The sequence below is a fragment of the Miniopterus natalensis genome, chromosome 21, assembly GCF_054644295.1.
Source record: "Miniopterus natalensis isolate mMinNat1 chromosome 21, mMinNat1.hap1, whole genome shotgun sequence".
In the NCBI taxonomy this organism is placed as follows: Eukaryota; Metazoa; Chordata; class Mammalia; order Chiroptera; family Miniopteridae; genus Miniopterus; species Miniopterus natalensis.
In genome coordinates this window covers 15,670,018-15,814,196 of record NC_142101.1, presented here as the reverse complement: position 1 = coordinate 15,814,196, position 144,179 = coordinate 15,670,018, and the positions used below count along the sequence as shown (strand labels likewise).

Below are 144,179 nucleotides of genomic sequence, written 5' to 3'. Positions count from 1 at the left end.
TCTGGAAACTGGAAAACGGAGGGAGAGGTGGCCTTGGGCTTGGCAGACCCCAGAAAACTGAAACCTGAGCCTGACTGGAGGAAAGCTAAGGGAGGACCTGGTTTTACCTGAGAACCTGGCCGACAAGCAACTCGAAGAGTCAGGGGGCCTGGATGGGGACCATAGAGGATTTGTCGACAGTGTCATTAAGGAGCAATGAGACCCCCAAGTCCCTCCCCCTCAGCCAGGCAACAGCCCTCCACCAACCCCAGAAGAAGACGTGAGGGTCACCCTCCGAGGTCCCCTTCGGAGGGACTCTGTCCTAGAACACAGGCCTGCAAGGCAAGGGTGGGCGTCCTTACGGAGTGGGCCATTCGGTGAAGGGGCGCCGAACGCTGAACCCCAGCTCCCTTTCCTTGATGACAAAATGCAGACGTGGGTCGGCCGGGCGGGAGACTGAGGAATATGGGCAATCCAGGGTCAACAGTGAAAGTGAAATAAAATCTGTAATTGAGGATCCCCAGTGAGATGGGCTAGTTCCTACTGCACCTGTGGTAACGCCGACCGGTCAACACCCCCCCAGGGCTCCCAGTGAGCTTCCTCGGGATTCGTTCTGACATGTAAACAGGTGGCCGAGGGATCACCTGACATACGGAGAAAGTTTACCAGGAAAGACAGAGACGAATAAGGGAAATGGAGAGGAGACAGGCAGAGCAGAGAACTGATAAAAAACAAACAAACAAACAAAACACCCTGGAATGCATTTTAAAAATTCTGTAGTTAATTTTTAAATTAACTCAGCGAGATTGGAAAGGATATTGAAACCACACACACACACACACACGTATGCACAAAGCAGGATGCTATTGTAAGAAAAGAAAAATAGCTCTTGTAAACATTAGAATAAAAATCCTGAAAAATAAACGTACAATAAATCGGAGCAAATCTCCCAGGTAGCAAAGGCCCTAAGACAAGAGCATATCTGGCATTTAAGGGGCCCCTTAGCCACGCAGGCGGAGGTGTCAGAACTGCTGGGTGTGTTGTTCTGCCGTAGAATTCTGCCAAATTCCCGTTCCTGCGCCGGCGTTGACTTAGACCGTCCAAGGCTCACCCTGTGGGCTGGGCTAGGCTGGGCTGCCTGCAGCACATTACCAGGCAAAGAAAGACTCGGGGGGACTCTCAAAGGGTACAGGGGTGAAGCCCATGAGGCTCGAGTTACAGGATCTGGTAGCAGGAGAGAAATGAGGGACAGAGCCATGGACTCAGCATCATCCGACCACGGCGGGAGGCTGACGTTGCACGTGAAAGGCCAACGATCACTTTAGCTTGCTGTTCGACGTGATCATTTTAGGATGGACTGTGGATTTTTATGGCATTTTATTTTATTTTATTTTAGTTATATATCTTTATTGATTTCAGAGAGAGGGCAGCAGAGGGAGAGAGAGATAGAAACACCAATGATGAGAGAGTCATTGGGGATCGAGCCCACAACCGGGCCTGTGCCCTGACCGGGAATCGAACCCCGATCGCCTGGATCCTAGGTCGATGGTCAACCGCTGAGCCACGCCCGGCTGGGCTTCTATCGCATTTTAAAAGACCCGTCATCACACAATTCCAGTGCGAACGGTTTCCAAGCCATTGTCCTTCAGCCGCTGCTTCACTCACCTGTCGTTTATTTTTCTTTGTCGCTCTGCTTGCCCAGTGAAGCTCTTCAGAAATCACATGTAGCTCAGAGGCCAAACCCTTGTGGGCTCCTGTGTTGTCCACCCCGGTCCCTCCAAAGCCAGTGATTTGTAGGCCCGAGGATGCCATTGGCCATGGATGCCTGGGTCTGGCATGATTAAAAAATGTCAGTGGTCGAGGAGGTGGGATTCCGTTCAAGCCCAGCCGGAGCGTTTAGCTGTTTTACTGCTGCATCCTTTCGGGGGGCCTCTTCCGGCTTATAAATATTAACTTAAATACTACCAACAAGGACAGTAAACGGATTTAGGCATAAAACTTCCTGTCGGGGTTGATTTATATCCAATGAGAGGAGAACGGGATAGAGAAAGCCTGCTTGGCGAAGTTCACGATAGACGGTGACGTAGCACCATCTACCTGGAGAGGCTCTCAGTCCGTCGCGGGCTGTGGGGGCATCTCCCTCCGTAATCAGCAGCGCTCCGGCGCCGGATTGTTTGCTTTTATCAGTGCCTGGCACCGCGGAGGAAGAGTCCCTACCACACTGCTAATTGGACTTGCTCAGATTTATAGGCTCGAGGCCCATGCATGGGAAAGATGATTAGGACTTAAAAGATAACAGCGCCAGCCAGAAAATGAAAACTGCGTTCACCACTTATATTTCAATAGCGCGTAACGCCTACCCTTTAGACACCCTGTGATGGACTAAGAATTTGTTTGAAAGAAGATCTGGCTTAAGAGTCCACGCCAGAGTGATTCAACACCAGGGGACTCCGCTGCCGTCTACCTGGGCCTATCCTGGGCCTACCCCTGTGAGTCAGAAAGTGACATCTCGATAAAACTGCTTTCCAGGTGACAGGTTAACAATGTGACCCTTCCGGATGATTGCCGTTGGAAGACAAGACGGTCTCTAACTTAGCTCCAATCTTTTCCTGTTGTCTGTATGGCAGACAGCCTTGGAAAAGAGACACGGGGTCTCTCTCAGGAGCAAAGGGCAGGTTTGAAACTCAGAAGCTTTGTCCCAGAATGAGACCCCCTGTGTGTACAGGTGCCACTGGGCCACCCTTCTGTTGCTCTGTAGGAAATGGGGCTCAGGGAGCTGGCGAAGATGCTGGAACTCCGCCTGCTGCTTTCGCCGTAAGTAATACAGTCGTTTGTCTCTGACTCCGGAGCCTCGCGTCTTCTTCTAGCGTCCGTGAGCAGGCGAACGTCTTTACTTACAAATAGGTGAGACCTCAGACGCTTCGCGGTTCGTAAGAGTCGCCGTTAGTGTGGACTTAGAAAAGCGATCTGTGTGGTGTTTCAAGTAAAAAGAAGACTAGCACCTACCTTAAACCATAGGTGGCTTCCACACCTAGGAGAGTACAGGCTTGCTTGCTTTGGCCACAGCCAATGTGAAGTTGGTATCAAGATGATTGTTGGAGACGGTTATCGAGGAAACTCTTCTTGAATCTCTTAGGGTGGGGGAAATCCTCAGCCTTCCGACAAAAAAAAAAACCCCACAAAAACAAAAAACAAAACAAGATAAACTAAGTGATCAGGTGACCAATGTATGCCCCCTTCAGCTCTTCAATTAACAACTTACTTAAATATTAAGAAATGTATATGGTACATAGAAACACCAACAGACTGGTATATATACAAATCTAGAAATATGTGTTCACACAGTAGCATGTAACTCAAGAATACTTTTAACACAATTTCCTAAAGTTTATGTACGTTCTGGCTAGCTGGGGCTAAGATCTTTGGCAGTGTCTTCTCCGTTTCTCTCTTTGCTTGCTTTTGCAAAGCATTTGTTGAAGTGCTAGTGGGTGGAGGAAGAAGACATGGGATACCCTGTGCTCTCCATATAGCTGACTATCCAGTAACAAAAAAGACGTACACTCATGAGGCAAAGAAGCGGGAAGAGGGTAGAGGTGCCAGGTGAGAGCTCAAGGTGTGCGTGGCTGGCCTCAGGGCTTGAACTAAGCGTAACCATATGGAACGTCGTACTTGAAAACGGTACCCCAGAGTCCGGTCGGTGTGGTGGGGTGAGGTCCCCAAGATAGATGACGTTGTTTCTTTGTATCCAGATGACTAGGAAAAACAATGTACTTGTACATGGCTAAGTTTGTATCTATTGGAAGTCACCAAACACTATTCCCTTAACTCTTATAACTCCCAACAGCAATACAATGTAATTTTTTTTAAACAGTTGCTGACTTGATTGTATTATAAAAGTATAACTTCACTCTTGCCTCTCACAACCTAACTTCAGCTTTGTCCTGAGGTCCAGTGGGGTTATTAGGATGGAATCTATTCAGCCTCTTGTCTAGTGGCTGATTATCTGGCCCCATTTAAGCAGCTGGAGGTCACACAGAGGTATATATGAAGCACTATGTCCACTCCCCCTTTGTCCCCACATAAATGGATTAAACCTTCCCATAAGGAAAGATTATGCCCTTAACCGAATTTTTTCCCATCTGGTCTTCAGAGATCCTACCCTTATCCCTTTCAGATCATTAAGGGGAGAAATAAGCTGAGCATGATCTTTTTTAAATAGACAAGGATGGGATTTCTGTAAGGAGTGGAAGACAGAGCCCATGATAAAAAAAAATAATAAAATAAAATAAAATAAGTAAAATGGTGAGGTTACCTGAAGTCCCACACGGAGCTCATGCCACGACTGTAAAATAATGGGGACGTATGTGTGGCAGAAAACCCTGGGTGAGGCTACACACTCCTAAAGGGAGATCGTATGGTCGAACAAAGCTTTGACGATGGAATTAACATGAAACAAAGGCCCTCTGAGAAAGATCAGTCTGCAAAGAAATGAAGACTACATAAAACTTTGTTTAATTTATGGAATTTATATGCTGCTGACCAGTAAGTATAAAGTTCCTCCATTCCCTGGGTCCTCACTATCACTCATGTATTACTTGTCAGTAAATGCGGTGCACTCAGAACATAACAGCTACGGTAATATTTCTGTTCTCACCGCAGCTTTACTGCACCCCTGAAACCCTGCAATCTTTAAATTCCCTCACTGTTAACATCTGCTGAACTATTATTGGTCCCAGCATAGCCGAGCTGCTGAGAAATTACAGTTAGCAGAGTAGTTAACGCTAACAGTGTAATTCTCGGCGCACCCGTGTTTGAAAAGAGCTTTGTAACTGGCACGGCGATTGGGCTTCCTTTAGGTTTTTATTTCTTTCAGATCTGTTTTGTATCACAATCTCCTCGGCGTGGAGCGTGCCGTTCGGAAAAAAGCATATTTTATATTTATTGTTCAGTAAACACCGCATTGCATTCTGATTTTTCTTTTTTATTCCATAGCCTACAATCACTTTTTCTAGTGCTTTTTTTAGTGACATGAAATTCCGTTGCAAGATATGATTATAAGCATTTAGAGGTTTGAGGTAGAAAATTGATCGCATTTCTGTAAAATGAAGACGTTTGATCACCCTGTTAAGGTGCTCTGAATATTTTAGATCCAAAGAGTCCTATACATAAGTAAAATAAATAGGTTGCTCGTGGTTTTTGTTAATGAGGATGTATTTATTCTATAACGATGAAGTCGTTAATATTAAAAAAAAAAAACTACCCTGAAAAAAACTGTCTTTGTTATCACCCAAAGAATATAAGTATTGCACTGGCATTACTTTAAAAGAAATATATATTAATTATCAATGTATTTCATAGTAATGTAATTACTTATAATAATATTATAGGACAGGCTATTTAAACATGTTTAAATGTGGGCATTTATCTGATCCAGTTAACGCTAAAGAGTAAATGGCTTGGTAAATAGTAAGGATTTTTCTTCCCTCAGGATGTTGTCCCCAAGATGAAAATACTGAATTTTTCATTGAATTTCACAATTAATGAAAACTGTCTATTAATCATTTAATACTAAGCAAAATCAGATGAATTTATTGAGTTCCCAGCTTTCTGAGGGCAGGAAATACATCGTACCAGCAACGTGTGGGGAGAGCCACCTTTCCACTAGTCAGACGGACGCCTGAACTGATAAAGAAAGTCGGCTCAGGGACGCTCGAGCCGTGAACTTCAACAGGCTTTCCCACACGTCTCCTGCAGTGAGCAAGGTGTTTGCCAGGGCGGGTGCCATAAAACATGTTACAGTCAGAGATAATAATTACGCGCAATGTATCACGTTGCATGTAATTACAACGTATCCATGTATCTGTGTTGTCTCTTGAGTGTTTCAATAGTTGTGTCACGTGGAGCAGTCTGTTGATAGTCGAGGGAAGGTTATGTTCTTAGCTCTTTCTGCAGGGTCTGCGCAGGATGAAGTCTTGCCCATGCCCACCCCAGGAATTCTCTTTCCTGCTTCCACAGGCCAAGAGCAGTTACAATCATTGTTCAGAGAGCCTTTCGGGCAGGAAACCTCGCTTCGCGCTAGTGCCCTCTGCTTGCTGGCCAGGCTCTTTGCTTGGGTCCCCTAATGGCTCTTCATTGGGTATAAAGGGAGGGAGGCAGGGAAAGAAAGAAGGGAAGAGAGATGAAGAGAATATTCTCCTCGCCTTTGAGAATCCCAGTCCAGTTGGCAAATGACCGAGGCTCCCTTCAGTAGCTAAAATCTGCTCCACTCCCTGCCCCCTCTGCTGCTATAACTGTCACAGCCAGGGAAACGGACGGCTCCTCTTGAGAATTTTGGAATAGTTCTGCCTCTAGTCAGAAAAGGCTTGGAAAGGCCCCCCCAGCTGTTCCAGGGTGACTGGTCCGAGAGTGCTCTGTACCCCCTCCCAGAGCTGGAGCCTCGCCCAGCCCGGCCCGACTACAGGATCACCGGCTCCCGTGGCCAGCCCGCCGACGGGCTGTTTGCATCTGTCCATCGCCTGCTCCTGTGTTTCCCTGGTTCTGGCTTCAGCACAGTCCGGACGCCTTCCTAGCGAACCTTCCTTCCTCTAACCGTCTGTCTCTGGAATTTTCCAGATCAGCACCCTGTCCCGAGTCTCGGGTCCGAGCGTGTGCAGGACGTGTAGGGAGAATGCAAATGGGTCCTACGTACGCATCACTCGGGCTGGGCGCCGGTTGAGCTGACTGCCCGTCGCAATCAGGGGGAGGTGACCAATTCTTACAAGGGCAGGAGCTGAGGTATCCAGCCCAGGGCTTTGTTTCCCGGCGACCCTCACCTGCTCCGAATGCCACAGTCGTCCGGCAGGTATCTTCCCGCTCCTGTCCATGTGTGGAAGGGCGACCGAGATAAAAATGCATGACAGTCAGAGAAACACCATCTGACGAAGCTGAAGACCACTCGCGCCTCCAAAAGCAGCTTGAGTCTCCCTGCCTGGGCTGCCAAGGGAAGGATTTGATTAATGAAGAGATGTCAGGGAGATAATTCTCCCCAGCCAGGAAGAGTGGCAAATGCTTTTTTTTTTTTTTTTTTTAGAATTATTAGAGGTTGAGTGGAAAGAAAGCAAGAAAAAGGAGCTTGTCACGGTTGTCCAGGTGCCAAGAAGAAACGGCGGTGCCGCCACCGACCAACGTATGGGCCCCACCTCACCTGCACCCTCCAGGACCCACCCCTTCCTGCTCCAGCCTGGCTGCAGCTACCTCCCTCTTTATAAATAGCAGCGCAGATGTTGACAGAAAAATGCTCCCTTAATTACCATACAAACTGCTTTACTTGAGTGAACCGTTTAGAGCAGCCTCCAAAGGAAGTTCACTCAGGCAGTTCCACAGATTACAGCTAATGAACAATATTTCCTCGCACCTATTTAGTGCTCATTAAAATGTAAGAGCCTTTCATTTTCAGCAGACGCACAATAAATAATTCCCCTCTCCCTCTCTGTCTCTGGGTAAAAGCCGGGAGGAGAGGGAGCTGGGTGGGGGTGGGGCCGGGAAGGGAGTCGAGGCGCAGAGCAGGGGGATGGGCCAAGGGAGACCCCATAAATAGCCGGAGGGCTCATTAGTATCCCGGGAAGCCACAGCTCGTCTGCTAGGACGAAGTCTTGGTTTGGAGCTCAGCAGACAGATCTGGGGACCGGCTCATCCAGGAGAGGCAGCCGGCCACCAACAGGACAAGAGACAAGAGCTACCGCGGGCAACGCGGGGAGGCGGCGAGAGGCCACGTCGGGATGGAGCTGGGCCTGGGTAGAGCCTTTCTTCCAAAGCCATCAATCCCCGGTGCTTCGCGTCTTGAGACTGTCCCCTGTTTATTTTTGGCTTCGTTTATTTTTAGGGCTGAGGTTAGAAGATGAAGATCAGAGAAACCTTGAGAGGCTACTTGTTGCAGGTGGGGAACAGAGAGAACCTAGAGAATGCTCTCGTGTTCCTGTGGGACCTTCGTACTCGGATCAGATAACACACGCACAACACACACAAAAAACCCCAAAACGGGGAGGCATTCTTTGCGTGTCCCCATGAGCTGCAAGGGTAGGGTGGTGGCAAGCAGGTGGATTTCTAGAGGCCCACATGACGTGTGTTCCTTTGGAGGCAAACAGCAAAGGAGAGTGGGCCAGGGACTTGGCGAGACGCAGGCCCTCGGATGCGTTTATGAAACCTCTGCCCTGTGCTGAAAATCTTTTAATCCCAGAGATCGGCGGGATTGCATAGGGATGACGTACGTTAGGACGATGCATATTTAGGTGGGAAAAAGCCCAAGGAGAGCTGGTCGCCAGATCGACAGACAGACATGAGACTGACAGGGCCAGTGTGTAAGGAACGGTCCCCACGGGCAGTCAGCTTGCCGGATCCTGTGCGCAGCGTTACCGTGGCTTCACAGTCTGGGCCATGGTCAGGATCTTTCTTTCTTTTTTCTTTATATTTTTTTAAACAAAGGACAAGGGGCGTTGTCTTTCCAGCCAACATCGGCAGGATACCTTTTGACTGGAAATCATGGGGGGGGTCCTAGGAGAGCAGGTGAAAACCTGACGTTCTGAGTCGCAACTGGCACCGCCGCCGCGTTCCGATTCCGGAGCTCCGCGAAGGCCTGGGCGTTCTTGGTCCGGTTTTACTCACAAAAGCTAAAAGTTAGGGAGCGGCAGGTGGGCAACGGGGGGAAGGGGGGCTCGGGGGCGTGGGTGTCCGTGCGATCCCGTCCCGTGACAGAAGACGACCATGGGAGAGAGGAACGACCTTCTCATTGAGGCCGTTCAGGAGTGGCCTTCGCCCAGCCAGTGTGGCCCCGTGGGTTGGGAGTCGTCCGTGTACCAAGAGATGGAAGGTTCGATGCCCGATCCGGGCACATGCCCGGGTTTCCGGCTCCAGCCCCGCCCAGCAGGGGGCGTGCAGGAGGCAGCCTGTTATTGCTCATTGATGTTTCTCTCCCTCTCTCTCCCTTCCTCTCTCTCTAAAATCGATAAAAACATATATATATTTTTTTTTACAAAATGGTCTTCAACACCTGTTTCATTGGCTTTAGTATGCCGGCCCTCTTAGCGTTGTAGTCAGAGGTTAAGTAGTTTGTTGTGAACATTTATTAGGTGATCTTTCAGTCCATCCAGAAATCACCAGTCTCGGGGCCGAAGGAAGAACAGGTAGAAATTGTGTCAGGGTGTGGGATTTACATCATTATATACAAACATAGGCACAGTCTTAAAATCTGAGAGTGTAAGAGGAGTGAATGTGGGTGATATGAAAGTTGGCAACAGTTCTTCAGCCCCCCTGAGTATTTATGGTTTATTTTCTATTAGGACAAATCCCTTTCCAAAGGATGAATCAGTTTTTCATATTTTTTTCTGCACGACTGATTTAAACACAGAGCGTTCGCACGTTCCTCCGCATTCAGAGCCGTAAAAATGTGGGAAACATCTCGCAATAAAGCGAAATACTTGCTTAAAGCTGTGCCATAGCTTAAAGCAAGGTAAAATGCGAGGTTAATAATATTTCTCGGAATCAGAGATCTCCCCTCAGCTAGGAATACATTCGTGTTATGCCGCTTTCAAAAAAGACCCAGACACTGAATTTCCTAAATGTCAGACCATTATATAGGTATTTTTTTTCTCTCACATGGACATATAATTAATTAACTAAAAGGTTTACTGAGATACTGCTCCCCTGGCAATCCTTGGAAGTTTGTGTCATTTAAAGAATTTTAGGAAAGTAATTAGTACATATTACCCCTTACTGCCTGTGTTTGAGCAATACTAACTACGTTGATATAATATGCGTTGTCGATAGTGAACGAGAAATGGAAACTGTTCCTTGGGGCTTTCTTGTTTACTTGGTTAGCTTTCTCCCCCTCTATCTACGACTCTGCCAGTTACATCATCAGTATATTTCTTTCTCCTAACAAGTATCAATACAATACCAAAACCAGTGTAATAAATACTGAGAGCCCAACAAATACTAAATATTATTATTACCGCTTTCACTATTTTTTTTACTGGCAAGTGTATCTGTAATGTAAAATAATTTTTTAAATTAAGTGACCAGCTTCCGTGATGTGCTGCTGATAACACTGCTTTGGGATATGAAGTTTGTCGATGCTAAAGCGTCATGGGCATTTCAGCGTCACGTGTCTCCAACTGAAAACGTCCTCTTGCCTCTTTGAGCTTGTGCACGTTTCCACGAATCCTTTCTCAACAGATCGCCTGAAACGGTGCACAAAAGGCTTCCTCGGAAGACAGAGCTCTTAGGCGGGCAGTAGGAAGAGAGAAAAAAAAATTGATCCGTGATGATCGGAACCGCAAAGCTGTCCACTCAACGCCCTGCACTGCAGTCTTCATTCTGATGGTTTAGTCTTTTTCTACTTTTATTTTTTAACAAACCAGTGAAATGAGCTGTGGTTAGAAAAGACACAAGACAACAGGATACGTACAGGTACCGTTTAACTGATGCAAATCAATCATCTACAGCCAGAATTTTGTTTTTAAATTTTCCACGTAAGGACCAACACACGATGAATGGCGTCGTAGCGGAAACTCTGGGATGTAGCCTCCGTCACCTCTAAACTCCCCTGGGTGCCTACATTTAGAAAGAAAATAGGTTCCCTTGATTGATTTCCAAAGGCTCATATAAATATAGATACTGTCGGGCTGGGGGGTGGTAAATTTAGCCTCAGACGGCCATACGTTAGCCTCAAATGGATCTGCAGAGAGAGTGAGGGTCTGATTGTCCCGAATTCGGCGGCTCTTGGGGACATTTGTTAGAGATCGTCTGAAAGTCGGCCTTGCCTGAAAAATAAAAGTGCCCCCTGCAAAAAAAAAAAACACACAAAAAAACCAAAACTAAAACAAAAGCTCACCCCACCTTCTGCTCAAATGATTTTCCCCCTCCAAACAGCACCACTTTCATATTTCTCACATTCACCCTTCCCTCTGCCTCGTGGGCTTTGCAAAGAGCCATTCGGAGCCAGTTAGAGTTACAGTTTTACGCGTGTGACGCGGCATGAATGCCCCGGCCGTCTTGGTGTCCCGAGCGAAGAAAGAAAAGCGTCGGGCAGGCTCTCTTACTTGTCCCGTTTGCCAAGGCCCCGTCGTAAAAGAGCAAATGAGTTGCTGAGCCCAGCGCCCTCAGAAGGACGCAACAGCAGCGTCGGGCCCACCGGCGCGGGGGAGAGGCCGCTCCCCGCGGCCCGCACTAGATGGATGATGCTCGTGGCGAGCGAGCGCGCGCACAGCCTGCCTGGATGTGCACAACAGATTTGTCAGCGTGTGACAGGCTGACAGCCCCGCTCCCAGCTGCTTGTCCACTGTTGTTACATCAGTACCTCGTCTAAGCGCTCGGCAAAGAGGCAATCTGCTCCCTCCGTGCGCGGCAGGCAGGTTGCCAGTTAAAAGCAAGCGCTGGCTTCAGGCTGCGATGCCAGAACGCATCGCAAAGATGCGACTGAGACCCCTCGCGTGTTCCTCCGGCAAACGTATCACGGGCCTCGCAAGGCCTGTCCCCCGGAGTAGGTGTGTAAGACAAAGACGGTCACTCGGAATGAGACCCGTGCTGGCAAAACGCGGCAGTTTGGGCTCCGTCAGCGTCGTAGCGGAACTTGGTTGTGAAAGAAAGAACATGCTGGACGCAAGCGCCGGGCAGGAGACGCCGGGGAAAGTTTGCTGAGCGTTCCCGCTGTCGCGGTGCTGTCTCTGAGGCAGCTGAGAATGTGTTGGTGAAATAGACCATCGCTCGCAAGGCCTCCAGAGTTAAGGATGAGGCATAAAAGTTCCCTTTTGTACTGGCCGGACTGTGTTCACAAGCTTGACAATCAACAATGAAATATTTAACAGCCTAAAACTTGTGGGAATATCATTTTCTGACTTGATTGTGGTCATTGTAAAGACTACTTATTAAGTACCTGATTTTTTAAATTTTTTTTTATTTTTTATTTTTTATTTTTTTAATCACCCAAGGTCATGATGGAATATCTTTTCCCATCGATTTTAGAGAGAAGGGGGAGGGGAAGAAAGAGAGATGGAGAGAGAGAGCGAGAGAGAGAAACGTTGATGTGAGACAGACACATCGATTGGTCGCCTCCCGCAGGTGCCCTGATCAGGGGCAGGGATCAGACCTGCAGTCCAGATACGTGCCCTTGACTGGGAATGGAACCTGTGACCCTCTGACCACTGAGCCACGCCGGCCAGGGCAAGAATCCAATTTTTTAAATATAGCTCTAAAGTCTATAGAAATAGATCAGAAAAACTAGAGATACAGCGACTAAGAAACTGTACACACTATTTTTAAAGGTCTGAGAGAATGAATTAAATACGAGAGAGAGAGAGAAATGGGTGGAGCAACTCATTTCAGAAAACATCACCACGGGCTCCAGAGGGCGCGGGCACCTTGTTCGGGAGTCAGGGCCTCATTGCACGCGTTGGGCTGGCTGGTGCATTCTCTTGCGGGTGTCTCTGACAGGTGGGGTCTGAGAAGTGAGAACCCGGAAAGATTTACACCATGGTCTTTAATGGCTCCTTGGGCGCTGTTAGGCTGTCAAACCATTAATAAGCAGTATTTAAGGGCCCCCAAGCACACATTTGCGCGGGAGTCCCCAAGGACTTAGGGAAAGCTATTATAGTTTGTTGGATCAATAATTATTATCATTTCATTCTGGTCCACTGCAGAATGAAGTCCTGGCTATGGGGTCTGCTAGTGTTCTTGTCCCAGGTCACAGTGAGCGGCAGAGGTCTTGGGGAGGCTCCCAGGAGACCCAGGCCCCACGCGCCATCTACACGCATCTATTCCGCCCTGTGCAGAACTCAGGAGGTGCCAACCTCCTTGTAAGTTTGAGGCACACTTGCCAATCTTTAATTGACTAAGAAAATGTATGTCTACCTAAAAATAGAAAAAAAAAACAAAAAACGCCTTGAAAACGTGGTAACAATGCTGCATTAGAAAGCAGTCATAAACAGCTGAGGAGACGTGCATCGCTTTTGGTGGGTCTCGGTTTGTTTTTGCTGCTCATAGTTTTCTGCTAAAGCGTAACAGCCCACGGTAGTGGGCAAGAAACATTTCATGAACACCAGCATCAAGTAAAATAACAGATGCTGTCACCAAGGTGACAAAAACCAGGAGGGTAAAGTTTTGCATTGTTGGCTCTCCACAGTAATGTCTCTTCTAAAGGTGAAATAAAATAATTATTTTTTTGTTTATACCACATTTTCCTTTATGATGTCATCTTAATTTAGGGTTATCCCACTTGCTATCACCTCAATGCTGTCAAGTTCGCGCCAACTGTTGGGAGCCCTGGCCTCGGCACACACTGGGCCGTTTTGGGCAGCCTGAAAATCGTAAAGCCCCCGTTTTCTCTAGCAAACCCAGCTGCAGCTCAGAACCTCTCTCCCCCCTTTCCGTATGAGGTCGGACATTACAGGAGGGTGGGAAGAAACCAGAGTTAACGGGCTGCTCTCAAAATTTCCAGATGCTGTCAGGTTAGACACTGGGACAGAGCCCCCAATGCTACCCACACAGCTTTACAAACATACTGGATTTTATCAATCATCGTTCACATGACACGTGCATTCAAATCCTGTCATGACTAATCAACATTCTATCAAAGTGACCCCGGCCTCATTAAATAGACAGGCTGCTGAATCATAAAGGTACCTGGGAATGGAGTTAATAGCAAAGCACATTGGCTGACAAAATTCAGTGGGGACTCAGCTGCCCAGCAGGGTCAGCAGGGATGCCCCTAGATGATCCCCTTTCTGTACATTTTTTTTTTTAACATATATAAGCCTTTTTGTACCCAGCTTCAGTTTTATTTTCATTCCTATTATTAACGTGGTCATTTGGCGACCAGCGGCTTCCTTTCAGCATTTATGAGGATTTGGCTGTGATTTTTTATTTATTTACTTTATTTCCGTGGTGGGGAGTCCAGAGTTCAGCTCTAGCAAGGGGTCCGCCGGCCGGTATTTTGCGGGTTGATTATGCACGAGGCCGACCCACACCTCGGCCCCGATTTCAGCTTTACCGGCCTCCTCTGGTCGCCGAGGCTGCGGAAAGCTGCAGCCCTGGCAGCTCCCAGAGTGGGTGTGTGTCGCCGGAGAGACTCAGGCTTCAGGCTAAGTGGCAAATCCCGTATTTGTACACCAGCAGGCAATAAGTGAAGGAGCTTAAGCGTCGCGTTGCCACCGTCTGAAGCCCTCAGACCCTGCAATCAGACGCCGAGAACATATTCCAGAGCAGTTGGATCCGATGACAGCTTATTATGGAAAGAGTCGGTTACCCCGAGGACGCTTGCCAGGCTCACAAAGTGAAAAGCGGGATCTCTTCATAATTTCCGTCTCGATGAGCCACAGTTTTGCAGATGCTAGCTGAGCTCTTATTTAGATTTCAGAAACCACTTAGTGGATTTAGGGACCATCCGTTTCCGCAGGGCCCGGGAGGGGGCCATCCCAGCGGGCAGCCAGCCGCAGCAAGCAGAGAGCGAGCGAAGGGAGCCCTGCGTTGGTTAAGCCCATCCCGGAGCCTGCCCATCAGCCTCCCCCAGCTGACCACACTGACACCCGAACATGGAATTGCACACAAGGCCCAAGCAGCAGCCAGGGCTAATGGCTCACCTCTTATTTTGGTGTTAAACTTGGGATTTATTATCCTGCCGGTGACTGTGGAGACACCTCTGAGTCAGTCTTTTATTTCTAAGTCAGGACAACAGTCACCTGCAGGCTCCACACCAGGTAAACTTTTGTGCAATGCCAGCTGGCCTCACAAAGAAATTACACTCAGCGGAGGGGGTATGAGTCCATGTGTCCCTGTCACCTCTGGAGGATTCTTGGGGCTATTCCCCCCTTTCTGTGGTCATTCCTTAGCAAACTGTACATTATTCATTGCCTGTATTTTTCGTAAACTCAGTCCCTTGAGCCTTTAATCACTTGTCTTGATTTTTTTTCTGAACCGGACCCAATTCTTCAAGCTGTATATAGAGTTAAGGTCACTACCCAGGACTCCAGTTATTTAAAAGAAAAATAAAAAACACGCATTACTTTCATCTTCATTGTTCTGGGAAATCATGCCTGGCTCTTGAATGAGGTCACGTTGTCACGTTAGTGTTATCCTGTATCTACCATCCGGAGCCTGATACTCCCGGCATGAGACATATACCGGGGGATACTGTCAACGGTTAGTTCTGGGGACCCCACAAAGCCTGAACTCATCATATGTTATATGCTCATTAACGTATGTAAAAAGCGATGTAACTGATATTCAGAATTCTCTAGTCTTATGAGAGTCCCTTGATAATGGGCCTCCTCTATAGATAGGACTCACTGGGTTAGAATTTGGTAAAAGTTGAATTCCGTTTAAGAAAAACAAAAATGAGGCAAGTCATTTAAAATATCCGATTGCCACCAGGTGGAATTTTATTAGAGTATAATAGGGTGTAATAGCTCCTTTAAAACTATAAACTTTTTGATGATTGCTCAGAGACAACTCCGTTGGTCAAGTTATGATAGTGCTTTTCAGGATTTTGTAATATATTTAAATGTTAGCCAACATCCAGTAGAATATTCGTACTATCTGGAAATAACAGAAAGCTTAAGTTAACTTGTACTAAAAAAAGGAACAGTAATGACAATGTAAAGGGGTATATGATGGGACTGAAACTAAGCCTCAGAAAAGAATTATAACCCCGGAAGAATGCTCAGGGCTCCTGTATTAACCCGGACAGGCTATTGTCTTAGCTTCCGGTCTGCTGACGTAAAAAATCTAAAAAACTGCACAATTAACTCTCATTGTGATTTTAGATTTGCTTTATCTGGATCTGCGATGGATATTTAACAACTACTGACTGAAGCACCTGGGCTTTTACTTGTCCCGTCTGTTGGGTATTTAATGACCTGTAAACAAGCACTCGAGAAAACGCTACCTACAGGGGCCCGCGCTCCTCTGCTGCGCGCAAAATCTTTGCGTCACGGGAAGGATTCACCTGCTGATCTGCGGGTTTGCTAAAAAGATGTTTAGACCCATGTGGTCGGTGTTCCGCCCAATGATACAAAAGGTCAGTTCTGTGGAAAGAGATGTCATATCTCTCCTGCAGAACAGGGTAACGGGGTCCCTTTCTCTTGACAAGAGGCCGGGGGCCTCCCAGTAATGGCTCTCTGGTCTTTTGTTAAGAGAACGTTAAGTAACCTTCAACCAGGCTCCACGGCTGTGGGGAAACCCAGGCGTTTTCATTCTCCGCTCCACCCGTGACCTCATATATTCACGCTGACATGCTCATAGTCACTGCTTTCTAGTCCAATGGCTTCCCCACGCGAGACCAGTCCTACCAAAGCCAGAATGAATCTCCTAGTTCGAATTCCAAATTCCTGGGAGATGTCTTAGGCGGAAGGGGGAAGGGCGGTGGCAGGTGACTCCGTAGGGTCCACCACGGAAGACTGGGCTTGGATGTGGGCCAGTGTTTGGAGACTGTCTCCTCTGGTTTTTCTAGGATGGTCTTTCTCAACCGCATACCCACCCACGGGTGCCTCTCTGAGAGTGGATTTTGAGAATCCCAATTCTTTAGGTACTCCCTTGGTGATTCTTAGGCATTCTGAAATTTGACTGGGCCAACCACACTTTCACTGGGCTCTGTGTCTCCCAGTTCTGCTGAGATCAGCAGCCATGTAGGTTCCCAAGGCCTTGGTGGGTGTGACCGGTGGCTCCTGAATGGTCTACCGTCAGCTAGATAGAAATGAGGGAGTGCGGGTGGTCGAATGCTGTATTTTATTGTTCATAGGTTTTGGTTGAGTGGACTTAAAAAAGTAATATTTGGAGTCCTAGCAGAATTTTATTACTAAGGGTATGTCCATCAATGGCCATGATATTAAGAAGACTTTTTAAATATCACCATCTTTACAGAGATCTGTTAGCAATGTATTAAAAATGTGTTATCACATGCCCGGCTGGACATGGCTCAGCGGTTGAGCATCGACCTAGGATCCAGGCAATCGAGGTTTGATTCCCAGTCAGGGCACATGCCTGGGTTGCGGGCTCAATCAATGACTCTCTCATCATTGATGTTTCTGTCTCTCTCTCTCCCCCTTCTTTCCTCCCTCTGAAATCAATAAAGATATATTAAAAATAAATAAATAAAAATGTGTTAACACGCAGGGCTATTCCTCCAATCTGGAAATACTTTGCCCACCGTAGGCCCACTTGCTTTTTGAGAAGCATCGAGGATGGACCGATCTCTAGCTTCCCTCAAAGTTCTCCCACTCTTCAGAACACGGTTCTGAGACTGTCTCGGGAAAACTCTGTCTGTGAACATGCCTTACGGTATCTCCCTGGATTTCCGGGATCTGAGAAAGCGGAGAGGAGGACTGTTTGCTTTTATGTAATCGGATTCTCTGAAATTTAATCTTCCAGCCTATTTATGGCGGAGCTGGCCGTTCAAAATTAAAATGAACCTTTCATCCATGTGTATCATAAATGGGCATTTATCAGGATATGATTTTGCAACCCATCTGAATACACACCCAGGTTTTGTTTTCTTTCCGTTTCACTATGTAATTACCAGGCAACAATAACAAAAGTGACATGTTTGAAGAACAGATAAAATGCTGTAAATTGGCCAGTAATGGTGATATTTCCTCATCTTCTGAAAAACCCATTTATTCTCTCTCTCAGCAAATCAAGGCATTGTCAGCCTGCACTCATCTCGTGGCCGGAGGGGCTCAGCCGGTTTCTCGGTGGGAGTGAGCCCCGGAATGCAGATGAGGGCCCCTCGCGCGGGCTTTCAGCGTGGGCGGCTGGGCCTGCCTTGCCTCGATTTCTAAATCATCCGTAATGGGGCCAAGACCTCGCAAGCACTAAAAAGGGCGAGCTGACACACTGGACAAACTGTTAATTTTTTCCAGAAGAAGCTGCTGTATTGCACATCTGTCACCGAGGCGCAGGCAATCCCTCCCGGCGGGGGTGTGGGATCTGCCTCCTCCTAGCTGCGTCGTCAGGGGGCCTGATTCAGAAATGCAGTAGCAGGGCAGGCGACGCAGGCCCGTTTCCTGCGGGCCCGGCGATGCTCTCCTCGTCTGGGAAGGCTCTCCCGTGGTATTAAACATATGTGACCTCGCCCGGTCGGTGTGGCTCGTGAACCTAGAGGTCCTGGTTCGATTCCCGGTCAGGGCACAGGCCCGGGTTGCAGGCTAGATCCCCAGCCGGGGGCGTGCAGGAGGCAGCCGATTGACGTCTCTCTCATCAATGTTCCTATCTCTCCATGCCTCTCCCTTCCTCTCACTCTAAAAAAATCAATAAAAACATTTAAAAATAAAAATATGTGACATAGATGAAGATGTGTGGAAAGGAGTTTGAAGTGGTCCAGGGAAACGGCGGGCATGTAACGATGCAGGAGTGTCAAGGACCAAGCCTCACAGGATGGGGACCGTTGTGCTTACAGCGGAGGACCTGAGGCCACGATAGCCGCTGTTAGAAATGTTGAGATTTCACACACGGACTGTGTGCTCCCCAGTGCTTCGCATCCCCGAGACGTTGCTCTGAATTCCGTACCTCGTACGTGCAGCGTGGGTTATGTGTCGTTTCCACAGTGAATGACAGCCATCGACAGAGAACTTTAAGGTTCGCAGGTGAGCTGCGCAGCCTTCTAGCAGAGCCTTATATCCCCCCCCCCCAAAGTCACTGGCTCCTCCCAACTGTGGCATTTTCTGCCATTTGAAGAAACGCACCTCCACCAGGGATGCAAGCGTGTGTTTGCTTTCGGAAAACATGTTTTTAAGTACGTAATGAGTTCGTATATACGATTTCGCATCCCTTCTGCTTTCGTTAGAGAATGCCGTCTTCAGAAAGAAATGAGCGTTTCGGAGAAAGGCACCAGGAAGCTGGAAACCGGTAGAAAGTGGTTCTGGGTGTTCTTTTCACTTAGGATGCTCTCCTAACACAGCCGTGTCTCAGTCACTGCACAGCTGGAAAATGAAGACTATACACACATTGAAAATGCTGGTCATTTATTCTGAAAATCCAAACTAAAAAACACCACCACCGCAAACGAAAGACTGAACTTTTAGCCTTTACTTGCGACCTACCTGCACCCATGAGAGGTTAAGGGGTAAGCACAGGACGTGCCGATGACGCAACAGGATGGGGCCTGTGAACGTGAGAAATGATTTAAATCGCCTGACAATTCAGAGAGAGGAGACGGCTCTAATGTACAGGTAAAACTCAGGGTGGCAATAGTCCGTTATGCCCCCGGCAGCCAATGGCGCTGGCTGGCTGCAGACAAATCCGGGTCTACGTAAAACGTCAGGCGTGCAAAGTAAAGAGTCTTTGCTTAGTAGGAACCGGGCAGAAGGAGCCTTCACGGTCCGCTTGGCAGCTGGGTCTAGATAACTGCAAGCCTGTTAAATAAATGAGTATTTAACACCCATTGGATTAAAAAGAAACCCACTTACTCTAACAAGATCTGCTTAGTTTTTAGGGAGAAGAGAGAAAATTTTATCAACACTATGAGATGCTTCTTACAGCAAACAAAACACTGTAATGAGTATTATAAAATATTCAGAATATCCAAGCATGTTTATAAGAGACGTAATTTTCCAGAAGGAAATGGAGTGGCTTGTGGGGATTCAAGTGGCCGCAGAGAGAGGCTGTACTTGCTACGTGAGAATCTTAGAATCTCCGAGTGGAAAGAGACTGTAAGCCCGTTAGTTAGTGTAGCCCAGCGTCAGAGAAAACAAACCAAAAAAAATAAAAAACAGGAGAAAAGTGGTAGAGCAGGTCACAAAAAGCTGAGAATAAATGGAAGTCAGATTCGTTTAGCAATTTTTTTTATCTACAATTTTTTTTTTGGAAACCCTGAAAATTTCCAGGGCTTAAAGATTAACAATGACTTTAAATACACCGTTAAATGTTCATTAAAAATGGAGAGTGATTAAAACATTTTTTTAAGTATTTTCAACTTTATTTTTTATTACTTTCAGAGGGAAACATTTAAAGCACAAAGACAATGGCTGCTTATAAATAACATTCTTAAACATTAAGTTTCTTCTTTCATTCTTTGTTATACTATTAATATAGCTTTCTACAAAAAAATAAAATAAAATAAAAATCCAAAATATTCCTTGCTAAACAACTTCATTTTACAATATCAATTTAGATCACTTATTTTAAAAAAACAAAGACAAAGTACAGGAGGAGCTGGTTTTAAGAAAAAACATGTCAACGGTGATTTTTCTCTTTTATGAAATATCGGCTCAAAATGAAAATATACCGAAGAGAAGCAATTGTCAGTTCAATTAATTACAGGGATATCCATTCACAATGTTAAAATAGACGTTCACAAAAATGCAACACTGTGCAATTAGGTCTGCATACTGCATACTTATGGGCCCTGTCAACACCCCTAGGTGTGTACATTACGTCTACATTTAACCCAACTGCCTGAACTTCCCTTTCACAGCCACAGTGTGAGTTATACAAATCTGTGTATTCAAGAGCGGGGGCCAATTAATTGGTAAGTCTTAGTTAGTGATGGATTTTCTTTTAAAAGGGTACCGTATAATTTAGCAATAAAAGCAAACAAATCTAAGGGGAACATAACCTTAACAGCTGTATTTGAGGAGAAGGGAAGAGGGAAGGAGGGAAGGAGACGGCCCCAGCCCATAGGCTGGTCAGTATCAAATATAAGTATATGAAGACAGAAGCTGAATTGCCAGTTCATGCTCAGCCCCTCTTGGCTATATTGCCAGGGAATGGACAACGTGGGTTGTAATGAAGAGACCTATGCACACTCTACAATTTTTAGCACAACCAATGAATTTGACATGAGGCTCCCAGCTACTGTAGGATAGAAGACTAGCTTTATGAAGCAGCAGAGAAAAACCTGACCACCTTTTTCAGGAGATGTGAATGACACGTTCTCAATTATAAATTGCTTTCTATGCCTTGGGTTCTATGGCCATAGTAACTGGTAAAAATTTAACTACAAGTATATATAAAACATAATTAGATTAGCGGACTTCATCTCTTAAGAGACATCTGATTTACATTAAAAATTCTATTTTTAAATTGTGCTTATTTTCTCCAATTAAGATCAGGGACAAGCAGAATAGCAGGTCTGCGTTGACTTTTCCTTAGGGACTGAATGGTGAGGGGACGTGGGCCCTTCTGGTGAATATCCCTGGGGGGCGGGGGGGGGCCACCTACACGTCACCACTTCCCTCCGTTGAGTGTTGACTCACGTCTTCCGTTGAGTTAAACACTTCCATACAAGGGGAACTATTTTAAGTCCTCTGTGAGCCACACAGAGGGCTTGAGCTGTCAAGAGTAAGACCTTTCTTCTAGGAGCTGAAACAGTACAGATGCATTTGTATGGGGGGAGGTTTAGGGGACCACACCCGAATTAAGTGAGCATCTTAGGGGTGTGGCCTCAGAAGACCGGGACCGTGGTAAAGAGCATTCGTGGCCACGGGGTTTAATTGCTGCCAGCTGGCGTAGGTTCAGCTCCTTAGCACCTGGTGAAGTGAAGCTCAGCCAGGTCCTCGGGAGCTTGGGGTCAGTCTCACAATAACCTTACTGTGTGCTCATCAGTGGCTCCAAATTTGGCTTTTCGAAATTCTAGGATTTTAGGAGATCTTCAGGAAACATTGGAATTTAAGAAAGAAAAAAAAAAAAAAGGAAATCTTTTGAACGCTATAAACTACCATAAAGAAATTTTAAGCCGGTATCTAGATAATCTTTCCCAGCTTCCCCGCCCCCCCCACCTTACATCAAGAGAAAGAATATTTACCAAAAAGCATTTTTCTAAAAGTGGCAAGTTTCTAAGTAACAAACTGGTACAAAATAATCATACAGCAGCAGCTCCTTCATCCGATAAGAATGCTTCCAAGGATCAGCTCACCTGGTCGTCTATACTTCCTCTAACCAAACTGTCCTCTTACCACAATACCCCTGAGAGAGAAACAAGGCTGGAAAGGAACGTATATTTGGCAAATCATCAAGGCTTTCAAGTAGCAGGCCGACCTTCCTCTTCCTGACAGGCAGTATTTTCTTTAAGGGGCCACCTGCAAAAGGTCTATTACACGCACAAAACCCCTCTCCCTCCTTTAAAAAAACTTGGGGATTGACACATTTTTCAAAAATCTCTTAGCGTGGAGCACAGAGGGATTTTAGGGCAGTAAAACTTCTGTGTATGATGCTGTAATGGTACATACAAGTCATTATAGGTGTGTCCGAGCCCATAGTGTGTCCAGCACCAAGAGTGAACTGCGATGTAAACTGGGGGGGGTGATGATGTATCAGGGGAGGTTCATCAGTGGAAACAAAGGTACCACTCTGGTCGGGGGTGTTGGTACTGGGCGGATGCTGTGCACGTGTGGGGTCAGGGGGGCGTCTATGAGAAATCTCTGTACCTTTGCCTTAATTTTGCAGTGAACCTAAAACTGCTCCAAAAAAAAAAACAAGCCTTAAAAAAACAACAACACCCACTATCGGGTTAATTCACATGTGTTATCTTGGCCTTTACGCAACCAATAAAGGCCATCACAAATAGAATATTATTATTAGTCGCGCTAATGGAGGCAATAACAAACCAGCATCTTCTAAACTAAGAGCAACTTAGAATCTCTGACATTAAGCAGCAGGTGACTGAGAAATAACAATAGCAGACACACAATAGAAAGGACTTGCTTTGCTTGGTTTTAAAATACCTGCTGAGATGTTAGAAAGGGCAAGTCAGTTCCGTTCATTTTTGTTCACCTCGTAAATGGGTCGGATCATGGCCAGAAATCTGAATTCTTGGGAAAGCCATTGAAATCTTCAGATAAATTGATTTCGTACTCTAACTTACACCGATGGTTAAAATTTAACATCCGTTTACTACAGTTGAGTTGATCTTTAAAAAAAACAAAAACAAAAACAAAACCCACTAACCTTTGGGAAGAGAGAGGTAGAGGTCAGTCTAGATTAATAGAATTTATAGTTCAGTTACGATGAATTTTAAAAAATACATTTTTCTCTCAATAATTACTTTATGTTCTAAATGAGGTAAAATTTCTAACATACGCACTAAAGTAATGTTGAGGGCACTCTGGTGATAGCAAGGGTGAGGTTTATTTTTTGTCAGAACGTCAGAGGGAAACATCAATTGCGGTTGGTCAGCTGTGAACTTCACACTGCACTGTCCAAGGTTAGAAGATTAATGGGTATCGCTCCCCGTTAGAGCGCACACACACACACACACACGCACGCACACACGCACGCACACACAAAAGCCAAACTCAACAAACATGAAATCAAAGATTTGCGTAGGGTCTCACTGATGCAAAGATGGGTCGTTAGCATCACCCCAGGTCGGGATGACATGAAACTCAACCTTTACGGCCTGTCCCATTTTAGAAACCCGTGGGTGCACTCACATTTGCCAGGGCGTTGCACACACACACACACACACACACACACACCTGAATGAGTCCAGCTTAAAAGCATTAGACGTGACTTGACATAGGCGATCAAAATAAATAAGAGAAATGAGCTGTTCTTTATACCTAAAAGCAGCTGAAAGCTGCTGACGAGATTTGGAGGGAAAGGTCTGAACTTTAGCACCATGAACTGTGATGGAATCGCATCGCTGTGGCCGCGGTGGGGCCCTACGCAGTCGGGCAGCTGGAGTGACCAGTGTGAGGCCGTGTCGATTTCTGCTCCGGGAACAGAAACGCTGTCATTTGAGAACGATGGGAGAGACGGAGAGCGAAAAAGAACTGTGGGCCGTTTCTTCTTGGCTTTTCTTAGGAGGATTTTCCCGAGGTGGGGATGGTGGGGGCCGCGGGAGTGCTTTTGGGCAGAGGAAACCCAAGTCCTAATCCTTTCGGCCTCTGCAGGGCTTGGATGGGCTCTGCGAGCCCCTTGCCGTCGCGGCCGAGGCCCGAGCCAGGCGTCCAGCCCATGTTCTGGAGCATTCGGTTCCCGATGTTGTTCTCTGAGATGGGCTGGGCGTTTTCCCCGACAAATCCTGGAATTACAAAGGGACAAAGGATGTTAGTCCCGGCACAGGCCAAGGTCCCCCCAGGCCAACGAGACCACGTTCTCGAGTCTTCCTTTCAGAAAGGTACCTGAGAGGGAACCTTTTACTTACCAAAAAAAGAAATAAAAGCCTTGTATCAAAATACTTCCTTACTACACCTGAAACCTATATGATTTTATTAGCCAATGTCGCCCCAATACATCCAATAAAAAAAGGGAAGACTCATTTAAAAAGCCACTAAAATTTTATTTTGGAACGGCGATTCTGGTGGTAACCAAGACAGACCCCCAAGGTGTCTAACTTGTTACTGGACAGCTACTGACCAGGTGTGTTTGGTGATACAGCGCACCAGCATTCTCTCCCACATCCCCGATTTTTTAGCAGATTGCCACCAACTTATTTCCATCTACAAGCTAAAATCAGATCCAAGGTCTAATGCTACCCTAGGCTACAGATCTGTTTAACCATATTTTGGATACAAGAGCTTGCAAAAGCTCCGACTTAAAATTTGTTTCATATTTAAGGAAAATAGAAGGCCAATTTAAAATGTCCCCACAAACGCGGCTGAAGTGTGGTACGTCTCCAGTTCCAAAGTGGAGAGAGCACAGGAGAGCTGGTTCACTCTCACGAGCTTAAAATGCTGATATTTTGAGTAGGGTGGCCCAGGAGAGCCGTGGTTTTATGTAGGTGGAAAAGAATCCATCCTGTCTCTTTTTTTTTAAAGTGCTCTTTTTCTCTTCTTAATGAAAATAAAATAAAGTATTATCTTGTACTTCGAAGAGAAACAAAAATAAAAAAGAGAAGCGTTACATGTCTCCAACACTAAATCTTTTCACATAGAAACACAGATCCATGAAAAAAAACCAAAAAACAAAATAGCAGTGGCTTTTCTCTATAACCTTAAGAAAAAACAAAGACGTACTTCATTTTCCATGGAAAATGATTCTAGAATGAAATACACCGCTCTCTCTCGGTGTTTTTTTTGTTTTGTTTTATTTATTTATTTTTTTTACGAGATTAAGACCTGGTGGGGCGCGGCTCCGTCTCCGCATGGCGAGAGGGACAACCACAATTTCCTTGTCTTTTGCTCCCGGCGGCGCCAAATCCTTTAAGTCCCTTCCCTGGAAGGCGCTCCTCGGGCCCGGCAACCTCAGCAGTCACCTCCGGCCCTCCCGAGGCTGCAGCCCTTGTGTCTCTTATAGACGAGTCAGGCCGCTTCCCCTCCCGTCTTCCAAAAACCGCTGCGGAGGGCAATTCACTTGCGTAATTGGCTCAAGAGATGAAAATCTCGTATGGGCCTCTCGTAGCGGCTAATCTGTCCAGCTGACTGCAGGCCTAATTGGCAGCTTGTTTAGTAATTTGGCTCCTAAAGTGTTGTATTGATGCTGGATAAACAGCCAGTGGAAGGGGAGGTGACATGCTGCTCTCGCATCCCAGCCCCGCGCGCCAGAGGCTCTGCCCGGCCCTGTCCTGGGAGAGGCAGGCGCTGGCTCCGGGGTCCAGGCTCACTCCGCCTCCCCTTCCTCTCCCTCCCAGCGCTCTCCTAGACAGCGAGGGACAGGGCCACTGTTGTTATTAGTGATGCTGTTAAACTCGCAAGTTACAACGCTGTCCTCTGTTCTCGGTAACTAACTGAGGAACATGGGTTTTGATTAAGAGTTAAGTACAGAAAGCGGTCAGGCATTACTATTCTCTTGTCAAATACAGGTTGTCCCCTCCCCCCCAAAATGCACACACACTTTGAGTAATTATTAATTCCAATGGGTTACATCTGAAAACAAAGAAGCATCCGTTGAGCTGTCAGCTGTTAAAGTGCGTTGACATTTTTGGGGGGACCCCCTGTACTTGTATTATTTTGTTTGTTACTACACAGGAAAGCCTCCCTAATTCAGACCATCCCGCAGGTTACCTGCAGCGGTGCAGGTGTTGCACATGGGAATTTTGTGAAATGAAATCAGTTCAAATAGTTACTAGCTTAAAAATTCAAGACGCTTATTAAATAATGAAAATTTAATGCGAAACTAATTTTTGTTGTTGTTGTTGTTTCATTTCAGCCCTTTGGAAGCATCCTCTCGCCCTGCGGGCTGCACTCCTGGTTTCCAGGCCGCTGCTGGCGCAGTTTCACTCCCCTGTAGGTCATTCCTCCTCTCCTCGGCTGCTCTTAAGCTCTTCTCGTTGTCCTGGGAGTTCTGAAGTTTCATCACGGTGTGTCCAGGTAGGACTTTATTTATATTTACTATTCCTTGATAAAAACTTGGAATTTTTGAGCGTGAAAGTTGGTGTTTTTCGTCGGCTGTGAAAACTGTCCGTATTGTTGGGTTCGGTCAGTATTTTCCTGACTCTCAGGAGCCCCCTTATTCTGTCCACTCCTTCTGGAAGTTCTAGCGGACGGATGCGGAACCTCTTTCCCCTCCAAGTCCCCCAGCCGTTCTTTCCTGTTTTCCATCTTTTCATTCCTCTTTGTGTTTTTTAGGTTTTATTTCTTCCAACGCCTCTTAAAATTTACTGTTTTTGTTTGTTTGTTTGTTTTTTTATTTTCAGCTGCAGCTACTCTGCTGTTTAACCCACCCAGTGAGTTTACAATTATCGAGATTCTTTTTTCATAATAAATAAAATCTCAGGTTTCCCCTTGGTTCTTTACCACGTATGTCCTTCCCGTCCAGCTATCCCCTTTGATTTTGGGTGCTTTGGTTTTTTAAATAACGAGCTCTCTTAGTTTCGGTTCATGCGATCACGTTCAGGTTTCATTTGAGATGATTCTCGAACCTTGGGGTTGGAGCCTTTACCTGTCGAGTGGTTTTCCGTGTGCTTCAAAGACCAGTTTTTATGTTAACATTTTGGCTTGGCGGAGTTTTAAACTAGAAACTCATGTGAGGGTCCGCTCTTGGTTATGCATCTTCAGTCGTCCGCTGGGAGCCCAGGTGGCAACAACACCCTTTATTTTCTGTGCCCACGGGTGGGTTTTGTTTCTAGTCGGCCCTGTTGTGAGGATCGAGCTTTTCAGAGGTTCTGGCTTGGTGAGGACAGCTCCCCGGCTTGGCTCCCCTCCCACGGGGACACTAACGCACATGCCTCGAGGTTTCTGAGACTGACAAAACTGGACACGTGTGGTCCTGGGGCACTGCCCTTCCTGCATTCTCAGCCATGGTCTAAAGAGATGGCTTTCCATTCTATCAGTGGGTCCAAGTAGTCTGTAGTTTGAGGATTTTCTCATTAATTAGTCTTTCCATTGGCGGGAACAGCAATTATTTTCTATTTAATGTGTGCGCTTGCTCTTTCCTTGGGTGTTTCTTGTACCGAATGGTAATGGAGAGCTGTTTAAGACTCTACTAAAACATGTATCTGAAAGGCAGTTTCGTGACCCATGTAACGAGAGGTGCAGGAATATATATTTTCCTAGGCTTTTTTCTGTGTGTTCAGATACAGCTTGGTTTCCAAATTAATAACGACAGTCACCCCAGAAAATTTGCCTGTTTTAAAGTCCTGGAAGAGAGAAAATAATTTACAGTGGTCATATAGATCCAGTGATAAAAGAAAACAAAGATACAATTATTGGTGAGATAAATTTGGACAAGTGAAGACACACAGCACCTTGAAAAGCAGCTTGGTTACACCAAACAGTTCCTGATTACGGTCAGGGTGACTTTTGATTAAAAGTGCGCCGTTTAAAAATCTTTGCCTGTTATTGTATTTTACAACCTGCCTTTTGTGCCTTAAGTATTCATGACGATTATTTTATTATTAAAATTTCAGCAGAATGCAGGGGAAATAGGTGAAAAGGCACAAGAGCTTAATACAGCTTCTTGCCAAGAGCTTACATGTTCATGAAAAGAGTTACCTTGGGGCAACATCTATATGGAGATATTAAACTTCAATAGGCATCTTTTTGTATAATTTAAAATGTATAGAAAAAAGGTTGAATCCTATAGTGACCATTTTCCCTACGGTGTTATTTCACTAGAAAGCAAAATAGCAACCGAAGATACTTATTTTTGGATAATAGTGAGTTTAGTAATGGACAAAACATTTTTAAAAAAATGCAATAGCCATAATACCAGTAAGCATATTTAATCATTTTTATTATCAGATCCTCAATAAGCTATGACTTCTACCAAAAACACAGACCGTAACCAACCCTGCTGACTGGCTGCCTTTTAAAAACGCGCTAATAACATTCCTCCTACTTTGCTCGCCGCTTTTCTCCACCTTTACAGATGACATTTTTCAAACAATAAAATGCATTCTGCTGGCAAACCTTCCTGCTCCAACAGTTCTCAATTTCACAACAGTAAATCTACGTACATCCCCTGCTCTGCTCCTGAGACGTCCACTCTCTCTGGCTCTGTGACTTTGAATGAGGCAGAGAACACGCTGTACATTTTTTAAAAAATCAATATCCCACCTTATCAATATTCATTTCACTTTGTCAATACAAAATACAAAGGTGAAAGAGCAGTAAATAAGCTAAAGCACTGAGATAAATTTGGTGTTCCTGTCACAATTAATAAATGTTCAAGCGATAATGCTGCCGGCTGGTCCACAGCCTCACAGAGCCATGAACTTATTCAGGCTGGTGCTGAGATGGGGTGAGCACAATTCTCAACACATTAGCAGGTAAAGACGATCGAACGTTGGGTTATTGATTTCAATAGGAGACTTTAAATCTTTTTTAAAAATAACATTTATTATGTATACAATATATAATATAACGTTATATATATTCAGGGTCTTAAATTACTGCATAAACCCAGTTTGGAATTATAGAGCCCAGTTACAATTTTCTGACAGTTCTTTCGGTAAATCTTTTCTAAACCTGCTGTTTGACCTCATAACAGTCCACATAAAAGTCAGAGGGGATCCTCAAACAATGTTCAGGCTCTCAGCCTTTTAACTCTTGGTCCATCTTTCCAGCTTAGAAGGAATGTTGACTTAAACGTAGGAGGGACTGTGAAAATATATCTCAACTCAATGTGTTTTTTGGGAGGTCTACAAAGGGCCTGTAAAAAAGGTGAGAAAATCCCCTTTAATTCTACATGCTGACTCAACTTCGGAAGCTTACAAATATAACTCACTCTTGATTGTGGGCCTGACTAGCTTCCAGAATTTGGAAACGAGAATTTTCAGAGATGAGACGAGCTAGGATTCATGACCTCATTACCAAAGCGTGCTTATTCAAAAACATTTCTTACTCCAATTCGAATAATAATCTTCACCTTGGAGTTGATTCATTAGCAGAAACTATGCTCTTAAAAACTGAGGTCTTTTAAATAACCCCACCCCCTTCCTCTGTGAGAGGGGCAGTTATGCATGGATTTTAAAACAGTCCTGGGGATGGGTGATATAATTCTCCTACCCCACTACCTTTTGAGTAACTACAGAAATGCATTAGATTTCTATGAATTTTATTCTTATAGTAAAAAAATATATATATCTAGTAATATAGTAAAAATCCTGAACCTTAAGAAAATCACAGCAGTTTATAGAGATGTAACATCTGGAATGCGCTGGAGTGAGCTTCTAAGTGCTTTAGGCTGAGGTGTAATGTTAATACCCATCCCCTGCATCTGATGCTACTGAGTTGTAAGGTCAGAATCGCCTCATAGAAATAATTCCCCTCCTCAGCCACCTGTGTTTCCCTTCTCGCTTCACACGTGTTGAGAGTGTGAGGACCTGACCCTCATGGGCTCTCCTCCCCGCTGCTGGCACGAAGGTGCGTTAGTCACAGTCCTACGATTGTACCGTTTCTGCCACTAAGGTTGGACTCCCTGAAAGGTAAGAGAATTCGGGGGACCATCCAGCTGGAACAAGGACATTAACAAATCCCACACCTGTTTTATGAAGGATCTGAGCTGAAGAAATTATGACACGTGTTTGAGCTAAAAGTGGCCGTATGTTCCCGTCTGAAGAGACAGAAGTATTCTAATCAATATTCTGTATCTCTGCAGAGCAGTATTCAGAGGAATCTTCCATGAAACTTACGATACAGAATAGTGTGCTCAGGGAAACACACTAGATGGATTTAGGGGGTGGTGCAGGTGTGGGCTCGAAACCTCCCTCTGCCGTTCCACATTATAGACAGAGAAGGTCCTCACCCTTCTCTGAGCTTTAATTTTGTGGTATGAAGTGATAATAATAGTAACCAGCTCACAAAGCTGTTGCAAAGATAAAATGAAATAATAAAGTTTCTGGTACATGGTAGGTACCTGGTGAGTGGTAAATGTTATTCGACATGAAAAGAAACACATTCTACACACACTGGTGTTTCTAACATCCCATTTCTGAAAATTCAACACAGCTAGAAGATGGGGTGTTATAACCACAGCCACAATTTCATAATGTAGCCCTTCATATGGATGAAAAAACTGGATAACAATTCTTCCAATTTTAAATTATTCTTCAATTTTTTAGTGCTGAACTATGAGATAGGTCCCCTAATCAGGGAATTCAAGCTTCACATCTTTTATCGCCTTTGAAATGCCCGTGTCAAGATGTGTGTGTACGTGTGTGTGTATACAAAATTTATTTATTTTTCCCTTCTTACTGCTTACTCTCCTGTTGAAAAGAATCTTTACTTTCACATTCTATAATTAATCATGGAAAAAATAACTTTCCCACTAACAGTTTCCCAAAGGAAGTTAAAAGAATGTTAATTATAAACCTGAATGGTCAGGGATCCCACGCAAGAGACCAAGGCTGTTATTCTTTGAACTGATCAAGTATCTACAGGTTAACGCCCAGTTGGCTCCCCCCATCACTGGTCCCCCCCATCCCTGCCTCCCTTACCTCTGCACTTGCATGAGATTTTTGCAACACATGCTAATCTTACTCATCTCCTTGGCAGCCAAGCTGGAGTCCCTGCCCTTCTAGGGAGGGTCTGCGTCCCCTCTGCTCCAGTGACTTCCCTTGGTCAGCACTTGTGGTTTCCCTGTGCCACGCTCATTAGCATGACAGGCTCTTCCAATGACATGGTTTTTGAGGTGGAAATGCTGAGAGGCCTTTTATTCTGATGCTAACGTGGTCTAGTGGGGAGCCAGGACTCTGAGGCTGCTGCAGAGCTGGGCCGGTCATGGCCAGCTTTCCATCTACTGCTACATGGGACTTGCATTCGGAGGCTGAGCCTAAACTTTTGCGTTTATGACTATTAATCTCTTGCGGGCTTATTTGCCTTTTCATCTATTTATGCCTCCCCCCACCCCACCCCACCCCACCCCACCTCTCAACGAGTCTGTACATTTCTGGAAGCCAAACACACAGCCTTTGAAGTGCCTGTACCTCTAACACCTCCCCCAAAGTCTTGCCCTGGGGCAGGTAGGTGTGTAGCGGGTATTTCATTGCTTGGCTGCCTGAGACATCTGCAGAGGGACCTTGCGATCCATCCCGACGCCAAATGCAAACCATTTAACAGTGGCTTGTACCTGTGCCACTTCCTGCGCACAAGTGATCAAGAAAGACCCGCGTTTTACTCTTGACAATATGTGACCCCCGTATCTGTGCTCTGCCCGGGCCCTTTCCCTTTTACCTGCCGCGGGGGGTCCTGGCAAAGGCGCCGCTTTCCTCCTGCGCTTGATATCGCCCGTGCACAGGGATCCTAAATGCACGCTGGTTTGCCTACGAGTAATTATCAGAAAAAAAAGAGCTATTAGCAAAGGAGGGAAAGAGCGATGCGTAAATACACGGCTCGTGCAATCGGAGCCTAAATCAAAACATTCTCCACAAAGAGGGAGCGGCCTCGTAAAACCACCAATCTTGTTTATATCGAAACGTAATTACGTCTGTTGACAAGCGTTCAGCGGCTAAATGCGCCGTCATAAATTGTTACTGGGATGAATAATATAAAGGGAATGCTTTTTAATTTTCGGAACTGGCAATCTCTCTGGCTCGACATAAAATCAAGCACTGTTGCTTCTGACAGGAAAATAGCTAAGATTAATTATCTAAAGAGATCACAATATTGTTGCTGGGTTATCAATTGGGTACTAATGCTTTACTGTCAGAACAGCATTTATTACAGGGAAAGGATGATCAATTTCTTCTGGGATATTATGCGGCAGCGAATTCTCTCAAAACACTTGAAATACGAAGAAGGGAACAGTGATGTTCTCCTTTGTAATTCCCATGATTAGAATTCTTCAGTTCATTATCATTTGGGTGAAGAGACATAATTTGGATGCCTGAAGGCCGGTCTGGTGCTGCTGAACAGGCTAATGGGATGTGGGGACGTATTTGGAAAGATGTGGAATGTAAGAACCTTCTGCTGTTCTTGGAATTAGCTAGAATTAGATTATTCTGTCTCATCACGGGTTCTTAAAGAGTTTTGGAAAAATGAGAAATGGCCCATTGGAAATCAAGACAAAGTCATTCAAACATGGAAAGGATATGAAGGTCTTCAGATCCTTCATGATATAGAGGGGCTCTGTTCATTTCCTGGGGTCCCTGACGTAAGATCGGAACAGGGTCTGGCGGTCACAAAGCAGAAGTAAATGAAACGTTTCATTTCTGGGAGCACGTGCTCCTTTAGTAATTCATGGAGGAGATAGGTGGTAGGACACTCAAGTTTTATAGGCCCAGCCGGAAAACACCCGGATTATGAGAGAAAAATTATAATGCAAAAAATCAGTTCAGGTAAGAGCCCAAATATATGTTTATACACATACACTCTGGTGTTTAAATATTATGAAAATGGGGGGCTGTGGAATAAACTTGCTTTAAATATAAGTTCTATCTATAAGGCGCAAAGTGTAAAGTACAATTAATGATCAGGCTGATTCAAGGGGTATACATAGCCAAAGAAACAGACCGTGAAAACCTATCAGGACAGGTTGAGAGCAAATGGGCGATGGTCAGGTGTGCTTTTCCCTTGTATGGAGACATACATAGTGCTTCCCTGTTATAGAATATAACTATTTAAATATTTTTAAAAATTGGTTCATTCAGTTAGTGACTAACTTTGCAGATATATATATATATGTATTTATTACACATATATGAAAAAATGTTCATTAGCATGCATAACTAACATTCTTTTTTATTGGCCTTTGTGGTGAGGTCTTGGCTCACAGTGCCCAGGAAAAATCAATGGTTATGATCACACATGTACTTTTAAAATTAAAAGTAGAAATTTAAAATAAAATTAAAATATCAGAGAGAATGCATAGAAATTAAAACATCAGAAAACACACATCCCTTTTATCCCAAATTAAAGAATTCACTTACTCACCAGGCATGTATTAGTGTCTACTACTGACTTTGCCTAAGACCTCCTAAGGGCGGTGAAAATTCGGAGAGCAGGACAGAGGAGGCAGAATTTACAAAGAAAATGCGGCATCCCAGTCCTAGCACTGAGTGGGCTTAAAGTCTGGGCGGGGAGACAAGGTCACAGGGGTGTGGAGTAATTAGGGACAGTGGCGGCCGTGGTGGGCACAACTTTACGGACTATTACTAGCGATTATCTTTTTTAGTCTTTATAAGGATTCTAAACATGTTGCATGGAATGTGGCTTTTTTCCTTTGGTTGGGGGAAAATCCGTGCTTCAGTGGAAAGCTGCGCTTTCAGAATACACCCTTCCAGTCACGGCGGCGTCTTCATAACTCTGAAGTTACAGATGAAGGGAAGCAAAGGAAAACCACTCTTGTCTATAGAAGTGCAAATGCATTCTGTCCCGTCGAAGGGGCAGAGCCATTCTCCTGAGGAAGAGCCAGCCTGGCATTCATTTGCACATTAATTTCAATATTTCCGCCTCCACGGAAACCTGAGTCTGACTTCTCCTTCGAAGGCCTCACGACATCTGCCCGGTCCCCTCATTCATTCATGAGTGGAGGGGAATCTCAAACACCCGGTCACGGTGCACCTGTGTGAGTCGGGGTTTACCTTCGGCTCCGATCCCTCTTGAAACCTGCCCCCTCGCAAAAGGCTGGAGTACAGAGTCCCTCCTGCAGAGAACAGACCTGGGCTCAGGGAGCAGGCCCAGCTGAGGAGCGGGGAGGGGACCTTCTGAAACTGGACCCATGTCGCAGTCCTTCTGCTAACACGTAATAAATACGCTTACAGCTTAAGCCGCTGCTGGTCAGGTTTCCACAGTCATTGCTGGTAGGAAACTGGACATTTTATCCAAAGGGAAGAAAGTAAAAAAAAAAAAAAAATTAAAAAAAACCCCCAAAACTCAGCAAAGCATACAAAAGGCAGAAAGAGACCATCCCAGGAGGCCCGCCTTGCCTGGAAACCTGGCTTTTGACCTGCGCTGAATCCGGATGCGTCAGACACAATAGACTTAGAGAGAAGACAATGGGAGCGTGTCTCTCGGGCCTAGGCGTTTACAAATAGAGGCTTTTCAGAGAACTCGGCCTAGTGAATGCTGCCCTCTGGATACAAAGTGCTCCCGAGCAGCCTCCGACAAGCTGCGGAGGAGAGACAGACAGATGTGACCGGGCCCCGGCGTTTGGCAACAACACTCACTGTCAGTTAGAAAAATATGAGCCTGGACAGGGCACCAGCTGCACAGGAGTGACGCAGCGCCGGGTGTCACTGCAGGAGCAGTCTGGAGGCAGGGAGAGCATGGGGGCTGGAAAACCCGGTCCTGGGCAGACAACCCTTTCGAGGTCGAGATGACCCTCCCCTCCCCGTGCTCGGCTGGTTGACTAAGTCTCAACGTTAAAGGAAACATCCGAGTACTTTTCCTTTGTAGCAAAACGTGCATTTGGCAGCGAGCATAAATATTTCTTAAGCACCCCGATCACATCGAATCCCTGTTTTTAATGGTATTTGCTCCCAGAGCCCCTTCTGGTGCATGGAGAGGCCTTTGCGCTTGGTGTTGCCGATCACGCCCTGACCAGTTCCGGGCTCTGGAGCCTTTTCTCTCTACGGTTGTGGCCACTGGACTTACCACTCTGCCTCCAGCCCTTGTCCCGACCCTTTGGAACGATCCTGACTTTACAAAGTGCCCTGAACTCAGGACCTATGGCCCGTGGCTGGGCCCGTGCTCTATTCTGGACTTATCCTATCTTGTCATAGCCCTTCTGGGTGGTGGCATTTTTCAGGAGTTTTCCTCTTTATGCCTCTCATTGCTATTGGACTCTATTTTTACAGTAAACACGCAACAACAAAGAAGATATGTGTTATAAGGAAATGAATTAGAAAATAGCAGAAGATACAAGTTATAAGTGGGTGAATTAGAAAACAGCAAACAATGGAATTAATAAGTGCAAGTCGCTTGGGCCGCTGGGGCATTTCACTGTCAAAAGCCTAGTGGGTGGTTTACCCTGCAGACTCCGTGGTCTAAGTTCAAGCTCTGGGCTCTGTGGCCGGATTTGCAGGTGGGATGAGCCAGGGAGTCAGAACTTGTCCCCCCCAATGCCTTTATTCCTGCTTTCCCAACTGGATCTCTGAAAAGCCTAACTTGTCCCCGTATCTGTCCACACGGGAGGAGTTTTACCCATCTTTGGCATGTTAAACTCTCTTTGTCTGGATTCCTTCAAGAACTGTGTGATAAGACTAGGACTTATCTCAGAGGCTTTTCTGAGGATTTCATTTAGAAATCGCTTGTGTGAAACACTTGGCACAGTGCCTGCGCGTAGGAAGCAATCAGTAACTGTCAGCGACTCATCTTACTAATGTTATCACCCCCACTTTACAGATAAGGAGCCCGGGGCCCAGAAGAGCTAAATCATTCACCCAGGATCCCACCGTTCAGGGGAACTGATGATGGGCACTTCGTGGGGTAGTCCTGCCAGACCCTTGCCTCGTGCAGGGTGTCACTGAACTCCCACCGAATAAACACGTGGCAGCATGAAGTCATCACATTTGAACGCTATCGACAGGCTCCAATAAAGATAGAATTAGGAGCATTTCTATAGTAAGTAAATGTTTACTCATGGCAAGAGCAAACCACAAATCATATTCGGTCCATACCTGGGGCTTCGGGTGATAAACACCTGTGAAATCAAGCCAGCCTCTAACGTCCACGCAGGCACGCTAGCTGTCTTTCTGCATAATTCTGCATTTTACTAAACGTAACTTTATGAAGACGATGCTGTCGATTCCTCCTTTTCCGTGATAATTTTTTGGCCGACGAATGAACATCATGTCTATAAAACTTTCCCAGACTTGTTAGCAAATGTTGACTAGACTGCGAAATATGCCGTCACAGCCAGGGAAGCCCCCCCGGAGGCGGTGACGGCCACCTGAGCACGAATGAGTGACCGACAGTCATGAAGAAGGGAACTCCAGGACCCTCCTAATTCCATTCAGTTGAAAACGGGCACAGGTGGAGCTGGAGCTGGAGCTGGAGCTGGAGTTGGCTTATCCTCAGGAACAGTTTTGCCACCAAGATCTTTGCACTAAACGTCCTTTATAATTTTGTCAATTCGGGTCTCTTACTGTCTATATTTGGAGAGCCTGTTGCCTTTAAATGTCCGTGGAGAAATACCCTAGAAAAATTAATTTTCAAACATACTGATATATTTCAGTTGAAATAAAAAAATAGATGGGCTTCGGGGTCGGAGAAAGGAGTGTGTAGGGATCCGGATGACTCAACAGTGGCCACACACTGATAATTACCTAAGCTGGGGAGGGATGCACTGAGTTTGTATTTTTCTCTATTTCTGCATGATGACATTTTTAACAATAATAAAATACTGTTAAAAAAACTGCTTTTATCATCCTGACATCACAAGTGAAAATTCAGGCATCGTTTCAGCTCGTGAGACGGATAGTATAAAGTCATTATAGGTTTTTCGAACCTTACTGGGACTCTCTGTCATTTTTAAATGATGAGAACTGGAACTGAGTTATCCGTGAAGTCCGTGTCTTCTGGTCTGTAGATACCCCTGGACTATAACTCGATGTAAAAAAATTACGGAAATCCCTATCTGGGGTTTACTGTCCTTAGAAAGGATAACGCGTAGTTTTTATTCCATCTTTCTAATTAGTGATTTAAGCATATGTTCAGCATTTAACTCTAAATGTTTGCCTTTTCCCCAAGCTCGCAGACAGCTGTCCAAGATGGGAATGCCAGAAAACATTTAAATATCAACATCTGTTGAATTATGTTAATTCTGTGTAATATAATTGGGCATGAGTTGGAATTGATCTGAAGTATATGAAATAAACAAATGTAGATTCCCAGCAATATCTCGGTGTACAAGCAGATCGCTACAGAGTCATGAGAAAATACTTCTAAAGAGAAAGGGCCCGGAAAAATACTGATCATAAAGAAATGGGATTCCTTTAAAAACATAGTCCTAATGCTCTGGGATATTATACTCTGATTTTTAAGTTTATTTTTAAATTGTCTCATAATGGAAAGGCAATGAAAATGAGCTAAAACAAGTGATAGTTAGAAGTTTAATATCTGAATATTTTTTATCAATGATTAACTATAACATTAAAACATCCCAGTTACACTTCTATATGCATTAAACTTTTTAGATTGCAGGATGACTCTTGTTATATCATTATGAGCAGTCACATACCTCCAAGTCCAGGAGTGGATGTGACCCGCTCTATAGATAACATAGCATACTATTTTTAAACTGAAAGTGTTTACAATGGGGCAGAAGAACTCCCTAGATTTATTCTGGGGACCGTAAGGGACAAACGATCTAGTAGCAGCTGCTGCTGATTGTGTTGCTGATTTAAAATATTAATTTTTACAGCGATTCTTTCACTAATAGATTAGGGATGCTTGTTGTTTGGGGAAGTGCTTGGCACGTACACACACTGGATGAGCAGATCCCCAAACGTCCCCGCGATGAAGTTATAACCCAGGAAGCAAGCTGTCGTGCCCAGTGCCCTGCAGGTGCACCTCCGTCCTTCCCGTCCTGGGGGGACCATCTCCGGGAGCCAAAGGTGACTTCTGCGTCCTGCCCGTTTAATCCCGGGACCAATTGGGAGAGTGCCAGCTGCGAAACAGACACCTGTCCTTAAGGAAATGGGCTTCAGACAACAAATGTAGCGCAGCTCCAGGTCACTGGAACAGTGTTCAGATGCTAACTGTTTTCCATTATTAGTGACGGTGGCCAAATGTAACGGCTGGCCTGCAGGTGACAGGCTGTGCGCACTTCTAGTCCTTTGAAAATACCGAGTTCATCTGCCAGATTTCAGGAAAGAGTGTCTCATCGGGGAGTGCTCGGCTGCTTTTTTATTTATCACACACCGGACACCTTTCCCAGTGGCAACCCCCCGTTTTTACGTATGGGTCATTCACGTCAAACGGAAGGCAACCTTGCAGAATTCCAGTTGGCTCATAACTAATTTTATTTAGTGTGATCACAATTTAAAATAACTCTCTATAATCATTACTTTACAATTTTGGCAAGGGAGGTTAGAATTTCAGGATGCCAAAAGGACAGCAGGCCTGAGAGCTGGCAATTGGAGAAAAGTGCCTTTTTTTTAAGACAATAATTTGGTCATATAGAGTAAAATAGATTAATTAAGTGCCTTAGAAACCATTTTATGTTGTACATGTGGTATGTTTCCAATTATTCTAGTCTAAGGACCTCTATGCCTAGAAGCTATTAATTTAAAAAAAAAAAAAATTAGAACACATATGCAATGAAATGTATTCCAATTAAAAAATATGGAATGTATACATTCTAATTAAAGGGAATATGTGACTTATTATTTATTTGTTCATTCATGCATACATATGAGTGGATTAAAGTAATCTAAAATATGCTTTTCTATCTGAAGGACTTTTTTAAAGCAATGACATTTAATGCTAATTTTAGGCCTGGAGAGAAACAATGAGAAATACTAGAAATTTTATTTTTAAAATCAGTATTTATCATTCAAGCTGATTCAAGCAGTTATTTTGGACATATAAATAGAAAATATACAAAGTTGGTGATATAGTTTGCTTTAAAATATGGTGTTGAATCATTCGTTTTAATATGACAAAGAAGAATTTGTTTAAAAATTCTAAATTTACTAGCACAAGGATAGCTGACTTCTCATCTTAAATAATTAAAATAACGCATTGGTTACTTTTGTTGACACAGGTCTGTGAAAAGCCACACAAATCAAGTCCGTGCGTGTCATTAGCCAGCACCCTAATGAACAGTTATCCTCTCCCAATTTATTAACAGCTGCTCAAAAATGTAGTAATTAATAGTTTCATTTATTTTTGGCAGAGCTGCAAAATGACAAATAGTTCTGTATCTGTTGCAAATTAGGTCTCCTTCCCAAATAACAGATGACTCTGGGGGGGACAGTGAGCACACCGAATCCGTGAACATCTTTGGATCTTTAGAAGATCAAATAAAGAACAGCTGTCATTGTGTTTGCTGCATCTGCAACGAGACAGCGACGTGTGTCGTCGTCTGAAAGCGAGCGTGCTCTGGGCCAGCCTGAGCAGAAGCGCTCTTTCCAACCTGAGGAAAGAAGGCCGACGTGAGTGGATGTGTGTGTGTGTGATGGCATTTGTTTTGGAGCTCTGATGAAATCTATTGTCATTTTAATTTTAATTTTAGAAGACTCTTCTTACTACTAATCAGACAAGAAGACAGCAAAGAAGAAGGTGACTAGAAAGAAATTATAGCACACACAAATCCAGGGATCATCATATCTTTTCACACCGAGTAGATGGGAAAATGTAATGCTCGTGAGAACCAAGTAAAATGAATTCGCACGTGCTTCTAAAAGGCGTTTTAAAATGTGAAGTAAAAGCTGATAATGACGGCAATGAAAGTGTTTTTCCTTGACCTCAACTGATGCGTCAGGCTTCTAAGGCGACCCAGCGCCTGTGCTTCACAACAACCGTGTAAGGAAGGAGGCTGGGCAGGTTTCCCGAAGATAAAAATAAAAAATACCAGGTATGAAAGGAGAGGCCCTGACATGATCTAAATAACTCAGCAGAGCTGCTGCGAGCCGTCGGCCTTTCTGTGTGGATTCGTAGGACAGTAAAGGCTAATCGTTAAAGACCGAACAGCACCGCGCGCTCAGAACATTACATCACGTAGTACCCGGCATTGCTTGTTTACTCTCTTAAGAAACTTCCAGAGTGTTTTCCGGAGCGTGCCTGCTACTTAACCTCCCCGTGACGGATCTGTTTCCGCCACGCTGTGCAGCCTTTGGCATTTTTCAAGCCCGTTCCAAGAGTCGTAAGTGGGGCCCTGCTGGGGTTTTGCTTTGCATTTTCCTGACGACGGTGATGGGAAACGTCACTTCTCGCGCCTATTTGCCATCCGCATCTCTCCTCTGGTGCGGTGTCTCTTCAGGCTTTTGCTCAAGTTCAAGTTGAGCTGATTTCTTACGGCTGAGTGTTCAGAGCTCTCCGTAGGTTCTTGACGTGAGTCTTTAGCAGACACACGATGTGCAGATATTTTCTTCCTGTCTGCAACTTGTCTCTTCATTCTTTTAACCGTGTCTTTAGAAGAGCAGACGTTTTCAATTTTGATTAAGTCCAGTCTGTCAACGGGCCGCGCGTGAGGACGTGCCGACCCGCCCCCGGGTCCCAGCGAGGGCGCAGCACCGTGGGCCCCGCTGTAGATCTTGTGGTTCTTCTCTGGGTTCCTTGGAGATCTCCCCCTTGTTCCCGGCGTCCGCATCACGCTACTGGGTGTGTGTTCCTTTATTCTGCTCCGTGTTCACGGTCCTTTCTGCCCAAGTGTCTACGGATTCGTAACGCTCACCAGTTTGGGGAATGTTTACTCAACATCTCTTTCAAAAGTCATGTTTTTCCAGCCCTTCTAGACTCTGCATCAAGGGCTCCGATTAAACACGTCTTAGACCTTTGCTGTGTCTCTTAGCCACCCCGTCGCTTTCCCCAGCCCCTGTATTATTCTCATGCCTCGTTCTGGTCTATTTCTCCAACTCACTAATTATCTCTCTTACAGTCGTATTTCTCATTTCTGACGATTTTATGTTTTTTTATTCAATTCTGCCCGATTACTTCTAATAGTGATCTGTTGCCAGCTCGTTGTATTTCTATAAGCATGTTTTCCATAGTTATTTATCGTCTGTATACCTTTTACATGCATTATAATTATAATGGCATTTTCTAGTTTTAGGATCTGACGTTCTTAAGGGTACGCTTATGGGTTTTCTGTTGACTGTCGCTGATGGTCAGCTTCTGTGCTTGCGATTTAGACATTAGGAATGTAGGACAGACTTCACATTTGCTTCTGCGGGTATCTGCTGGGTTCTCCGTTGGGTTTAGCTTGTACAACATGGTACCTGAAAGCGGTGGTGCCTACGTGGGGATGCTAACACCGTGGCCAGCACAGGAGCCGTGGGGAGCCGTGGGACACAGTGGTGGCTGCTGAGGTCAGCGGTCTTGTTAAAACTGAGTACACATAAGTCTCAGGGCAGTAGCTCTGCTCGTTATTACGACAGCCATTTTCATCTACATAAAAATTAAGTCTTCAGCATCACCACATGTAAACTTTGAAGGTGTATCATCTAAAACAACAAACTGGGGCAAATTCATTGCATTAAAGAAAGAAACAAAAAAAAACACACCGACTTGGTAACAGGAAATGAGCGAGAACCTTAGAAGCACTTTTTAAGAGCGTATTTTCTACATATGCACTTAAGTATTGTAAGAAAAAATACTCGTATGTTGCTTTCTCATGAGGTCTAAGTACCATTTACATTTTTGGGAGGGAAACGACTCTACTTTTTAAAATTGAAAATAAAATACTGATTCTAAATCCCGATCTAAAAATTCCTTAGTCATGGGAGACGGGAACTGCTTACCTGCTGGCCGTTTTCCCGGAGCAGTTTTTCTTGTGCCCTCTCTCAGCTCGGGTGTCCCTCAGGAGCTGATGCTGTACAAACCGTTAAGACAAAGGTGTAGAAACGAAAACACATTTCCGATATTATTAAGTGTTCTTCTCATCCCGGGGGACGCAATTCGTTCACTTGCATTCCTGTATTTTCCTGCCGACTTCTCACAAAACAGAGACTACTACTTTTGCTAAAGGTGCCACGGAGACTCTCATAAAAATGTTCCTGCGAGGTGGCGACCTGGGGTGACACCCTCGAGCCGGGAGCCTAGACCCCGGTTCTAATCCCGGTTCTCTAGGACGGTCCTGGTGAAAGTCACTCAACTTCTCTGCCGACGGCCTCCACCACCGCGTCCAACTGGGACCTTTGCGAGGCTTTGCCACATATGCTGACATAAATTAGCTCCTCTTTAAGATAAGCTGGGGTTTATATATTTTTTCTCATAAAGCCAACCTACTGCCCTGATAGGAGATAGTTAAATATCGGAAGGAGATCTAGGAGCTTCCTTTGGCGTGGAATGGTCCTTACCTGGCCGTGCTCGGTCCTACCCCCGGGGCTAAACCAGTGGCTGCGGAGGAAGGAGAAGCGGCGTTAGCATGACATGACCTCGCCACGGGCACCTGCTCTCACCGGATCCGTCTGCAGGGGCTGCGAGGAATGTGCTCCCCGCCAGCCACGGAGCCTTCAACACGCTCCGTGTTAATGGATGGCTCATGTAAATCTAGACTTACAGCAATTTGGACAGAAATGTAAGAGTGCTCACAACCCAGTAATTTTCAATTTAATAAGCAAACTCAGTTAGAATTAAATTTCCATTTAATTATGTTAACACAAACTGCTGGGACTGTATTCATTTTATGAATCAATTCTGGTTATAAAATCTACAAATGCCATCATTTGCCGCAACTTAATTATGACAGCATTACAACAAATTATGACCTTCTGATTGTTGGGAGTCTTAAAAAACACTGAAAAATGCAAGAATCTTTTATCCATTGGCTATGCTCCACAAAGCCCTGGGTGTGAATTCGGGAGCATCGGCCGAACGAACCTGAGCCCGTTCGTTCCAGTTGTAACACCAGCACCCAGTAAACGTTAGGTATGTGCTGGGTACCACGCTCAGTCACACAGAGATCATCTCACTTAAACCTCACAACCCCGTGTCTACAGGATCCCCGACAGGTGGCGCACGCTACCAAATACGAAGCAGATGCTGGAGACATTCGTTTCTTTAATCGACTCTGGTTGAGTCCAGTGCGTGACTTTGGAAAAACCAGACTATCTGTAAAATGGGGATGCGGCTGCTGTGACTGCCTCAGAGAAGCAGTAAATAACATCGAGGGGAGTGGCGCTTACGAAAACACTCTGGAAAGTAAAATGCGCTGTCCAGATAAAGCCTCCTCATGGCCATCACCTTGGAACGCTCACACCTAGCGTATCAATCGTCCTGCACTTTGCGCACGTATTTTGGGAAAATGTCTCCATACGAAAGGGCTGTTATTACCCTGATCCCATGACTAAAGAGTAAGACACGTGGACGCTCAGCGACTTGCCCAAGCGAGTCACAGTAGATCAGAGGAGGACTTGACCCAGTTTCTTACTTATCTCAACATAGAGCAGAAGCCACGTTCACGACAGAGCAACGGGTGCTAAATTCCAAGGCGTAAAAGTATCCCCGGTGAGCGTAACCTCTGATCCGGGCAAATCCTGCTTTAAGCAAACTCGATACTTACACAGAAGGTAAAACAGAGGGCGAATGTTTGCTTTCTGAAGGAATATATCCTAGGATTACGAGTAGTTACCCAGGAGCATTTAAAATAAGTGTTAATGTACATGCGGTCCCTCGGGTAAATGTCCTGTACCTTGGAAGGAGGCACAAAACGTCCTGTTTCACATTCACACTTTCACGTCTGTGCTCGCTCAGTCACCGCCGCTTGTCCACCGGGCACAGCTGGCAGGGGTCACACCGGTGAGAGGGGCACGGCATCTGTCTGCCCTCAGCTTCTACCGCCGTGACCAAACGCAATGAGAGGTTTAAAAGCAACTCTAAAGCTACTGGCTAGAGTTTTTTGTTTTATATCAGCTCAGAAAATTAAGAAGAAAATATACTAGTCTTTCGGTGGTCATTGTGAGAGAATAAATGCTTTGCTCGTGTTTTTTTTCTTTCCTTCTGTTCAAGGGACAGTAGATGGGAGGTCTTATAGGATAACATAAATGAAGGAAATAAGCTATTAAAATAAATATCTATATAAAAGTTATATTTTTATATAAATAGCATTTTACATTATTTAAATTACACTTATATTAATCCCTATAAAATAGGCTATGTCTGAACTATAATTTTTGTTTTAAATTTGTTAAGGAAGGGATTTAAAAAACTGGATCTAACGGGTCCTAATACGATTGCCTGCCAGAGAAAATTCATTCAATAATTGATGCATGTCTTCCCGTACTTTATGGCCTTTCTCAAGTTCAACCGACTTCGAGGGAGACATATGGTATTGAGCCAAAGTCTATAATGTATTTGAGCTCTTCCAAGGAAGATGCATTTAGAAATAGAATTAGCACCTAGAAATTTAGCCAATAACTCATCCAAGTCAGAGCTCAAGTGCTTGATCTTTCGAATTACGCAGTGAGTGGGTCTCTTCCCTCTGTCGCTAAGTGGAAAGACATTAGGGGCCCTCCCAGCGCCTGCTGGACAGGAGCAGAGAGGGGGAGAGGGGAGACAGAACCACTTACCGCTCATTTAAGTAATTCAGGGGGGCCGGGGGAGGAGGAGAGAGCCTCGCGCCGCTCAGTGCAACGGAAGCTGAGTGTGTGGAGACAGCGTGTGGATTTCCAGTTCCGTCACAAACACAAGAAGGACCGTATTTGCAGACCTCCATTCAAATCTCGGCATGGGACTCACTGAAGTGGCTCTTGCACAACTGTCGTTGGTATATGACACTGACCCTTTCTTAAGACAGAGGCAAACTAAACCCCCTTTGCGGGCAATAGCTACCCGTTTCCCCAAAGAAAGGCACGGAAACCCCCCAGGAGACAGGCAGGGTCGGCGCACACTCACTCGTGGTGATGGGCATCCGGAGACACGTGGACCATCCTCTTGGTGCTGACTGGCCCGGGAGAGGTGCCCTGAAAGGACAAGCAAAGCGAAAGGCGAGTCACGGAGGCGTCTCCGGAAGGACCGTGAGGAGCGGAGACGCCTCAGCGTCCAAACGAAATTTCACGGCGCAGAGGATACGCCCAGGACCAACGGATGCACCTGCAATTAATCCCCAAACGTAAACCGTGTGCACTGGAACGCACACACTGAGACGCATACAAAACCTTGAGGGCCTGAGGACACCGGTCCTCTCTAGAGTTTCCCCGCAAAGTGAGGAATTATCTGCGTGTTTACACTTCACACACAACAAGACGTAATCTCGCCTACAAGAACAATTACTTTTTATTTCTGTGTTTCTAAATAAAATTACAAATCTGATAATGAAAGGTTCAGGGATATTTTCGTAATGAAACCTACTCCCACTCTAAAAGAAAATCAAAAATTCACCCCCCCACCTTGTAGAAGGCTCGCAGCGAGGATATAAGCAGCACCGCGAACGGAAGGCCTGTCCTGTAATAAAAATAAAATCCCTCTAGCTACAGAAACGCCATTTAGAGTATAGACTCAACAAAAGGCTCGATCAGGCAGAAGGATGCCGTAGCGAGTGGGGGGAAACAACATCTGACATTTTCAAAAAGCTGCCTCTTCCTGTGTCACTCGGGTAGTGAGGAGGCCCGTGTGCAGCTGGAAATTCCAGGAGGGGCGGACGCTGCGCGCGTGCTGGGGTTGGTGACATTACCCAGCCCCGCGGGACTGCAGGGCGCCATCCCGCATTCGTCTCAGAATGAGGTTTGCACGCCCTTCCAGCGGGAATCCCGGGGATGCGGGAATCCATTCTCTCCGCCGCGGCGGCGAGGGACGGCGGCCGGGCCCATGTCACGCCTTGTTAAGGGTTCATGATCACATTATCTCGTGGTGGACCTGGCACTTTTATTCAGTTTACAGTGTGTTCCGTGCATGGGCAACTTATTTCCTTTGCCAGGGCTGCTGACAACCTTTTCCACACTATATTAATCTTGTTTACTGACTTTATCTTGGTACAAATATCAGAAAACTGAACTTTTTATCTCGGAGAGAGACTAAACAAGGTGTTGACAGAAGCAGAAGCTATTTTCGGGGCTAAAAATTGCTTGTTTACCCGAAGCGATACGTATGGGGGAGAAATAAAATGTTTAGAGTCTTGCTCTGGTTTGAAAATACATAATCTGAAATTTAATAAGTGAAGAAATTTCACATACACCCATGTGATAAATTGCCAGATGAAAACAATGCAGGCGAATGCAATAAAACAGGATTTGTAACTAATTTATACCACGATACAAATGTAAGCTTTCAACCTAGTCAGAAATAATCATAGTTTGTATTCCTCAGAAATCAGACCGATATATAAAGTATAAGCTCAATTCAGTTGCTGCGCATAACTCACAAAAGGTTTACAGTTGCAAATGTAGATTTTTAAATGACTTTGCATGGTTTACCTAGTACATGGCCCTTTTTTAAAAAAATATAAAGGCAGATATCCTTTACTGTTATTTCAAGCCAATTTTTGTCTTTTAAAGATATGCAAACAGGTATAATTTTGATTTTTTTAACGACATTAAGCAACTCTGAGACCCATGCCTGATGGTCTTCTCAGGGTCAGTGTCACTGGTCGGCCTCAGGAGAAACATGTTCTTACAGTGGGGACCTTCTCCCACTCCCGTGAGTAGCCCTTGCTGAAAATCTGGCAACGTGACCTTAATAGAGAATCCAGCTTGTGGAAAGTAGAACTACACTGGAGTTCCGGTGTATTTTTAATTTGAAAACTCGTCGTTACCGGGATTGCTTATTAGTAGCTATTTCACAGTATTAGAAAATGTCAAGAAACATTCTTACATAATTCTTCCTAAAAATGTACAATTCAGGGTAAGAGAATAATCTTTATAAAAATACCATGAAGCAGTTTTAAACATCAGAGTGTTGATTTCTAGTAAACAATCAAGTATGGCAATCATTTTATTCCCCCCAAAATATGCCTTCCAGTTATTCCAGAAACGTCTTAGAAAGGAATCGCAAATTATAAAAATGACATCTCTTTAAATAGCCAATAAAATATTCACATGGTAAAGGTTATTTGTTAGGAAACGTAGCTTTTATTCCACAAGATTAGGTAGGGAACAGGTAGTCTGTTCATGAGAGTCTCTCCACAGTCCAATTCTTGTTATTTGTTAAAACACTGGAAACAATCATTTATGTAATTAGCCAATATTTGCTGATGATAAATTTAGACACCACACTGTGTGCCCTGAATTCTTATGACTCATTTGTTAAATATCACTACATCAATAATTGCTACAATGCTAAATACAGTAGGTATATTTATTTTCATTACCTACGTTTATTACACAAATTATTAAGTAAGAAAAATATACACTCAAAGCTAGAACCGAATGGATGGTCTCTAGATACCATAACCTTTAGGTCAACTTCCAGCCTTTTTAGATGGTGAAATAAACTACAATATTAAAAGAGCACATGGGTCTTAGATTCTGCCTTTGTTATTTACAATAAAGTTATCAGCCTCAGAAAAAAGGAATGTAGGGGTGACATGAACTTAACAACAGTTATCCAAGTACCATCAGAATTCATAAAGTCCATAGGTGCCAATACATGGGAAATTTAGCTAAATGTTATCAATGACAAAATGTCTTCTTTTCCAATTTTATTAGATACATTAAAAGGAATTTATTATTCTTTCTGTGGCTAATTTGTTAACACCAATTTCAGGAATTTTCCTAAAAAGATAAAGAGAACTGTTGCCTTTATATCTAATTTTCACTGTTTTTACCGAACCCACCGCATCCCATCCCATTCTTCTACAGTTAGATAGTTGAATGAATGACTTCCCAAACCACATGCAGTTATCTGAAGCACAGTGGTCTTCTGGGGTTAGAACAGGGTTTCTTCAGTACAGTGACGCTCTACTCACGCTCTCCTTCCATGTGGGTGACGCTCTACTCACTCTCCTTCCATATGGGTGACGCTCTACTCACTCTCCTTCCATACGGGTGACGCTCTACTCACGCTCTCCTTCCATATGGGTGACACTCTACTCACTCTCCTTCCATGTGGGTGACGCTCTACTCACGCTCTCCTTCCATGTGGGTGACGCTCTACTCACGCTCTCCTTCCATGTGGGTGACGCTCTACTCACTCTCCTTCCATGTGGGTGACGCTCTACTCACTCTCCTTCCATGTGGGTGACACTCTACTCACTCTCCTTCCATGTGGGTGACGCTCTACTCACGCTCTCCTTCCATGTGGGTGACGCTCTACTCACTCTCCTTCCATATGGGTGACGCTCTACTCACGCTCTCCTTCCATACGGGTGACACTCTACTCACGCTCTCCTTCCATGTGGGTGACACTCTACGCATGTTCCCAATGGTTAAGATCCCTCCTGTAAACAAATGAGGTGTTGTGTCCCCATATATGTGCAGGAAGCCATCGTCCTTCCTTCTCTCCCACAAGGACACCTATTTTCTTTCAACTCTGCTCTCGTGTCCTGTTACATTTCATTCTGCCTCAGTGTCCGCAGTGACAGACGCTCAGGGTGGCCGGCTGCCATTCAGGAGAAAGCCTTTCAGTGTCGGGAGGCCTGGTCAATCAACGCCGCCCGGCCTCCGGGCTGGAGGGAGACGAGGCCTGGGCCTCCCTGCCAGTTCGTCAAGGCCCCACCAGTCCCCTGCTCCTGCAAGGCCCATTATTAACTTGACTCCATTTCTTTGAAGAAAGAAACAGGCCTTTAAAGCTGAGCAGGCTCTGCGGTGAAGGCCCCCTGGTGCCTTCGACAGATGTGTCAGTCAGACGCGTGTGACAGATATTAAGGAAAACAACTCAACAAAAACGGGCTTAAAAATAAGACTTCAAACCCTGGGGCGGGGAAGTGAGGGGAGGAGAGCAAAGAGGTGGAGGGGAACTTGCAGTTGCTGGTCTGTACCTGTATCTTCACCAAAAACCCGAGCCTAGGAAAATAATATTGTAAATAGTTTGCAGCAATTGATTTTAATTAATAGCTGTTAAGATGAATGAGTGAAATATTTAGCTTTTAATCCCATACAGAAGAGGGATTTTCCGAAAGTATTTCAAATGAGGGCACCTGAGCTTTATAAATTGGTGGAAAAGTTGTTATGAGATAGTTGGGAGAGTGAATATAATATTTCACGGGTCGTCTACTCTCACGTCTAACGTTAAGGAATGGTCACAGTTCACAACAGGCACAACCTATGTGGGGGTGCAAACGTTCAAGAAAATGACATTAGAATGACTTTTAAAGCAACATGCAAAGAAAGTAAAAACTACTTTAGAATTACTTTTAAGGCAAACCCAAAACAGCGGACAAGGCAGGCAGCGTAAAGGGCTGTCGTTTGTGAGATGAAAGGGAAACAAAGTAGGCCTCTGATCTGAGAGCAACAAGGGGACGGAGCCGCCCCTGAGGGGGGCCCTAGACCACCTCTCTCTCCCTGCTCCAGTCCGTCCTGACCGACGCGCCCAATCCACTTCCTAAACCGCCGCTTTTCACGCGTCAGTTTTCTCACTCCAGAGCCGTCCGTGGCTCTGCACGGGAGGTAAAATTAAACCCAGTGAGAAAAGCACTGGCAGGCTCTCCAACCGGACCCCCTCCCGATGCAGCTCCTCCCCGCTCCCCAGGCCGTCGCTGCTGCTGCTGGTTCGGCGCTCTGCGGGTCGCCGCTGCGGGACAAAGCCCTGTCCCCTTTCACTGACCCACGAGCGCGGCGTGGCCTTTTAGTCACCGCCACATTGAGCTCATCTTTTTGATGCAGTGATAAAAGTTTTAAGTTAAGGAACCCTTCTAATTCCAAGGTGTCTGTTTAAGAATAAAATAGCAGTAAATAGTTCATGGGGTAATTCAGATTTTACCTTCATTTGTCTGGATTTCTATAAAAGCGTGGGTTTATTTTTTACCCCAGTGCACTGGGGAAAATCCCGCTCACTGGCTTCAAGAATCGAACACTAGGAGCCCGGGGACCCCTGGTGGGGGCTGGTGAGAAGCGGGACACTAGGGAGGGGTCCGACTTACCAGGAGTTTGAGCGCCAGGCCGTGACCCCCTAGAAGGGGGACCCAGGAAGGAGAACCACCCATTTCTGAGGACAACTGGATTTCCTGAGATTCCAGACACCGTTGTACTAAATTACTAAATGTATACGCTAAACGCCAGTTTCCAACAGAGAAAGTGCCTCAACATTTGGAGGTTTGTAAAAGCTCAGAACGTTACGGAAAGGTGCAGGATGTTTTCAGCACCGTTCGTGTTTTTTTAAGGTACCAGTATTGACCAGCGGCCTTGCTCTTATCAGCAGAGCTCACACTGGCGAGGCTTTGAGGGGGAAAACCTCTTCTTAGGATCTCTGCTGCATTTTATACTCACAGACCTCACGTTGCCTGAGTCATGCCGAAGTGGTGACTCGGGGGGTGGGCCTGATGATGTTCCCCCTGGGCGTCAAGGTTAAGGGTTCCAGGCTGTCCCGTTATATTTTCAGTAAGCAATGTTTAATAACCTCCTTGGAGGGGCGTGAGCAGAAATGAGCCAACAACGAAAAGTGTGGCCGTGACCATCAGGCATTGATATAATTGGTAGAAATATTATTGTCGTTAACGATGACAACACTGCTACTCTTCACAGCTCTCGCCTACCTGCAAGGTGTTTTCACAGGCAGGGTGGCCACGGTGCGTAGTCAATGGCGGTCCAAAATATTACAAGAGAATTTCAGAAGTAAACAGTTCATGAGTTCTAAATGGTGCCCCGATCTGAGTAGTCTGAGCAGTGAGAGGAAACCTGGGGCCTACCCTGCGGGTAAGGGGGGACTGCTTTGTCCTCCTGGGAAATCTCCAGCCTAGAATTACACATCCAAGGACACTGTGGTCCTTACGTGTGACTCTAGGGTAACCTTGGGGTGACTTTAAGTAGAGCGAGCTTGGTGGCGCGGGCAGGGCTGTCAGGGCGTGTTAGGGACAGGCTGACGAGAATGACCAGTGGCTCCACGGCCAGTCCTTACAGCCAGGGCAGTGAAACACTGCAGAGCTGGGCGGGCGGGGAGTGAGCATTTTCATAACCAGGCCATGGGAAGGAACTTGGAAAATTAGAGGACTTGGACCAATTTTTCCTTCAAAAGCAGGCATCCGTGTAAATGAGAGATGACACCTTTAAACCAGCAAGGTTTTTGTAAAGAACCGAAAAGAAAGAAATGGGAAGGAGTAAAGCCCAGGGAGACCAGGGCTTTCCCTCGGCTGAGGATTCGCCTTCCCAGCAGGCGTCCTGCCTACGGGCCTCACAGGAAGCCGTGAGCGAAGAGACTCCGGGTGATCTGGACGCGAGCGTAGGACGTTTCCACGGAAGAGTAGCACATAGTCGCCCCTCAAGGAGTTGTCAAGGTGCAAATCATACTAAACTGGTGAAGGCTCAGAAATAGGTCTGGACGCATATATGTGCACATGACAACATTAGCAATTACTGTTTTTAATCAAAAACTAAACAGTGTAATTATTTCAAATCTTCACTTTAAACAGGTTTTTTTCCTGGTTAAAATGTCAACATTAGTAATTTAGAATTTAGAATTATTGGCCTATTGGGATAATACTACTGCTAATGGGTGCATAAGCTCTCATTCCTGGTATACGCTAATAATGCTCTAAATGCATTTATAGAAAAGAGAGATCTACGTAATTAAGGCTGGAACGCGGCAACACCGTTTTGTGACACTGCCCCATGACACGATTGTTTCTTGGAGTAAGAGATTGAGAATTAACCAGCTGGGAATGACGGCCAGCGGTGATTCAAGGAAGGGCTTCGCTCTGCCGCCCGGCCTTAGCAGCGAGCTGTGAGTGGCCTCTGCTGGCTGCCAGGGCTCCCGGAGCCTCGGCTGCGATGCCTGCAACGCTGCGGCCTCGGGGAAATGAGTGCGTAGCCACACACGTTTGTAGAAAACCCGCTGGGCGGAAAGACCTGCCTTTTATCAGAGGAAACGCCAAAGTAATAAACACAGTTGTGCAGAAGATGGTGTAAAACACTTTATGATTTCATCCCAACCAAAAGCCATACCTCTTGCAAAATTCCAGCCCATCTGCCAGGATAGTGTAAAAGGGGATTATCTTAATCAATTCATAGAGAGCAATTCGCACTTAAAAATAATCCCTTTCTTGAGGTTCATTACACACATACATACACAGGCTTTTTCTCAAAATTAAGTGTATATTTAGGTTTGGCAAACTGGCTTTGCAGGGAAATACAAAGACTGAATTAAAAATCTTTTAAAGAATGTGTGACTTTAAAAAAGGCATGAATGGGTAGCGGCTTATGGAGATACTGCCCTGGAAACAGGGTGTAGCAAAGCAGCTCTAAAGATTTCTACATTATTGCACCTGTGTTTGGGTAGAAGCAATTATATATTCAAATCTTAAAACAGCAGTTAAGGAGCTTAGACCTTAGTAGTTTTAGGAAATGTTACTTCAGTAATCACAACAGAGAAGAGAAAGGAATATTTCCATTTTTGCTCAGCAGCTTCCTACTAATAAAACTCTCGTGTGTGTGTGATTGAATTTGTAATTTTTTATTTATCTATTTAAACATAAAATTATATGTGATTCGCTTTATATGCTACGCAGTCTGTCCACTTAAAATATACCCCATTAAAAGTTATCATCAAATATGCCTAATGATGTCAAGAGGTGACTGCATTTATTTTTAAAAAGTTACTGTCCTCACATGTGACAGTTTCCAGGATATTTCAGCCCTGGTTTCAGAATTCAGCCCCATTATCTTCCTGCTCAAAATTGTTCACAGGGCGAGCTGGCTGACACATGAGATAACCTCCCTCTCACGCGACACCGCTGGGATATGACACGCTGACCTGCATTATTAGCCTGAAATACAGAGCACAGGATGCGGCTCCTCCCAGGGAATTTGTTTGTAAAAATCCTTTTATCTCTCTGGACACTGAAAACGTTCTTAAAAGTAACGTTCAACTACTTTAAAGGAATTTCAGATACTAAATGAAAATTCTGATGAGTGTTTAGAAGCCTCCCCTCCAATCTCTCGCAATTCTGCAGAAGTTAAAAAAAAAAAAGAGTCACATAAATAGAAAAGAGAATCTAGAAAATGTTTTCTTCTCGGAGCTTAGCTTATTGAGAGCCTATTATGTTAAGGATGGAACTTAAAAACCAACAAAAAAGATACCTAATAGTTCTCATTCCTAATGAGAATTTCAACATCTTGAAAAGCTTGATGCATGGGAAATTTTTTTTTTTTTGGTAGTCAAAGAGGTCAGGAGGTTACATGGTAGTGAATATAATTATGATATTCAGCCAACACAACTGACAACATATAATTATTAACATACTTTGGACAAAAGTTCTACAGTGTACATTAAAAACTTACTTTAAGGATATAAGCAGACTAGGGAAACTAAGTGCTTAGTGATAAACTGCTTAAATTATTCAGAATTACATGACCAACATTTCAGCAGCTAAAATTGCTTTCTTTCTGTATTGATTATTTGACAGTTTATCAGAGCACTATCAGTTGTGCATATACTTTTGAACTGCTTATTTTTCTCACCTTTCAAATTGTGGAAGCTTGAGAAATATCAGATGTAGTAAACAGAGAAGCCACATTTTCTTTACAAAATGACATCACCACACTTACAAAATGACATCACCGCACTTACAAAATGACATCATTGCACTTACAAAATGACATCACCGCACTTACAAAATGACATCATTGCACTTACAAAATGACATCACCGCACTTACAAAATGACATCACTGCACTTACAAAATGACATCACATTTTCGAAATTAGGTCAACCCTTGGAAGATACTCCTAACGGAAGAGCTACCCTGACACTGGAGTAGATGAAATCCTTGGACCAGAGTAACATCTTTCCATTCAACCCACAAGTAAGAAGCCGAGCTCTGCGTCCTTTACTAGTTTAGGCTTTTCCACCATTTTACAACAGAATCCCACATACTGTGCATCATATTTTCCAGTCTGCAGGTTGTGATATCGACTGTGACAAAGACGTCGCTGTTGGGGTGAGGCTAGAAGACGGAGCGACAGGCAGTCCTAGAAGGGATTCTTGCTGCCCGGTGCAGCGACCACAGACGGGACAGACCATGGGCCAGGTTTAACAAATTCTAATTCAAGACGCTCCTTACTTTCCTCTCTTTCTCCAGTGTCATGTTATTCTTAGGAACAGAACAGCATAAAGGTTAGAAGTGTGGGCATTTTACCTAGACCGCCAGGGTCCAAATCCTGATTCGTCCACGGTTCAGTTCTATGTCAGACTCAACTTACTCATCTATAAAGTGGGGGTAAAAATCACCCCTATTTTATAGTTACTATGAGAATTAAATGAGATGATCTGTAAGGCATATAGGTCGGTTTCCGTCAACTATCATCATCTGTATTAACTGTCGTGAAGTCTAATGCAAGGGGCCGTCTCAATGATAAGGTGACACAGTAACTACTACAGCGGACATAAGAGGGCATAAGGGGCTTTCGTGGGGTTGGTGGCGTTTGGAAGCAAGGAGGATACATCTGGAGAAGTCGACCGCTGGGCCATCATCACTGCTTTCAGTGAATTACTCCAAAAGATCTTGGTGAGAATTGACAAAAATCGGGCCAGCAGTTGCTCCTCACGCGCGTCTTGGAAATGCAGATGCCTATTTAATATTCAAAACACACCGAATTGTAAAGAAGAGTTACTTTACAAATCAAGTTGGAACTACACGGTAGCCGGTCTAAATCACAAAACCGGATTCAGTCATTTCCACAAAGACATTATTAGTGACTACACAGGCCGGTGCCTCTCTGATGCTTTTCAATTAGTGTAAAGGTCACGAGTTTAAATAAAATAGAGTTAAGCATCTTATCTGTAATGGTCTCTAAATTGAATGTTTTACAGCTGGTTTGCCGACTCTGAGAGCCTAAAAGAAACTCGAATTAGCAGACCTTTCGAATGCATGGTGTTGAAGCAATAAAAAAAAAAAAATGAATGCACGTCTTTCCATGTCCACACGCGCACCCCACCCCCCCCCACGCCCATACAGACACCACAGGCACAGGCACAGGCTTTCTTTGATTTTACTTAAACAAAATAACAACGAAAAACCCTGGAGGCCTCCCTGGCCACACAGCAGAGCTGATTTATCTCTCCACGCCGAGTCGCTGTATTTCTGTCGGGCAGCAGACTGCCGCGTGGGGGTTACATACGCGGGTCTGGCTCTGCAAGAACATCCGTCTCTCAGAAGCAGTGGCTCCTGGGTGAACACAGCCACTCTCTGCAAAACCCCCCCACTGCCACCCACCCCGCCTCCTCACTACGGTCACGTCTCGACGCTACTCGAAATACTAAAATACAAGAAGTGGAAGAATCGTCATTACAATGAATGAAACCACTTCCAGCTGACATCCTAAGGATAGTGGAACAAAAGAGTCTAATTCATCAGAGAACAAACCAAACCCTCTAGGGCTTCAGTGCCCATTTAAGCTAAATAAGAAAAAAAGAAAAGAAAAAAAAGAGGAAATGCTTAAATTAATTTGGTAAGCACAACTTTCCTACTCAATAACTTGGATTATTCCAAGAATTTCAATTGACCATGATACAGGAATTTCACCCTATATTCATCAGCTGGGTTACACTAAAATAACGTTACGCGGTATGGAGTTTATTTTGGAGGCGAAATTCATTTTAATAGCTTTACAAATACTCTGGTCCTGTGTTTATAGAATCATTAATGGCCTGAAGGGTCACTTAATTTTGTTCAGTTTTACTTTACTGGATTTTATGGGGAAAATAACAGGCTGTGTTACATTTGCCCATTTGCAGCACACGCATGTCTCAGGACAGATCAGTAGCAAGTGTCGAGGGTCCGCTGTAATTGTTTCCAGGCTGCCCCTCGAAACTCAGCAAATGGGTAACACCCTGGCCTCGCCACTCGGACGGAGGCCGGTTGGAGGGTTAATCACCGCAAGGCGCAGGAGAGCGGAACCTGAAGGGTTAAGACGGGCCTAAATCCTAGCCCACGAAGGACGCTCTGTGCCAACAGGCTCTTCGGGCGACCGCGGGCCGAGCTGTGCCCATCGTCTCTACCTCTCAGTGTCGGGCCCTGAGTTTTCACATGGTTGTGAAGGCTCCGCTCTCAGAAAGGCCCGGCTGTTAGGAAGAGTTTTGTGCTGATGCCTTGTCCTGACTACCAGGGACCTGGCTTTATCAAGTCGCTTTCCAGAACCCCCTGCCCACCTACAGGCAGGCGAGACAGCTTATCAATGTGGAGGAGATTTGCAATTTTGGGGGTGGACGTGGGTTTACACTTAGAATTTCTGTGTGGTGAAAATCAAATAGTTCGAGCGGTGAAAGTTAATTAAATCTGTAATTCTACCTAGGAAGAGATTACTACAAACAGCTTTTTCTTAATAATTCAGAAAAAAAAAAAAAATGTTTTGACTAGTATGAGTTCAAGTATAATACAGACGCTAACTTACTTTCAAAATGGGGAGCATTTCAGTATTCCTCCAACATGTAAATTCTGGGTTGAAAACGGTTATTGTCTCAGTAAAAGAAGGACCATTTGTTTTCAATCGAAGAATGGCTTATATTTTTAAAAACAGTATATATCTGCTCGATTTACTACCCGGCGATTAACGAGATTGGAACGGACGGACTCCTTGCCATGTCCACACTGGTCCCCGGGTGCTCTACGAGGGCAGGTCAGACTTTCGCTCCTCTTGTCCTACAAACAATTTTCAAGCCCACGCTCAATAAATAAATTTGGTCTCAGCGCTCCCAATCAGGGCGGCCAATCCCCTCAGTAGCAGACCCATGATAAATGGACTTATTTTCCCAAATCAAACACTTGAATTTAAATTCAGATGAGTTAATGCAAAGGTCAACATTGTAATCAGTTCTTTTGATCTTTATAGAATTTCTGGAGTAATACATAATAAATCTGAAACAAGGCAATTTGCAGCTCTGTATGTGTGGCTGGCAATAAAAATCTTAACGATCAGAGCCTTTATGTACTTAGGGGACGTTTTAAAGTAAAGGCTACGGGGAGGGAGAGCTCCGAGGCCTAGGAAACAATGGCAATAGATAACCCCGAAAGGCTTGACTTCTTGATTGTCTCTACAATTTATTTAGAAATGTCTCTATAGGAAAACTAAACGCACAGGTATCTACGCCGACCGCGTGTTCGAAAGAGTCCCTACTTTGATGATAATCGCCTAGTTTTGGTCAATACGTGGGGCATGAACGTAGCTTAGGATAGATATGAGCCTATCGGGTACAAACTGAAAATGTTGCAGTATCCAAATTAAAATTACATTCCTTCGGAGTGTCTTTTTTTTCTTTTTTTTTTTTAAATTAAAAAGTTTCTGGAGGTTAAACTGTTTAAAAATTAAGTCGTAGACTTGAACTTCGCCACTGATAAGGAAAGTGCAGTTGATTACGGTTCAGTCACAAAGGGGGTCCCAGAGCTCTTTAAATTGAGATTTGAGGAAGGAAAGGAAAAGGGGGAAGGGGAGAGGGAGGCGGGGGGGGGGGGGAAGAAAAGCAGAGGGACCAACAGACAGATGCACAGAAAGTCGGTGGAGAGACTAGACGGCAGCCGCGGCCCCCCCTGCCGCTGGCTGCGGGGTGCCCCTGGGGAGCACGAGGGCTCCGGGCTCTCCCCACCAGCTCCAGCTCCAGCTCCGGCTCCGGCTCCGGCTCCGGCTCCGGCTCCGGCTCCGGCTCCAGCTCCAGCTCCAGCTCAGGAGAAAGCTCGGGCCACGCGGGGGGGGGGGGGGGGGGCGGGGAGCGGCTTTCAACAGGCGTTTGGATTTCACTTTCGAGATGAGCCCTTCGCGAGATGAGCAGCGGGAAGGGGCGCTCTGACTTCTCGCAGGGAGGGATCCAGTATCGACAAGATTCCAAGTCCTTTCCAGGATTACGTAGCCGAAAAGGGGCGGAAAGAGCCTCTGATGTCGCCTCTCTTCAGACCTATCCCGGGGGTGGTGGCCCCAAAGGATACTCTTGCTGCTGGCTCTAAGGATGGAGAGGGCCTAGGGCCTCCTACGAAGGCTGTGATGTGATTTGGGGGGAGACCCTATGACGACAGTTATGACCCTAACTGGATCCAAAACCCTCTTGCCTACTAAGGGCCCCCCCCAGGGACTAAACGCTCCAAATGAAAGACAGGAGCCCAGGAAGGGCGGAGTGACGCTCAGTATCTCTCACTAGGGAAGAGTCTTCTTCCCACGGAGCTTCTCGTTTTCAGCGGGTGTGTTGATGTCCTGTCCCAGGCTACGATGCGGCCTACGGCTTGGCAGCATTTAAATTTGGTGACGCGTTCAAAAGATTCGTACGAGTTTAAAAAAAAAAACGCCAGCTGTAAACAGAATACTTGGAATATTTACGGGCTTTTATTGAATGGGTTCAAGAACTGGAAATCACAGCTTGGGGATGGTGTTCCATGCTCTTTAAGAAAAACCAAAAAAAACCAACAAAATCACCCGAAGGGTTCACACCTGAACAGGTATGCAGCTGCTCTTTCTTTCTCTCCCCCTTTGCCTAATAATATCTAAACACCTTCTTTCCAAAACCCTGAAGTCGGCCTCCTCGCGGCTGCTCCGTGGGCGAGCTCTGAAAGGAATAACTGTCTAGGCCCCAGTTTCGGCTTCCTGGCTTCCTTTTGGAGTCGATGGGTAGTTTTAATTCTGTGTCAAATATGCACGAATAGAGCCCGATTTTGCACAAAAGACCCATCGATTCAGAGCTGAGTCGCACAACTCAGTTTCCGGTCTCCTTACGGGCCAACCTCGTGAGCGTCCCACTCTCCTCCTCTGGACTCTGAGGATGTTCCCGTCTCACCGCCCAGGACCTGAGACTTAGGGGCAGCCTGGTTTAGGGGCGAGAGCCTCGGTTCCGTGGCTAAGACAGGGGTCCCTGCTCGTGAGCCGTGACACAGGGCAGGTTTCTCATCTCTCCAAGCCTCAGATTCCTCGGCGATGGGGAATATGTGTTTTGTAAAGCATATGCAACTGACCTTTTCACTTAAAAAATAATAACAACAACTGGTTTTTATAGGCTGTGATGGGGCTTGAAGACGTACATAAATAAATACCTAGTGAAAGAACCACCCTATACGAGAGGCTCAACAACAACAAGTCCTACTATTCATTTATTCACCAAATATTTACGGACACCTGTGTGCTATTTGGAGCGTAGCTGTATCACTGGCTTTAATAAGACCTAGCTGAAGGTGCCCGAGGCCTAATACAGGTGTCGTACCTGTTTACCTGTTCCGGAGGCAGGGAAGGTAGTGACAGGCGCCGGGGGGCCGAGGGGTCCAGCCGGGCAGTGATGGAGCGTCCCCCTGTTACGGTGCCATCATAAATTATGTGACCACGCGTGGCCAGGCCGCAATGGGGCTCCAAAAACAGGCCGAGGCTGCCCGGGGCCCGGAGACAAATGGCCCGCGTCCCAGTAGGAGGGAACCGTGTTGCTGACGGGGATTTTCACCTGGCCACTGTGGGCGACGCCGGGTCTGCGGGGACCAGGGACGAAACGCACTGCGCTTTGGCTGGGACAGGGGCCGTTCCATCAGGACGCGGTGGCGCCGAGGGAGGGATGTGCCCGAGTCCCTGCCTCGAGGCCGGCGATTTATTAGAAGGAAAGACACATGAGCGATGGCCCCTCCGAGGCCTGGGCCCTGGGACCGAGCCTGCGCTCAGGAGGGACACGCGCCTCGGAAGTCTTTCCCTTTAGTCTTCTCAGCAGCTAAAGGGAACCTGAATGACATAATTACCGGCTCATCTGAAAGTGTATGTTTAAGTGATAATAACAGTGAAAATCATAAAGCAAAAGCATAACTGATCCGAGGGCCCCGCTGTCTATTATTCATGAGTTCATTTTTCTTAAGGACCAACACCAGGTCGAAAATGTTAGGAAATAGTTGTAGGGTGTTTCCCCTTAAAAGATGGAAAATAAATAGAGAAGAGAAAAAAAAAAAAGTAATAAAAAACACACTAGGAAAATGGTTATCATCTTTATTAAAGATGTCTGTGGTTAATAGAAAAAGTTAGTCCTATCAGCTACTAAATTTTCATTTTAAAAACATCATAATCACCATAGAGACAGCATACAAAATACGTACATAGTTACATGGTCTTCATAAATGAATGTTCTGTCTCTATTTTTAAAAATTTGATATGCCTCTAAGGGGGAGAACAGCCGACCCAAGAATAATATTGAGCTGATTACTCTTATCACAGCCACTCAAGTGAATATCACTTTATTTTAAGTCAAACTTACTATTACCATAAAGAATATGTATGCATATGTCAAGGATAGCAAAGTACTTAGGGGATTTAGGCAATACTTTAAAAATAATTTTAAAGTTCCGACAATTTTTTGTACTATCTACGTAGCTGTTTCAAAATTAACAGTGAGTTGTATTGTGCCGAAGAAAATCCATTACTCGACAGAGCCTCCTGATTCAAGGCGCAGATTTCAACTGCGATTCAGGTCGCATTGGAATTATGTTCTCATCTGAGACATCATTCGTCCGCACTGGAAAACATCATTAGCTCGGCTCCGTAAAACAGAACTGCCTTTTTATGCAACTGAAAAGTAACCAAAAGCTCTCAAACGGGGTGAAAACGCTACACTGCAGCACCCAGAGGGAATCGAGCAGGGCAGAGCCACGTCGGCCCACAGCACCGAGTGATCAGATACCTGCCTACAATGATGGACAGCTCTGGCCTAGCGAACAGGCAAAAAAAATCCCATTTACTCTCGTCCAGATGGGACCAACTGGACGCTTCAGCGCAAACAACTCATCCTTCTTCGGACCTTCTTGTCCAGCTCTGGAGCGGGCTCGGGCCGGTAATGATGGATATCAAGGCTACAGCAAAGTGGGTGACAGCAGAGGCCTTGTTATAGCTGCCAGTCTCTCAGTCTTGTCATTATTACACATTGAAGATTTATTTGAGTTTATTGTTGTGCACTGGGTCCAGCCATTTGCAATTCATCACTTACTACAGAAAGTTCAGGATAGTGGCCGAAGCTATAATTGCCACCTCCACCTGCTTCTGGAAATTATGAGGTCACCGGCTAGGGCAGCCCAGGCTTCCCTGGGCCCCAAAAGTCACAGCAGCCTCTAGTGTAAGACGCTCGGGCCCTGTCTCCCCCTGAGCACCTCGCGAGACCGCAACAACAATGCCGCGTTGCCTGGCGATTGATTAAACTGTATCTACAGTAAACACGGAAAGGTTACAACCAAGGGGAAGAAGTAACGCAACTGTTAGAGCTGCCACCATCTGAGCCTGATTGTTGTTATTGTAAATGCTACAGTTACTATGTGTTTGACTCAGAAATACATAAACCCTTTCATAAGGCACATTTCTTTTATTTAAGCTGACACAATCTTCTAGTCCGCAGAAGGCAAACTAGTCTCCCTGCAAATCTGTTCGGAAAGCGGGTGAAATATAAATTCTGCAACACACAAACAAACACAAACAACAAAAAAACCCACCTCGGTGCTTTGGTAGAACTGAGAGAACAGTTAACATCAAATGCAGGGACATCATTTTGTTTCTATTCCAGACATTTTTTAGAAATCCTAATATGTTTCGGGTTTGCATGTCGCTATATCAGTGCACTGAATGAGTTTAACTCAGAAAAAGTTAATAATAAAAATAACCGTTGTTCTCTTTTAAAAATAGGTATTTTCTCCTACATTTCTCATTTTGATTTTTTTTTTTTTTAAAGAGACATTCTTACTTTTCCTCTAAAGAAGTTAGAAAAATTTTTTTCCAGAGCTTCTGCCTGTACTTCTGGGCATCGAAGTTTTGCAGCTGGATACAGAGAGTAGGAGCTTCTAGATTCCCACTCATCTAAAATGTATGAGTCACGCACCGCTGTGCTCGGTGTACAGATGGCCTGAAAGCTGATGACACCTGGGTCCTTTCCTGCTTGGTACTAGGCCATGGCTTGTTTTCTGCACCCTCACTGTTAATGGATTTCTAAAACCAAGATTTACTGAGAGAGGCATTTTGTTGTTGTTGTTGTTCCAGGTCCTCTTTTTAAAAGTCAATGTGGCAAGTGATGCAGAAAAAGAGGTAGGCTAGCCTCACAATTTCATATACAACCCCAACTGTTTATCAAGACCGTCTACATCTTGTTTTATTTCCCAGCCTAAGGACAGTCAGTAGACTCCGTGTTACAAGGTTTTAGAGGAATCAACGTTCCCAGTGGGAAGTTTCACCAGCAAACTCTCCTATGCACGTGGTTTCACGAGTACAGGACTGAGCTCCTGCCACGCTGACCAGAGTCGGCCTGGAGGACGTTACCGGGATTTTTACTGTCCAAGGAGTGGACCCATTTCCGGCCTCACCCTGACCCCCCTCGGGAACCCTGGGAGGCAAGGAATGGAAACGCCTAGGGTACCTCTTGATTGAACTGTTTGCCCCGAAACCTAGGGCATGTGGATTCACATCATAGTCAGCTGTCCGCGGTTACCTGCTGGTGACCGGCTCAGAAGGAAGGACATAGAGGAACCGCAGCTGACGGGGGCGAAGCCTGCTGACCTGGCAGGGAAGGCTCGCAAACCAAGACACTTATTTCTCAAGGGGAACGGCCAATGGAACAAATTAAGGATGTGCATTCCTATCTACCCCCATCTGGGGAATCTTTATGGTTCAAAAGGGAGCCACTGACCATTTTTAAATCAGATCCAGCAAATAAAACTCCTATTTTCTTAGGTATCGGCCAGGTGCTCAGCAGCAGAGAAGGGCTGCTGGAGTTGATCTCTTAGGTATGTTGTACGTTTTTAACTCACACCTGTGCTCCGCCTTAAAGCTCATGAACCTGGTTCACATACACTATCTCCCCCCCTTCCTATCTCCTCTCCTATCTCCAAACTCCAGGCCAGGGGCTGAACCAGTCAAGGAGACTGGATTTAAGCTAAACAAGCTTCTTTATTTCCAGGGGTGGAGAAAACCAAAGAAATGCAAATTCTCAGGCCCCACCCACACCCTCTGACTCACGCTCTGGGAGGCGGGCCCTAGCGGGTTGTGATTTAACAAGCCTATCGGGTGACTATGAGCTAATCAATACCTGAGACACCCACAGCTAATACCAGACCCCGAAACTTGTGGATCAGACTTTAAAACTTGACCCATGTCACACCTGCTTCCTTTTATCTCTGGGAAAATAAAGCAGTATGTCTTTTCACCTTAAAAAAAAAGAAAAGAAAAAAGACCCATGATGGTAATGAGATGGAGAAGACTCATAGGCCAACAATGAGCCCGGTCCTGGATCCCTAAACGAAAGAAATCTCAACTTAAATTCAATCGACTTCGAGGAACAAAATATTTCTCTCCTACTATTTGAACTTCTGACATTCTATTTTCAGTACCTAAAAAAGCCTAAATTCCTAGAAATTAAAACAAAAACAAGTAAATTTCACCTGAACATAACTATAGTGTTCTACAAAATAAGAAGAACACTGGTATTGCTGTCAGGAAAGTTTTCAAGTGCACAGGAAAAAGGTAACTTACTCCAGGACGCTTTTCAGATACGAAACAATGTTGCAAGTGACTCAAAGATACAAAACAACGTTGCAAGTGACTCAAGCGGTCCAGGAAGTTTCTTTAGTGTCTCAAAGTCTGACCAGCATCCGCACTTAATTAAAAAAAAGAAAAAAGGGGGGGTGGGGTGGGTAACGTTATTTGCAAACTGAGCAAGAGGACCCGCCGGTGGCCGTACATAATCAAGTGTCGCCTCGCAGCTCAATTAGCCCTGGCGCAGAAACGAGGCATGTAAGGAGAAATGAGGTTCTGACATTATCTCTGCCAGCAAGATAATTACGCAGCCTTCATTTAACAGTGGGGGCAACGCGACTGTAGCAACAGATTAACTCGGCTCCATTTGCAATTCATGGCGTGTTTTTCTCGTTTAATACCATTTGTCTTACCCCAAGTGAACGTTTCCATTAGTTTTCTCGGGGCGCAAACAAACGCTCAGTTTGGGTCCGGTCATCACGTCTCAGAGGCAACCCTCACCTTCCAGCGACTCTCTGAAAGCCCACTCAGGATGCGACCGGACGTCCCGTCTCCCCACTTCAGCCGCAACTTTCCCCTGGTATAGGGCTAAAGGATACAGGAGGCGTAGAACTGACTGTGCTGATAAGTCAAGGACGTGGAACGCCCTGCGCCTGCCATCGCTTTCAGAGGAGGTGCCTCTTTTCATAAACAAAAATCAAGAAAGAAAACAAGTATCAGTCAAGTCCTAACCCGGGTGCAATCACATAGTAAGATATTAATATATTTCGAAAGGACATTTTAGGAGAGAAACATGTTTTAAATGTGCTGGCTGCAAATGGTAAGTGTTTATACCTAACAGCGCAAACGGATGAGTCTGTCATCTCCTTTGCCTTTCCACATTTATACTAAAACTTTTTCTCAGCTTGGATGCAAAAGCCACTCTATCCCCCTAAAACTGGGGGGGGGGGGGTGATTGAAGGAATTTAAAAAGAGGGTCATGGCACAGGGAACAGGAAGATCTGTGCCAGCTTTCAGGTCATTATAAAGAAGATTAAAAAAAAAAACACAAAAAAACACGCAGCTTAAAACCTTATATAACGATTTTCAGAATTTCCAAAAGTCTGGACGCATGGGCCATATGGAATGTTACCAGGAACAACTTCAGTCTGTAAAACACGCTATTTTTGTCTCCAGGCTTCATGGGCACCTTGCATTTGCTGGACAACTCTTATGCCAGGGGCTCCACAATCCCTTAACCTGCCGACCAGAATCGTATTCCACGCTGAGCTTCTCGCTCACGGCCCCAAAGCCAATAAATTAAGCAGAATCCAAGGACAGGTCTCCCCGGCTCCTTCTTCTGTAGTTAGTTCTCTCACCCTGGCCGCCCATCAGAAATCACCCAGGTGATCTCCGGTCTGCGTTCTGCTTCCAGAGGTTCTCATTTAATTGGTCTGAGATGCGGCCCAGTGGTTAAGACCCGGATAGGACTTTTCCCCCAAAACTGGGTACGCTCATGGCCACTCCGGAGAGAAAAGCTACTTTTCTGGGGGAGGGGAGCCGGAGCCGTGAGGAGAAAAGATGTACCTTAGCCAACGGGATGTTTAAGCATCTTTATCAAAACAAACCTGAAATGCAACTTTGTACCTACTTGAGATACATTAAAACAAAACCCAGGGCATCCCCAGACCCAGCAACAGGAGCAGCTCAGGAAGAAAGGCCCCCTGACGCTCAAGTTCATAACCTTCTCGTCTACAATATGCTCTTCGGGCGAGTAAAATGACACTTTTTAAAGTCAAATTCTGCCTTTTGCACAAGTGGCAGGTCTCTTATCGTCCTCATCGTATTGAAAGCTTATCCAACAGATGCCCTCTCTATCCTCCAGCAGCTCTTTGTGCGCTGGAAATGAGCCCGCGGTCGCTGTGTTTCTCGCATTAGCCCCTGTGAGCTGTCTGAAGAGGGTCTTTGTTGCTGTCAAATGAGAAAAGTTGCATCGGAAGCATTAAAATAACTGTGGTCCCTTGGAAAAAAAAAAAAAATCAGCAAAACACAGCACCAGCATTTTATTCCTTGCAAACAACTAATTCAGCGTTCGGCTCTTTAATTAAAGAGATTTTCTTTAAAACTGGGCAGAGGTGTTAGGTCGAATGCCATCCCTTCTAGAATGAATGACCTCTGATAAGTATCGGAACCATTTCAACACAGACTCACATCAAGTGTGATTTTTTTTTTTTTTTAATTCAACAAACGTGAACTTTGAGTGGTAGGAGAAAAGCAAGAAGTGTTTTCTAAATTAAATGAAACAGAAAAAAAAAAAAAAAACACCACAGAGCCGACAAGCAGACGAGTTGTCTAAAACTTCACGAGCTCGACAGTGAGAAAGGGGGCGTCTTGCGTTCCAAGAGCCCAAGGTGACTGCCTGAGTTTCGAGCTGCTGGTTCATTCCAGCCCGAGCACAAATCTGTCTTCTCCCTTATAATTAATCCTCAGTGTCAGAACTGCTAGATGTCCTTTCCAGGACCGAGCCGTCCCGGCAGGTACGTTCAAGCCACGCGACCGGCCCGGCGCTGACGCTCGCGGAACAGGGGATAGTAGGCCAGGCTCAACGACTGACTCAGCTAAATGCGTTAACCTGAGTATTTTGCAAAGAACGTAACGACGATTTGCTCTTTGTAAAAATGATACCCGAAGAGATGATTTTTGAAAGACAAGAAACACGTGCAGCCTTGACACAAACGCGGGACGGGAACCGCTGCCTGGCTCTTGAGACAAACACCAATCACCAGCTACAGCAGTTCTCAGATGCTCAGAAAATGGGCAAATGAGAGAAATACGGTGACCAGGAAAAACTCTTGAAGGGTAGTGTGCCCTTTTAACATTTTCATATATTCACTTACAATGGCCTTATTTTCTGGGTGGCCCCCTCCGCCCCCAGCCCCACCCCCGACCTTGCCCCAGCGGCTGCCACGGAAATTCAGACTGAAACCAAGAAGCGCACCCGAGCCCCGGGAGAGCCTGGAGCTGAGGGGCTCACCGCGGTCCCTCGGAGCCCCAAGACTGAGTCCGGGAGGTGCCCTTCTCATGCCCACGAGGTGGAATGACAGGCGGAGGCTGCATCTAGTTTCTGGACGGTCTTTCTGCCTACGGCAGGGCTGGCCTGTGATTTATCACTGAGGCAAAACAGTAAACGGAGGAATCGAAGGCCCGAAGAGAGGGGGGGGGGGGGACAAAACATTTCTGAGCACCTGTAGTGGGCCCCATTTATATTCATTCAGCCTCTCTCCTCCCCAGAGCCCTTTCGGGTAAACATTAGGGAGATTGGGCGAAAGAAGAAAAGGGGAGCGCAAATCGTCCAAAATCGCTGGGTCAGGAGGTGACGGGTCCGCCCGGGACCTGCGTCCAGGTCTTTAGGCCTCCAGAGAGCATGCGTAGTTAGTAAACTATAAAGAAAAGCACAGTTCAATGGTAAGGAAAATACAAAATTCAGTCTCTCAGACTCATACTTCCATTACAAAAGGCTGGGGTCCCCCTCAACCCCAGTTCTGGAGAAGGCTGTAACTCGTAGTTATCACAGGGACATGATGCAACCATGAGAATGTCCTTAAAATCCTCTCCAAAAATTAGCACATTCAGTCGTTACCTTAAATAGGAAAGCAGTTATTTGGGTTACTATCAATTTTGTTTAAAAGAAAAAATCAAAATCAAATGGCAATAAGAAAAAGACAAAACTAGGGAAGCTTATTTGAGCAAACTAAAATTTGGACTTATCGGTCAAAATTCCAGGTGGCTCAGGTTTAAAACATATCTGATGTAAAAGATCAATACATCATGACATGAGAAAACTGTTACTGGTTCTTTACGTGCCTCCGATTTGATTGCTGCGGCCTCCAAACAAATAAATGGAACCACCAGAAACCTATTAGTATGGTAATAAAGCCTTCCCTGGAAGTGTACGGTCCCGGCGACGGGAGGGCCGGTCGGCGACACACAAACAAACAAACATAGAGGCAGAAACCAGTCTTAAGGCCTGCTCTTCACTGCAATACAAGACCATTTGAATTAATTATAAAACGCAAAATTTTCGAGAATTTTGGAGTAATCAGACCGCCTCTGGTTTCTCTGAGGCGCTGCGGAAATCCACGCCTGCACATCTTAAAAGCTAACAGCTTCTATGCTTGAACCCATTGGTCCTATTTTAGTTTATGCTTTTAGTCAATATTCCGATTTTTAATGAGCTTCTGGTTACCATCACCTATTGCTACCCAGAACATGCTGAGCACGGTGGGTTCTTTCATAGGCAGAAAAGAGCAGTTGATGGGAATGCGTTTATTAATCAAGCAGAGAGACTGGAAATATATACAAGACACACACCTATACACAGGTGAACACATACATGCACATGCACACACATACACACTTCAACACTTGAAATGCTTCTGCTTGTATTATATATCTCCCATCCCCCGCAATGAAAGCAGTTTAATAATTTTAAAGGGCATTTTCTTATTATGAATACATACTGTTCCTGTCACAAGTAATGACATAAATTGGAACAGCGATGACAAACCGCCAGGTAATCACTCAATCGTGTATTTAAAGTGGAAGTATACTTTCCGAGAACTTAGTACTACAAAATCATTCATGTTTCATGAGCACAAATTATATAAAATACTGATTGCAAAAAAAAGGGGGGGGGGAGGGATAAGAGTTTTCTGAATTTCGTTCAATCTATGTAACTTAAAAAAAATAAATGTATATACCATGCAAATGGGGGTCCCAGATTTTTATATATTCTACCCACTCGGTTGTAGCCAGGCACATAATTCAGACGCAGAACACCCCCTCTTTGAACTAAATGAATTCTGTTATAATGGAGAGTTGAGACTTGAAAAAATTGCTTACAATTGCACACACAGGTGGCGAGGGGAGCTAAGTCTAAATTAAGATGTTGGCTCTGAGGTTTCCAATAGGACCTTGACATGATTGTTGACCTACTCATGACATGATCACACCAGGACGGATTTGGAATTCTATTAGTATTACCAGAGGAAAAAAAGTCAAGGAGTCATCAAGAAAACAAATCTATATCTTCTACTCCATCAGCCAATTACTGTTGTTAAAGTGGAATTAGATGGGTATTGACAGCGCAGAGGGGATACAGATTAAGCAGATGACTGAATATATCGCAGGCGGCGAGCGGAGCTTGGTTTTCTAGCACTGTTTTATGCTGTACAAAGTTTTCAAAAATTCGAAAACAGAAATGTGCAAGGAAGATTAACAACTGCTAACACCACGCCCGAGAAGACACAGATCATAATATATTTGCTAACTGGATAATGCAGAAAATATTTTCACCTAAGGTTCTACTTTACACGAGTATATGTTCAACAGCTTAGCAAAGATTTCATAGAAATGTGCACCTGTCTATAAATAAAGTTTCCCTGTAAGATTAAATAAAACATTTTTTTTAAAAAAATGGTTAATATTTTAAGGTAGAAAATTCCCCAATTGCATTTTGAAAACTATTATCTTTTCTTAGAAAGTGAAAATAGTAAAATTCAACTGATCATGAAGTGAAAACACTTCTTTTGCAGGAGGAGCCGGCATCATAATGTAGTTAAGACCGTGATCTCTGATTTTAGAGAGACCTGGTTGCAAGGCTGGGCTCCGCCATTTGCTGTAGCTCCGTGACCTTGGGGAAATTACTTAACCTATGTCTCAGTTTCCCAACCTGCAAGGCTGAGGTATAATACCTATATTCAATCATTAGCCTTTGCTATTTAAAATATTAGTGTTGTATTTCTGTTGACGTGAGCCAGCTATATTGTCTACAGATAAAATTCCGTTTTGGTACATGGTGATTTGGAGATGCCAAGTGATAAAGTCAAGGACCCCACGAATGTGCTGGTTCTCGGTACCCGCGTGTTAGGTCAAAGCTGGCTTTACATGACACTACCACCCCCACTCTGCCCAGAGAAAAACAATTACAGAGCATCAGGCGGACTTGAGTTAACAGTGGGAGGATTACCAGCCAACACTTAAAACCACCAAGACACAAAAAACAGTGTTGGTGTTTAAAGCAGAAATATCGCCTCCAAGGTTCCTTAAATCCTGGTTAAAGTTTTTGATATCATTTTTTGCCCTTTTCTTCTTCTATCCAAGTTTTATTCCATTTACACAATGACTATGTTTCGCTGATTGGAAAAACACTGTCGCCTTCCTCTTACCACACAATTCACACATTTTGATACTAAGTATATTTATTACAGCCTCTTTAAAGTTGACTGTTTAAAGTCAACTTTAGAGGGAACACAATATAACAAGACATGAGTATATATATGCTACGTGAAGTTACAATCTAATGAGTATGTCGGTGAACTTGGGTTAGCATCACCTGGGCTACTAATTTCTGTGTTCTCAGTGTGCGAACCTCTCATCCATCCTACGTACGTGATAACGGATATTCTGGGTTAGTCCAAATTTGTAAACAAAGTTTTCACTTACAGTACCAAAAAGTAAATGCTTTATTCATATGCACCACATTGGAATTACGGTGAATTATGCCTAAAGCTTTTAAAGCCTCAAGCAACTGTTTTATTTCCAGTGAATTAACAGTCTGATTTTTTTTTAAAAGGTATACGTTCTCTGAACCTTAAAATTTACCCAAAGAAGTATATAAAGGAACATGACTTAGTTTTGTGATTCGAGTAAAATTTAAACAATAATATATGTTACAATAATACAAGAAAACTGAAAATACATTGTTTTGAAAAACAGTAGCAAAGGATGCCAAGAATGTAATAAGTAGTGACAAGGTTTCCAGTGGCAACTCATTCAAGAGAAAAATCACAAAAAATATACTAAGAGGTACGAAAATGTGTTATTGAAATTTTACTGCTATTTTAAAAGTAAAATTCTAATCAACAAAAGAAAAGCAGAGAGATGCCCAAACACAGACAAGAAAATACCTGGAGCAAATCTAATAAATTTAACTCACCCTGCCAGATCTTTTCAACTTATTGAAAAACTCACTTGACTGCATATTGACACAGAGACGCGCAAATCAATACAATCACAATGACAGATATATTTTAATTTAAAAATGTTCAGACTGCGGCAGCAAATCTATGCACCTGGCGCATAAAAATCATCAAGAGTTTGAATGCTGAGACTTAATGCTGGAGCTAACCAACATCTAAAGGTGGATGCCAGATACTAAACTTTTATCATTCATTTTTTAACTTTTTCATGGCACGTGTAAAGCAATCTTTACAAAATTTGCTGAAATATGTTTCTCAGCACCAGAGAAGCTGGATTTCACGGAGACCCCACCAAAGCCTGCAACCAGGGCACCACCTACCTGCTGTTTATAAAAAGTCCTATTTTCATAGACAACTGGCGAGCTACTGTGACCTTTCCAAACGCAATGAGAAAAATTTCGTCAGACTCAGAGTTTAGCGGCGTATTTGACACATAGTACATCTCAGTCACCTCTGTGGTCTTCAACTCAGGGATGACTCGTATTTATTTATATTAACTGTATCTTCCTCAATTAAAGATTCGGGCACGTCTTAAAAGCGACAAGAGTAAATAATGGAGTGTCTCGAGTCCAATGAGATTAATCATAACCTGGTGGGGATGACCAGAGAGAAGCTGAAATTCCCTGGGGGTACAAGAATGGTTCTTGAAAGAAAGGAAAAGGGGAGAGTGGACCGAGCGAGAGAAGGGACGTGGCCACAGGGTCACAGGTCGGAGCTGCACGTGCTGGATTTTCGCAGGGTTTTCAAGCTACTCGTGCTGTTCCCCGGGGCGGCCGAGGCCGGACTGAGCTCCGCCTGCCACCCATGGTTTCCCCAGAGGTCCTACTCTTACACCTGGAAAATAGCTTAACACCCCGGTTCCCACATTATGCACTCTAACTTCTCTCACCCACCCCCGTCACCGGCTCCCCGCACCCTCCCGTGTCCATCGCGCGCCCGCAGCACATGCGGTTTGGCGGGAAGGCAGTGAGGCGCTCAGCGTGTGCTGGGACAGGGAGGGTGCTGGATGCGGGCCTGCGGTATCTGGCCAGAAAAAGGCGCGCAGTTTTCTTTCTCATTTTTGGCGATGGCCATCTGAGTGTCTTAAAATGTTTTGAATTTGAACATCTGCCGCTAGGAAATGCCCCCTCTAACCTGCACCAGGCAACTTCACACACACACACACACACACACACACACACACACACACACACACAGACACACACACACACACACACACACACACACACACTCTCTGTCTTCCTGGCGCCGAGGGCATCTGCGCTTCCAGTCCTCTGCGGGCGAGGAAGTCCTGGCACACACCTGAGTTCCTCTCACCTCCAGCATCCCTGCTTTGGGGCTGAGGCAAGGGGAGCGCAGTGAGTGGCTCCTCCCGGTCCCACAGCAAGTCCTGGCTCTGCGAGTTTTCTGGTTCCCGGGTCGTGGCTAAGACACGTTCAAGGAGTAGTGCAGTCGAGGGGAATGTGGCCTCCTGCCCAGGAGTTTTCTCAAAGGGTTTTGTTTTGTTTTGTTTAATATGTTTGTATTGATTTCAGAGAGAGGCAGGGAGAGGGAGAGGGAGGGAAATATCAATGATGAGAGTCATGGATCAGCCGCCTCCTGCACGCCCCCGACTGGGATGGAGCCCGCAACCCGGGCCTGTGCCCTGCCGGGGAACTGAACCGCGACCCCCTGCAGTTCATGGGCTGATGCTCAACTGGGGAGCCATGCAGGCTGGGCTCTCATAAGGTTTTAACTGAAATGCATTTTGATGGGTGGGCCGGGTTTCCACAGATTGACACGAAGTGCGATGTTTCAAAAGGTGAAAATCGTGGGAGCAACGGGACGGAGGCTGGGAAGGGCCGGGCACGCTCGGGGTGCGTCAGCGAGGGAGAGCCAGGGCGCGAGGCTGGGGAGGCGAGCGAAGTCCTCAGGGCAAAGACCGAGAGCGGGAAGGCGGTCACGTCTTCTCCGGGAAACCAAGCGAAGGCACCAAGGGGTGTAAAGGGGGAGGGGGGGATGCAGATTATTTATTGACCTCCATAAAACTATTCATTTTGATGGAAAATAGTACCATTGACCTGGCAACCCCTAAAACTCTAGTTAAAACACTAACAGTTCAGTCTCTAGGATGAGTTCATGTTCAACTAGAAAGATTGGGGGGGGGGGCGGCAAACAAGGAGATACACTGGGCCAGGAATCGGCAGAGGGACCCGGCGCGGCCTCTAGTTATTTAGTTATTTGTGTCAGTTCCTCCTCTCGTCAGAGCCCCAGCTTCCTCTTTCGAAAGGTGGGCTGACAAACCTGTTGTCCTTCACAAAACTGAACGTTGCCATGCAGAGGTGACAACTGCGATATTACTGTTAAAAAGTCTTAACTGACAGGAATAGAGAAAAACCATTAAGCAATAAATGGGCTGTATCATTAACCAATGTTTACAAGACCACAGGAGGAACACCGCTAAAATGTTTAATCACTATTTTAAAAGAAAGGCATAAGCGTTATCACTTGACCTTTTTTTTAAAAAATTTTATTTAAAAGAGAGTATGGTTTGATTTACTTTCGTATTTAATGTGATTGAAAAATCAAATTAGAAGGAACACATAAGTCAGAGATTACTTTTAAAGTTTTTACAGCTGGCTAAATTTATTAAAACCTATAATTTGTTAATACAAAAATTAATTTGGTGAGTACAAATGAGTAACATACTTTATATTAAAGAATCCATAGATCAAATAAATTCATAAGTTCAAAGTTTCAAAAAGAGAAGCGCTATTTTTAGATGAAATAAGACCCGTAATTCATGTCTGATCTCTGCCTTAGAAAACATCTGTTTTCTCCCCTGTGCCGTTAGCCGAATTAATGAATTCCACCTCGGCTCCGCCAGCCGAACGGATGACCCTTTATAACCGCCAGATTAATCACGTGGCATCACGGATTAGCAGCGGCGCAGATTTGCCCGTGAGTTACGGATTTGATTCAAATTAATGTCACTTTCACGTCTTAGAGTACCCATTCCGAAAATCAATTTCAGAATTGTAGTTGAACTAACATAAGAAGTACGGACTCGAAACCAAGCCGTAGGACAGACTGAGTGCAAACGCGTTTTTATTAAACTTGCCGGAAAGTAAACGGGTCCTCGCGCTCCTTTCTGAAGCCTTAGGCCGAGGCACAGCGGGGGCGGCGGTGGATTGAAAAGGCACGCGGCTGACTTCCCCGTGGACCGCGTGAAGAAAGGCACAGAAGTAAAGCGACCGGGAAACACGCAATTTAAGTCTCACGGTCATGACCGGAGTAAAGACGGAGAAACGCTGACGTGCGGTGGGCTGTCACTAAAAAACAGTAACGGCGACATCCCGAGTCAGAGTGTGCGGTGAAACACCAGCCGGGCGTCACGCTCAGGATGCCCGGAAAGGCACAGGGACGGATGTAAGCGCTGCGTCCGGAGAGTGACACCGGGCAGCCCTCTGAGCAGGGCGCGGAGCGGAGGGGGCACCCGCGCCTCCCTCGGCCGCCCGCCCCTCCTGGGTCACTGCGTCAGCAGGAGACAAAAGCGGGCCCCCATACGATCGATACCTGATCCTAATTCGCATGGGCGTTTATGCTTCTTTGCAACAAGCACGGGAAACGAGGGCGCCACCCACGTATCTCAGCCCCCCTCCCCCCCGTTTTTGAATCAGAAACGGATCTGTGGCCATAACCGCCTCGCGGGCTCCGAAGGGCTTGTTTTATGAATCCGGCCCTTCCCCGGGAAGGGGCACCTGCGAGGCCTTTTCATCTCCCTCCGAAGAGAATTCGCCGGATGGCGCTTACGTTCAAGTTCAAGGGTATGAAAACCTAGGAAGGGAGAGCGGGAAGGGTGCTGGGTTATGGACTCGAACTTCTTCACTGAGAGGGCCGACTCAAAATAGGTTTTCTAATTTACAATGAATCACGGGAGGAGACGCCGGACCATGGCAGAAGTGGCACAAATGTATCAGAAGCCAAATGAATAAACATTTGAGGAGATTTATTATTAGAAATTGCCATAAATTTTGGAAAGATGAATTGATTTTAGTTAAAAGGTATAACTGACAATTTATTGGGCGGGAAGATGCATTATTTTCCAATTGTTATCCATCTACAGTAAAACTGATTTGTGTCCCATTGTATTTTATGGAAAAGGAGAGGGCAACTTTCAGGGATTTAGATTAAATGCAGTAATCATAACCAGGCACTGTGAACTATATATCTACTATTAAAGAAGATTTTTGACATTTAATTCTGTAGCAATATTTTGGCTCGGTACCACTCTTCCTAGATCCAATTCCTGCTCCAGTTGGCAGGTTTCTCCCTTTTAATTTTATGGGGCTTAGAGTAGCATTTAACCACCCATGCGGTAAATAATGCGGGATTAGAAATATTTAGTGTTTTGTTTCCCTTTCAAGAGGGGTGATCCATCACATCCAAAAATGTTCTCTAAAATTTTTCTATATTTTTGGCAACCTCTAATATATGGTCTCATAAAAACCATAAAATTAAATAAAACGCATTCCACCGCCGGCATAGAGTGGCCTTTCGAAAGAAGGGCGATAACCTGAGAGAGCAGGTAGAAATGACTCCGAATCAGAGACAGACAGTCCTCACTGAAAAGCTGGCCAAAAGACAATTAAAAACACGGGCGGAAACGTGATCCTTGATTAAAATCTTTTCATTTTATTTCTTCGGGTAAGGAATCGATCGTAGCAAGTGTGCAAATATTTCTAAGCAGTTTAACCATTTAATACCCGTCGAAACCACACACCCTTGCAGGACAAGTCGGTCACACAGGGAAACAAGTACTGGGCGTCTGCGTGTGCTGGGTGTCTGGCCGAGGGCTCCCTGAAGGTAAACACAGAGTTTAAGTTTAGTGCCCCGTGGACGCACGCCTGCTCCCAACAAATGAACATTAGCTCTTGATTTTTTCATAAGGGGAGGCAGGAGACAGAGTGAGCCGATGGGCCTACAGAAGTTAATATTTCTAACTGTAATTTAGAATAATTGCAAAACATTCTGCTATTCACATGTGAGCTTCAGAAGAGCTAAAAATGGTAGATTAAAAGGTAGATTGCTGTTAAATCAAATGAAAAGGTAGATTGTTGTTAAATCAAAATAACTACCGGAAAACTGACTTCAAACAAAATCAGATTCCAATTTTTTTTTTTTTTTAATTTCAATGCACAGGAAAGGTTAATTTCAGTTATTGATGATTCCGAATGATCGCAATCATCACACTATAACCGCATGCACTACTCCGAGACGTGTCAAAGTAATAAAGTAACCTGTCCGGCGAGTAATTATCTCTATTTGAGCTACAGATAAAAACGAGTGGCCCGGAAGCGAGTAAGGACTGTAATTCACTCAAGACACGTGGCTGCTACATGTTCATGGTGAGAACATCGAATCCCTTCACACACGTTCGTATCTTAATTCGCTGAAGTTTATGATCACAACTGTCGTGAAAATAAGTGAGTGTCCTCATGCTGTCTAAATGAAACCAAGGATCGCCTACCAGAAATGAGAAAATCTAGAGAGACACGTGTGCGTGTGTGTGTGTGTGTGTGCGCGTGTGCGTGCGTGTCAAGGCCCCTCTTGTCATCAGGCGTCTGCTTTGCCCTTCACGGGGCTGCGCTGGCGCTGAGGGTTATGAGCTGGGGGACACGGAGGAAAGGGCGCTCATCCCGCCGGCCGGCAGCTTTCCCGTGGAACCTAAAGGCACCTCGATGACAGACAGGCTGCTCTGTAGGACAGACAGTGAGCTGATGAGCTCTTAGTGAGGCCTGCGACACACACACTAATTTATTTCAGGGAACAGGGTGACTCTGAGATTAGGCTCGACCGAGGAAGGAGTTAGATGGATCTGCATTTCCTAAAAGCAGTCAGTTCCAGAGGCTGGGCGTGTGCGGGTGTTAGAACTAAGGAGCCCTGCGAGGAAGCCGGGGAAAGGGAAGGCCGTGCCGGGAGCAAAGGATCAGCGCAGACGGCGGCCGGGAGCTGGGGTGCTCGTCACTGGGCGCTCCTGTCCTCGGGGTTACACTGCGAACGCAGGCAGAGGCGTGACGGGATCGGACGGGAAGGCTGCCCACAGAGGCAGAGAAAGGGGGTGCGATGCAGCTTGGGAAGATGGGCTGGGGAAGGTTTTGAGGAAAAGGTACAGAACGGGGGAACAGTCCTTGGAAGGGGGTGGACCGAGCAGCAGGAAGAGGGGTGCACCGCCGCGAGCAAAAGTACAGGACAGTGGACCCGGGCGGGACGTGGCACCGCTGGGGGGGGGGGGGGGGCGGCGGCTGGGAACAGCGGGTCCTCTGGGAGGGACAGAGGGCCAGAGGGTGCAGGTGAGCGGCGGGGGTACAGAGGAAGAGCCTGTTTTGATAAAAGCAGCGGAAACCAATTTTTGGCTGGGGCGTACCCCCCCCCCCCGTTTCAAAAGTGTCGCCTTGGAGTTACATGCGGCCGGGGTTAGAGGGAAACCCGACAGGAGAGAGGCCGGGGAGGGGACTCCTGCACTGCGCTATCAGAAGGTAAGCGGAGGGGTAACCGCCCAGGGCAGTGACAGAGGGAACTGGAACGCGGGGGCGAACGTGACAGGTCAGGAGAGAAGCGGGCATGGTTCAGAGGGAGGGGGACAGAGAGAAGACGGAAAGCTAACATGAGAGCCCAAGAGGGGAACTCCTCTTAGGACCAGTGCTCCCTTTCCCGACTGATCTTTACTAATGGAACTGCAAGGGACTCGAGGACAGCGACACGCCTCGCTCAGCCTGTGTTCCCGCCCTTCCCGCGAGGAAGACATTATCGGCCTCATTACCTGTGTGCACAACTGACCCGAGGAATCTATGGCTGAAACCACGGTTAAGCAAGACATCAAGTTCCCAAGGCCAGTGTGACACCTACTCATTCATCCACCCACCACAGGACGTAAAATACCCCTTTAAAAGTAGTTCTGTGGATCCAAAAATGAGAGGGGGGGTCTATCAAAGGTACATGTGAATGGCGTGGGATGAGATGAAATCTAAGGAATACCGCTTGGTTCTCAGAGGCTGTTTCTAGACTACACACTGCAAGACCCATACAAATCTGACGGACCTCACAGGCCAAATACACGCTATTAAATATGCCTCCAAGGATACGGCCACTTGAGAGAAACACGCCCACGAGCGTTGGCCTGCGACACTGGAATGGCGAATCTGTCTGTCGCCCGTGATCAGATTTCAACGTGAAGTTCCAGAATGTACGTGCACCCTTTAATTACGAAGGCAGCGTTTACGAGAAACACGTTTCATTTTCAGAACTGCGCTACCAGCTGTGGAAGTGTGTGTACGTTTTTAGGGGACACTGTATGTACTATTGATAGCACAGGTCATCGAGTTCCTACCTTACTCCCCCACTGAGGTGGTGCTCAATGTTGTAGACAAGTGTGACTTAACAACAGGAGCTTTTGTTTTACTGGCTTCAAATGTTTATAAATACCTGTCGGCATGTACCCCTGGCTTTTCCGAACCCCTTGCCTGGACGAGAGGCAGCGGGTGGGTCTGGGGCTGGGACCCCCGTCATCCCTGACGTCCTTGTGAGCGCTCAGCTGTTCAGGCCGACCTTCGGGGGGAGGGCTGGCCGGTGACCCCCATATAGGAGGCACTCGTTAAATATTACTTGGAAGTGCCCTACCCACCGCTGACTTTGAATTTTTTCTGGGATCAGATATTTGACAAAACGGAAGGCAAATTAGAAAACTGAGTTTTACAGACCATCGGAGTAATTCTGTTGGCACCGCGAAAGGCAGGAAACCAGAGTGGAAGCTTCCAAGAGAGTGGACGTGTTTGTAGCATTTCTCTTTATTTGGATGGAAAAAGAAAAATAATGGGCCTCTGACAATGTCACCACCCTTGTAAAGCATGAAAACGGAAAGGGGACTTTAGTCTCCATCTAGTCAGATGGTTACTAATCAACAGCTTTAATTTCTAAAAAAAAAAAAGCATTTTAGAATATATTTCAAAAGTTTCTTAGGATACAAAAAAAGTTTTTAAATGGTAAGCATAATATTTATGAAGTTATTTTTTAAAAACCTCAAATGTTTGCAAATTCAGTGTTAATTTTTTAATTTTTTTGAAGGTAATTTGGGGCAATCGTTTTATTTTTTTAAATGCTCACCCGAGGGTATTTTCTCCATTGCTTTTCAGAGAGAGTGGAAGGGAGGGAGAGGAACATCGATGTGCGAGACACCTGCCCTCTTGCTTTAGCTCTGATACTGCAGACAAGTGACCTTTCTGTGGTTTGTTTCGTGCCACGCTTCCCACTCTCCTGCGCGTTTTGCGGTGCCCGCTGTGGTGAATGCCCGCCCCGGGCACAGCGCCGCAGCGCGGGCAGTGTCCCCAGCACGCGGCGGCTCTGAGGGCCACATGGAGGAAACACGTGTGTGAGGTGTGCCTTGTCCAGGTGTGAGTTTAGGGTGTCTTCCATGAGTTCCATGTCACTGAGTCAACAACATAGAAGGTGTTTTAAAACACAAACATACATGAGACTGGTGAAAATGTCGGGATCAGAGGCTCACAGGAACCTAACCCTGTTTCTCTACGGGGGGCAAATTCGGTGTTTGCAGAAACTCCGTCGAACGTTAACTATGGTGGGTAATGCAAGTTCCAGCAGGAAGCTCCCACCCCTCAAATGTTTGCATTAATATTTCCGTGAAGCATTCTCCTTCCGTCATTGCCTCCAAAGACCGTCATTGTACCTGTGCGGCCGCCACTCGTCTGTTCGGGACAAAACCCCTCTGTTGCCTTTCTTTGTGACGGCCTGCAGCCACGGGTTTCCCTCTGCTCGGGAAAGTAATCTCTCTTAAAAGCAACCTAGCTTTCCAATGTGCAAGTCTAAGGAATTCAATTTCACTTCTTATCACTGGATGTCATGGGCACTGTTTAAAGATGACTGTTTCGTGAGATCGTGGTTTTTAAAACTAGATTGTCTGAAATGATATGGACAATACGAGCAATGACGACAACAGGAACGTGGCTTAGGAATTTCAAAGCATCAGCACAAACTGGAACTCTTACCTTTCTTGCCCAAGTCAGATATTTTATTGAAAAAAAGAAAAAAAAAGATTACAGTACTTAAAGATCCAAACAAGGACAATTCAGGGTTGAGAGGAAACCTGAAAAAGCCCGTTGTCTTCAGTAAAATTCTGAATACAAAACACGGAAACCAGGAAAACAGTTTACGGCCTAATGCGCTAGTCTCATGGTAAACACACACGTACATAGCATATCTCCATGGAGGGAAACTTAATCACCTTGTTACAATTTCGAGAGGAAAGGCGGCTCTTACTATGGGTGAGCCATGTGTCATCAATACCATGAAGCCAGCCTATCAGTTGTAATAGCTTCTATAAAATACCACAGGGAGATGGCAATAAGCCTAGAAAATGGGCTACAAATCCCAGCTATGCTCAGGCAAGCAGTGAACCAAAAATAAAAATAGGTAAGACTGCGCCAGCAACCAGAGAGCATCTGTCTAGACCCGCGATTGGTAAGGCAGAGTTCACAGGCCAAGGTTTTAAAGTGACATGTTCAGATCCCGAAGACAGTCATTATACAAAATAAAAGCATTTATGTAATTCAGGGGGGAACCATGAATTTCCACGGCACAGGACATAGCACAGAGAAGCTTGCGTACAATTACGAAACACCACATCATTGTACCTCGAAAATATTACGTCAAATATGCGAAGGTAAAGAGACTCAAAGTTGCAATCTCTCCAGTTCAGACAAGCAATCTAAAAGATGCCCCGAGTTCCCAATTGACACCTTTGCTGGGATCTTTCAGATTGTAACTCTGGGTCAAGGAGATGTCAACTTTAAGTTTCTTTTCCAATCCATCATATTTACGTTAGCCATTAAGTGCTGAATTGACAATCCATACAATAATATAAAAATACATGTATTAAAACACAGTTTTCATCAATTATTGGAAAGTAGTAAAAATAGTCATCATTTTAATATAACCATTCTAAAAAACGCAAATGGCCTGAATGCAGGATAGTGTCTACATTCTGCCATCGACAGAGATGTTACATTTCCCCGCTGCTTGGTGAAAGTGAGCTCGTGCAGTGTCTGACACAGGGACACATGTGGTCTGTCATTTTAGGGATGTGTGTGCAGCTCTCATTTTTAAACATGACAATAAGATTCAGAGTCGTACAGTATTTGTTGAAATACCAGCTTTGACATGATTTCAATAAGCTCTAAGCCAAAATGATCATTCTGATTGGTTTCAGGTATCAGACAAAGCACATGATTAAAAGGTAATAGTGACTCTACTAGCACAGACTAGTTACCACGCAGCTAGTTTAACACCAGGGTGGCGTTGGCAGTACAGTGAATACTACAGTGTAAAATACAATGAGTTTTCCGTACAGAGCAGGTTGTCCACAGAGAAAGCAAACTTAAACAGAATACAGACTCTGGCAGAAATGATCCACCTCACCGACTACTCATCTTAGCCCTTGTTAAAATACCCTGAGTAAAATGCAAATACTTTAAATAATGCTGGTTATATAGGATTTCTCTAAAAATGAACCATAAGTGTGAACGCATTTTTTATTTACAACAGTCAGGTGATGTAAAAACGAGCTGTTAACCAGTCACAACACAAACATCAAGCAATACTTATGCCACATGTGGACTCTTTTAATTTTCTAGCTTTTGTTAGCAATTTGGCAAAGCAAGTGATACATAAATGGTTTCAACATAAAAAAAAATCATAAGAGAGAAAAATATATAAAAGGTACAGTAGTTTCTACCCACCCCGGGCCCACCTAGGTCCCTAGGAAGCCTCCCCACCAGGTAACTTCTGCCTAATGGAAGAATACGTCCACCAGCCACAACAGCCCATCTTTCCATCAAGGAGGCTCTCGCGCCAATGACACCCCTCCAGGGAAGCGGACAGGAGCCGGGGTCCCTCGAGTGCCATTCCCCAGGTGTTCAAAACGTAACTAATTTATTAGCATTAGAAGATTTGGTTTATAGGGGAATCTCACTGGTCCAGTTTGGAGCCTACAAAAAAATGGATTATTTTTAAGTATAACATCAGAATGCGAACAGAGGACGAGGGTGTGGCTTTTTATTCCACAGAAATGGACACATTCCCAAACATGACAAAAGTCAAACAGAAAAGCATGCCTACCATTGAAGTGGGGGTCCCTCCAGATTTTTTAATAGTCTTGGAAGTCATTTCATGGAAGCGACTGAGTCTGGCTTGGAAACCTGGAAAATCAAAGGACCCAACTTAGGAGGGTCTATGCTCACTGGAGCGCAGAATGAGATGCCATCAGTTGCAGAATTCACAAACTAAGCCGGAGGAGGGACAGCGTCTCCAGTAGTAGGGGGAAAAGGCAAACCTCACACTTGAAAGATCCGAATCAGGGCCAGGCGGGGTTCCAAGGGCTTCTCGTCGGCTCCTTAGGGCTCCCCTTCCTTCCCTCTCCAGCCCCCTTTAATTCCAGCGTTTTCCCCGCGGGCCGGGCACCAACGCCAACCTTCCTAACAGTCCGACGGCGCGGAGAACGGGACTCGGGCTCTCCCTTCCCTGTGAGCCTGTCGCCCCCAACGACTCTTCCCCCGGCCCCGGGCCCGCTGCGCCCCGGCCGGGCCGGGCTACTGACCTCTTCTCCCGGGCTGCGCCATGATGGGGAAGAACCCAGTGAGGATGGTCGGGAAGATGGGGTTCGGCAGGTCCCTGCCCAGCGCGGCCGGCTCCTCCCGCTCCCACCAGGGCACGCCGCCCGTGATGCCGCAGGCGCCGCCCGCCTCCTTCTCGCAGAACCAGTCGCTCTGCTCGTCGTCGCCTGCGGGCACAGGAACGCCGGGGTCAGCGCCGCCACGGGCACAGCCGCCGGGTCAAGGTTAAAAGCACAGGGCATCAGGGAATTTTAACTGCAGAGGGACGATCGCTTTTCACTGTAAACACAGGGCGGGGCAAAAGGAGGTCTACGGTTGTGAGTGCAGGAAAGAGTTCACTCTCGTATTATTATTTATTATTGAATTACTTTCCATACAGACAACTGTAAACCTACGTTTGCCCCACCTACCTGCATAGAATTTTTAGTCCAAATATGTCAAAATACTGCGTGGGACAGACTGACACAAAAAATAATTTGTTATTTATCTAAAATTCAAATTTAACTGGGGACCCCGTGTTTTATCTGGCAATCATGTACGTAGTCTATTAAAAACACACCTCTTTATTCTATCCCACAGCTTCACGTAAATGTTTTTAACCCTGTAACAAGGACCGCCATCAACAAAAATGTTTTAGAACCAATGTAAAAATGGGAAAAACAATAAAAAACTGGTTAATCTTTCGACAAAAACTGCAGGGAAATCCACTGAAGTCACTACCCTTTTCCACATTAAGGAAAAACAAGTCTTAATCTCCTACTGGGAATGAAAAGATATAAAAGTGTAGAATTTGTTCTTTGCAGCTGATAATGGTGTCTCAGCTTAATTTCACGACTTCTATGGAGTGTGAAAGGGGAAACAATCATGAACAGATGTGACTAAATGAAATTAATCTGATTAAGTTCATTAAGAAATGGCTGTGAAAAAGCTGATTTTAAATGAAAAGTGACAACACCACAGAGTTTACAAAGAAACTACACTGGACTCCAGCAAAGTCTTTCTAAAACACACTACTCACAGCACACGTGAGGACATCCATGGGGGTAGCCATGGAGCAGCGACCAATGCAAAATTCAGTGTGAAATGTGCTGGACATGTGAACTGACAGCATTTTGTATTTAAAAAAAAAAAGAGACTAACAAAGAGACAAAAATACAGAAGGCGGCAGATGGCTTTAAAAATATGAGACAAACAGCACGTTGAACGTCACCTGCGATCTGATACTCATTCAAGTCTTCGGGACCCTTAGGAAAACGACTAATTCTGATTTCTAGGAGAGCCATCCTAACTGCCACAGCCTGTTCCCTTTAAAAGAAGGGATTTCTGATTTCCAAAATCTCTCCTTACAAATATTGCAAAATGCAAACGAAAAGAAATCTTAAGCTCCAACTGAAAATTTTATGGGAAACAGCCATATTTCTAATTATGAGGGAAGCGAAAAATTTAAAGCATTTGGAAAACCAGAATCACCAATTTATTTCAATCGAGGATTTAATAAAATTTAGTTTTTAAAAAAGGCACAATTCAAAACACATAAATATCAGTACTTTACTGATTTGTTTTTGTTTTCTTTTTAAAAATTTTTATTGAATATGTTGGGGTGACACTGATTAATAAATACGTAGATTTCAAGCGTACAACTCCATAACACATCCTCTGTACACTGTATTGTACCTTCACCACCAAAGTCAAGTCTCCTTCCATGTTTTGACTGATTTTTATATTAAAATCTCACAGATTAGATATAAGCATAGGAAGAGAAAGGGAGTCCCTTGAAATTGACTACCCTAGATCTTAATTCCAGTTGAGACAGCATTATTCTAAAGAAATAATGTTTTATTTTTGACATGATACTCAATTTTATTCTGAATAGGGAAATGAATTAGCTACAGATTAAGAACTTGGGCCCTAAGTCTGACAGAACAACTCGCATTCTGGTGTTTTCTAACGCCGAGAAGTTACTTCAACTCTGTTAGCCTAGGTTTCCTCACCTTAAAAGGAAAAGGAATCTCATAGGGATGTTTTAAGAATTAAATAAGAACCTAAAGTAATTTAATGTTTAAAAAAAAAAAAAAAAAAGCACTTACCAATGTGAAACATAATAAATTTGCAATAAATGCAGGCATGATCATGTAATCATAATTTAAAGCAATACATTTTGTTGTTTCCCTTGGAACTTACTAATTTCCTCTAAAGAGTCTCAGGAAATAAGGCTCATGTTTGTGATTACGTATCTGCATGTACGCCTGCTGCCCCCTTATTAAGGTTCTCGCGTTTCCTTCCAGAGCAGGTAGGTTCAAAATAATGCCAGGCTCAAGTAGGAAAAGCTTCAGGAAATTTCAAAGATGAAAAAGATCTAAGTTGCAAAACATTCCTGTTCAACAGTTTCTAATATTGAATTTATGAAAACTGTCTAATCGCAAACTAGGTAGGACGCCTACATGTCACAGCTGGATGAAAATGACAAATACCCTGCACACCCAACGTTAGAAATGCTCAAACAGAATGGAATACATCAGAAAGCAGGTGAGACTGGGAACCAGTGTCCTGGTCACTGGCCAGAGAGACAGCGGGACAGACGGAGGCCCGCAGGACTCCCTCGGGCACACGGTCCTTCCCTTACGCGATGAGCTGCGCACTGGCGTTGGGAAAATCAGTTCCTCGGCCACGGGGACAGGGGCTTCCCCGGCGCGTGGAGCTAAGCCCACTCCCCTGGGCAGCAGGTTCGGTAAAAGGACTGCAGTCCACTAGGATGTAACTAGTAATAGGCGCAGCTTGACAATGAAGACTTTTTTCCAAAGAGAAAAAAATGACGTTTCAGTACCTTGCCTTCCCTCGTCGTTGGTGAACAGACCAGCATCCGTGCTGCTGAGGCTGCTGGAATCGCTGCAACAGGGAAGAGAGAGAAAAACATCAAAACAACAATTGATCTCTCAGCTCAGGCCTGGAACTGAAGCCTCACAAACATCTGAAAGGAAACAGGAGGATTTAAAAAAAAAAATCAAGCTGCAGATATCCTGGTTCCATCCACGGCAGAGCGTATTATTTTTGGCACATAAAACCGCAGGAATCTAATGGGACCCTGACAGTAAGCCAGATGTGACTGCAACGAGGTGCTGACATAATTGATGCATTTTATTATCTGCTCTCATCAGAGGCCCGCCGCTCCCTTCTCACGCCATGCGCTGCGGCTGGGGCCGGGACCACCACGCTCAATACAACGGGCAGGTCTCAACCAGAAGCAGCCTGAGCTTCCGCAGCACAGGAGATGCAAGAGCCTGGGATGCATTACCTTTCACAGCCACATCTGCAAACGTTCTGGAAAAGGCACCACTGAAGGGTCCACAACAACCCTGTTACTTAGCAGGGAAGAAAGCAGTTAACAACGGCAACAATTCATTCCATCAAAGTTAAGGTCCCTCTGAGCAAACACTGAGCAAAAAGGAGCATTACCAACAGGAAGGGGGTGTGTGCAAAAATAACAGGTCCTCTACTTCCACTGAAGTTCCAGACTACGACAGTCAAAATTAACATACAAATTAAAACAAACAGTAGATATTCAAATGACATGGACACACTGTCACTGTTTGTTCCAACAGCAGTGCTTATGTGATAATATAGTTGGCTTTAAAAAAACCACAACAGGTCACATGATAAGAGGTTTGGCCTCTAAAGAAAATTGAATGGTGTTCTTTAAAAATTCTCATGTGTCTCCTTTTACTATAATTCTTAATTTACCAATCAGAAACTGCCCCAGCTGATTGTTTATATTATAATACATTTTCCATTAACATGTTGAACAGATAACGTAAATTATTTTTTAAAAAATCTCAATCTACTTTAAAATATTTAAATTGAGAGTTTAAGATTGAAATTACAGATGACATCTAATCTAAATGACATTTTCTGAATATAAAATATTTAGTGTTTGTTTGAAATAAATATAAACAAAAACTATAAGAATAAGTGACACATTTTCCCAAGGAACTCTCTATTTGTACTGTCTCCTCTAACTTTCTTCAAATTAAGAGAATGCACGAAACTCCCTGTACTGCACAGGTGTTAATGAAAGAAAAAGATACTTTCTAAGAGCACCAAATTCATATTTTCTTACTTACAAACGTACATGCCCCTCTACACATAGTGATGTTAGGGTATGAAAACATGACAGAAGCGTTATCTTCTTTTCCTTCGGCTGTCCAAACCACTGCGTAGAGCTTTCCTGTCTGCTCCCAGCAACACAACCCTGGGAAAGGAAGGGCCTTAGCATACAATCCTAGGGTCACAATTCTTTCTCTAAAGCCCTCTGATCAAAGCTTATTAAAAATTAAGAAATCTTCTAACTTTAGAAAGGTCTGTTCTAAAGCGCCTGAGATGGGTCTGGGGTAGCACTCCATACTCCAACACATTAATATATTTTCTCCATTAAATGAATGAATGTCCACATTAAACACAGGTCAAGTTAGGTTTGGCCACAAGTAAGTTAGTTTCTCACAGCATTCAGAAGTCAGATTTGCGGATAAAGGATTGTGAATCTATGCGCTGTTAACTTATTTGTGGTACAATGGTCTTCTAACCTCTCTGAGTTCAGATTTATCCCTCTAAAAATTCCATATAACAACCAGTTCCATCTTTTCAAAATGTAGCTTGGTGACTAAAAATATTAGGATCTCCCAGATGTGATCCTGGAACAGAAAAAGGACATTAAATAAAAACAAAGGAAATTCTAATAAAGTATTGACTTTCCTTAATAATGTGTCAACATTGGCTCATTAATTCTGACAAATGAGCCACAGTAATGTCCCATATTAATAACAGGAAGAACTGGGTGTGGGGTATATGGAAACAGGACATCAGGAGCTCTGAGCTGTCTCTGCAACTTTCTGTAAATCTAAATAGTCTTGATAGTCCTCTGTTAAAAATGTGAAATTCACCCCCACACTTGCTGGATTCCATTTGGATTCCAAGGTTCCCTCTGGGTGGACCCCCACCTAAATCCTTCCACCCCCACCTCTGGTCCTTGTGTTTACCTTTTTCCTCCTAGTGGTACCCCATCTCCTCTCATCTCCCTCCGCCTGCCCTCTCCCCTTAAAGATTCCAGGAAATCAGAATCCCTAGGACCAGCTCTTGGTCCTTAAGGATGCCTGGCCTCATCTGAGATAGTGTGACATGTGTTTTAGACACTTTCCTATTTATACTTCACCTCACGACGTCTAGCTGGAGGCTCCAAGCACATCACGTAGCTGTTCACGTGTTCAGGAAGTCAGAACAAGAACGGAGCAGAACAGGGACCTTTCATTGTCAGCATCTGATGCCATGATGGCCTATGGGCAAGGACCCCTCTCCCCGGGACTTTCAGGATGACTTTTACAGCACAGCAGTTGGAGGTACTCCATGAGGGCTTGTTGAATTAACGTACTGACACTAATCCCAACCTCCTGCCCCAGCCTGTTCGGGTCCTACACTCTCTCCTCTTCAAAGTTTCACCACCCATGCCTGTGCCCACCGCTCCCTCTACCCAGGATGCCACTTCCTCCTTCTCGCCACCCCTCCAGTACCCAGGTGGGCTCAGTGCTGCCTCAAACCCCAGCTCCCCAGGCCGCCTTCCTCACCTGCTTGTTCCAGATTACGAGGCTGCGGAGGTCAGGCTCTGCCCTGTCACTAGTCTTGGTACCATGTATAGAGAAAACACTTACTCGAGGTTTGTCAAATCAAGCACACGGAGTAAAGTAGTTCAATTCTCATTTGCAAGTCAGTTCCAAGGACATGCATAGCTTTCTATAGTAGGAAAGCTTTGGAAATGGTCCCAAACACTGAACGTGGGAAACTACCTTAAATATGGAGCAGCCTTCCCACAGAAGGTATATGCACCTAACTTTTAAGTAACAAGAGAAATAGTTACAGAGGTTAAGTTTAAAATAAGAGAAAAAAAATTGTTTTAATTTATTCAAGAGTGGGAAGCCCCTCTATGAAAATGTGTGCCTGGCCTGCGGGCTGGGCAGCCCATCACCCCTTAGGTACTCAGACACTCTTTACAATGAAGAGATTCATCTCATTTCTCTCCCAGGGCAGACGTCTGTCAGTAGGAGGCGGAGGTCAGTAAGAGGAGGGGCTTGAACAGTCAATCCAGAAAGCAGGCCATCCATGAAAATCCAGGATGAGCACTTATCTTCCCGGCACACACCCCCCCCTCCCTCCCAGCAAGTGAGAAAGATGATTACTCTCAAGTCCAACTAAGGCGCTGTCACAGGGCCCAATGCTGGCACACAAACCATACAAATAATTCTCGCTCTGGTACAAAAACGACAGCTTTCTTGGAAAAAAAGCAGAGACTGTAAACTTTTCGAAGCCTTCCTGAAACATTTTTTTAAGTAATTTTTACTTCTTTAGGAAAATTGCATAAATGGTAAACCATCTCTAATAAAAGGTCCACACTATAAAGTTTTACCAGGTCTACTCATATCTGCAATCATAATCATACTTACAGGCAAAAACAAATACACATTTTATATATATATATGTGTATATGTATATATGTGTATATATTCCATAGCTCACGATCCACATGATTAAACTGCCAGTCCTACAAACTGAAAGTCAAATATTCTTTCCCAGGCCATTTTTAAGGAATGTATTTTCTGCACCACAGTTAAACATTTGGTTTTAAGGACACACCTATAAGATGAATACTGTCAATACTTTGTCATTTCCTGCAGGCAGCATTAGTTCTGTGTAAAATAAAAATGACCACTTACCTTTTGATGCTGTTAAAATAGTACTTATACCTGCTTTCCAGAATGGAGAGGCTACACTAACTGCCAGAGGATCATTGCCTTTCTCATCTGTCTAATGACAAGGTCAGGGGTTCTAGGCAGTGAATTGGGCTTTACAGTTCCTAAGTGATAAGAATTCCTAAAAGCTAGACTTAAAATACTAAGCCACACAAGTTGAAGTGCTATCGACTCTTGATTCTCAGTAATCAGAATAAACTGATGGCCCTGGCTGGTGTGGCTCAGTTGGTTGAGCCTTGTCCTGTGCACAGAAAGGCTGCTGGCTCCCTCCACCCCTGGCAGGGGCCTGCAGGAGGCAGCCGATTGATGTTTCCCTCTCCCCCCTTCCTCTTTCTCTAAAAAAAAAAAAAAAAAAAATGAACTGATAAATTGTGAAACTAAAATAACAACCAAATTCTGAAACTCTGTAATTAAACAAATAAATAATGATAAATTCAATTCTAAGAGTTACAGACGTGCTATCATCCAAATGCACATCCTTGCCCATTGAAAATCTATTTCCTTTTCTCTTTGTAGCAGAAAATTAAGTCGTTATTACACAATCAAAAGACTCTGTAAACCAAATAAGCAATTTTGCTTTGTGCCGAACATCATAAATTATAAGGAAATATGACCATGGCCACACAGTAACATCACTACCGATATACCTCATAATTATTTTAGAATAGAACTAATTAAAACACGAAACACATTCAGCCACAAAACTACAGACACCCATCCTTCTCTATAGGGACGGAAAGGTCACCTTTCGCTCATGAGCTCGTCGGAGACCTTCTGCTCCTCGAAGTCCATTCTGTCCTTGGCCTGGCTCAGCTCCTCACTGTCCAAAACGACCCCTTCGTCCTGAAGTTTGGGTCCCGGCCGAATGATCCTCAGCTTCCTCTTTTTGACTTTGCTCTTAGTGAACTCCTGGTACTGGTAAGCTCGGTCGTTGTCCATGTCCTGGTCCCTGCCGCCGTCGGGGGGCTGGGTCATGGTCCGCTTGCCGCAGACGTCCTGGGGCAGGTCCAGGGCCATGCGCTTCACCTTCCTCCTGCGGCGCAGGCTCCTGCTCCCCAGGGGGTCGGCCGCCGGGTCCCCCTCGTGCCACAGGGGCCTTTTCCCTCGCACGTTACTGTTCAGGTTCGAGGACGGCCTGCGCTTGGCCACCAACATCTGGTCGTCGGAGTCGCTGTGGTCCTTTTTGTGGCCGGCGGGGTTCTCTCTGTAGTCCTTGCCCGGCTCGTCCACACTGGAATCGGAGCCCTCGCTGACGCAGTGCCCGGCCTCCCAGGGGTGGTGAACGTTGTGGGACCGCCGCTTCCTCCCTCTCCTCTTCCTGGCCTGGCGCTTCAGGGGGCAGGACAGGCTCCGAGCGTGGTCCCCCGTCTCGGCGAAGCCGCCCCGGGCCTGCTCCGAGCTCTCCTCCAACGCGGAGACCAGGTCGTGCACCAGCTCCTCCATGGTCCGGCTGAAATGCCTGCGGGTGCCAAAGACAGAGGCTGTCAGGGACACAGGCAGCGACAACCACCGGAGCTGGCTGATGACAGCCGACCGTCCCTCCAAGTCCGACCAAAACTAACAAAGATACATTTAAAAGCTATTTAATCTTCCTTCCCAAGAGATTAGTTTCAAATATTCTGATTCATTTTAGGCTTTCTCTTGTGTATGTTATTTTATTAAACACAGGAATTACATCAAGATAGAGTGAGCATAATATCAGCAATGAAAGGTCTTGGTAGTTTTATATTTTTACTGGGTAATTATGGAGAAGTTATTTCTGCTTCAAAAGCTGTTCTTTAGTCTACCCCTGTCCTTTTTCCAGATCAGATACAGAGAGGACTTTCTCAGTCCCCCACCCACTTCTTCAGAAGCATACAATCCTCTACTCACCACACGCCCTACAGTCACGGCCACCATAAGCCAGGTAGAAGAAAGACGGACGGGCCCTCTGAGATTGATTCGTAGTACGTGTGAAGTTTAATCAAATGCAAGGCACCTATTTACACCACACTAGTCTCATAACCCAAGGACACAGAAACTACGTTCAAATTCAGCTGGAGCCTCACTGTTATAAAATGGCCCATGGTTTTTCTTAGGGTTCGCCTGAAGCAGTCTCTTGGCCTTTTTTTTTGTAAATAAAAGTAAGCAGAAACCACTGAACTATGTTACCAGTGAGAAAATGATCCACTGGTCAGCAAGGATAAACATCAGTTTTCTTTGGGAACTTGTATAAATTACACTGGTCCTTCCCAAACCCAATTCTCAATGATTCTAAATCAGGTGAATTGATAGAGGGCCTAGGATTCTGATTTTATTCTTTAAACATTATAGGTAATTCAAACATGCACTTTTCTCATGAAGATCATGAACAATCGTTTCTCAAACTGCATTCTAGAAGCACTTAGGGATCAAAATATTCCAATTACAGAGGATTATATAATCTCCAGTCTATAGCAGGGGTAGGCACACTTTTCTATAAAGGGCTGACAGTAAACACTTTAGGCTCTGCCGGTCCCTGGGTCTTAACGTGCCTTAGGCAATACATAAATGAATGGGTGTGGCTGTGTTCTAATTACACTTTATTAACAAAACCAAGTGAGGGCAGGCCATAGAAGACAGGCCATAGTTTGCTGACTCTGGCTTTATATATGCTCTTTGGTCTCTAATTTCAGACATTTGCAAGCTCCCTACAACAACTTTCAACTTTATCTTTTCATTTTAACAATCACCTGAAGACAAACATGTTGTGATTCAACTGGATCTACCACTTATGAGGCAACGCAGGAGTCATAGCTTCTGACCCTTGAGTACTTACTCTGTGCCAAGCCCACGTCTAAGTGTTTCATATGCGTTACCTGGTTTCCCTCTCACAAAATAGCCCTATAAGGTGGCAGATGAAACACAGAGAGACAGAGATTAGGGGCAGCTTGCCCCAAAGAGGCATATCTAGGAAGTGGTAGAGACAGATGCAAACTCTGGCAATCTGGTTCGAGCCCAATGATAGCCAGAAACCAGCTACATGATTCCAGTGTCCAGCTTGCATTTTTGCTTATGATTGAGTTAGTGGCAGATGGTAATATTTTAATTGCTGAGACACTGGATATACATCTATGTAAAGCGAAATGAACCACACTTAGGCATTACACATGGTAATGCCTCAATATGCATTGAATATATACTCTGAATTCCTAGTCTAGCAATGAGAATGAAGATAATTAAATATTTGTAAAATATACTGGAATCATACTGCAAATATGACAGTTGGGAAAGTTACTTAAACTATATTTGCCCCTCTCACTATCTCTAAAATGAAAAAATATATATCTATATCTATATCTATCTATATATATACACACACTACCTCAAAAGATTTTACATAAGATGAATGATATGCATGTAAAACAATTCAAGTAACAATTTAGTAGTAGCATCCCCAGGGGCACTAGGATTTCACTGCTGGGGTGAAACTTACATGCTTAGTATAGTAAATGTCCCATCAATGAAATGGTGAATGACAGGATGGCTGTACAGATAAACTAGAAAATAAAAGTTCCAGTTGGCTGGAACACATTCATTCTGCCAAATCAGGCATGACCTTAAGACTTTCGTTCACACACAGATTAGCTCAGTTGGTTAGGGCATAGTCCCCACACACCCAGGTTGAGGGCTTGATCCAGGGTCAGGGTACACGCAAGAATCAACCAATGAATGCACAGACAAGTGAAACAGCAGATCAATGTTCCTCTCTCTCCCCCGCCCTTCCTCTCCCTCTCTAAGGTCAACAAATGGAAGAAAAAAAAACTGATTAAGTGCTAGGCTTGCACTCTTTTACAGTCTGGTGTCCTAAGTGCGAGTTATATGCTGCCAAATGCAAAGAGGACAGGCTCTTTAAAAGAGAATTGTATTATAAAGATAAATCTAATCATGATTTAGACAGAAGGTGGAAGGAAGAGGAAGGAGTTGAAAGAGTCACATTTTTTAAATTGAAGTTACCTGCACTACAAATCAGTACAGCCATGGCCAGAGTAGACCAGTCTACATAGCACATTTTGTCTCCCGCCCTGAACAAGATATTGAACAGTGAAACATTAAGAAAGGTACCCCGGAGAGGGAACTCCGGGGTGATGCAAATGTCTCATATCTTGTTTGGTGTGGTGGTCACAAGGTGTATCCATTGCCAAAACAAAAAAAAATACTACACACTTAAGAAACACGTTTTATCCAATAGTAATCACATCACCATTTCTTAAAAAAAATGTGCTCCCTTGCTTTTTCTGAATGCAAAATGCGAGAGTTTAAAAGGAGCATATCCAATCTATACTCATGATAAAGTGAACTACAGAGTGACCTGATCACTTTCAAAACATTTCAGACAAGATACTCTTAACTTTCCAGAGAAGGGGTTGATGCGAAATAACTTCCTTGAGATCACAGACTACCTGGAATCCCATGTGTTGTGTTCTCATCTGCTGCAGAATCTAGGAATGGAGATATATATATATGTGTATATGTGTGTGTGTGTGTGTGTGTGTGTATATATATATATATATATTTTATCCACATTTCACCTGCTGTTCAACACTTTATGACTGAGGGTGGTCAGAGGAACATCTGTTTTGTTCCCCTGCAGGCCCCGGGTATGCCTGGAGGAAAGGAGCCTGGGAGGAAACAGGCCAGGCCTTGGAGTTTCCAACCAGAAATCCATCATCACCCAGCTCCCAGCTCCCACCAAAAAAAAAGAGGTGCGATCATCCGCCACGGGCCGTCCTCGAGCATAGAGTGAAAGTGAAGGCGCCTGGACGAGGGGCAGCGGCCGCGTCCCTCCAGGGCGGTGCCCCGCGGGCCCTCTGCGGGGGCAGCGCCCCCAGGCCTCGGCCCTGCGCTCTCGGGGGACTCCGTGCCCATCGCGCTTGCCCGGCATGGGACGATCAAAGGGCATGAACAGGTGGGTTACTCCCGCTCCCCCCCCACCCCCCAAAAAAAGGGGTGGGGGTGGCGGGGGGCGGCAGGTCGCTTCCGTGCCTAACTTGCAGAACTCTCGCTCCCTGGCCCGCGATCCAGGCAGTTTTTTAAAGCGGTAAATGCGGGGGTCGGGCCTGGCCTCGGAGCCAGGCTCCCCGTCCCTCATCCTGTCCACGGGGGACCCCGGGGGTCCGCAAACCCCGCGCCCCAAACACCAGGCGGGCCCCGCGCCCAGTGAGCCCCCCAGAGCTCTCTCGCACGCGCGTCCGCGCCTCCCTCGGATCGCGCGCTCCGCGGCCCGCGTGGGAGGCGGCCAGGCCCCCGTGGGAGGCGGCCAGGCCCGCGTTCCGAGCATCCGCCACCCCCCCTCAAGGTGAGGCGGCCCGCGGGCCAGCACCCCGGCCCCGCCTCCCGTCCCCCAGGGCCGCCAGCCTCACCAGTGGTTCCGGGCGGCTGAAGCTCCGATCGGGGGGCGCCCGGCCGCCCCGAACATGAACGACACCCGGGAGCCCGGCCTCGGGGCTCAGGCCCGAGAACTGGCTCCAACCACCGCGGCGGGGGCGGCGGCGGCGGCGACCTGCCCCGAGCAGTTCAGCATTTTGAGCCGGGGCTTCCGGGAGCGGGAGGGAGGCGGAAGCCGGAAGTCGGGCGCAACCATCCGTCCCGCGCCCCCCCGCCTCTAAACTCCCGTTTTTTACCCACAGAGACAACGAAGGGAAACTTCTCTTCCCGCTAGAAATGTACGGCTTTTTTCTTTCTTATGTTTCAGAAACGGAAACAGGGTGGAAAAAAGCGGAGTCCAAGGGAAGCGGGACTCCGCACCCCCCCCGAGGCCTGGCTTATGGTTTGGCCCGGTTGCCTAGGAGACCGATGACAACATCCGCGGGAAAGCAGAACCGCGGGTGATGGCCACGCTCGCCCGGCTGCAGACGCTGTCGGCCGCCGTGGGACATCAGTACTATTTTAGGAACAGGTGAGTCGCCCCCCCGCCCCCGGGGGACCCCTCAGAGACCTGGCTTGACTGTCGGCAGTGGCTTCTCAGCGGGGGCTTCCTAACAACACGATTCCTAATTCAAGAAGTTTAAGTCTTTGCCCTTCAGGGGCCAGCTGCACACATCGCCACAAGTTTAAAAGTGCTCTGACCCTACAGGGATTGACAGTGCATGGGCTGGGGGGCACAGATATCAGCTTGAGGTGATCTAAGTAGATAAAACTGTAAAATCAAGTGTTTTTCTTTGACATCGCCTCTCCGCAATTTGATGAAAGGAAGCATAAGAGCCTGATTGGGGTCCCCTGGGCTCCCCTTATCAGGGTGAGCTAAGAGGTCACCCATACCTGGAACGCGTGCCTCCGTCATGTCACAGACATTAGTGAACTCTGTCCTATGACACGTTCGTTGCCCTAAAGTGACAGGATTGAAACCACTGGGGGTAACGCGCATCAGCGTATTCATTAATAGGAGAGAGCTAAAGGAGACACTGGCAGCCTTGTCCATCTCCCTGCACACGAACTTCCATCTCAGGAAGACATTCATTTGAACAACGGCCTTCTGGAAGCAATGCCCCAGGAGTTCTTCCGACTTAGGAGACATGCGGAAGCAGAGAATGAGACGATGGTAGGATGGGGTGATGTGGGCAGACCAATGGGGGAAAAAAGGTCAAGGTCTTACTGACCTGCTCTTTTTCTAACGTTATTCTCACCGACTACCTTATAGCGAGCTCCCCGTACCTCTCTTGTAGCACTTAATCACAATTCAGTGGTGCATTGGGTGTGAGATAATATCCGTGGTCACTCTTAAACCGCAAGTGGAGAGAGAACACTTGGAGGAGACAGTTCCTTGGTTTGTTTCAGTGCCTTCCTTTATTGGTAACAGGGTGGTGGCAAAAATGCTTGCGCCTTCCAGTTGGCTCCAGAATCCTCCTGAAGTTGAAAGATGACATTCATGGGGAAATGCTATTATTACTAAGTGCTTAGGTTAGCACTTGAGTCCTCCAGGGCCCGGAAGTCCACGGAGAGAGACACTTCTCTGCCTAATGTAGAAAAAAGACTTGGAGCTGCCAAGAAGTGAGCAGCACATATGGGAGGAGCTGATGGGATGAGAGACTAGGGGGCCTTGGGAGACTGGGCATTGCATTGCCTGTCCAGCCCAAGCTCTCTGGACAGTTGCTTGCACAGGAAATGTTTTGTAGGTGTTCATGTTTTTGTTTTTGTTTTTTCTTTTAAATCCTCACCTGAGGATATTTTTTCCATTGCTTTTCAGAGAGAGTGGAAGGAAGAGAGAGAGAGAAACATCGATGAGAGAGACGCATCAATTGGTCGCCTCCTGCATGCGCCTGGACCTGGGCTGGGGATCGAGCCTGCAACTGAGGTATCTGCCCTTGGTCAGAACCGAACCCGGGACCCTTCACTCTGAGGGTCAACGCTCTAACCACTGAGCCAAACAGGCCAGGGAGGTGCTCATGTTTTGACCTACTGATCAGAGAGGCTGACTATTGTGTCTAGGATGTCACAGGTTGGAAACAGATAGCCCTTCCCCTCACACCCCCTCTAACACAGATTCCCTAGTTTCCCAGCCCACATGGCAATTTCTTTAGGATTTAACTGCTCAGGAAATGAAGTTAATAATAAAACATTTTAAAAAAACCCAACACAAAACATACATTGCAGGATCTCCTAATATATTCTAATACTTATGTATTGTAGCTCATTTACACTGCGCTGTGAAATAATAGTAATGAATGAATAGGACTATGAATGAAAATAGAACGTGGCCAATAACTTCCAAAATGTAGTTACTGACCTCTTACTGGGCATGTGGGTGATAATCCGAACACAGAGTTTATGCCTTTAAAGGAGGTTGAAATCCCTGAGACCCAATAGTGAAATGATAGTCAAAAAATAATAATTTTACACATCAATATATCTTATAACACGGGGCAGCTAATATTGGAATTTTGCTCTTGACATCTAAAATTGTTACAAGTTATATGATAGTGAGAAGGAAAACCTATGAAGTTTTTAATCTAGTATTTATTCAGCAGCTAATGCACGTAAGTTAGAAAAAGCACAGTATGCTCATTTGCAAAATGCATAGTTTTTGCATATTGCCGGAAAGATATTTAGCAGCACATTAAAAAAAAAAAAGTCTATTTACTGTCAGTTAATTTCTGGCCACGAATGGTACACATGAAGATGGTGTTATCCGGGGTTAGAGTACTTATTTCTAGTTGATGATGAAGTGACTGGAAACTTTCAGCCTTTTCTCGATGTTTTATTACATTCCCAGTAATACTTTTGATCTTTTGTCATTAATAATTCATTTCGTATTCATTGTGATAATACGGATCATAATAAATTTATTTCAAATTCATGGAGATGTCATATTTTATTCGCTGCTATTGGACTTCCATTGTAATTTGGAATTAATTAATATACCATTAAAATAAAGTGTTACGTACCCACATTTTTCATTTTAAACGTAATATATCTAGCAGTTCATGACATACTGTATGAGTACTCAGCAGCCCTGAGGTAACCCAAGTATCTGTAAATTTCATTTTTAAGCCATTAAAAAAAAAGGGGGGGGCAACAGATAAATGTGTATAGAAGTCAAATTTCAGCACATAAGTTAAAACTTAGCAGCAAGTTAACTATAAGTTATATTTTAAATGTTTTCCTTTAAGATGTATAGTTCTTGTAAGTATAGTACAATATGTGTGCTTGTATTATATGTGTTTTTATTTGTAACTCTGAAATGAGACAATCTAATTTTGCTCTTGACTGTATGTTCTGTGTTAGCATTATTACCAGGAGAGATTAGAAAACATAAAGAGCAAGGTTGCTATTTTAAAGTAAATTTTTTAATGCCCTGGCCAGTGTGGCTCAGTTGCTCAAGCACCGAAAGGTCACGGGTGCAATTCCTGGTCAGGGCACATGCCCAGGGTTCAGGCTCCATCCCTGGTCAGCATGCATATGGGAGGCAACTGATCGCTGTTTCTCTCTCCCTTTTCCTTCCTCTCTCTCTAAAATCAAGGAGAACCTATTTAAAAGTTAAAAAAAAAAAAAAAAAATGCCAAGAATAGTGGTGCCTGGCAAGGAAGTGTCAGTTTGTTTCCGATATTCTTCCTCTTTCCTGTTTATTTTCACAGAGCCTTTCAGGTGTCTGCCTGTCTTTCACCAGCAGCGCCCTGGGTTCATGCTGCTAAGAGCTGGGGGGACCTGTTGGCTCCTGGGCCACTCCTCCTCCTGGGACAGGGAGGGGGCTTCAGTGCTGTGAGTGGGCCTGTGGCAGCGTCTGCACCCAGATGACAAGTGCCAGTGTGTGCGCAGCCCCCGCCCCCCGGGAAGCAGCTTTGGTGAGACAAAGGTTGAGTGTTAGGAGTCACATTAATTATCTGTACGGAGCCACTGGGACTGCTTTGTGGGTTTCAAAGTGTAGTGGAGAGACCATCATTAAACACTCATTAGATATGACTGTGGGGAAGAAATAGTAGGGGGAGCTATGAGGGTGTGAACGCAGAGGCCCACCGTAGTCTGCGGAGTCAGGGAGGGCGCCCTGGAGGAAAGGGCCGGAAGCTGTTCTGTCTCCCACATGGGATACAGAAGGTGAGCCGAGAGGACAGTTGTCCTCCGTCTCTGCTCTCATTTTGTACACGCAGTGCAAGCAAACAGCTGCAGTGACTCTACTTTTTCCTCTTGTGATCTTGCCTGCTTCATTATTTCCCGAAAAATGTATCACGTCCATGTGGCAGTCCCATCTCAGTGCCTCCCGCCGTCAGCAAGGCGACTGATCCTCTTGTAGTTTTCCAGCTTGTCCTGCGTTTGCACCACCCCTGGTGCAACCAACCGCAGGGCTGCCCGGAATTCCCCCCACTCTTTGTCACATCTGCGTCCCCGCCTTTGCTTTTGTGGGTCCTCCTCGGTCAGGCTCCCTAGGTAGCTCTCCCTCCTTCTAGACCTGTCACCCGTCTGCTCATTTCCCGCCTCTTGGCCAGTGACTATTTAATCGCTCGTCCTACCCTCTTTCTCTGGCCAGCGCTACAGTCCAGTCTGAGAATTTTATTGTTTGAAGAGTTTTTAGTTTCCATCCTGTTTTTCTTCTGATGATGATGAATAAATTCAATGAAACCTATGTATTTACTCTAACCTTCAATGACAACAAAAATAACCTCTCCAAAAAACCCCAGAAACAAACCAACCACGTGCAATTATTGAGGGATTTTTTTTAAGTAAGAAATAAATAGCCAGTTTTTATTCATTCAACCAACGTAAAGTGCTAATTCTGCGCCAAGCAGCATTCTAGGAGCGAAATCCCTCCGTGGGCCCAGCAGCTGCCCTCAGCCGTATCCCTTTACCAGTCGGTAACGTCTGGTTAAAATGAACATGGAAGTCTGTCTTGATTAAACCTTTTCTTGCTGTAAGTTAATAAATCTAAGGTCTGAATTTTTAAATTTCTTTCTAATCTCCCGTTTCCTTGAACTAAAATGGACTTTCAGAGAATTCTACCTCGAATTGGCATTCTGTGATTGATTGATTTTACTTAGAGGCAATTCATTTAACAGATGTGTTGAATGAAATCTGCAGGCATTTTAATCTTGCCCGATATGTTTTTTAAAAAAATTAAAAATAGCACATTGCTTTTTTATTTTCTTATAGCATCGTTTGGAAATTAATTAGTTGCAAAGTATGTGGTTATAAAAATTAAAAAAGTAAAACTGTCAAGAGTACATGGACCCTCAGAGAAAGGTTAATTTTTAAAACATAGCTTAGGATTTCTGAAATGTTTTTTTTTTCTACTTAGCACCTTAATTTTATTTAAAATGACATTTGGATTATAATGATCACTTTGGAAGAAATTAAAGATTAAGTTTAACAGATTGACTTACTTTAGAATCATTTTAGTCGCTAATGAAATGCTTTATTTTATTTTTTAAGTGTTGTGGATACATTTAGAGAAAAAGAAAACAATGCAGCAATCAAAATCCAGAGCTGGTTTCGAGGTTGTCGAGTTCGGACATATATCAGGTATGTTGATGTTGTCGTGGAAAATTCAGATCTAGCATAAAAATATACTCCTTACAGAATGCAACTTGTGCATGTAGTGCTCACTCCAAATAATCTTTTATGTTACTTGTAATGAAGTTAATAAATTATATGATGCCCCTTTTAAAAATACAACTTCTGTTGGTCATCTTTTCATACATGTTAGGAAACTAAATCGTATTGACCATTTCTCAACTTTCAACTATTCTCAGTATTGTAAACATACTTGATAAAATTCTTCAAATTCCATAGATGTGACAAATGGCTGGACTTGTATTTGTAGCAAATTAATTCATTGACTAGTAAGAAAGAAAAACAAAAACAAAAAGCAAGCTCTCCCTTCCGATTTTTTCCAACACATTGGTAAGTGCATCCCTTCCGATTTTTTCCAACACGTTGGTAAGTGCAGGTAAATGATACCAGAACAATGCCATTCCTACTGCAAAGAGATTGACGTTGACCCTCAGCTGTTGCACTGTTTCTTCAAACCTTCCTTCAGTTTCCCTTCAGTTCTGAAAAACGATTTTCCTGGACAGAGGTGGGGGAAGACCATGACCCCTCAGTAATAACTGGAATGCGGGCCGGGATCACACCGCATACGTCCTCACATTGTTGGCCGGTGGGGACCAGGCGTGCGGATTAAAGCGTAAAGGTTTCTCCTTTGATCCCAATAAACTAGAACCGTGGCAGCCAAGAGGGTCGTTAGGATTCAGACCAACAGCACGTTCGCTTGGGCAGCCTGAGCGATACCAGGAAAGATCGAAGAGGGGAAGCGTCTGCTGACCTCAAGAATCACTTCTGAATTCTCATGGCAAGTCCCATCGGTGGCGCCTGGCTTAATTCTCAACTTGTCGCTATGGCCTGTATGAGAGTCTTAACATTAAAAAACATTTTAGAGAGTAAGTGTGGAAGAAAAATGGAAGTTTTAAAGAAATTGTCTAAGCAGGAGCCCCAAAGAACTACTGAGTAGTTGTCTATGCCTTTTATTCCAACTTGTAGGAATTATTCATTCTATCCCAGAATGACAACTCTCCACTTTTTAAAAGTACACATTAGGTTGGCTTTGAATTTGATTTTTTTTTTTATCACAGATATTAAGAGAGATTTTTGTTTCAATGAAAACGTGCTAATAAGCATATTTTCTCACTCAGATATTTACACAGAATATCAACGGTTATTCAGAAATGGTGGAGAAGTTGCTTAGGAAGGAAGTATTACCGCCTGACCGTGAAGGTAAATAATATACAGTGTATACATGTTAGCATTAAAATGACACAACCCATGCCCTAACTTGTTCACTTTGGTCATATTCACAGGTAATTTTAAAGTGATTTACCTAAGAACAAAATTGGATTTAGTGTTTTGTAGGAGACCTCATCTGAGAAGCCTTTCCTGATGTTTCCACGGAGAACTGATGACTCATTTCTTCCAAATCAGTTATAAGTTAATAAGGCAACATTTGTCACCCTTTAGTGTCAGAGCATAAAACTGAAACATTATATATATATTTTTTTTCCCTTCAGGGTGTCTCCTTTTAAATAAACACCAAAGTCGGAATAACTTAAGACTCTGACCTACAATTTGAAATGTTATTGACATTTTTTCATTATAATTCTGAAATTAATTTAGATGCGGTTCACCTGCTTTTAAAGAGGGTATTAACAGCGGCTGGGAGAAATAATGTCATTGGCTTTTAATTTCTGTGGGGTGGGTGTGTGTGTGTGTGTGTGTGTGTGTGTGTGTGTAAAAACAAAGGCTGCTTTAAAAATCAGCTGTTGATAACGACCAGATTGGTATCAGTTGCCAGGAAACAAGGCAAAGCATATGCCCAAAATACTCCTGATTATTTGATAATAAATCATTTTAATGATTCCACTCAGAATTATGAGACGAGGGTGACACTGATGTGGAAACTAACAGAGGCTGGGGCTCATCAGGTCTGTTGCCCAGATGTGCCTGGTTTCTGCAGCTTCCAATGCATCCGTGTAATGCAAATATTGTCTCTGTATCGGCCAATCTAGCAAATAAAGGCAGTGGATCTGGCCATGTTTATATGGATATATTCCTCGAAAAGGTCTCACTTATGGTTTTTTGGGGTTTTTTTGTAGGGCTTGTTTGTTTTGGCTTGGGTTTTTTTGTTTTGTTTTTTTGGTACTTTGAAAAGCAGCTGGGCTAGAGAATTGAGAATAAATATAACATCAGTTACTGGTTCACACGCGACCCCTCTCATAATGACCATCACTGTGTCCCAAGCACTTTTATCTCATTTTAATCCTCACAACAGCTCTAGAAAGTATGGGATGTCCCATTGCGTAAGGGTGGAAATCAAGACTGGGAGACCTTAAGTAAGCCGTTCAGAGCCACCGGCTGCTAAAAGCAGCGTCAGGAATTGAACCCAGCTCTGTGGCTGGAAAACACCTACACCCACCGAGCTCAACTGAACAGCAATATGATAAAAGCAAGAAATGTCTTTTTCCGAACCCCCAATTTTTCCAAATATATAATTTCCAATGCATTGTCTTTGTATAAAAATATTGAATGTTTATACCTGCCTCGATATAACTTGAAGAAAGGTGATTTTAGAGTAAATGTTTTGAATTCACCTCAAACACCAAGAATTATGCCTTGATTGCTCCAGCAAAGACAGAGAACGGAGAATGAAGTGACACCATTGTGCTCACTTGCGGATGACATATTGCAGCCAACTGTTTCTTAATTGCTTAGACCGTTGATAAATAATCCGGCCCGGCTGCTCTGCATAGAGTTTGCTTTGGATCAGACCAGGCAATTCGAACCGTACTAGTTAGGGTGAAATTCTTTTCTGTAAGTTCCTGTGCGTTGCTGGGAAGGAAACCCCTACATAAAAAGTTAAGGCACTCCTCGCAGTCCCCTCTGACTGTGCCTGAGACACCGCACCTGTCCCCCGGCCCCAAGGTGTTTCAGTGGAATGAAACTTGACGGAATGAAAACGGATCGTGTTGGGGGGAAAAACCCCACAACCTATTATATTTATTTACTGTTTATTGCCCGCCATGGGTTTCTTTAATTTTACATTTTTCGTTAAAAGATGGAACAGACCAGAAGCTTTATTTAAAGCCGCACTTCCACTGAAACAAACTGTGCGGCCCAAGGATGAGTTGCTGTAACTTACGGACAGTAAGAGACAAAGGCGTCTCCGCTTGAAAGAAACCAAGGCCTCAGGAAGCCTGGGCCGCATCGGGTTTGCGGGATCACGACCTCCTGGTATTTCTGGCTGCAGGGCGCTGCGGCGAATGTTAAGTGGGGCGACTCCCAGGGGTTACTCGGGGCGCCCGGAGCCCGGGCCCGGGAGGCCCGATTTCGCCCCAGGCCCGCACCTCGCCCTTGACCGACTCCGACTGAAGGCAGCGTCCCTTCGAGGTGGCCATTTAACCAGACACCTTGGAACGCGAATCCCCTTTACGTTTCGGCCAGTTTTGGCTGAAGGCGCCGCGGTGACCAAATCGCAGGGTGCTGCGCGTCCCCAGCGCGTGTGACCATCTCCGCCTCGTCCTGTCTCAGCAGAGCACCATTGATTGTCACACTCGGCGGAGAGCCTTTTAGGGTCATACATCTCCATTAGCGCCGAGCTTGGGACCATGGCTCTTTCTGGTTAAGCCTGCATTATGTATTAGGAAGCCCGTCTCTTCAATACCCAAGTTTGATCTCATTTTTCTAAGCCGAGAGCTCTTATTATGTATTATGTATAGAGATTCTTATCTTTCACATGTAAAAATAAGCCGCCCGTGTCTGTGTGACTGAAATACATGCCGTCTTTTTTCTCTTCTTGATCTACAGTTAGCGTATTATAATATGAAGATGAATATCTACAACGAGATGGCTGTCAGGGTAAATATTTCTTCACTTGTTAAACAAATGAAAAGTCAATTGTGCCTTGAATTCGTTTTTAATAAAATGGGGGGGACCAGAATAACGCCGATTTGATTGATATGCTGGTGGTTAACGAGAGGAAAGGGTGCGGAGTTGAAAAGTTAGCTGTGCTAAGTAATCCTGGCAGTATTAAAAATTAGAGTAAAATGTAAAACATGTAATTATCAACGCTTATGTTTTAGAATGTTAAACATCTCTGAGCCACAGCTACAGAGAGGCCATAAATATTAATGAAGCAGTGGATTCGTTTCCATATGTCATAGAGAATATTGTGATAAATAGATGAGCGTGGCTCTGAAATAGAAGATTCCTGCCCAATAGAAATCAATTAGACATTATCCCTATGATTTCACAGTAATAAAGGCAGCTTCCAGCTTAGAAGTTTTCTTTCTGCCATTTCTACGCCCGTTTTTATGTGTGATTTTTCCCGATGGGAAGCTGAATCCAGCGACGATGAGGCTGGCTTGGTTTCTGTACAGATTTTGGGAACGGACACGGCAAAAGTACTTTTTTTTTTTTTTATTCACATTCTTAAAACCTACGCTGCCTCATGTTTTCTTTCACTGACCCGTTAGTTCTTGCTCCTGCTAATAATGGGCTTTATCGGGGGTGAAAAAAGGTAGTAAGATACCTCCTGAAAGGCCCGTGTTGAGCTACGGCAGGTGAGTTAAGGTGACTTTGATGATTTATGCTGGTCCGGGGAGGGCGCTTTCCTCTCCAGGCGTGATGCGCCGGGGCCCGAGCCCGGGGACAGGCTCCTGTGTCCCTGTTCCGTCCTGTAAGGGGCAGGAACCAGTCAAGAGGAAGACACGGCTCTTCTCGCTGCTCTTTCCTAGTGATACGGTGACAGAGGGAAGCAGTGGGTTTTTCCCTTGGTTTCCGGAAGGCCAGAGCCTGGGAACTTGGGAGATTTCAGTGCTCAGCCAGAGACTTAACCTTGAGACCGAAACACCGCTGTGAGGTTTTACCTCTTGTCAGACGTGTTGGCCCAGTAAAAAGCAACACGTAACCGAGAAAGGCTCAGCTATTCCCGTAAGTCACCGGGCAGACAGGCGCAGGCATTAAGGTTAGAAAAGTGCGCTCTGGTCTTTATTGCTCAGCCCCTGATCTGCACTTTGCACCCTGACTTAGCTGGAGTCCTTAAGATTCCTTGTACCTGGACTAGGCGCCTCTGAGAAACCCATATCAGCCCAAGCCACTTGGAAGGCGGAGTTTTTTACGTATTCGAACATATGTGTCTGCTCTTTCCTAATAGCAGACACATATGCGCTCAGATCATAAATAGGACCTTCACGTGCAATAGAAAAGAAAAATATTCTGCTTTAATTTGCTTCATATACTGAGCCCATGGCAAACTCTGTGTTAACTATCGCCTCCTAGCCTGACAAATAAATTACATTCCATTTTCCAGGAGGCCGGTGGATCATTTCTAAAAAGAGAGAGAAATTTAAAAGAATTATTTTTAGCCTACCCACTTCCAAAGAGATGCCATTTTTTATAATGAATAAGTTATATGTTGTGATTTTTTTTTTTTAATCTTGTGATGGAAATTCATGTTCTGATCTGCTGCATTTGGTTCTTAAGGGTCACCTTTTCTCTGAAGACTTTACGACACCCCTCCACACCTGTGTAGAACTGATCACTCTCCCTTTTTATGTCCCCATTTTACCGTCGACATACTTCTGTCCTAGGACCTGTGGCATCTTATTGTCCTGGCTAATTTACGTGCCAGTACCCGCCCCCCACGCTCTGTAAGTCCCTTGGGGCCCGGATCCTATCATCTCAGTCCTTGTATCCACAGCTCCGGGCTTACAGTAGGCAGTTAAATAGTTGTCCCCAAATGTGCCAATAAATGTTGATTTACTTTCTTCCAAACAAAGAGTAAAAAACGTCGTTTGTTTCAAATACTTTTTGTCTAAGCCCCTCAGAGCCCTAGGTGGAAATTATTTAAGCCTTAGCTGGGGGATCTTTAGGCTCTTTTAAAATACCCGACTAGGCCGCGAGGGGCGGATAAACTGGACACGGGAGTCAATGTTTCCTTAGCGCAGTTCTCGTGCGGATGGAAGATCTCAGGAGCTTTGGATCCTGCCAAAGTCCCCCAGCCCGGAGCCTTGCTGTGGTATGTGCTGCCGTGGGAACCCACAGTGAGCCTGTAGCAAACCCCCGCCAGCCGGTGACCTGCTGCCAGGCCAGTGACAGTCAGTTTATACAGCAGGACATGGCTCAGTAGGTTTTTACCTCGGCTCCCGGGGCCCCGTTTCTCCTGCGTCTCTGTGTGGTGCTCGGTTGTCCCTTTGGTCTTTGATTTGACTTTGCTCCAGATTTGGGTTCCGCTCCCCCTCCAGCATCTTGGCCTTTTCATTGCAGATCTCGTTTCAGTTTGACCCTCAACTTTTTTTTTTTTTCCCCAGCTCTCTGTGTTTGCACAGCTTTTAGTATCTACGGGACTGTCATGAGCTGCTTCAACTGCTCAACTCGTTTCTCTCCCTGCCCCATCTAGAGGTGGAATTTTGCATCTTTTATGGCCTGGTGGAGAGCTGGTCCCCCACTTCTGCTGCTGGGAAGCACTGGGTGTCACCTGAGGCCCCCCCAAACACTGGGTTTAGGGAGTCAGCTTCCTAACTGTTCTATGTGCTGGACTCTAACGATGAAAGCAGAACTACTTTGTATGGTTTTCAGGAGTGTTGAGCATTCTGGTTTTTTTTAAAAGCATAATTATGAATAAAAGCCCTACTTGTATGTTCTCATATACATTTATATGTAGGTTATTAGTGAGCTTGTCTGTGTCTTCAGTCTAATTTTAGATGAGAAGACGTTTATTTTCCCCTCTTTCGGTAACATTAAGGTGCCGATGGATTTTGAGGAGTAAAAGTGAGCCCATTGGAGGGAAGATCTTTTCTGTGAGCAGATGACTTGTGATGTATCAGGCTTTTGCCATTTGTTTTAGTGCTTAAAATAAACATTATTTATAAGCCCACTTACATTCTGATGTTACTTAATGAGGACTATGCATCATTGATTTGACTAGCTTAGGAGGTCATTTGGAAGTTGCCCGTTAACAAGCTGTAATCTGCTGAGCACGCAACGGCTCTGTTTAAAATCATCCATTCAGGGCTGATCAATGACAATAATTGTTTTGTACCAATCGCTTCGGAAAGTTGCTAATTACTTTGAAGGACATGAATGCCAGCTTCGTATTTTTTTATTTTATTTTTGTTTTTTGGAAGTCTTAACTATGCACCTTAAAATCAAGAAGAGGTTGTTATCAAAAGTCATCTTGCCCTTTGAAAGTACTTTTCTAAAAAGTTAAGTTTATTCGCTAGTTCTGGGGCAGCAGCAGGAAACTGAGGCAGGATTCAGGACGTCTGGCTTGGCGGTGACCGAGGGCTGGGTTTGCACGCGGACTCCGCCTGCCATTTACTTTTTCCTGGCTTACGGGATCTTGGTCAAGCTCCTGAGCCTCGGGTGCTTGTCTTTAACAGGGAGCTCATGCCCCATTCACAAGGGCATCTTGAGATACCCTGGGGAGCGGCGGGCGCCACACCCGGCACGTGCAAGGAGCTCGGTCGTTTCGGACCCTTCACTTCCCTGGAGGGCACTGCCTTCGCCCAGGCAGGGGCTCCCTCTCCTCCAGCTCCGTTTACTGCCTGTCCTCTGGCAAAGCCACTTAAAGACGGATTGATTGTTAACCATCACTTACTCATAATGCTCCTGAACGCCCAAACGTGAGCAAAAGGAGGTGCCTTGGGAAGGGATTGCATCCCGCCTCTGGGTAGATGCCTGAGCAGTTAGGGCACCGGCGGGCTCCCGAGGGCAGCACACCTGTCGTAGGCTTTGCGGGCCTGGTCCCTGCGCTTTCCCGAGCTGCTCAGTTGGCGGGGGAAGGAGCCCCTGCCATTGGCTTCTGTCCGTTGCCTGCCTTTTGGCACAGGGTTTTCAGCTGCTCCTTCAGTCTTCTTTTCTCTAGTATATTAGGATCTAATCGTAAACAACCCTCCTCCCTCCCTCCCTCCCTCCCTTCCCTGTACTCCAGCGCGCATCCTCTGTGGTTTCTGGCACATGATCTCACTTAGAATCCAATGTTATTTTTGCATGATAGGTAGCCCCTCCCTTGACGCTATTGAATATCCTAAAAAATGCCCATGCTGTCTAAGCCACTTCTATTTATTTTTATTTGTCGAGTTTAGAGAAAGAGAGGAAGGAAGGTCAAGAGAGACACAGAGAGAGGGAGAAGCGCTGATTTGTTGCTCCACTTACTGATGCCTGTATGTGCCCTGCCTGGGGATCGAACCCACAACCTGGGCGTATCGGGAAGACGCTCTAACCAGCTGAGCCACCCGGCCCGAGGGAGTCGCTTCTGTGTCTGATGATGGACTTTCTGTCAGTCCTTTGTGTACAAGTGTTTCCTTTAATTCAGTTGCTACTGCCGTATGTGCAGTGAAAGTGTGTGAAGCACCGGAAGCCTTCCCACCAGGTGATGACCGTGGGCCACTGTCTAACCCCTCTCGGTATCAGTTTCCTCTTCTGGCAAATGAGGGTCGTAATAATCGCTACCTCAGAATGCTTAGGCCAGGCAGCCGGGGTCCTTGCATTTGTGATTTCTGTGTGTATCCATATTCCAATTGATTACTATTTTTTATTAGGAAAGTGGTTTGTATTAATTCCTCTCTTTCTTTGTTAGTCTGTTTGTATTCCACAAAGTGAAGATCTATGTGTTATTTTTGTGTTGAGTTTTTCTAACGGAGGCTGTAGTAGCGAAGAGAGGGCTTCAGGAGATAGACCGACTCTCGTGATCATTAGCACCTAGTAGCCCATTTGAGGAAGAATGTTCTTTCCACCCCTGGCACTTGTCTCATCTTACAACAAAAACAGAGTCTCTTGCCAGAAATGTTCATTCACTAAGAGCTGCGGTTCGCTTCGTTCCTGGTTCTACGTTGCAGGGGCATAGAGAATGGGCTCTCCGAAGTCCTAATTTGATTTTTGTGTCCATCCCTAATAGCTGTAAAATTATGGGGCAGCTATGTAATTCCTCCTTAGATCAGTCTTCTCATCTGGAAATAAAATGATAAGAGTTTTATCATCTCGTAGGAGTCTTCTAAAGAGTAAATGCATGAATGCAAGTAAACCCTTAGAATAGTGCCTCTCACATAATAGGAACTCAATAGATGTTAGCTATTTTATTGTTAAAGAAGTATTAAAATGTCATGATGAACATACAAGACATTTGTTTAAAGAATTGATACCACTGAATTTAAAAAGCCTTTTTAAAAAATTGATTTCAGTGAGACCAAATAAATCTTCAGGTCAGCTGGCTACATAAAATAAAAAATCTGTTTGATCAGGAAGTAGAAATCGTAGGAATTGGTAAAGCAGATTTTTAATCTTTCGGTAGTTAATTTCACATTTAGTATTTGTGAAACAATTATCAATGTTTTAAAATAAATTATATTCTATAAGTATGTTTTTGTTGTTATAATATTACCTAATAAATCTATGATTACAACCCACCATTGCAACCATATATACTGTTATATTAGCAGAAAAGTCTATGATTTTATTTGCTATGAGTTATCCGTTATTATCTTTATTTTGAAGAACTGTTAATGCTTTCACTAAAAATGTTCATATTTTATCTTTTTATTTACTTCAATAGATTCAGAGGTGGTGGCGCGGCTATAAGATCCGGAAATACTGCTTCAATTATTTTTATTTAAAGGAATACCTGAGAGCTGTTTCAGAGACCAATGATGCAGTTAGGTGAGTCGTGTAATCACTAGTCTACTGGCGAAAACTTTAGAAAAGTTTTTCGGTGGGTGTTGGTCATTCTCATAATTAGAAATAATTTCTAAAACTCACTGATATCTCAGGCAGAGATTTATTGATAAGATAGAGCTATGATTCTATTTAACTTAACATTTATTGTTACATATTTAAATATGTTACATAGATTATATTATGCCTTGGTTCTATGCAAAATAATTCCATTTCAAGAAAATTATTTCATTTAAAATGAGTTGATCTATAAAGTTAGCTATGTCCTTAAGTACCATAAGCCTCAGATGTGTTTTGAGAAACATGTTCATTAGCAAGAACTTGCCTCTCATGGAAGAAAATAAAATACCGTGGCACATAACACGGGACCACGTCACTGTCAGTGTCTGGTCCTTGAACGCATGCAAGGACAGCACCTGGATTTTGCCCATAGGATGATGTCCTCTGAAGATTTATGCAAAGTAACGTTATGATGACATTATTTAGTCAACTTTACCAAAGCCCTACATACTAAAGTTTTCCCATTACTTCAAAAATAGTTCCTTTCCTCCTGTAACATGCCTCATTCTAACAACACGTGGATGACCATGTGCCTGTAATACATTCAGATAACAAGGAAATATAACAGGGAATAGTCCGCATTTATATTGTAATTTTACTTTCAGTTAATTCCCCCCATGCATTGTCTTACTGTACTCTTAAAATTCTTTGAACTAAAGAGAACAGACAATTGACAATAAATTGTTAAACATTTCGTCTGAGACCCTAAAATGGTGTGTACCGTAAGAGATACCTGAAAACGAAATTTCCCAATTTTCTTTAGTAAAAACCCTTTCATTTACTGTTTTGAAAGCTTTTTAATGCTACTCAAGCAGCCCATTTATTTTCACTCAACAAGTGATTTCCAGCTGAAGAGGGGCTCCGATTTCCCATGTTGACGCACGGACGGTGCCCGGACCCTAGACCGCGGCTGTCCTGCGGCGTCCCTGGGTGGGCAGAGCGCCAGGTGGCCCCCGGCGGTGGGCCGGCCTGTGACTCCATTTACTTTTCCTGCTGGGGCTCAGACCAGCCCCCCGTTTATGTGTCAGGAACCTGAGCGCGTAGGCAGGGCAGGGGGAGGGGTGCGGTTCCCTTAAGCGCCCGCGTGTCGTTGGCTGTCAGGCGGGCCTTGTCACGCTGTCCATCCCCATTTAACGACCCCACGAGATCTCTTAATGAAGTTAAGCCCCAAGTTCACGGCGATAATTCCGCGGCAAGAGTTTGCGCAGTGTAACAATTCATCACTTGTCAGGAGGGCACTTTTAGTTTATACACTTAATAAGGGCATCCTCGAGCTTGGTTAATTAGAAGTGAACAGTCTGCATATTTACTAAATGCGGGGTGTCATTGCCACCACGGCCTATTGCCTGCATGAATTATTTCTCTATCTGCCATAAACAGCTGGGTAATTATTACTGCCATGATCAGACACAGTCCCCCCGTACGGCTTCTCTCACGGCGGTTCTCTGAACTCATCCAGAGCCGCACAGAATTTATGAACCCCAGAGGCTCGGCCGCTTTTTCATAACGCCGTGTCCCCGCTTCCGATCTCAAGGACACGGGCGTCCTGTAAACAGGGTGGACAAATAAGATTGCCTGAAGATAGCATTTCCGCGGACCTCATTTAAAAAATACAGCATTCTGATCTCAGCCAGCCTGACTTTCTCTAATTGCGTCCAGAGGACGGGCTTTCTTAGTAAAGGCTCCTCCCTAAGTGGAAAAGAAAGTAACAGTTTACTTTTCAAGAACCAAGTTAGCCTGGGATGTCAACTATACGTGGTGAATTTTTTTCTCCCTCCTGTAGAGTCATTTTCTATATGAAGATGCAACAATTACAGCAATTAATTGGGTAGAATTTACGTAACAAACCAGTGTGACCATATATGGTATTTAGTTAAAATACCATATATATTCTTTGCTCTGAAAACAGCCTGTACCTTATCCGTAATTAGTAATCAGTGACATAAGCCATATAATCGCTTTAAAATACCGAATGACACCAGCGTTCTCTCTCTTCCAATTCTGTGACTCCCACCGCCGCCTGTATTCTGACGATCCACAAATCCGAATATTCTCCAGCCCAGAGTTTCCTTCCACTTATTATAACCATCTATCCGGAGCCCTGCTAACGTTGCCGCGTGGACATCACAGACACCTCGAGCTAATCACGTCTGCGTAGAAAATAATCATTTTCCCAAACCTGTCCTTTCTTGTCCTGGCTCTGTTACATTTCCTTCCCTTCTAAGGGCTCCGTCCTAAGAGATGGTTTAAAGGTCCTAGAACCATGCAAAATGCAAGCACTAGGATTGTATTGGCAGAGCATCTTGTTAGCATAAACAGCTAAGCAAACTCAAAATAGATAACTTGCATTATTTTCTTAAATAGTTATAATACTTAAAAACGTGGGCCTCTGAGGGGGGAAGGTGGTGATGTGTGTCTCAGTCACAATATTCTTGCAGCGTGAGAATTTCTAGAGTTCACGTAGACCTTAAATAGAACAGAAATCATGCGATAAGGAATTGCGTGCAGTGACTTCATAAAGCATGACTTTATTTTTTAAATGCTTTTCCATTACCACTTGGCAGCGCCGCCCCGTTTTCCCCTTCCCGCCTCCTTGCCCAGCTCCCCGCTTCCTCTCAGGGGTGACCCTGAGGAGAATGGACGGACAGGTCGTCTGTCTGTCTGTCTGTCTCTCTCTCTCTCCCTCTCCCCTTCCTCCCGCCGCTCTGCAGTCTTTTCTCCTCCTGCCCAGCCACAGATACGACGGGGTTCTGTTTGGCTTTCCCATGGGGGCGATCCCCAGGCTCGATCATAAAGCAGCGGGTCCATGTGGTTCCCTAAAACCCGTGCGATGGTTTTCTGACATCACAGGGGACCTGCCGCTTTCAAACACGTCGATGTCACCCCGTGGCACGTTACTGCTTTACGACAGCACCAGGATGAGCTTGGAGATGACGCTGGTCTGTGTTGAGTGGACTCCATGCAGAAGCAGTAGCGATTACTTTTGCTTTAAAACGAAGTTAACAGCCCGGCTGGTCTTGGCTCAGCTGTTGAGCATCGCCCTAGGATCCAGGAGATCGAGGTTCGATTCCCGGTCGGGGCACAGGCCCGAGTTGCGGGCTCGATCCCCAGTCGGGGGCCTGCGGGAGGCAGCTGATCGATGACTCATCATTGATGTTTCTCTCTCTCCCCCTCTCCCTTCCTCTCCGTGAAATCAGTAAAGATATATTTTTAAAAAATGAAGTCAGCACATTTTAAACGAGAGGCAGCATGTGATTTTTGAGGGAGCACCAATTACTAAGATCTTCCAGTTCTCTTCGTATGAAACGGGAGCTCCAGCCACCTCAGCTCTGAACTGCTCCCCGAACCAGCCTTCAGCAGCTCGGTCTCCCGCTCAGCTGAAGCGCTGCAGGCCGCAGAGGGGACAGAGGTCCTCGCCGGCCTTTCTGCAGGGAGGCCCCTCCCCGCGTCTCGGTCCCCACCTGCCAGGCCTTTCTTCTCACAAAAAGCAGGAGCCCACTGAGGGACACCCACCCCTTTCCACCCCAGGGGATGTCCTGAGGGCGGGCTAATGTCCGGGAAGTGCTTGGAGCCAATGCCATTCTCAATTATTTAACATCATATATGATACGATACGTAAGGTCTTTACTTCCGATTAGAGAAACTATCCAGAAGAGTGAAAAGAGAATAATTTTACAGTGACATAGATGCATGTTTTCAGAGAGAGCACTGCACAGAAGAATTCTTTCCAAGTGAGTTCATTCAGAAGAGCCCAAAGTAGGAGAAAAATTGATTTTCATGAGTGACCTTTTGAATGGGGTCTTATTGCTTTTTAAAATCAGGCAAAGCAGGCCAATGAAATAATGGAGCCATTGGACGATCCCCGTTTATGATCGGAGTGAAGTCATGGTATTGTAATTTTATAACATTGACCATTATCATCTCGTTTACATTTTTCGTTCTCAAAATACCTCATCTAGAGAGTACCGATTCGCCAGCGCTGCCTTCAGAGAGTCCACTCACCCTTGGGCAGGAAGCTTTTCTTCTAGTCTAATGTGCATTTCCCCCGCTTTGCTGTTGAGGGACCAAGCCTACCAAAGAGAGTGGGATGAGAGATCCTTGTGCACGGCCCAGCCTCGTTTCATCACAGTCTCCTCTGGTCCAGCTCTGTCTTTGGTGAAGGCATGTGCCCTTCAGCACCCTGATGGGGGAGAGAGAGAGAGGGAGGGAGGGAGAGAAACACTGATTTGTTGCTCTACTTATTTATGCGTCCATTGGTGGTTTTTTGTGTGTGCCCTGACTGGGGATCTAACCTGAAGCCTTGGCCTAGCAGGACGTTGCTCTAACCAACTGAGCTACCTGGCCAGGGCCTTGGTTTTTATATTTTTATAATATGGTAACTAGTCACACCTATCCCATATATATCTCAGGGTGATTGTTTCTTTGAGAATAGAAATAAGACAGTATACCTGAAATGATTTGGAAAAACAAAAAGTACTGGATTTAAGAACCCCTGCATTAAAAAAAAAAAAATTAAAAAATACTTTTTATAATTTTGTAGGGAATCTTAGAAAATTAGAATGGTTTTCATCATTTAATCTTTAATGAGATCATAACTTTTATTACATCACTTACACTGAGGCATAGCTTCACCCCTCTTGACGTAACGAAAGCCTGCAGATCAAGGATAAATCATTCATTCCCCTCTTGCTACTTGGTCATGTAACCAAGACTGTTGGACATACATGTGCCTGGTGTTCAGTACATCTGTACACTCTCAAGTAGGGCAGTGAATCCGCTAGGAAGGCAAGACAGATTCTTCTCTACAATTGTACGAATTTATTAAATCAATTACTTTGTGGTGCTTTTTGGGTGTTTTTGTGTTTGTTTTTTTCTGATTACCCCAGGTTAGGTTTTCTAGTACTTTCCCAAGTTTCTTGGGATTGTTTTCAGGGCTTCCCAGTTCCCTCTGGGGGTATCATGTGTTTTCTTCGTGTGCTGGAAACTGACATTCTGTTGCGTATCCCTCAGTTTTATCTCTCCTCGTTGAGCTCCCCGAGTTCTCACTGTTTATAGTTTACGTTTCTGTATCCTGAAGATGGACTGTTTTCACTACTTCCAATAATTTATGGTTTTGATTTTGTGTCAGATCCTATGTACTTATTTATGTCTCACCTGTTCGTGTATGTGTTCGTTATATGGGGCCTTTTTTCTTTCTTAGGTAAGATCTCTTCAGATTCATTAAATAATTTGTAAAGCACAAACTTCTTTGTAGATACGATTGTTTTATTCTAGCGATTGCTCAGAAAATTACTGTATTTATCTTTGGAGGCACGTAAAGTGGATACATGCATATCTGAGTAATTACTCTGGTAGTGACAGTTCACTGGTTATTTTAAATTACCTTAAAGACTTAAAAAAGGAATTATGGAAGAAATATTTATTTTCCCATAATATAAAAAGTAAAGATGAAAATTAATAACCGATTCCGTTTTTTATGTAACATACGATTGTTATTTTTTCCTGGTAAAAACGCTCATTTATTCACAAGTACCTGCCTTGAAATTTGTACGTTAAGGACAAAGAAAGGTCACCACTCACTCCTGGTTCTTTGTCAAAAATGGACACAGTTAATGAGGTTTGTTTGGTACAGAACAAATTCCCAGACACAGATAGAGATCCTTTCAATGGAAACAAATTTGTTTGGCTTTGCCAGGTTACTTAGCGATTAATAATAGCCTTGAGGGGCAGGTCAGCCGGGTCATTGTACCAGCTTCCCAGCACAATCTAACCGTGCAGCCAGCCCGGCTCTGTGGGCGCACGGGCCCCCCAAATACTATGCATGAAGGAAAGCGAGCTATTTTCTGACTCCTTTTTTCATATTAATAAGCAATTTTCAAGAGAAGAGTGGCAAAATGAGGGCCATGCTACTCCAAGTAATTCATTTATTTTGCAATTTAATCTTATGTTGAAAAAAATTGCTGGGCTGCGGGAGCCTAGCATGGTGATTTTTAAACGTCATAAGTAACCTTGTGTGAAGTGGTGTATTAGTGGCCTTTAACTGAAACTTGCACCAGAAATATTCCTAGACATTGAAGGAGAAATAAGCATCTTTTCTTTCTGGAATTTCCCCTCTGCTTCCAGCCCGATAGGTTTGAGGTGAAGACTCGGGATTCACTTAGTATTTTACTTACAGAACCAGACAGGAAGTTACATGTCTATTTTTCTAAAAGAATCAAGTCCAACTGCAGAACATTATCTTAATAGGAATAGTTAAACTTGTTCTATTAAAACCAAGGATAGATATTTACAGAAGTTATTTATTTTTCCATGTTCTATTTAAGGGTGTTTTTTGCATAGTATATTTTAAAACTTTATTGTTTCTGTTTAAGTTTCTTAGACACACACACGCACACGCACATTATTTTAAAAGTTTTATTATTTTAATGGAATTTATTATGCTTATAAAGCCAGTAACTTACCCAGGTAATTTAGCTTTTATTCTGATTATCTACATAATTGGACAAAATGTCAACTTTTCAAGTGCAGGATAATATATGTAATGATGTTGATATTATTTGAATTGTTAACAGAAATAAACTTATGATGAATTAAGCATATGTGTAAAAGCCCATCACACTTAAAAATCAGACCATTACTTAGTATATAAAAAAATGATTAGAGACTTATAAATTGAAAATCAAAACTTTAAGGAAATCAGCAGATCAAATATTTCCTTAGGATATTTAAGTACTTCCAAAATAGTTCATCTTCAATCAAAGAAATTACCATAGTAATTCACTTACTTGGGATTTGATATAGTTCCTCAACTATTGGGCTAATAATTATAAATTTGATTTTAAACATTTAACCACTGAAAAATTGCTGTAAGTGCCATTTAAAGATTACAGGCTCCACCTGAAGCGTGCGGGTAAGACGGACACAGCACTGATTTTCCTTGGTGCGGGTGATGGCCCCTCGGAAGCTGCTTGATGGCTTGTTGTTAGCAGGCCCCTAGCCGTCTAACCGCAGGCTGCTTTGGCGCAGGGAGGCCCTGGACGAGTTCGCGGAGATGAAGGCGCAAGAAGAGAGGAAGGCGGCCCTGGAGAGGGAGCGGCAGGCGAGGGACCACCAAGCCCGAAAGATGCATTACCTCCTCAGCACGAAGCAGGTGGGTGTGCCGGCCTGACCGCCCCCCGAGCCCCGCACCCGGCCTGACAGCGACAAACTGGCCGCCCCAAAGGGACAGGGCGCGTTGGAAGGTCCCTCAAAGACACTACTTCGCGCTCAGTTCCGCGCCCGTGGCAGCCAGTGGCAGCCAGTGGCTTCAGGGAGGCCCCTGCCCGAGGCCGAGTCCAAGTCAGCGGCGTGGTGTCCCACCTGGTCACACAGCACCCAGGGCGTGACCTCGCTTTCCAAACCCGTGAACCCATTCCGAGGGGCTCGTGCTATGATGGGGACTGACCCAGAACTGACCAGTTGCTAAGCTGACTCAGCTCTCAGGTTTCTTGCACCCTTTCCAAATTCCGGTGCAAGTTTCCAGGTACAGCTGTTATCATAGAAAAACACATGTGGAATTTGGGAAACTTAGACATTTATTGTCTTAACAGTTGGTAACATCGCAGGGCCTCCGATCTTGTTATGTTTGCTAAGAAAAAAATACGTTGCATGTAGAATATTCTGCTCACAAGTACGGTTCTAAAAAGGCATGAATCTGAGGGGTGGGGTCTTTTGAGGCTTGAAATTTAGGCAGGAAATAGCAACTTGTGGGTTTTTATTTTTCCTTCTGGACTTTCAAGGCCAGTCTCATAATTCTAGACAGAGTCACATATTTGAATGTTTTTGGACATGAGCAGGTCAAGTCCCAGGGGTGGAGGGTGGGATCTGAGACTCCGTCTCATCCTTAGAGGCCTCCAAATCCAAAAACATATGGGGGACTGACTGGGTTGGCCGAGTGCCTTTGCAACCCAGACCTCCTGCACCTCTGGCCTCCGTTTCGTCTCCTAAACCACAATCCTTGTCAGTTGTGACGACTCTCTCAATATTTACTTCGATCTGTACAGCTCTGTTATCTGCATTTAACAGGCAAGGGAACTGAAACTCGGAGATAATTTAAAGATAATTTTAGAAATAAAAAAAATCAAAGTATTTCCACTTTTTCTTTATAAAATCCATAACAGTATAAACATTTTAGCTGTATGGTTGGTGAGCTACATTTTTTTAAATACAGAATTACACATAGAGAATTCTTTTTAGCAAAATAGTTTAAAAAAAAACAAAAAAAACTTGACCTTCAAACCTGAAGACGACTCAGAGGCTGAAGGACACACACTCAGGCTGAGTTGTCGTTGCTGGTTGGCTCGGCGTGCGGGGCTCTCGGGGAGGAATTAAGCTGCAGACCTGAAAACAGCCCTGAGTCAGGCGTTCACAGATGAACTCTATTGCTCCTTTTAAGGCTCTTCATTTCAAATTACATTAAATATACATTCAAGTACAAAAGAAAAGCCGAGTATGAATTCAGTATTTATTCAGTAAGTCTGGGCCAGTTTTATTCTCAACTCATGCAAATATTTCAAAACTCCCTGAAAGAATATTCAAGTGTAAATAATTTGTATCAGAAGTATGTCAGGATAAGAAACGTTTTGTTAACCTGCTTAAAAGATCAATTCTAGTAGCATTTTAGCAAGGAGAGGAGCACTCTTTGATTAGTGATTTCAATAACTTAGACATGACTTTAGTTTGTAGAAGACTATTCTTGTGTGAAACTCACATAGCTCTAGTATAGTTTAACTTCAATAAGTAGAAGTAAAACATTAATTCGCACAAATAGTGCTTCAGAAAAGGTGAATATTTTCGTAAGCCAAAATTGTATTTGTAGATTCAGACATAGAAAATTAATGCAATCACGTGTTATTTAATATATTAGTAATTTTAGGACAAATATGCTGATATGCTGACATTCTCATTCTGATAGCATAGTTTTAAAGTCAGTTTTAAGCCCACTTTTAGTACAAATACAATGTCTATCTTAAAGGTTCTAAAATCTATTCCTAATTTTTACTGATATTAATTGTCTCATCTTTATGCAAGCAAATATGTTAGCACAAATAGAAATCACACAACTAAATAATATTACAATGAGTGAATTAATAGGCCCCTCAGGGTTTTATTAATTAAAAAGTTCAAGTCATATTATAGCACCTTTTGTATATGTTTATTTCAATCAGAAAGCTGAACAGGGTGACTTATTTGCATAAATAATCAATCACGATTTACTAGTAGTAATAAGGTTAATTTGTTGCTGCCGACATAATAGGATTAGTTGATTATATTTCCTAGAAAATACCGTTTGTTATGCGCCCCATCACCTATAAAGCAGGATTGGGTTTAGGGCCCTTATTAAGCGAGCACATCAAAAAAGTCTTTGTCCCTGTAAAAGTTTTATGAAAAGAGAGCTAATCTTAGTTGATCTGAATAAAGTAAAATGCAAACATTGCCTCCATTCGTAAATGTAATTTATCTTCCTGCAAAGATTGATTATTTAATAAAGTTATTTATTTTGATTCAGTAACCAGTCAAACTAAATCTAACACATACGGGACGCATTCCCTTTGAAGAAAATCTCATTTGCAGATTTGTCCTGTTCCAGATAAACCGGCTCCGTTCCCTTGTCCTTGCAGCCTGGTGGCAGATCACGTTGTCTGCGCCACCTACTGGTGGCCGCACGCAAAGGCCCGTCGTCGGCCTCTCGGGTGCCGCCCGAATTTTTTGGAAGCGCCTCCTGGAGATCAGCAAAGTGACGGATACAAATGTGAAGCTCGAGATCTAAGTCATAAATAGTTAATATTTAGAAGTATACACCACCGCATAGAATTACACACACTAATAACAGTTTCCCAATTCATGAGAATAATACCCTGTTTTCATTTCAGTCTGCTAATAAAAACAGGATGAATTAATATAAAATGGGTTAATTTAGTATATAGAACCATCTCTATTTTAGTCTAGCTATGGCATTTAACAGAGCATGCATATTCATGTTAAAATGAAAATTTATAACTTTAATTAAAATGTGTACGCGTGTTTTGCGGGAATACTTTTCACGTTACCCCTTATATAGTAGGTTTTCGGCGCTTCCCCTCTTGTGAGTAGTGGAAATCTCCATATGGTCGCTGAGAGAACAGTTTTCGTTATGATTCTTTACAAAGCTAACATTGATTACGCTTTCTTTCAAAATATTTTATTTTTGGGGGTGGGGAGAAACATAGTTTTGGCTATTCTGATTGCAAATCATATCCCATCTGTGTACAGAAGGAAAAAATCTTAAATATAATTTGGATACGCCCCAAATTAATCGGCAGTCTATTGACGCAGACACCGTGTTTGTAAGACAAGCCTCGTGCGGTGAGAAAGGCGTAAGTTAAGAAATACGGGTACGGCTTCCAAAGCATTTACTGCTTTCAGCTGCCTTCGCAGTGTTGTAAGTGCAGGGACCCTGCGCCTCGTATATGGGTGCGCAGCATGCGATCGCTCACGTCTGCTTTGAGGCGATGACGTCGCAGGAGTGGCTCCTGCCCGTGTGTGTGAGAAGGGCCCTCGCGTACGTGGCGCGATCGGAAGGTCTCTTCGGGGGCCTCCTCGTGAGGCACCGCCCTTGGGTGACGGCGCCCGGGCAGTGGCCGGGGACCTCGGCTGTGATGTTGAGACCTGCTCCCCGTAAGGACTCTCCGGGCTGTAACTTCGGGCCTCTCGGTCATGATCGCAAAACCCCGTCTTGGACTCCAGAACATTCCTTTTGCTCTTCCCAGTTTGGAGGTTGGACCGTTTCTCTGAGTTCAGAGGAAGTTGGGGGGGGGGTAGTAAAGATAGGTACGTGGAGCCCCAAAGCATTCGTTTTATCAGTGATGAAAGCTGGATCTGAGGCCATAATGAGCTCGCTTCCCCTTAATCCCACACTTACGTCCCCCGCTCAGTCGCAGGCAGAGCGGGGACACCGCGCCTGGCCTTGCACATCCCAGAGCCAGCGGGAGGGAGCCAGGGCTGCTGATTTCCCAGCGGCGGGAATAACTAACCAGGCCGGGCCCCAGACAAGGCGGGGAAGGACGGGGGAGCCGGGCCGCGGGGACCTGAACCTCTGCCGGGAATGAAATGACCGCAGGGCCCCACAGGGATAGCCTTCTGTAGGGGAGGCTGGCGGGGTCACCAAGAGGAGGGACGAGAGATGATTTGGACGCCGCCAGGGCTGTGAGTCAGCTGGACAAGCAGCGATCAGCGCCCAAGCCCGAGGGACTGCCCGGAGGCCTAGGCCGAGGCCGAGGCCGCCGCACCGCCGGTCGGTGGTGGGACAGGCCTGGGGAAGTCACCGAGGCCGGAAGACAGGCGACCTCCGCCCAGTTCTTGGAGGAACTCACGGAACAGTGGCCTGGCACTTGCAGATGAGGAGACAGAGGGACCCATCAGTCGGGGAGGTTTCCCAGACAGTCTCCTGTGTGCGGTCGTTCTCCGGAAATCTTTCAAAATGCAGTATGGCTAAAGGGAAATCCTGAGTGAAAATTAAAAATTAAAAATTTAAAATAAAATTAAAAAAAGAGAGACAGAGAGCCTTTCCGTCCCAGGGTTTTCGCCCGAGTCACCATGCTCTTGCCCTGTTTGGGGAGGCTCCAGCCTGGCCGCGCGCTCAGGGAGTTACAGTGTGACGCCTGCCGCAGGCACAGGGCCCGCGCCCGCAGAGGTCACCTGTCACCTTCTAATTACCATCCAGCCCTGCCCGCTCGGTCCCCACGCCGCCCCACCTCTCGCTGGCTCCTGACACCGCCGACCTCCCCCGCGGAGCCGTCTTCCCGGCGCCCCGCGTCCCCCGGCGCCGCTTGCTCTTGGAGTGCCCTTCGTGGGCCCGCCGCCCCTCGTGTTTCTGCACAGGCCCGCCTCGCTCTTGGGGCTCTTCCTGGACACTGGTTTATTCTGTGTTTTTGTTTTTTTAACAAATCGCAGGTCTGTGGCGACCGCCACCCACCTCTGTGTCTTCACTCTCACCCTTCCCGCAGCCTGGGGTGCCTTTCTCCGTGTTTGATCGCCAGGGTCCTACCGTCTTCAGTGCAGGTTCAGACACCTCTCCCGGAGTTTTCTCAAAAATAAATACCTTTTCCACGGCCCCTGGCGCGCCCCCCCTTTACAGCAGTTATTAGGGGACACTTGCTACCGGCTGGTTACGGCACCGTTGGCCACAAATTCATTCTCTGGATCCCACCCTCCCTGCCGCTGAGAAGGCGTGATGGGCACCGATCACTTTTTTTAGACCCTGCAAGGTGTTTCTTAATTAGTAGATGCCCTATATTATTGCACTGAATTAGTTATACAGAGAATGGCATCTTATTAAGTTTCTTCATTTTAATCGACTTTTTGTGAGGATACTTTAATATATGATAAGAATGGTTACGACGTCAAAATGATTTATAAAAATCGCTTTTAACCTAAAGAAGCCAGCGACGTCCGGGCTCTGTGTATAACTCGACCCCTCTAGAATCTGACCCCAACCATTCAGAAATTCTCTTTCTTAGCCAGTAATCGTGTGTGTGTGTGTGTGTGTGTTTTAACTTTAATTCTTGCTTTACATAGGTAAGTTCTATACCAAGCACCTCCTTGCAAATCCCAATGTGTCCCCGAAATCGTCCTTCCCCGCGGGGAGCCACATCCCAGGGCTAAGGCGACCACGGTCTGAAATGCAGGTGTCAGTCGGCGTAACCGCTCGGGCTGAGAAATGACCGCGTTTCCTTTTTGTCCCCAGCAAGAGTAATTGAATGTAGAATATCTGAGTGAACGCCGGACTGTGGCAGTGCGCTCACACCCCGCCCGGCTCCTAACAGCAGGGCAATTATTTGCTGAGCGGGGCTCTTATAAATCCCCCGGCGCGCCCCTGTCCTGATAATTATGATGAAGTGCGGTGGCCGGCGTCCCCCCGGCGGGCTCATCCCCGCCTCTCGGGCCCGCTTTCCGGCTCCCGGTTAGTGGGGATCTTTCTTACCCTCCCCTGTGCTTGCTCAGGGTCTCATTTCTTCAAAGCGTTTTGCAGTGAAAACTTAGAGCCCACGCGGAGTTCAGACAGCCCCCCTCTCACGACGGCTCCTCTCTCCCAGAATTCACGAATCCTGAGTCCTGCAGCCAGGGGATGCTTTCTCATTTTGTTCCAGTTTTTGTGGCGATGGGCGACTCCTGCTTGCTGCGTGCTTGTCCCTTGCAGAAGTTAAAGTTGGATGTTCCCAGAATGAGCAGCTACTTTGAAATCGTGAGAAACGATGATCGTTCAGATGGTAAAACATGAAATCGAAGCACTAATCACTGTGCTCTGGGAGTTATAGGTGTCCGCAGTCCTGGTTCCAGCTCTTTCCATTTTGCAGAAACTTGCTTTAAAAGTAAACCTCAATAACAAAGAGAAGGGTGGGGGGAGGAATCAGATGTAGCCCCCCCCCGGGGCAATTACAAAATAAAGTCAGCGCAGGAGAGGAAAAATGGCCATAAAAACATTCTTTGTGAAATAAAGCAGTAGACGCAGAAAGGATGTCCATTCATTTTCAAATCAATTGCTTTTTTTTTTTTTTTTTTTTTAAAGTACTCTCCCATATAATACTCAAGTCTAAGAATAAAAGCCGGAAGGAAGAGAGCCAACCGATAGATTGTTGGAAATACGGAATAGTCCGAAATATTAATGCAGCGCTAAGGGTGACTGGGTAACAAATGGTACATTTGCTTGCTGCTCAACCCGACATAATTAATATTCCAGGTCACGCTTAAGTTCCCATGATGGAGGTTCCGGAGGGAGGAATTCAAGAAAAATATATATCTATTATATAACTCATTGCCTTTTTTTTTTTTTTTTTTTGCCCCCCCCCCCTCGACGAGCCAGAATCGTAGCCTTTAAAAAAAACCCGGTGCCTTCACACCTCATTTGCCGCACTCACCGCTGGGCCACCCGTCAGCAGCAGGGCCCGTGCAAGGAGGTCAGTGGGAAGCTATTAGCCGAGCCCTCTCCTGAGATTCCCTGGGCCTTATTGAGTTGAATGTTAGCATGACAGTACTGCAAATAACTCAGTTGTAGGCTTTTTTTTTTTTTTTAAACAGTTAGCAAAGATTTCCCCATAGTGCTGGTCACTCCAGAAAATTATTGCTAAGAATGAAGTCCCACAGGCTAGCTTGGCAGCAGCCCTTCTCGTGAAAAATGTGGAAACTGAAAAATACGTTCCGGTCCCCGAGGATTAACTTTGTCTTTTGTGACTCCTGGTAACGTTTTTTTAGAGATCAACACCAAGCCGTCACTCACAAGTGGCTTGCAAATGATGAAACAGAGCAACCGGGACAGTAGTTAACGTTGTTGTTTCATTTACTTGAATAGCAATCGTTCAGTGGATACGGGTCTCCATCTAAATGAGTAGGGCATTTGCTTGCTCTAGGGTTTGCGGGAGGGGGGGGACTGTGTTCATCAATGATATTAGCAAATGCATTAAATTAATTTCTAAAATATTGACACCTGGAAGATTTTAAATGACACCTTTTCAATTCAATTAAAATATATTTGCTACCTATATTTGATCTAAATTGCAAAGAGAATACACATGAGTAGGTGTCCATCTAGGTTGCAAAATACAATCTGAGGAAGCTATCATGTCTGAGGATCTATTTGCATTTCCCATCTCGCCTGTGTACACATGTGCATGCAAATGTGGAGTGGGATCTAAGGAGATTTCTAACCGGGCAACGTTAATAGCTGGTAGCCGTTACCCAGGCAGATAGACAGTTCGAAGCATAAATTATAATCTAGTTAAACTGTATCTATTTTACTATTTTAATCTGTAAGCTTGTGGAAATGATATACTAACAGACTTCCTTTAATTAGGTTATCACTGAACAGAATGGTAGTTTCTTAGATCTCTGTCATAGGCTTATGTTGATTTAATTATATTTTATGTCAGAATAGTCTTTTGAATATAATATTTATCATTTTTCCCCCCTCATTACAACTGATACATTTTCAGCGTAGAAAATCGCCCTAAAAATTTACCATCCACTTACAAGTTACTGTCCACTGAAAGCTATTTTGAATATATAGGTGCATATATTTTCTTTTGTTCAGATCATTTAACTGTTTATGTGGCCACCATGTCCTATATTCAGCGTCATAGTGAGAGAGTGTTAACGTGACATTATAAATGGTGTATATAATTGTCTGTAATGTTTTCAATACTGTTCTTTTCTTATATGAATAAATCCTATAAAGGGGGGGAAATCTCAAAGACAAGCCAGTTCAAAACATTTTAAAAATATTCAAATATATTTACATTAACTCGGTTTTATCCGGTAAGATTCAGTCCCCGATGATGACATTGGAAGAGCTGGGTTGGCGGCGACTGGAGCGGGCCTGTGATAGGCTAGTTTTCTAACTTCTAGATCACAACGTGCGCCACACACCCCATAGTGAATGGTTAGAATGCAAAATGAATGACTTAAGGCCGTTATTTTATACAGTCATATAAAAGGTACCCCGTGTGGCAGATGGGGACTGTCGCTCAGTGGTTTTTAGCATGTTTCATCTCCAGCCAGCAACGATTCCGAGTGGCTGGTCTGGATGGAGACCGACGTGAGCCCTGTACCTTTTAACCTTCCCCGTACAAAAAGTGTCACGGCACAGCTTCATCTTCTTCATGCTTCATGTGAGCATTAGAGACAGAACTCAAAATTCGGATTTCCTCAGATTCCAGGCATATACAACTCGCCCTTCAGAAAGGAGCCCGACCCCTGGGAACTGCAGCTGCGGAAGGCAAAGCCCCTGACGCACCCGAAGCCCAAAGAGAAGCGGGGCCCCCACGCCAGCCCCAGCAGCTGGCTGGCCTGCACCAGCTCCCGCTCCCTGCCTTGCTCCGAAATCCTGCCGCCCATCGATAGGAAACGGTGTCAGGTACTCGCCCGCCCCACCCGGTGTCTAAGAATCCTGCCAATGATCCTGTTCTTGCTGTTTTTTTTTAAAAAAAAATTATTTTTTTGTCTTTGTGACCATAAAAGAAAATCATTTTATTATAGGATCTCATTTTAAGTAATATAAAGTGTGTTTAAAACATATGCCAAGGAATTAACATTTCTTTGGTATTGGACTTTAATGTTTTGAGGAGGAAGTTAACACATAGGATGCTTGGCTAAGACCTAGCCTTTTATGTAAAAATATTGTTATAACAGTACCTGTTATAATCCGTTGTTGCCAGAAAGAGCTTTATGTAGTATCAAATATATTTAATGTATCCTGTCGCCTGACGACCCATATCTTTATATGTAATTGTAAATATAATTTAGGTTTGGGTGATTTTAAAAGTACGAGTTGGGGAATTAGAGAGGACCTGAAAGAAGATAAGACTCAAGTAGAAACAAACAAAGGATCTTCCCTGCAGACTGGGAAAGAGCGGGATTGGCAGTGACTTCCCAGAGCCAACGGGCGGGATGGGATATGTCATCATATCACAGTGGTATATGTATGAAGATACAGAATATATGCATATACATTTGTATAAATATACACATCAAATATATAATAAAAATATAAAAGATACATATGATGTATCCGTTGTTATATATAACAAATAAAATATATATAATAAAAATATAAATATATTTATCAAATAGGGATGTATATACATACACACACACACACACACACACACACATATATATCTTAACAGTGAACTTGGAATCATGTCACTGTATCTTTAAAAAATAAAGTTCCAATAAAAATTCATTAACTCCTTTCACATATAGCAATCCTCCTGTCCAGCTGTGAAAAGTACTGGATGATACTTATTTGCCATTTGTGTTATTTACGGTCCATGACTTTTATGGTAACTGGTTCCTATTATTGGTTTCTATTAATGTAAAACATAAGTGAGCATAAATGAGGCGTGAATCATTTCTTTTTATTAGCCCGCAGTCTTCGCCCGGTGCTGGCAGGAGCTCCAGCTGCGCCTGGTTAGGGACGGCCTAGTTAAGGACGGGTAGGGTTGTGATGAGAGATCCTGGTCCACGTTACATCCCTTCTCTCCTGCACCATCGCGGTGAAGAGAGAAAACAGCATGCCCAGTAGAATCTCCAGCCGCCTCTGATTTGGATGGTGCCTTATGCGATGCTAATTAACCAGACAACCAGTGGATTCTGTAGCTGGTATAAGTAGCTACTAATTTAAACGCAGGATAGGCTGGGGATCCGTTTTCACAGCTGCAGCTTCCCGACTTTGCTTTGCCTTCTGACTAAATGGTTGCTATTGTGTCAAAGTCACTAAGCAATAAAATTTAGAATTTTAAATACAGAACACAATTAAAAATACAGCCCTACTATGTTTTTTTTTCGGGGGGGGGGCGACAATTAAGTGCAAGATTTGGCTTTCACCCGGAAGCTTTATTTTAATAAAGAAACACGCGTATCATTTTTCTATGTATATGCTCTTTGAAAGCTGTGCTCAGAATTGTTTCTAATATTTTTATTTACTCTAATAGGGAGAGAATTCTATTCAATTATATGAGAAGGAACATGCTTTTTAAAATTTGAAAGTAGAGCGACCTGTAACTACGAGTTTAGCAGTTTTTGCATAAAAACTCTTTTGATGTGAGGGGAATTCTGCTTCATCTAAAGCATTTTTAATGTAATCACTTGTACTAATGTGGACATTTCTTGAAGATGTGACATTATGTCATTATTTCCTAATTCAGGGAAGATCAGATTGTTCCTTAAAAAGTAATTTTAGTAAACTCGCTATGCTCCGTAGGTATTCAGTAGCCTTGTTCATCAATAATAATGAAATTAATAATGAATAATAATGAAAATAATTCCATCACGAAATATTTGTGTCACCCTGTCTCGTCAGGGCCCCTTCCGGGACATCGCCGAAGTGTTGGAGCAGCGCTACAGGCCCCTGGAGCCCACGCTGCGCGTGGCCGAGCCACTCACTGGGCTGAAAGAGGCCAGAATGGAGCTCAGACGCCAGGAATGCGCAAGAAACGTGCAGGGGAACATGTGAGTCCTCGGCTTAAAAACAACAGCTGGACCACGCTCGGGGCCTTGAGTCCCCCGACACTTTCCATCCCCGATAGCGCAGAGAATCTTTCCTTTGTGAGCAGAGGTAAAGTGTTCAGCGGCCACTGTTTTCAACACGCCCATGTTTTCGACAGGTCAGGACTGAGGTCAATGTTGGATCCAGTTGAATTGGCTCACGGGCCCACCCTGCCCCAGCGTGACCTCATCTTGACTTATTACGTCCGCAGTGACCCTATTTCCAAATTAGGTCACAGCCTTGAACACGTTCTTTAAAATAAGCCCGTTCGTGGCGCAGTACGTGGATCGCACCATCCGGGACGCGTATTCTGCCCCCTTCACTGTTGGGAGCAGGTGAAAGGCCAGCCGCCCTGTAAACAGTCAGTGCCAAAGCCGAGCCAGCCCCTGGGGGTCCCCAGCTCCCCCAGTCGCGGGCTCGGGTGAGAAACATTCCGTGGCAGTGACGCGCGTGCATCTGCCTTCATGTCCCTCGAGCTTGCTTCTAGCTCAGACAGAAGCCTAGGTGGATAGTAGATGCCTCATTTTTAAAACTTTTCAATAATTTTCTAAGTGTCAGCACCATTTCCTAGGTAGTACCATAGGGAAAGTTAAGAAACTGGATCTTTTTTTTTTTTAAAAAAATGTTTTTATTGATTTCAGAGGGAGGAAGAGAGAGAGAGAGAGAGAACCATTAATGATGAGTCATTGATCGGCTGCCTCCCGCACGCCCCCGACTGGGCATTGAGCCCAAAGCCCAGAGCATGTGCCCTGACCCGGGGATCGAACCCTGACCCCCTGGTTCATAGGTTGATGCTCGACCACTGAGCCATGCCGGCCGGGCTGGATCCTCAATAACCGTTATTTGAAAGGGCCTTAAAGAGAATGTGGCGTATAGAGATGGGATGTGGTTCTGTTCATCACCAACGAATAGCAATAAGGAAACTCAACAGGCCTCGCAACTCTCTTTGACTTTCGGGGTTTTTCAGACACTTCAGACCTCTGCAATTTGCATGTTTTCCAAATCGCTATCGTGTTTCGATAAGTGGGGATTAGCGTATATTTTCAGATGATGAGGATGAGAGCTGCCCCAACAAGCTCGACTTCTAGCGCCCTTGTTATTTTCTGGACGCTTGTCCCCTCTCGTCCTTCAAGCTCATCTTCCCTGTAGCGAGTGGTCCGTCTCTTACAGCAGCTCTTCAGGGGCGCAGAACCTCGTAGAGGTCAAATGCGAGGCCGGCTAAGCTGTCGGTGCAGGTCTGGCTGCCTCAAGAGCCCCCTTGTTTAGAGCCGTCCCCCAGGACGCATCTGTTATCGGGGGACGTGCAGATCTGCGGAGAACCCGCTGCAGCCAGACTTGCCCGTCCCGGCCACCCCCTTCACTTTGGGGGTCACCCTGTAAAAATTTCGGAACGTGCGTGCTTGCCTGATGAACTCGGAGGCATTTGGCATCACATCTGTTGTTGGACATTTTCTGCATTCACGAAGCATTTGAGACTTAAAAATCCTTTGCGGGACATTAGCACCTCCCCTTAAAGAATAGGACAGGAGGGTTCGTAGAAGTTAGTAGCGAACAGCGGTCATCCGTGGCGGGGGTTGAAGTGCCCCTCAGGTCTCCTGATCCCAATCCGTGTGTCACCGTCACCATCCGTGACGAACGTACCGAAGTTTTTATTTTTTAACGCAGCGTCTCTAGAAATCCAGCGAAGGGTGTCATCTTAATGTCCTCCTCCCAGGTTTTTGCCGTTCTCCTGCTACCACAAGAACAGAAAGTACGTGCCGTCGATGCACTCGTCGAGCAAGTACAGCCCCGAGCCTCACGGGCGTCAGCGTTTCAGAGACGAAAACCCCAAGAAATGGATCTGTGGCAAGGTGAGCTGATGCGACCCGTGAGAGAACGGCCCCCCCCCACAAGGCTGAGGTAGACACCGAGGCCGGCAGATAGAAGTATTCTGCTTACAGTGAGTACCTCTTAAAAAGTAAGTGGTTTCACCTGAGGACGTTAAGCTACTTCAGAGAAACAGATCCCTGTGCAAATGTTTCTCCCTGAAATAACAGGGCACTGCTTGGCTTTCTGCAACAGATCACCTCATACATCCTGGCACAGTCCAAGGACATGCGTTCATCTGACCGAAGTGAGCAGTTCATGGAAATGTAGAGGCTTTTGGGTGCTCGTTAAAAGGAAAAATAGGTTATTTGGGGTATTTTCTTTTTTTTTTTTTTTTTTTTTGAGGAATCATTGTGTGCTCTTATATACTTTTAGAAAGTACATATAATTAAAGAGTTGATGACAGATCATTGTTCTTGTAGACCCTGAAAATAAAGCGAGAGAAGTACAGGAATTCTTTAAAGTTTAATAAATCATTAGCCTGGTCAAACCTCCACAAAACCAGGTAGAGAACCATCAAATGGGAAGTTCCATTTCCCTTTCCCTCCCTTCCTTCCTCATTTCTTCCCGCTTCCGTCTGGTCCCTTCAGGTAATTGTACTAAATAACCAAGCGGCCCCTCTCCGTAGCTCATGTAACCTGCACAGCACGAAAGTAGTCATTCTGTTCTTTATATGTAAAACCTTACAATTATTAAAAATACTTTTTATTTTGATTTGATATTAAGTGATTTGGGTGAGACTCGTGCCCAATAACCTGCTAAAAGCAGGGTTATTTTTCCGTATTATTATTTTTAATAAGACTTTGTTTCTTGACCTTAGAAATTGGAGGCCGCAGTTTGTTTACTTTTTGTCGCATAAAGACAGCTGTAGGGAGACTGGGTTTGTTTTGTTCAGGATGCTGAAGAGAGGAAAGGCCGGGATGGTCCTAGGCTGGGACTCCGGGAAGACGGGCTATTTACAAACAAATAGACGCACCTGCGACGTCGTTAACAGCAGGTGGATGGCGGCCAGGAAGCAGCTCGGCGCGGTGCTTTCGGTCCCCGTGTTTCACCCTCTCCGTGATGTTTTGAGATTATCTGCACGGAGGACTTTCTCTCCTCTCACCTTCAAGCACGGAGGTTATAATTTTCAAACGCTTTGTTGCACAGTTGTGTTGGAGGGTGTCAGCTGAGAGAAAATAAAACGTTAATCTCTCTCTAGTCGCATCACATGAAATCGATGAAAACATCAAGTATTTTTAAGTACTTTTGCTTTACTTTGAATGCTATTAATATGAAGGACATCGCAGAGTCAGCGAGCGGAGAGCAAATAATACTATTTTCTCCCAAAAGTATGAAAATCAATACTGAAAGCATAGACATCGATGTGCCTCTGATGTAAGTTACTCCTATTTCTTTGATCTGTTTGTAAAATGCCCCTAGTTAAACTGCGTGATTCTAGCTCCGTGTTCAATGGTCAGGCTTTTTTTTTTTTTTTAATATGTCTTTATTGATTTCAGAGAGAGGAAGGGAAAGGGAGAAAGAGAGAAACATCAGTGATGAGAGAGTCCTTGATCGGCTGCCTCCTGTGTGCCTCCAACTGGGGATCGAGCCCGCAACCGGGCCTGTGCCCTGACCGGGAATCGAACCCCGATCGCCTGGATCCTAGGTCGATGCTCAACCGCTGACCCACGCCCCGCCGGGCATGGTCAGGCTTTTGAAGTGCTGGTGTCTACTTTGTATTTATGAATTCTTCATTGTGCTCATGTCAATATTTAAAGTAGAAGTGAAACTTAATAAGGGGAACGTACTAGTCACTAGTAGCTTAATCTATTCGGGTAGATCTGAAAGAGTTGGACACTTAGAAATTCAGGACACTAAAAACACTCTTTTGGTTGTCAGAACATTTACATACGTTCAAATTAACCGAAGCTTTAAGCCCCTTTGTCTCAGTTGGAATCAGTTTCCATTTTCACTTTAGACAACTGACGTTAGTGGGATTGTTTATATTTTCCCTTGTTTGCGAAACTCAGGAAGAGACTTTGAAGACGGTTCGCGTTGACCTGCCTTATTCCAGGCGAATCACCCCAGTAGCGCAGCCCTTTTATTTTTTGTTATTTTTCTCGTGCGTTTTGGTCCTAAACAGGATTTGATAAGCTACAAAGCATAAAAATATCCAGCCCTCCAAGAGAATTAGTCCGGGGGACCGAAGCATATTGCACAGAACATAAAGTTGACCTTTACCGTCGACGGCTCCGGGAATGGAGTGGGATGCGGAACATATCAGAGGCTTAATGTGGCACATCGCCGTCTGTGGAGACTTGGGTGGGACCGCGACTGCTTGGCCACCGCGCCCAGTGATTGACTCTGCTGTCACCAGAACCCTGATAGTAATGAGCATTCGGCTTAACGACCGTGATGATGATCCTCGTAATTGCCGTGCCCGGGCCGCGCGCGGGCATCATTAGGGCCGAGCCGCATGCCTCGGGGAGGGGCCGTTTTCCTTCCCCGCGTTGATTGGGATGAAATGCGCCTTCCCCTCGAAACAGGCCGGCTTCATGTCATTTTAAGGCTCTCCCTGTACATGCTGAGGGACGGTTATCCACTTGCCGAAAAACAGCCCCTTACGGTGGTTTGTTTTGTGTTGTTTCATTTCATTAGTGAGCGCAAACAGTTAAATAATTAGGTGTAATTGAGGGAAAATATTTTGCTTATGAGGATGGCCTGCGATAACCAGATATGCAGTTTGGGGCTTTTTTTCTTTCCCCTTTCCTCCCCCACAGCACATCGGGGACTGGAATCCTCCAGTTTCCTCTCTTTTATTACCCTTGCGTCAGACTTCTTGAGGTCAGTAGGCTTCAGGAAAAGTATGTTTATGTGATTTTTATTATAAATCTACAGGTGTGTTCGTATTTGCATGTATTGATACATATATTTATAGTTTATTATGCACTTCAGAAAACTGGACAGAGCCCAATATTGTTATATTGTTTATTGAAAAAATAGGAGTACATGGTTAGGAACTCGTAGAAAATACTTCTATTTCCCTTGTCTGCAGTCAACCGGGAACCGAGAGTGAGACGGGTCCATGTGATCAGGTCTCCCTCGTGGGGCCTTTTACCTTCCCCAGCACCTGCTGCACCTGCTGAGGGCGCAGTGTGTCGGGAGTGCTGGGTTTGTAACCCCTGCCGCAGCCCCAGGTGTCCACTCCCTGACCACGTGCCATATCGCAGAGAGATTTAACTAAATCTTCACGTTCATCCTAAAAACGACGCTAGAAGCCATGTCACCTGACTGGCCTGGAGAAAGCTGCAACCTGTAACTTCTGTCATATAAGAGGCGGATTGATAATCGCGTTTTTAACCCTGGATCGATTTACGGGTTACTTTTTATGTGGCCCTTATAAGGTTACAAACTTATAGGGGAAATTGCGAACCTGCTAGCATGTTAGAAGTTTAACAAATACGAACTGTCAGGTAACTAGAAAGTGATGACGTGATACTCTCGGCAGCAGCTGACTCTCAGGCTATCGATGAAATACCCGAAAGGTGCGAAAGCAGTCGAACAGTTTCACAGCGCTGGCCGTGAGGACACAAATATTGACCTTACCCTCCTATTAAATCTATTCCAAGAGCTCTTTGCAAAGAGCTCGCCCGCCACAACTGGAATATTTAATAAAACCTAGCTTTCTGCCCCTGTAATTCCTCAGCTGAAAGCCCTGCTCCCTTGCTGAGGATCCAGGGCTCTGAAGAATAAATGGGTTTTAAAGAGAAAATTAGATGGTCCTTAGTATGCTGTCTCGCCAGCAGTGCCCTGTCATTTGTCTGTTGCGTTACAAACGCCTCGCTTTGCCTACCTCCTTCGTTTAATCATGTAACTGGCCCGTAAGCAGCCTTAGAGGGGGAAGACGTCGCCGTATTGCTCTTTCAATTGATTTCTTAGCCCAGGGACAGCTCCCACTGATTACGCTCCGCGCAGGACCCATCCCCTCCCGACACCCAGAATCTCCCGCATCCCCGCCGTCCGCAGTCACTGGCCTGGGCCGGACACTGGGAGACGGACGCACTCCCTCCCCGCCTGCCTTTGGAAAGCGGTCCCCTCTCCCACGCGAACTTACGTCTGTCTGGCAAGTGTAGCGTTTTAAAAAAGTAAATCGCTGACATAAAAATTACAACCCCGTCCAAAATTAATTTTTCGTAGGGTACATAAAATATAACTTCTGTGCGTTCGCTCAGTGTTTTATTGTTTTCACTCTATATTCTTTCCGAGTAGGTTTCGTTACGAATTGAATGATTCGTCCTTAGAAGGCTGGGCTGGAAGTATGTCTGTCCAATTTTTATTTATTTATTTATTTAATTTTTTTTTCTAGTTTATTGCTTTTTAGAGATAGAGCAAGGGAGAGAGAGAGAGAGAAACATGGATGGGAGAGTGCAACACGGATCAGCTGCCTCCCGCACGCCCCCTCCCGGGCGCCCAGGCATGTGCCCTGACTGGGAATCGAACCCGCAACCTCCTGGCACACAGGCGGGAAGGTGCCCAACCCACTGAGCCACGCCGGCCAGGGCTGTGCAAGTTTCTTTGTAGCTCACCAACCTCATACGACGTGTCAAGGTGACATTTATTATCACAACAATGAAGAATAAATAACATGGGCCACATGTTTTCCCTTCACTTTTATGTCCTGTGTACTATTTAAGAAAATCGCTTCCATTCTATTTGTCGACACACTCAGTAGACGCCCGTTTATATCGCTGAAGCGTTTTCTTCAAAACAGTATTTTTTAAAGAAACGAAGTGGGATTTGAAACTACCTCTGTCCGGAGCTGAGGCTTCGCGGACTTCATCTCCCTCCGGCTTTCGAGACACTGCATATTGTTTTTCTAATTGAATGCAGACCTCATCTGTCATTTTCATGTTGACATTTAATGTGCATAAATAACGTCCACGGCGCGGAAGCAATCCAATCTGCAAGCATGAATATACTTTCGGGTTCCAACGGCATAGTTAAGGAAGCGCAGGAAGCACCTTCTCAGCTTTGAAAGTAACTTTCCGTATTCACGGCCAGTGTGACCTAAATTTCAAACTCTAAAATTTCCCAGAAAAAAAACACACACAAAAAAAACCGATGACAGGATATATTAGATGTATTTTTAGCTAACGTATATACTTATTTCTTTTAACCCCAAAACATTACCGATGAAAGTTTTCGTGCTTTAACTTTCTAACTCTCACCTTACTGACCTACAGTAGACGGACGTGCTGATAATAAGACTGATCTCAACTTGCGTGAATCTGCCGACTGGCGGGTGTCGAAATGTCAGGTGTTCGGTGCGTAGCATCCTGTGAAGATCATCTCAGAATGTAGCTCGTGCATGAATATAAAGTTACCGCTTGGCAGCGTTAAAATAACCATTGGCGGGCTTAAGGGTTGATTTTTGATGACGTGCTAACGTGAAGTCCTCTTCCAAGGAAATGTCTTTCTACCACGGGGTTCGACAGAGCGTAAGGCCCTGCCTCCGTCAAGTCTGTCATCCAGGGCAAAGAAAGACACTTCTTGTCAAGTCCTCCCTCTTTCCAATATGTATTTTTAAATTTTTCAGTAAAGAAATAATCATTTTTATCATTGTATCATGACCTCATAGGATGACAGTGTGCTTGTTTTTATTTGTAAACTTTATAGTCAACAAGCCAGGGCCTTGAGGCCACCTTAACTGAGCGTGTCTGTCTGTCTCCCGCGTGTACTCAGGGTGCCTGCCTTTGCCCCGTCGAGCCCCCGGTCCCTTCTGCACAGCTGTGAACACATCCACCCGTGGGCAGGAGGAGGTCATCGGGCGGGGCAGGAAGGAGAAGTGGACGTTGAAACCTGCCTATAAAAGGGACATTCTGCGCCGTGGTTGTTTCCTCTATGGAAACGTAGCTAGAAAGGGCGACGGAAAACCAAGGATCCGTTACAGGTCCACGTTCCACGGCTGTGGGCTTGGCTTCTGTGCCCGGGACCTGTCCAGGCCCCCGGACCCACTAGGGCACCAACATAAGTCACGTCCCTGCTTCCCCTCCGCGTAGCCACGTGGCTTTATTATCCTTCGCCACCCTCGGCTCTTGTCGTTATTTGACACGGGAAGTTAGATTTAAAATGCAGGCAATTGGGTTTTCCCTTTAAATCGGGAGACTGCTCTTTCTCTTCCGAAATAATATTAAGACTTCAAATTAATAATTTGACACTTTTTTTTTTGCCACCTATTTGGAGAATCTAATTGAAGCCACAGACCTTCTCTCCAGAAAAAGAGAAATTGCAACTAGACAAATGCAAAGCAACGTTTGCCTGCCATCGATTTTGTTTTATTGGAAACCAATTTTTTCAGAAGTACAGTGTGACAGTTCTTTAGAGTTTTTGTTGACAAGTGTTACTCTCAAGTGTCTGCTTTATAGTGGAAGCAAATCCAAAATTTTGCGAGGAAAGAAATGCTATAAAAATGAATTTCAGTGGAAACGCTGCCTTTTAATTTCGACTTTTTGTTCTAATGGCAGCACGTGTTAAAAATAAGAATTTTCTAGGGTATGTAGTGTCACATGGAGTTAGAAGTCCCATAACTTCGCTGCGTAGCTTCATAGATTGGTGAGCACACGTCGTCTTGGAGGATTTGGAAACGTGTTTGAAAGCTGTCGCGATCGTAGACACACAGCAGGCCACTCTCTCGCGATCCGCACCCTGAGGAAGGCGGCCAGGACTTGAGACAAAGCGCATAACCGGACTTCTCAGTGTTTTGGAGGCCGGCCGTCTGAAAATCCTGATATAAATAACTAGGTGTGCGTCTCGGACCCCGAAAACAGGAGGAAAAGTCCATCAGAAATGCCCCCGATATTAACAGCGACGCCCTGCGCTAGCGTGAGGCCGCTTGATCGAGTGGCATGGTGTCACCGGTGTCTTCCCTCCAGTGCTCAAAGTAATGCACAGGGACAGAGTGACAATCACCGCCCAGCCTCCCATCAGCCATAATTAATCTTTTCGTTAACAGAGGCCAGAAAAAGCCTCTCGTCAGCCCCTTCTGAAGTCGGAAGGACCCTGCTTTTTGATGTTTGCGTTCCGAGGAAAATTGTCCCCACCAGTTCTAACAAATTGAAACACCAGGCTAATTATGGCAGCTAATGAAGTGTGTGGAATGGTCACAGCTTGTCGTGAAACTGTTCCTTCAGCTTGGATTAGAGTTTCATCAATCACTTTTTAAAACTGATCCAGAATTGCCTGCGCCCGGCGCCTGGCATTTTTTAATGCTGTTTCCGTAATTGGTTTTTTCCCTAAAGCTTAGGCTGTTTTTTTGAAATATTACAGTCTCAGGACAGGACTTGCAAACTCTAGTTTATTAAAAAAAAAAAAAAAAAAAGTATTATTAGTGAAATCACAGGATCAAGTGGTAGAAAGCTAATGAAAGGGCCACCAAAGTACAGCTGGACACGCGCTCCCAGTCCTGCTAACGGTAGCAGTGGAGCATATTCGTGCGGAACAGCGTGTAAGCGTAACACAACACAGAGTCACAGTCGGTGGTTAGCGACTGAAACTCCAGCTAGAGTTTCTGTGAAATACACACACAGGTGGCAGTTCATCGGAGGGGAGGAGGGCTCCGCGTTTATCACTCAGCACCGTTTCATAAGATGTCTGTGTTTTTGCATTAAACCCGACATCTCGAAGCCCTGAGACCAAAGCTCTGTATATTTCCAGTTAATTCACTGGGTATAAACCCGAAGTCTAGCTCAGAAAGCCTGGCTTAAAGGTTTTTATCTTCCCTGGAAAAGGGCATCAGTCATTCTGCGGGCATGGCCGCAACTTCTCAATGATTAATTCTTGTTGTTAGTGGTAAGAGTTCACCCACAGCCACCACTGAGCACCCGCTGTGTGCAGAGCACTGCCTCAGTTTGTAAGGCGGTTCCATGGAACGGGTATTAAATTCTACTTGCCTAGGTTGTGGCCTTTATTTAAAAAAATATTTGTTTTATTGATGTCAGAGAGAGAGGAAGGGAGAGGGAGAGAGAGAGGAACATCCATGGGAGAGAGAAGCGTCAACCCGCGGCCTCCTGCACGCCCCCTCCTGGGGACCTAGCGCACAGCGCGGGCGTGGGCCCTGCCCGGGAATCGAACCTGCGACCTCTCAGTGCCCGAGATGACCCTCAACCAACAGCCACACCGGCCAGGGCGGTCGTGTCTTTTAAAGTTAGAAGACGACTCAGATGTCTCCTGTGTGGCCACTTCCTCTAGGGTCAAGCTGCATGAACAACAAAGTCGTGGTATGTCTCAGTTCTCTTCTTATTGATACATTTTTGGAGTTAATAGTGGTGGTTGGTAAACGGAGATGTGTTTAGAAAGAGTTTTACGTGTACGCTCGTCCTTCAGTCTGCACAGGCGGTTGGTCCCAGGAGCCCCGTGATAATAACTGGGTATGGTGTCCCCGGGGGGGGGGGGGAGGTACTAGGCTCTTCGAGGGGGTCGCCTGGTGAGTCTTAACCACCCTGCTGTGCACCTGGTACTAATATAACATTGAATGTCATCTGTAATTGAAAAGGTAAGGGAGTAAGGAGGAATGTCAGAGCCGTTTACTTAGACTGAGAATTATCTGCCCTTCGAACACTTCAAGAGACCCGCTTGTGTAACTGAGCACCAGGCCCTCTCGGGAGGACGCCCTCAGTTCTGCCCGGAAAGGCACAGGTATTAGTAATTGTTTGCAACTGGCCTCCCACACCCTAGGCCAGGCCTTCCTCGGGCTATTGGTGGTAGAGATAGAAAGTTTTTCTCAGGGCTCTACATGTAAGACTTCTTGGAAGAGAAAATCCTTCCTGAAGGCTAATTAACTAGCCCCCTTGATGGATACGAGCTTAATGGAACGTTGTGTGAGGTTAATATCCACTAAATCACATTAGCAGTTTTGAAAATTTGGATAGGCCCTCACCACGGAGTTGGAGAACAGACAAAACTAATTGAAATACCTTTGCCATTAATTTCCAAGCTCTTGGAAACTAATGGGTTTCTAGAAATACCATTAATGACGACTAACACCTATGTCATAATCTATATGAGCCAAACATATGTCAACAGAAGAGATCTGTAAAGTATCGAGCATTAATATCCTGAACTGCACTGCTAAATAATGTTTGCATAAAGGAATCTACAGCTCATAATTATTTCAGCATAGCATATTAATATTATATTCATGTTTGCATAAAAGAACCTACAACTCATAATTATCTCCGTGTAGCACATCCATATTATGTTCTTGATAAAATAGAGTTTTAATGTGCCTTTTCAATATGGAACAATTCTTATATTTGTTTTCCTTTTCTTAAGTAGAGCAAAGATATACTCATCAAAATTTAACTCGGTAACACTGAAAAAAAATCAAGACCATTCTGGTTATTATTTGTTAAAAAAAGAAACTATGACTTACCTCTGGAAGATTTTGATTTGTTTAGAACACCTTTAATCTGTCGGCTTAATTCAGAGATGTTTTCTGTGAATCGCTTATATGAACCCTGGCGTTGCTGATGGATGTAAGGCATGCAAACACGCTAGGAAGCGATTTTAAAATGCTCGCATCAGAGCCAGGTCCTAACTACTTAGCACCTGCTACTTTTATACTTCCTATATTCTTTCTTATATCGAATTTATTTTATATTTCTTATCAAAAGGGTTTATTAAACAGAATAGTAAATGAAGCAATATAACAAGAGGGGCTAACTTACTTAGCAAGTCAGTTTCTCAAGTATTTTTAAGTATTAATTGCATGTAATTCATCTACTAAGAATATAACACATTAATGGTTTAGTTTTAAAGTAGTTTATAAAGAGATATCAACTGATTAGAAGCTGTTATGCATCGACCATGGTGAGACATACTTATTTTTTACCCTGTTTCCGATAAATTCTTACCCGTAGAACAAAAGTGGTGTAAGTAAAAATACATGCAAAGTTGAACTTAACTTTATTCAAGAGTTATTTCCCCCCTCTGTCGTGGGACCGTTGCAAACATAGAATTTCAGAAGGCCAAAATCATTCATATTGTTCTATTTCTATACCCTCTTAACCTTTCAATAGTTTTAGACTGTTCAAAAACAGCAATGAAATAATGCATTGACTATTGAGATTAAATTCTTGTATATCGTGTGTCAGTGTTCTTGAATTTAACAACCTTTCATTTAAATGAATTAGGAGCTATACTTAAATATTCAACAGTAAATTGTGCTCTTAATGGCAACAGCAAGTAAACGTTCCTTAGTATTTTTGAATACCAAAGTCATTTGCCTACACGTGTTTCTGAGTTGGGGCTCAGTAAAGTTCAAGGGCATCGTGCCTGAGCTAGCTTGTGAGGAAGCTGCCATTGCTGCTTCATCTGATTTATTTTGGGGAAAAGAACATGAGCTGAGAAAAGTAGATTGTCGTCTTCGGTCATTTTGGGTCGGATAGAGATTAAGTATCACACATAGACCAGTAAATGTGTCCGTTACGTCCTCAAAGCTTGGAAAGGGAGTCGGCATTACAAAATGCATTAATTTCCGTTGACTGCCTCATCTGCATTTTTATATGTTTTGTGATGTAGACTTGCTTAGGGGAAGCATTACTAAAGATGTAGCATCTGAAAAATGAAAGCAAAATGTTAAAAAAAAAAAGAGAGAGAAATTATATGTTTAGGTAGGTATTTTATAAAAATGATTAAAAGTAAGGCATCAGTTACTGAGAGGAGTGCAGTTAATAAAAGTGTCCAAGTAGAAAGGAAACTTAAATCGAAGAAGAATAGTAAACATTTAAAAAAATATGTATATCTTTATTGATTTCAGAGAGAGGAAGGGAGGGGGGGAGAGAGAGAAACATCAATGATGAGTCATTGATCGGCTGCCTCCTGCGCGCCCCCTGCTGGGCGGCCTGTGCCCTGACCGGGAATCAAACCTCGATCTCCTGGATCCTAGGTCGATGCTTAACCACCGAGCCACGCCCGGCCGGGCGAATAGTAAACATTTTGGCGCACTAATTATTTCTTTTTTATGTTATTTTTATCAAGTAAACCATGTGCATAGAGTTACTGTAAGTCCATTATGTCCAGAGACTTGAAATGCCAGGTGCCCGCCTGCTCCTGCCGCTCCCTCCCTCCCTGAGGCCGCTTCCAGCTGACCCCCTCGTTAGCCCCAGTGCCCAGCGCCCTTAATTGGTCTGTCCTTCCTTCTGAATCGAACCGGCAACTTTTCGGTGCACAGGACAGCACCCAGCCAACTGAGCCACACCAGCCAGGGCAAGAGCTCAATAATTTTTCGCTGAATATAATTAATGCTGTTCAGCTTTGGTGGCTGGACATTGTCATTGTCTCCACTTCTGTCCATGGTGAATATTCTCTCCTGCAGTGCAGTGTATCGGCAGCGATTGGTTTCACTGATTCTTGCCTTAGTGTTTCCCGAGAGGAATGAACAAAAACATTTCTTTAGAGAAAATGCACCACCCAATGCCACTCACTGATACAACCTATAATTACTAAAAAAAAAAAAAATCCTTCCTGCGAGAATTTCATCATGTTCATGATGCATGTGTATTACTAAGAATTATAAATATTGAGTCGTAAAGCTTCAAGTTCACACATTCCCAGATGTTGTTTGGGGGCCCACTAGATTAGCAATTTTTTCAAACACGTAAGCAGTAATTAGAAATCTTTCATAATTTCTTTCAGAAACAGCTTTGATTTTAATTCTTTCACTTTAAAAAAAAAAACAAACACACTTGTAAGCAAACACTGTGTCAGAACCATTGACATTTTTATAGCTTGACGAAAGTTAAGCATAATTAAAATGAAATATTTGTTGCATAAATTAAACTGCCATTAATATGTTTTCTGCCACTGCTTGAAGGGTGCGATTAAAACGGTGGTGTTAGCGGACTCCCTGCTGCGAGACTAATTTCTTGACTTTTAGACCAAACATTATCATACATATTTTCACAGTGAGACAATAAATCTACAAGCAGCAAACAACGTCTGACGGAAAGATAGGCTACAGAAGGGGACACTCTGACTTTTCGAAGGCGAGGCCGCACAACCGTTTGTTCTCAGATCTGATGACTAGTGGGTCCCAAGGGTAAGGCCTGTGCTTTTAAAGCCACTGGAATACGTAGGAAATCGCCCTTCATTTCAGTCAGCTGTGCCTTTTAAAGTACCCTGTATATCCTTTCAGGATGTTTCCTTCCTCGGGAGGTGATTAGAAAATCGCCCAGCTGGCGTGGCTCAGTGGTTGAGTGTCAGCTAGGAACCAGGAGTTCGGGGTTCGATTCCTGGTGAGGGCACAGGCCCGGGTTGCGGGCTCGATCCCCAGTGGGGGCGTGCAGGAGGCAGCCGATCAATGGCTCTCATCATTTATGTTTCTCTCTCTCTCTCTCCCTCTCCCCCCTCAATAAAAACACCCACACGGAAATAAAAGTAGGGACATGTATACCAAAACCTTAAATAACTGAGTAAGCAGGGCAGCTGCCAACGTGAAGTAATCTTACACCTAGGGGGTGAGTGGCCCAGGAGATGTGCCCGTTGTCATTTTGACTTGACAATGGCCCCGGGCCGCATCCCAGCTCTAAGAGCCGTTCCCTCCCAGACTCCTCAGGCGTCCCAAGGAGCTCATTCGGGCGGTGGATTGTTTGTGTTTGGCTGGGCACCCTCCCTGCAAAAGCTGGGTGCCCTGGCAGGCAGGGGCGACGGCGGGCTCTACAGTGACCCTCCCCAGTGTTTTGCCTTCACAAGGCTGTTTTTCAGAAAAACAACCCCAAGCCCCTCATTTAAAAAGCGGCGCAACACACGTGTCTTGCAGGTGCTTTCCTTGAGCTCACGGGTCGCTCCCCACGGCAGTGCGGCCTGTTTTCTGATTTAGAGGCAAATTCTACTATTATGTTAAAATGAACACTAAATATAATTAATAAATATCAAAAAGGTTACACTGAGATCATTTAAATAAAACTAACCATTTCATTTCCTTTTTCTGAAAATTAAATTATTGTTATATGTATTTAAAACCAATAATAATAATAAAACAACGTCAGTAGGAGCTCTGTGGTCATCTTCGCTCTTTTCCCCGCCCTAGGATTTCCAGACCGTGTTGCCGTCGTTCGATCTCTTCTCCAAGTACGGAAAAGCATATTCAAAAGCTGGACAGATCTTATAAAGGTAAGCATTTATTGCTAAGTGCTTCAAAGAGCATTTTAAGTAACAAAATAATCCAATGAGATTGACTTAACCCTCAAGCCTCTTAAAGGCCGTGTTACAATAACATCAGTGCATAACAAAGCCAGGCACGGCTTTCGTCCATGTCTGATGATTTTTAACATTCAGAAATCATCGGTTTTGTTTTTCAAAATGGACTAAAAAAATACATTAAGAAATAGAACTAATTAACCAATAAATAAATAGCGTTACCTAATACAATGAAAAAAATATTGACGATGTCCGAAAGCTAAGACATTTCTCAATACTGTATTGATAACAGTTGGTTTAAACTACTGTATCCGATATGTGTGCTATTTAAAGCACCCGGCGTCCTTGTGGGATTCAAAATAAAGAGCGTCTGGGGTCTCGTGATGATCAGAGTTTACAGTAGAGAGAAGGTCAGAGACCCACATAAAATCCAAGATCACAGAATGAGCTCTCAGTGGGTACTGCATTTACTTGCTAAGGTGTTTAAAAATAGAGACACGATTACAGTCAAAGTGAGACTCATAGATAGAAGTATTCTGGCATTTTCCGCCAAATTAAAGGTGTTGGCTGCAGACAGCACAGGTCACTGGAGCTGAAGGAGACGAGGGGGGGTGAGAAGTCACGGTAGTCAGAGTGGCCCAGGTGCCTCCCACGCCCTGGCCACGGGGGAGCCCCGGCCCCTTGGAAAGGCAGGGGGTAGGTGGGAGCCGCTACGTTCCCTACAGTCAGCGTCGGTGTCTCCCGCCCCCCGCGTGTAACGTCGGGTGCCCTGATGTGGAAGCCACTGCGTTCCACACAGGCACCACTGTCTAGCTCGTAATGACTCCGGAGGAATGCGTGAAGGGAAATACGAGCTATCCGCACAGAAGGCCCAGGGGAATTGTGGTGCCAAAGCTTTATAAAGCACCATCGCCCCTTGGAGCATTTATCTGGAAATTCTAACTCACAGTGTAGAGCAGCCTAAATAAAACCTAGCACATCTGCGTGTGACTTAGGTTTTTCATTCAAAGGTGTATTCTGTTTGTAAGCTCAAAGGTTGAAACTCAATAATATATGCTAAGTTAAATAAACGATGAGGCCTGGATCCTCACCTGGTAATTTGAAAAAAAAGGAAAAAAAAAAAAAGTGGCTTAATGTATTTCTAAGAAAAGAGGGCCGGATGCAAAACGTGACAGAGTGCTCCTGCTCCGTGTGGAAAGGGCCAGGACGGGGCCCCTCGCGCCCAAGGTGTGACTAAAGACGCCGGGGCGACCTTTGGGGTGTCAGTTCGATGGCCTCGGCGTCGGGCCGCTCATCACCTGCTGGTAAAGCAGCCGGCGCCGCACCGCCCGCTGGAAGTCCCGCGCCTTTGTCGGGCCAACCTGCCCTCGCGCGTCTGCGTTTCGGGGAGACGGCCCGCAGCACCCCGCTCTGGGTAACCTGCTGGGATCCCAGCCCCCAGTGGGCTCAGGATGACTTAGGGTTTTAAACACA

The 144,179-nt window shown here is 44.9% G+C and overlaps 2 protein-coding genes across 3 annotated transcripts; one reads left to right on the top strand and one right to left on the bottom strand.

The window, feature by feature from the left end:
- Window positions 1-23,741: 23,741 nt before the first annotated feature.
- On the bottom strand, window positions 23,742-94,433 carry GPATCH2 (G-patch domain containing 2). Of its 2 annotated transcripts, XM_016221212.2 has the most exons (10): window positions 94,258-94,433; window positions 89,622-90,335; window positions 84,910-84,971; window positions 82,070-82,252; window positions 81,592-81,671; window positions 44,763-44,830; window positions 42,227-42,266; window positions 41,669-41,739; window positions 31,497-31,585; window positions 23,742-23,965 (listed from the first exon to the last, which is right to left on the bottom strand). In XM_016221212.2, exons 1-10 carry the CDS (start codon window positions 94,311-94,313, stop codon window positions 23,742-23,744), a joined length of 1,587 nt encoding a protein of 528 aa, XP_016076698.2. In that variant the 5' UTR covers window positions 94,314-94,433. The 2 variants fall into 2 exon arrangements, with proteins under 2 accessions (XP_016076698.2, XP_016076699.1); XM_016221213.2 differs by lacking the exons at window positions 23,742-23,965; window positions 31,497-31,585; window positions 41,669-41,739; window positions 42,227-42,266; window positions 44,763-44,830 and adding an exon at window positions 79,465-81,461.
- A 292-nt stretch (window positions 94,434-94,725) lies between these two features.
- Window positions 94,726-142,677, top strand: SPATA17 (spermatogenesis associated 17). Its single transcript, XM_016221155.2, has 10 exons — window positions 94,726-94,793; window positions 99,755-99,844; window positions 101,014-101,095; window positions 103,679-103,729; window positions 109,425-109,528; window positions 116,630-116,753; window positions 125,325-125,528; window positions 127,476-127,624; window positions 129,376-129,511; window positions 142,597-142,677. The coding sequence occupies exons 1-10, from the start codon at window positions 94,726-94,728 to the stop codon at window positions 142,675-142,677; spliced, it is 1,089 nt and encodes a 362-aa protein (XP_016076641.2).
- Window positions 142,678-144,179: the final 1,502 nt, after the last annotated feature.

Coding starts and splice junctions, on each gene's coding strand:
- GPATCH2 (XM_016221212.2), bottom strand. CDS start 94,313: ATGTTCGGGGCGGCCGGGCGCCCCCCGATCGGAGCTTCAGCCGCCCGG. Junction 82,253..84,909: donor CAACGACGAGGGAAGGCAAG/GTACTGAAACGT, acceptor CTGTGCCCGCAG/GCGACGACGAGCAGAGCGAC. Junction 44,831..81,591: donor GAGGGACCCCCACTTCAATG/GTAGGCATGCTT, acceptor TTGTCCTTTCAG/GGCACCTCTCCCGGGCCAGT.
- SPATA17 (XM_016221155.2), top strand. CDS start 94,726: ATGGCCACGCTCGCCCGGCTGCAGACGCTGTCGGCCGCCGTGGGACAT. Junction 109,529..116,629: donor GAGACCAATGATGCAGTTAG/GTGAGTCGTGTA, acceptor GCTTTGGCGCAG/GGAGGCCCTGGACGAGTTCG. Junction 116,754..125,324: donor ACCTCCTCAGCACGAAGCAG/GTGGGTGTGCCG, acceptor GGATTTCCTCAG/ATTCCAGGCATATACAACTC.